The sequence below is a fragment of the Hibiscus syriacus genome, unplaced genomic scaffold, assembly GCF_006381635.1.
Source record: "Hibiscus syriacus cultivar Baekdansim isolate YM2019G1 unplaced genomic scaffold, ASM638163v2 tig00013960_pilon, whole genome shotgun sequence".
Lineage (NCBI taxonomy): Eukaryota > Viridiplantae > Streptophyta > Magnoliopsida > Malvales > Malvaceae > Hibiscus > Hibiscus syriacus.
The window spans coordinates 1,712,235-1,848,289 of NW_024062312.1; the positions used below are offsets into that span (position 1 = coordinate 1,712,235).

The 136,055-nt window shown below is 34.8% G+C and overlaps 10 protein-coding genes and 4 pseudogenes across 13 annotated transcripts; 8 read left to right on the forward strand and 6 right to left on the reverse strand.

Annotated features, from left to right (window-relative positions):
• Positions 1-4,004: 4,004 nt before the first annotated feature.
• On the reverse strand, positions 4,005-6,894 carry LOC120206547 (annotated as a pseudogene).
• Positions 6,895-28,117: 21,223 nt separating this feature from the next.
• Positions 28,118-59,794, forward strand: LOC120206738 (ENHANCER OF AG-4 protein 2-like). Of its 3 annotated transcripts, XM_039206321.1 has the most exons (14): positions 28,118-28,584; positions 29,190-29,266; positions 31,289-33,181; positions 33,286-33,805; positions 33,976-34,084; positions 38,825-38,937; positions 39,043-39,230; positions 39,700-40,354; positions 40,436-40,919; positions 41,436-41,531; positions 41,646-41,739; positions 42,079-42,259; positions 58,675-58,781; positions 59,670-59,794. In XM_039206321.1, the coding sequence occupies exons 1-11, from the start codon at positions 28,477-28,479 to the stop codon at positions 41,720-41,722; spliced, it is 4,320 nt and encodes a 1,439-aa protein (XP_039062252.1). In that variant the 5' UTR covers positions 28,118-28,476; the 3' UTR covers positions 41,723-41,739; positions 42,079-42,259; positions 58,675-58,781; positions 59,670-59,794. The 3 variants fall into 3 exon arrangements, with proteins under 3 accessions (XP_039062252.1, XP_039062253.1, XP_039062251.1); XM_039206322.1 differs by lacking the exon at positions 59,670-59,794 and having other exon boundaries at positions 42,061-42,259; positions 58,675-58,885; XM_039206320.1 differs by lacking the exon at positions 59,670-59,794 and having other exon boundaries at positions 58,675-58,885.
• LOC120206603 (serine/arginine-rich splicing factor 2-like) lies at positions 43,041-43,604 on the forward strand. The gene has a single exon (XM_039206205.1). It carries the CDS (start codon positions 43,041-43,043, stop codon positions 43,602-43,604), a length of 564 nt encoding a protein of 187 aa, XP_039062136.1.
• Positions 59,795-62,160: 2,366 nt separating the features above from the next.
• On the reverse strand, positions 62,161-64,852 carry LOC120206740 (alkaline ceramidase-like). Of its 2 annotated transcripts, none has more exons than XM_039206324.1 (3): positions 64,726-64,852; positions 62,991-63,310; positions 62,161-62,677 (listed from the first exon to the last, which is right to left on the reverse strand). In XM_039206324.1, exons 2-3 carry the CDS (start codon positions 63,239-63,241, stop codon positions 62,164-62,166), a joined length of 765 nt encoding a protein of 254 aa, XP_039062255.1. In that variant the 5' UTR covers positions 63,242-63,310; positions 64,726-64,852; the 3' UTR covers positions 62,161-62,163. The 2 variants fall into 2 exon arrangements, with proteins under 2 accessions (XP_039062255.1, XP_039062256.1); XM_039206325.1 differs by lacking the exon at positions 64,726-64,852 and adding an exon at positions 63,706-63,836.
• A 1,812-nt stretch (positions 64,853-66,664) lies between these two features.
• On the forward strand, positions 66,665-70,641 carry LOC120206739 (methylenetetrahydrofolate reductase 2-like). Its single transcript, XM_039206323.1, has 12 exons — positions 66,665-66,810; positions 67,132-67,576; positions 67,662-67,722; positions 67,806-67,888; positions 67,996-68,169; positions 68,337-68,510; positions 68,871-68,971; positions 69,081-69,192; positions 69,455-69,535; positions 69,632-69,809; positions 69,974-70,308; positions 70,496-70,641. The coding sequence occupies exons 2-12, from the start codon at positions 67,172-67,174 to the stop codon at positions 70,577-70,579; spliced, it is 1,788 nt and encodes a 595-aa protein (XP_039062254.1). The 5' UTR covers positions 66,665-66,810; positions 67,132-67,171; the 3' UTR covers positions 70,580-70,641.
• Positions 70,642-73,388: 2,747 nt separating this feature from the next.
• Positions 73,389-74,857, forward strand: LOC120206741 (60S ribosomal protein L6, mitochondrial-like). Its single transcript, XM_039206326.1, has 2 exons — positions 73,389-73,473; positions 74,417-74,857. The coding sequence occupies exon 2, from the start codon at positions 74,437-74,439 to the stop codon at positions 74,743-74,745; it is 309 nt and encodes a 102-aa protein (XP_039062257.1). The 5' UTR covers positions 73,389-73,473; positions 74,417-74,436; the 3' UTR covers positions 74,746-74,857.
• A 583-nt stretch (positions 74,858-75,440) lies between these two features.
• LOC120206604 (serine hydroxymethyltransferase 4-like) lies at positions 75,441-76,448 on the reverse strand. The gene is made up of 3 exons (XM_039206206.1): positions 76,443-76,448; positions 75,798-76,353; positions 75,441-75,685 (listed from the first exon to the last, which is right to left on the reverse strand). The coding sequence occupies exons 1-3, from the start codon at positions 76,446-76,448 to the stop codon at positions 75,441-75,443; spliced, it is 807 nt and encodes a 268-aa protein (XP_039062137.1).
• A 59-nt stretch (positions 76,449-76,507) lies between these two features.
• Positions 76,508-77,041, forward strand: LOC120206605 (adenosylhomocysteinase-like; the record flags this gene model as incomplete). Its single annotated transcript, XM_039206207.1, has 1 exon — positions 76,508-77,041. A coding segment is annotated over one exon (534 nt), but the record flags the coding sequence as incomplete, so codon positions are not given.
• Positions 77,042-80,679: 3,638 nt separating this feature from the next.
• On the reverse strand, positions 80,680-82,233 carry LOC120206742 (probable xyloglucan galactosyltransferase GT14). Its single transcript, XM_039206327.1, has one exon. It carries the CDS (start codon positions 82,150-82,152, stop codon positions 80,695-80,697), a length of 1,458 nt encoding a protein of 485 aa, XP_039062258.1. The 5' UTR covers positions 82,153-82,233; the 3' UTR covers positions 80,680-80,694.
• Positions 82,234-85,741: 3,508 nt separating this feature from the next.
• LOC120206606 (receptor-like kinase TMK4) lies at positions 85,742-86,973 on the reverse strand. Its single transcript, XM_039206208.1, has 2 exons — positions 86,409-86,973; positions 85,742-86,307 (listed from the first exon to the last, which is right to left on the reverse strand). The coding sequence occupies exons 1-2, from the start codon at positions 86,971-86,973 to the stop codon at positions 85,742-85,744; spliced, it is 1,131 nt and encodes a 376-aa protein (XP_039062139.1).
• A 3,596-nt stretch (positions 86,974-90,569) lies between these two features.
• LOC120206608 lies at positions 90,570-93,195 on the forward strand (annotated as a pseudogene).
• Positions 93,196-93,501: 306 nt separating this feature from the next.
• Positions 93,502-95,363, forward strand: LOC120206745 (annotated as a pseudogene).
• A 156-nt stretch (positions 95,364-95,519) lies between these two features.
• LOC120206744 (protein transport protein SEC23-like) lies at positions 95,520-102,872 on the reverse strand. The gene is made up of 12 exons (XM_039206328.1): positions 101,943-102,872; positions 101,685-101,858; positions 101,106-101,267; positions 99,056-99,198; positions 98,277-98,352; positions 97,986-98,158; positions 97,793-97,874; positions 97,512-97,589; positions 97,008-97,169; positions 96,653-96,916; positions 96,324-96,428; positions 95,520-96,030 (listed from the first exon to the last, which is right to left on the reverse strand). Exons 1-12 carry the CDS (start codon positions 102,687-102,689, stop codon positions 95,884-95,886), a joined length of 2,313 nt encoding a protein of 770 aa, XP_039062259.1. The 5' UTR covers positions 102,690-102,872; the 3' UTR covers positions 95,520-95,883.
• A 15,577-nt stretch (positions 102,873-118,449) lies between these two features.
• On the forward strand, positions 118,450-125,502 carry LOC120206609 (annotated as a pseudogene).
• Positions 125,503-136,055: the final 10,553 nt, after the last annotated feature.

Sequence of the window (136,055 nt, forward strand, 5' to 3'; positions counted from 1 at the left end):
CCAATTAAAAGTATTCATTATTAACTTTTAAAAAGTCAAAATTTTAAATTTTGACTACGATTATTTTAAATATTTTAAATAATTAAATTTTATAAAATATATATTTAAAAGCTACTTGACTTAAAGTTTTTAAAAATATATTTTTCATATTTTTATCAATAATAGAATTTAAATAATAATGAGTCAAAATTAAATAAATTTGATTAAAAAAAGTCAACATTAGACATATTTAGTGGGAACGGAGGGAGTATTATATAATTCACCATTTTAACTTAATTTTCTCTATTCGTAAACATAGAGATTCAAGCTCCTAATTTTACTTAAAGGATCTAGGGTCTCATCCCACTAATCCACTTAATTATTGGTTCAAATGTTTTTAAGCGTAAATTACAAATTTCATCACTAAATTTTACTCTACCTCCTATTTTGTTTACATAACTTAATATAAGGGTGTTTTCGGTCACTCCGTCATTAAATAGATAATGGAGTTAAAACGACGTCATTTAAAAAAATTCACCAAAAATATATCGTTTTACGTCCTACATAAAAGCTCATTTATAATGTCGTTAGTAAGAAAACGACAGGTGACAAAAAAATACAACGCACTAAGTTCAGTAAGAAAATTGAAAAAAAAAATAAAATACAATAAATGAAATATGAGAGAGAATAAAATTCAATTACCAAATTTATAATTTACCCTTTTTTTTTAACTTCACAGCTTTATAATTTTCTTTTGGGATTAATATGTCATATTCTTTCATGATATGATATTTTTATTTTATTTTATGATATTCTTATCACGGATCACCGTGATAATTATTCACTTTATTTATCATGTATGTTAAAACATAAATGTAAAATTAGATAATTAAAAGATATTTTAGTACCACTTAAGTTTACTCAAATTCACAAATTTCATTTGTAAGGAGAGATGGACCTACAATTACAATGTTTCGTCTTAATTAATTTGAATTGACCCGGATCGTATATCTAGTTTTGATGAGTGAGTCTCTCAGTAGGAATATTCTATATACACAAGAACTCGAACCTAAAATCTTGCTTAAACGATATCAAGTTGCTTACCACTCGAACAAAACCCGTAAAATTTCAACTTCGACTAAACGAAAAATGGTGTTTTTGTATGGTATAACAATAATTGAAATCCCAAAAACTTACATATTCTATCGAATTAGTCCTAATTTAAAATATTTCATTAATCCTTAATATTTAAAAATTTTATTGTTTTGGTCCTCATTTTAATTTGAAATAGTTTAATAATTTATTTACTAATAAATTAATAATATAATAATTTGTTACTAATTTAATAATAATTCTTAAATATTGAGAATTTATTGAATGATTTTGAATTAAGATCAATTTGTTATAATGTGTACATTTTAGGACTAAAACTATTATTATATCATGTCACATTATTATTTTTGTTAAGTCGATAATCAAACTTAACGATAGAGTATCGAAATAAAAACAAAATATATTATTAGGTATACTTTTAACAAATAAGGGCTACAATAACTATTTAATAAAATGTTATGTTAGAGATATTTTTAATATTATGGCTTTAATTTAACGACGGTAATAGAAGTAAATTAACGGTTCAGTGATTCTTTTGTATGTTTTAAATGTTTCGTGATCATAGAGGAAGGTTTCTAGAAGTTTAGGAACCACTTTTATAATTTAGCCAAAAACAGAGAGCTGAAAGTGAAATACAGAGACACGACAAGACATCGCTGTCTTAATCTCTGCAATGCTTCTAAATTCACTCAATAATCTCTCTGTGTCAAATTTCGGGCTCCGTGCCCAACCGAAGAAAACCCGACTCTCATTTGCCCCCTATTTATCGTCGGCCCTGCATTTTCCATCACTTTCCCGGGGGAAAAAGGGGGAAACAGTTTAGAAGAAAATGTACTCTGGAATTCGGTCGTTACCGTTGGATGGAAGTGCGGGAGGGTCGTTTGATGCCACCAACTTGCCCGGCGATCCTTGTTTGGTCCTAACAACGGATCCGAGGCTCCGATGGAATGCTGAGCTACATGAACGCATCGTCGATGTTGTTGTTCAACTCGGCGGCCCTGACAGTGAGTTTTTATTTTCTGGGTTATTTAAATACTAAGCTTCTTTTCTCATTTGATGAGATAATAATGATATTTGGTTATTTATGTAGTTGGTTTTAATTTCTTATATCGTGTTTTGGTTTAATTTTGTGAATCAATTCTTGAGGAAAAGTGAAAGATTTAAGATTTTCGGTTTTTAATAACGTAGTTTAGATAACCGTGTTATAGATTATTTCGGAAGTCATGACGTGATTAAAAAATTCAGTTTTAGATTTTGATTATGAAATGTATATTTAAAATGATATTATATTCGATTTGGATTGACTTTAAGTTTGATTAAATGTTTATTCTTTTAAATTCGGTTTGCCTTTGATGATTTATAAAGTTATGAACAAAATGATGTTTAAGGAATTTTTTCAAAAAGAATCAAAGACTTGAGTTTATGAATTTTGATAGCACCATTTATACAATATTATTTGGGTTATTTCGGATACTGTGGTGCAATTAGAAGTTTCAGTTTTGACCTTTGATTGTTATTGAAATATTAAATTTGAATACTGATATTTATTTTGAGACGATTCAATTAAAGTAATAAGTCGTTAAAGTGACTTTCGTTATAGAAAATATATTTTTTTAAATATAAAATTTATGTACATGTAACTCAGGATATATTAGTATGGATCGACCCAAAGGAAGATTAATAGTTAACATAATCGTATGTACAACTTTGGTAACAAGCATGTGATAATTATTCGGTTTAATGTGTGAGTAATAAATCGACTCAAATAAAGATTTTTGCTTGACATGTCCTTATATTTATTGTTTGGTTATCGCATCATATATCACTTAAGATAAATATTTTGTCTAAATGTTAAATATTAATAAAATATTTGATATCTTGAGATAAAGTTTCAGTGTATTCAAATTTATTATTATTTTGATTATTTTTTAATTGAAAGATAAAATTAAAAGAAATTAATTGATTGACAATATTTATATGATTTTATTTATATTGTTAATGCAATATATGTATATATTCACTTCGGTTTTTTAGTTTTGATTGTTGGTTAATATAATATTTATTTATTGAAATAAATTTTTTAATATTATAACTATGTCTGATATTTTGATAGATTAGTTAAAACATAATACCGCTAAAGTGACCTCTGTTGTGTAGACAGTTTATTTAAAATATCAAGATGATTATGTGTTTCTTGTGATTCGTGTGTTTATTAATTGGCCCAAAGGAAAGTTAATATTTGGTCGAATTTCAAGCGACACCTGTTGTAATAACATGTGACAATTATAAGGTATTTTATGTGTGCATTACATTATTTCATAGATTAGTCTTTTGTTCGACATAACTTATTGTCAATCCCTGCAAATAATAAGCAAGAAAACTACTCGGGAAGGATCAGAACTAAGTTACTCGAGTTCGGGTGTTTCATGTTACAAGCATGTGTGCTACATATGTGTTTGGAGGGTCAGCTAGAGACACAAGTACGGGATACGAGTGCCCCGACAGGGCTGTGGCTAGGTTGTCGGGGGCCCTGTACAAATTCTTATAAAAGGGTCCTTATTTTTTAGATATATTCGATTTCGAGACTCCTATTTTTATGTTTCTTAATGGCAACAAGTGATACATATATTTGATTTCGGGACCTCTATTTTTATATTTCTTAATGACAACAACTGATAGATATACTCAATTTCGGGACTCCTATTTTATGTTTATTAATGGCAATAACTTATAGATATACTCGATTTCGGGGTTCTTATTTTTTGGGGCCCTGCGCAGTCACCCTCCCTGCACGCCCTCAGCGACGCCCCTGTGCCCCGAGAAAGAGTCGGAGCAACATAGGGGCATACTATAGAGGTTGTACCGTCGAATGTAAATGTTGGGATTTGAATTCGGGTATGGAATGCTTCTCCTTTCATGGTTCTCACAAAAACCTATGGTTAATATTTGCCGATATTAAGTTGCTTGTGCAGCAAGTCATCGCTCCTGCCTCGGTTTTCTATGGAATGGATCTTAAATCAAAAGCTTACTTACCTTCACTTGAACCGGGGCACCGATCTGGCTGTCGTTCAATGTAAATTATGTCGGCACCGGACGAGTTGCGGTCCTGATTACGGTACCAAATCCACAAGGCATGAGTTTGGCTTTTCACCTGTATGCCACAAAAACACTGCCCATCAAAAACCAAATTGAAGATGTTTCAACTTGGTTGAATTTATAGTAAATATACAAAACGACAATTCAATGTTGATGCTCCAATTTCTTAGGATTTTTCCAGCGGGGGGAATAATCGAACATACGACTATCGGGTACATATCCATACCCGACCCACTTGTAACAGTGTGTGTGTGATAGGGAGAGGAAGAGAAAGTGTGTGTACCTCAAGAATCCCATATCCAAAGCTACTTGCTTTATAAGCACTATATTCAGGCTGTTTGTTCCAGCAGAAATTACCAGATACCGGGTCGGATGTAAAATTGAATCCACAAAAGCTGCCCTTAAATCCATCTGTGATGTTAGAGGGAACTGGACAGTTTCCAGGTTCATCGGCATGCTCAACTGCTAAATTCTTTTCGTTGCCACCACTACCAACACTGATATGAACCGGACCACACGGATCCAGCGTGTAGTTATATACTCGGTTTGACCTGGTTCATTGTCAAGAATATTATGCCTCAGTTCATTTATAGCATGAAACAGATCAATAAGGGAAGGTATGTTTTAACTGGTAACTCGAAGAGACCGATTAAAATAACATTAACATCAATGGTTTTATCTATAGTGTGTGTTTGTGCGCGCGCGTGTATATATATATATACACACTTGTCCATTGAAAACAATATCAACTCCATGTTTATATAGCAATCCTTCCATTTCCACTCATACTCTCTGCTTCTCTATAATGTTCCTTGTAGGTACTGTACCAGGGAGGACTCCAAGCAGCTATAAACCATGGCGTCACACTTCGGTTGACAATACTCAGGTCTCGTTCCAGCCATTTATACTGACCGGCTGCAATCGACAGAGCAAGGTACTCTTAGTACTAGGAAAGTAAACACGATCGATGAACGGAAAAAAGACCATGTACAAAATAACAAGGGAAAATAAAGAAAAAATGGTTGATGACTTTACATGATTTATCATGGGGAACATATGCACCAAGCATCACGAAATGTATTACGCCAGCACCGAAAGAGTAGTACAATGTCGATCCACTTTCATCGCATGCGGATGCAAATCGAGAACTATAAGCAGTGAATGTCTGATTATCAGCTTGTTTTTCAATCTCATGCTCCCCTTCTATCACCATTTGTCGGAACAGTGGCTGTTAGAATCTGCATAAACCTGCAAACAAATACCCCGCCTTCAAATTTTAAACTCAACGGGATAGAGTGAAGTAACTAATAGGTAATCAAGCAAGATATTGAAGGTTCGCCTTCCCCAATGATCCCAACGAGGCTGCAATGTTTCTTGGAGAGGGGTTTGTGGACATGAGGAACTTTGACAACTAGAAAAAGCTCCGTCGGTACAATATAAGTCGGCAAAACTTAAATCCCCGACCAATAAAGCAAGATCTGGATGATTGGCGACCATGTGACTAATCGCTGTGCTAGTATTATAAGTAAGACCGAGGCCTCCAACAACCGCTATTCTGCTCGGATAGTCCTCGGGTGTGGAAGGCATGGTTCTAAAATAATGAACATCATTCATTGTTTTATTAGGATCTCCACATTGATATTCATAGAGTATCAGGTTCCAGCCCTGCATAAGGACATGATCATAGTAATGTCGAAACTAACCGAAAAGATTCAAGATTATATTTATATCCAACTGAATGCATATGCAACTGATTACACAGTATGATACTGGGAGCACTACAGAAACTGCAAAAGAATACGACGACCGATAAACGAAACAGAATATACTATAGCGGATGAACTTTGTGATCGAAAACCGAACAAAACGCATGAAAAGCATAAAAAGGTGCATTGTTCCAGTATCAATAAGAATGTACAATGCATATATATATACCTGCGATAAGAACACGGTGTATGATCCCAGAAGTGTAGTTTTCTAGTCGTCCATTAGGATATTGTTGGCTGTAGATAAATGAAGTGCCTATAGCTCGATTATTCCGATCCGATCCGTAGACTCGTATCGAACAACACCGTCTACCCTTTGAGGATCCGATGGTTCTACATTATCACCAATTTGAAATTCCCCTGAAAATTTTATAGTTCATAAACAAGCAAATGCCATAAGCAAACCTGCAAAAGACAAAGGGGGCAATCGAATCGAGCTCCTTAAGCACGAATCCAGGGATTTACATAGCATCCACCGTCAGAACAGCGGCAGTTATGAACGTAACGCAAACAAAAACACGACCGTTACATGTTTGTAAAAATTGAAGATCACAATCATAGAAGAATGCATCAACTGAGTTACTACCTGCGATCCATGAAACCCAAACCGAGCTCAAGTTTGAAGAAAGAGAGTGAAATTTGCTCTGGCTGAAACCCAATCTTTGGCCTTAACAGAGGACTCTTGTTAACGGGCAAGCTAGTAACTTTACCAACAATGGCGTAATCTACAGGCACAGTCATGGGCTCGAAGGGTCCTTCAAGGGTTTTTGGGAATTGCCCATTAACCGCAACAAGTATAAAGCTTAGCAGAATCAAACAATATGATAGTATCTTGCTTGAAGACTCCATAGCCAAAACCATCACTGGGTTTTCTCTTGCATGGAGAAAGAAGATGACTATCAGAATATAACAAAGGATTTAAAGCAAAAATCAGACAGAGAGAAACGAAGACACACACACACACACACACACATATATATATATATATATATAACCGACGGAAACCATGATTCTGAGATTTTGATTTGGATTAAACTTCAAATTGCTAGCAATGCTTCTAATGGGGGAAGGACTCGATATTATTTCACCATCCCTACGCCCGTGAGCCTTGGGTTTAATTGCAAGCATTTAAATTAATACAGGGTAAAGTACATAAATGGTCCCCCGACTATAGAGTATTGCTTTATTAAGTTCATCGATTATTAAAATATATAAAATAATCCTCTGACAGTAGAATATTACTTTTTCAAGTCCCTCGACTATTAAAAGTTACAAAATGGTCACTCGACTATTCATTATGTTCCAGACTTGTCTTTTATCATTAAAAATTAGCGGTTATTTAAGCTGGACGTTAACATGATGACTGAGATATGATAGTCGCTTGGGATTCCTATCATATCATAGTTAGCAATTTAATGTTCAGCTCAGAATACTATCATTTTTTAAACATAAAATGATGATTTTAGAACATAATGAATAGTCAGGAGACCATTTTATAACTTTTAATAGTCTAAGCACTTAATAAAGCAATATCATGCTTAAATTATATTATATCATGCTTAAACGTAATCTCTTTTACTATTTTTGGATATAATAGATTTTTTTTTTGTCTATGTTTTTTAAAAAAGAATTTTTTACGTTAAATTTTATTTATTTTACTATAATTTTATGTTGTTATTATTGTACTTCTATTATTATTATATACTTATTCAAGATAATATTGTTAAAATATTTAATATTAATTATATGTATCAATATTGGTTAATTATATGCTAAATTTTGGTTTTCTCTCTTGTTAATATTATATATAACGTGACTTTTTATTTTCTTTTAATATGATTCTTGGTAGATAGTTTTGTTTTCTAATTCAAATTTTGTTTTTTTACATAAATTATATTATAAATATCAATTTATTAATTGATAGATGCTTTTTAAATTTAATAATTTAATTATATTTCATTTTCAAATGAATAAGATATTACTAATATTTTATTCGAATAAAGGTTTTTTAAATAATGTGTGATTTACAAGATAGTATTTGTTTAGAATTTTTCTTATCTAATGTCTGTGCACACATTTTGTAAACGCAAATTGAAAATTTAGCGTATGGATTTGTTATGGATTCTTCGATGTCTATCATTTTATTCCGTTATTAATTTAAGATCGAACAATCGGCGTCCGTAAAAAAAATCCGTTATCCAATCAATATCGACTTAATTTTTAACACTAAACCCTAAATCATAAACATTAAGCAAAAGATTTCGATTACACAAGTTCGAGACCGATAACAACAATGGCCACACAAATATCGTCGGTTGCGGTTCGATATCAATATGTTAAAGAGGTTTAACTATAACAATACGATGAGAAAGTTACGTCGTCTCCGGCAGACCTAGAAGTTGCGGCCGCCACCCGTCTGATGAAACATGCAATTAATTTCAGCTCCGTCCTCCAGATTTAGCTTGAGAGAATAACATTTTTGACAGTTAGAAGCCATGAAATCACCACTTTGGAATTGCATGAATGTTGGTGAAGGAACAGAAGATGCAAAGTAATGGCGAAAAAACAGTTACAAGGGAATTTAGCTTTGGATATAAGCATGCGGATAGTTCAGGGTGGAAAGAGCTAAACTCGAATCAGTTCGACATCGAACATGTTATTCACTTCTATGTCATTCGAATTCGAGTGTAAATATCAAATATAGGTATAGTTAAGACGTATTACAGTTCCTAAAACGGTTTGATATCGATATCATTCTGCTGAAATCTTAGGACTGCAGGGTTGCCCTGCACATTTGACTACATAAGTGTCGAACGTATACAGCCATGTCCGACACTTACATACGAGTCCAAGAACATAGCTTTGCGCCATCAAGGTAAAATTCCAAAGGAATATATGATTATCAGTCTCGGTGAACTCTTTTTTTCTTGAAAGAATGCTCCATTTATAGCCATTTAACAGATTGGAAGAATGGAAAATAAGAAGAAATGTTACCTGAGCAGCAGAATATTTCCCTAGAACACGACGACCTTCATGAAAAAACCGAGCAGTCCGATAGTCAAATTGCTTCCTTCTACAGTAATTATGAAACAACACGCTTAGCTTGACCTTGTGCCGAATAGTAAATGTCAAACGAGTCCCATCCTACACAAACACAAACGGTTAAAAGTGTCGTGCATCGTGCTAAGGGATGTCCAACAGATGCTGAATTGTAATATCAACAACAGACAACAGTTAGCATATGCTGAAGGAAAAACTGAACGAACAAACAATCGATGCATTTGTGAAGGTATAGCAAGAAACACACTGTGTTTTTGGCCTTTTGCAATGTACTTAGAATATGATCATGCAAACCGAGCTATTCGAAGGATGACGAGAATATCCGATTAGCAGGATCATTGAGAAGAAACTGCTATTGTTGGCCCCCTAAACTCCAAACTCGAAAAGCAAGTTCAGTTCTAGCATTAACAGTCTAGTCTATTGTACTTGAACATAAAAGGATCTTTAGAGAACAGAATCTAAATCCATTTACAACTTAATATCTGATCTGATCCTGGAAATTTGATCTGTTATAGCTGATGTTTGAAGATGCTTTAGCAAGAATTCGATGTTCCTCGAACTTTTCCCCTGTAGAACATGCCAACAGATATAAATGGTGGCAGTGTGTGTAAAATGAGACTAAAAACAAGCATCCATGAGTGATTCCGATGTTGCTCAAACTTTTCATTTTACTTGAAGTACTCATGTCCAACACTCGTGTCCGACTCATAGACATAGGGGTATGACCTCCAACTCCAAGGATCCTCCGAATACATCGAAAACCTAGGGAAAATCTAACCATACTAGTCCGGATAGGTAGGCATATCCGACACTATACCCGAGTCCGGGTAACATAGAATCATTATATTCAACTTACTAAAAGACATCAATAACATGAACATAAGCGAAGTGTACCTTCTGTGTTTGAACATGCAGAGTGTTGGTTCTTCAGAGATGTAAATGATTTTTCTTTCCTTTTTTTTTAATTTTTGACATGCAAATATTACAAATAAACACAGATTTTTAACATTCTAAACGGCTGATCTAATAAAAAATTAGCTCCTATAAACCCTGTTGAAATGAGCAATCACTGAAACCCCCCGCATTTGCATCATACTAGGCCAGTAAGTAGACCATGATTTTTTTCAACAACCTTTAGCCAATATGAAACTCGCCAGCTTCTGTTTGGAAACCAAAAACAAACACTTGGAAGGAAGGAAGGAAAATGCAGGATAAAGAAAAGGGTTTCAAGGATCAGATTCCAACACCAAATGCAGTGCGTTTCGCCTCTCGAAAACTATTTCTAGGAAAAAAACCATAATGTAAATTATAGAAACAAGCAAATTTAAACACTCGATCGATCAGAAAAACAACAAGAAACCCAGAATTTGTAAAAGAATAATACCAAAAACAGAGCAAAAAAGCACACCTGACCCGTCATATGAACGGTGATTCTCCTCTCGCGTAGTTCGGCACGGTTAACGATTTGACCACTTCCACTTCCGGCAGCACCGCCGCCATTGCTGCTAGTTTGGGACATTTTTGTAAGACACTCTGTTTTTTAGAAGCAAAAACTGGAATGGGAGCTTTGGTCAAATCAAAGAGGTTTGGAAGAAGAAAACAAAAGGGAGATCGTACCTTCTCTTAGAGAAATAAAAGAAAAAAAGATATGGATTGTGTCATGTACAGTAATGGTTACTATTATTGACATGCAAAGCTCCAAGTGTAGTAGCTTCACAGTTGATAAAGAAGAGCTTTTTGCCCAGAACAGAGTGCGACTTCCCTGTGAAAGTTCTGGCAACTGCTACACCAATAGCAACATGCTATGGCATTCGAAGTCAATATATTTAGGGTAAATTAAGTGATTATGTCATCCATTTATTTCTTACGTTCCGTTTTAATCATCTAACTATTTTAATTTCGTTTTAGTTATCACAGAATAAATAGAATTATCGACGTGTTAATTTTTTAATTTTTCAATGATGATGTGATATTAACTATATTAACACGTCAATATTACTATTTATTTTTTAGCAGTAGATGATCAAATCAGAGCTAAAACATAACATTTATTAAATAATGATGATTTATGTGTTTTAATAGAATGTTGTTTGCCTATGGGATTTCATATTAAATACTTCTCTATAATCTTTAAAAATAAGAGATAATTTTAGTGATAAAGAAATTATTATTCATTTTAGATAATTCAAATATTTTTATTCATAACCTAACAGTTGTATAAAAATATTCAAAAAAAATTAAATATAAAGATACAAAATATAAAAATTAGAAAATTAAATATATATCAAAAGCTATAAAACGATAAAATTTAAATTATTTTTATTAAGTTAAGGTGGTTATAATGTAGTATTTATTTTAAATGCTCTCAATCATTTGACAATGAATGCTCAATCACCCTGCTACTATAGCATGTAATCGCCGTGACCTCTAAGAACAACAACGATTTTTTAACCATTAAGGTAAGTTGGTTCATGCTAAAATATAAATTATTAAAAAATCAAAAAGAGTTTTTAAAAACATATATTATACATGATATATACATTAACATATAATCATATCATCAACACATATATAAAATATTATGATCGGATTAGTTGAGAATTATAAAATTTGTATTATGACTAGATTGTTCGAACTATGACTAAATGTGTGTATTGAACAAAAAAACTATTATTTTCCTAGTTATATTTAAATCTCGACTAATCTAATAAGAATACTTTATACAAGTATTGATGATATGACTATATGTTATATATATATATATATATTAAATATATTTTTTAAATTTTTAAGTAATTTATAAGTTATCATTTTATAGTTTATGATAAATAAGCATTTGAACTTAAAAAAATCAATGTAGTCCTAGAATAATATCAAAAAAATCAATTTAGTCCATCTGTCATGTCATCCGTCACCATAAATCATCATGCCAGCATTATAAACTGTTACGTCAACACCATAATTATCAACAATAAAATATGTTGGTCAAAAGGTTTCAATAGATTGATTTTTTGAGTTAGAGTATCGCATTGGATGAAAAATAATTTGAGGGTCATATTAATTTTTTTTCAAAAGTACAATAGACTCTTATGCCTTTTTACCTATATATTTTTTTAAAGTTAAAAGGTATTGTATTTTTAATAAAGTGAAAAATTCAAGCCTACGTAAAGGTGGGACAACATGAACATCTTATTATATGTATAAAATTATCTAAGATTAAGACAATGAGGAATAATTTAGTATTTAATGTAAAAAAATTGGAAGAGAGAAAAAAACCCTCTTATTATATGTAGATTCGTCTCTAGGGAGAGGCATAGGATACGAACCCGACTGGTTCTGATAAGATCGGGTCAGATTTTTTTTAAAAAATTCGGGTTTAGATCAGGTCTGTTGTTTTTAAAAGTGATATTCGGGTTGGGTGGGGTTCGAGTTTAGGGTAAAAATATAAGATATGACCCAAAAAAATATAATTTTATCTTATATAATTAGAGATAATTACAATAATACCCATATATATATTTTTAAATTAAATTCCTAATTTTATTGAATAAAATAATGTTTTTATTATTATTTCGGGTCGGATGGGTTTGGATTTTATCTCGAAAATTCGGTCGGGTTTGGGTCAGGTGGATGGTGTATATTTTTCGGATCGAGTCGGGTGGAGGGTGTAAAATTTTCAGGTCAGGTCGAGTTAGCCAAAACCCTTCCCAAACTCGACTCATGCTCATCCCTATTCGTCTCCCATTATACTAATATTTTAAATTAAAAAATATTTTAAATTATATATATATATATATATATATATATTTATTTATTTATTTATAATTTATGTACAATTATTAAAAACATATTTGTTAATAATTTTTTTATATTTCTATCTTAATTTAAATTGTATATTTTATACTATGAAAAATTAAATATCATTTATATATGTATATATATATTAAATTAAAGGGTAAAGTATACAAATGATCCCTCGATTATAGGGTACTAAAAAGTTATAAAATGATCCCTCAATTATAGGACATTGCTTTGTTGAGTCTCATGACTATTAAAAGTTACAAAATTATCATTCGACTATTCATTGTGTTCAAAACTCATTTTTTTCCTTTAAAAAAATTGGTGGTTGTTTGAGTTGAATGTTCACTTGCTAGTTGTGATATGATATGATCCTAAAATCTCAAAAGACTATTATATCCCAATCAATAGGTTAACACACATCTAGCTCAACTGCTATAATTTTTTTTAATCTTTTTAACGAAATAAAGGATGAGTTTGTAATACAATGGATAGTCAAAATGACTATTTTATAATTTTTAATAGTCGAGAGATTCAACAAAGCAACACCCTATGGTCAGGTGACCATTTTATAACTTTTAATAATCATAAGACTCAATAAAACAACGCCTTATAGTTAAAAGATTATTTATGTACTTTACCCTAAATTATAATATTATACTATCTAAAATATCCGGAAGTAAACACATCAAATATAGGATGAGTCTACAGTAAATGCCATTTATCGATGTGTACCACTAACGCTAGATTCAACCATGCATATTTTTGAATGTTTTAAAATTTTGAGGGATTTTAGTTGAATTAATCCTTTTTAAGATAGGATGTCAACAATGACTAGGGATGGCAATGGGTCGGGTCGGGTTTTTGGGCCACCCGACCCGACCCGAGAAGAAAGGGTTTTTCACCCGTGACCCGACCCGACCCGGCGAAATTAAGGTTTCACCCGACCCGACCCGACCCGAAATAATAATAAAAAAAAAATTTATTCAATGAAAACAGTGACTTAATTGAAAAAAATTATATATGGAGGGATATTATTGTAATTATCCCTAAATATATAGGATAAAATTATATATATATTTCGGGTCGGGTCGGGTCGGATTTTTTTCACCCTAAACCCGACCCGACCCGAACAGTACATTTTAAAAAAAACCCGACCCGAACCCGAATTTTTTTAAAAAAAATCTGACCCGATCGGGTCGAGTCGGGTCGGAACCCGTCGGATTCGGGTTGAGTTGCCATCCCTAACAATGACTGGTTTTTAACTGCCGTTTCGTTTTTCAATCAATTTAGAATTTTAAATATTATTTAAATTAAAAAGTTGTTTTTAGATAATATTTTTATCATTAATTTAATTTAACAATAATTAACTCGTTTCTTTTTGTTTTTCAATCAATTTTGCCGCCGATGATCAATTGCCACCGTCATTCGTCTTCTCGTCAATCTCAACACTGTTCGTCTTTGCCCAAACCAAACACCAAACAGTGAGCCACACATGTGTATTCTCTTTCTCATTAACTGTCGGTGCACATTCAAATGGCATTGTGTTTCGATGATGATTGACACAAACTAAAACTACAAAGCATTTGTTGTATGTGTTGCACTTGTAAGTCGTATCAAATGTAAGTACTTGTCAAAAAAATTTATAATCTGTACGTGATACATCATCACACCAAAATAATTTTTCTAAGTTTTCATGTTCATCTCTGGTATGACTCACAAAGAAAAAAGGATCGGATTTTTGCTTTCCATATATATACGGCATCATTGTTTCCATCTTGCACTTCTTCAAATTTTATTCTATGCACATAATTATACAAATCTTTTTGTATGAATCCAATATTTTCAAAAGAATCGACTTCATTCGCAAAATTCTGCATCATTCTATTCGGAGCAATTTCAGAATTGTGCATGCTATTAATATTAATTTTATCATGATTGCCGATTTTCCGAAAAGACCTGAAAACGAATAAATGAACATTCAACATATATAAGTTAATAATTTTAAGAGTAACAAATTACGTATTGATCATTTACTTACCTGATATAAGGAACTTGTACTAGCTTTACCATTTCATGATTATGTTGTGCATAGAATTTTTGAACCTTCCAAAATTGATATCGTTTGTGAAATTTGAATTGAATAAGTGTTCGACATGTAACGTTGCATAATGGTTTTGATTCGCGCTTTCTATTAGGTAAGTTGTTACATTTCCCCGTCTATAACCCTCTTTGAGACACATCAATGTCTTTAATGTTTGATTATTAAAATCTAAAAAAAATAAAATTTACATATTTTATCAAAATAATTAGAATAAGATAAAATTACTACTTTAAACATATTATTTGATCATGATTATAAACAAAATATTTATTTATTTAATAATAATAATAACCTAAGCCCAATTTTATATTATTACTATATAATATTAATCAAAATATTATATTAAACCAAAATTATATTAAATATACATATTTAAATATTTGTATATTTAATTCGTCCATTACTTGATTAAATATTTAATAAATTTTTATAGTTTTAAATTTAAATATTTATTTTTATATGAACCAAAATATTATTAAACTAAAATTATATCAAATATACAAGATTTAACAGAGATCGAAGACTCTTAACCATAAGGGAGCTCCGTCCCTGGGCGTCGGGGTTGGTAAGAAGACGAACGGTGTCGGCAGTTGATCGATGACTATCAAATTGGTTGAAAAAAAAATAAACGCCTTAATATTTTGGGAATATGAAAAACACTGCAACCACTATTAATTTATATAATTATTGTTAATTAAATTAATAATTAAAATATTATCTAAAAATAGCTTTTTAATTTAAATAATATTTAAAATTTAAAAAAATTGATTGAAAAAATTGAACGGCAGTTAAAATCCCATTATTGTTGACAGTCTATCTTAAAAGGATTAACTGCAACTTAAAATCCCTCAAAATTTTAAAACATATAAATATAATAGTGCACAGCGCGTTAGGGGTACACATCGGTAAATGGCATTTACTGTAGAATTTTCCTCAAATATAATGGTAAGGGGATTTGCATACAAAATTTAAAACAGGGGAGAGAGAGAAAAGAGATTTTAAAACGACTTTTTCTCCGAAAAATTACCGGTGATCGGTATATTTATTGATCTAACACCGGTCAGATTATATTTTTCGATCTAACACCCTTAGCAGTAAAGCACGTTCTCTGTCCCGCGTTATATGCTGATTTGGCGCCACGTGGGGTATAGCGTCCCCCTGTACTACGCTATACGCTGACATGGCTTACACGTGGGTATAGTACGGCCCCTGATCCGTGCTATACACCACGTAGGGGTATAGCGATGCCCCTGCTCAGCGCTATACCTAGGTATGAATTATATTTAGCACGTACCTTTATCTGAATAATTACATATAGCGCGGTGCAGGTACCGCGCCTTATATGGTTATAAATACCCTTCGCTCCCCGTTACGTTTCTCACATCTCCCTCCTCTAACTTATAAATTAATGCAATAATTCCGTCAACGAGTAATAATTCTGGTAATTTTCTCATATTTGATTTAGAAATTCGTGCGATTTTTCGTTATAAATTTTGTTATAATTTTTTTATTATACTTATTGTTTATTATGATTATTTGAAAAAATATTATACTAATTATTTTCAATTAATTTTTGTGTTTGTAAAATTGAAAAACAGGAGCATACGTCAAAATAGTTTTGCGGTACATGTAATAATATAAAATTATATTATTTAAATTATTTACGTTGATGTGTAAAAAATTTATGTGTTATATTTTCGTTCATATATAATTTATTTAATCAGGTTTGTTTCAGTTATTTTTTTTACAGATATAATATTGCCGCACTTTTAAACTCAAAGAATGGCGCGACTTTCAGCTATTGTTTATTATGATGGTGAAATTCGAGAAGATGAAACCGGTGTTTTTTTCGTATCAAAATTAACTGAAATACATTAAAAAAAATCCAACAAATTTAACAAAATAAAGTAAATACAAATATAATAAAAAAATCTATTGATGCATGCGACGCGAATGTGTTCCGCAGGGCGGTGGTTGTCGGTCTCGAGGAGGATTTCTTCGTATCACTGGTTCTGACTCCTCGTTGTCATTATCATCACCATCGTCGTCGTCGTCGTCCTGAGCAGGTACATTAGGTTGATGAGGAGCTGATGACGATGAAACATCTCCATATAATAAGGACTCTGGAGGTGTATGACTGACTATCCCACCAGCCTGCGAAAAATGGGAAAACTCATAAAACCCAGACATCGTTGAGTGTGAAAACTGTACAGGAGGTATTTGTGTTGCGGCCATGGGTGATGAGGCTGAACCCGCCAGATATCCAGCATATGAACCCAAGTCGGATCTACAAACATAGACCCATAATAACCTCTAGGAGGGGTCATCTGTGACGGTGGTGGCGGCGGGGTCATAAACCAGGTGAAGGCGGTGGCGACAACATCTGGTAATGGAAAGACGGCGGCATCTTATATGGCTGCGGCATCATAAATGGCTACGGTGGCTGCTGTGAAGGACCTGCTGGTGCAGTTGAGGATGAGCCGGAAGCACCTGCTCTTCGTCCAGGAGTCGGGGGACGATGGTGTTGTGTCGGTGAACGTCTCTGTCGACGTCGCGGAAATGTCTGCCCTCGTGCATCCTCGGGAAGTAGAAACGGTTTCCCGTTATTGTTGAACCACTCATAATAACCGTCAGCAAACATCAAGAGGTCATCAAAAATGGACTCTCTACGGGGAAGGAGTCGATGTCGATCCTCCCACAACACGACCCACTCATGATGCCTCACCAGCCAATCTGTATCTGTCTTGCCACGTCTATCTAAGCTATGCAACTCGTCCATATTGCGAGGTGCTTCCAGAATTAGTTGAAAACAACCAAACTGCCGGAGCACGCGATCAGTAGAGTGCCACTCGACGGTCGCATAACAGATCAGAGAGACCATCGCCATCCAAACATCTGATGGGCCCCTTAACTCAAGTGGGATCACCGCCCTCACATCATCAGTACAATATGACACCAATTCAAACTAAAACAAATATTATATAATTTTTTATCAAAATAATAATCTAATTATATAACTATAATCTAAAATCGATTTTTAAACATTAAAATTCATACATGTGTGCCAGCCTTATGATCGATTAGCACCCTAATTTTTCTAAATCATCAGGTAGCTCCTGATGATTTTCCTATCAGTAGACCACCTATTTAAGGAAAAAAATTATTATACGCTGTATAAAATTATTAATATACAAAATCAGTTTTATAATTACCTCAGAAGTAGTGGAAATACGAATGGGTTCTTCACAACGGGACATAAAAAGGGCAATCGATACCATGCCCAAGACAGCAGCAGCAGGAGACATCCGCCGATAGCATTACGCCTGTAGTCAGTGGCTCCACACATCTCCCTATACAGCAAAGCCAAAACTGTCGAGCCCCAACTGAATGATCCGGCCAGACGAAAGTCGCTAAGATGTCGCAATCACATGTAGTGAACTAGGTTGCGCGATTTGTCCGGCATCAGCAACCCTCCTATCAACTGCAGTATGCATGCCCGTGCATACATCTTAACTTCATCCTCAGAGGCGTCTGCGCTTAACTCCCGAAAATTGGCATCTAACCAATTTAACGGTATCCTACCTCCGATAAAACTTTCCGGGACACGTCCTAGATTATCCCGACACAAAGTAGTCCAGGAACCCTGCGAGATCCCTGATATCCCATCTCCATCCACCGGAAGCCCTACGTGCATAACAACATCCTCAAGTGTAATCGTGCACTCTCCGCACGGAAGATGAAATGTGTGGGTCTCCGGCCTCCACCGCTCTACTAAGGTAGAAATAAGGTCTGGTTCTATCTTACAGTGACCCTAATATCTACCTATGTAACCAAATCCAGCCTCTACTAAATACGAAAAGACACGGCTAGGTATCACTAACTTAAAATTCCTAATAAAATGATCTAATACACGGTCCTTATCCTAAAATTAAATAATTGCACAAATTAATTCTTAATATAATAATCATGCATTAAATAAATCAACAAATAATTACAAATAATTTAAATTAAATTAAAACGTTAAAATGTTACCGTATCAGCAAAGTGTCTAGATATATGATTTTATATCAAAGCGAAGTAGACCGCCTTCTATTATATATATGCAAAAAAATTATATTAGTAAAATATTAAATAAAGAAAAATACTTAAATAAATTAAATACATAATATTAAAAATATTATAAAATATACCTTAAAAAGATAGAGTATTTGAGAGAATTTGAGAGAATATAGTGTGATGAAAGTAATAGAGGATAGATGTATTTATAGGGAGGATGATGGTAATTAAAGGTATAACGCGCCCCCTGTACCGCGTTATACCCCACCTGTCAGATAAACAGCTACAGCGCGGATCTGGGGCCGCGTTATTTTCGCGTGTAAGTCATGTCAGCGTATAGCACGGTACATGAGGACTATACCCCACGTGGTGCCAAATCAACATATATTGCGAGACATGGAACGCACTTTACTGCTACAAATGTTAGATCAAAAAATATAATATAACCAATATTAGATCGATAAATATACCGATCCCCGAAGATTTTTCGAAAATAACGCCTTCTAAAACGAAAACGCCGCCAACAGCAAAACGCAGAACTTGGGGATTGTCTCAGGAAAGGCGGGTTAATATACGGCTAATATACAGCATTACCGGATACATTAAAATGTATTTAATAAATTCGGTTTAGCGGTACCTATTATGTTGACAACTAATAATGTTTTAGGTAGAAAATATGAAAAACTATTAAAAAATTTGGTAACCGGTAAACTTTGGTTATCGGTAAGTATCTATCCTTTTTATAAAAGTGTCCATACTTTTAACATATCAAGTAAATTTTACCGGTTTTGTCATAATGAATCTGGTTTTGTCATATTTTTACCTGTTATATTGTAAATTATCTATCCTTTTTATAAAAGTGTCCATACTTATTTCACTGTGAAAATATATTTATTATTATCTTTAGTTAATATTGTTAAATTTAAAATCTAAATAATATTTTATAAAATATCAAAACAATCAAATAATTTTTTGTGTAAATGAAATTATTAAATTAATATTGTAGGTGGAAAACATGAAACACTATTAAAAAAATTGAAACATAAATTACATAACTTTCAAAAAAGTATATATCATTTTTATAAAAGTGTCCATACTTATTTCACTGTTGAAAACATATTTATTATTATTTGGTTAATATGTTAAATTTAAATTCTAAATAATATTTTATAAATATCAAACAATCAAATAAAATTTTGTGTAAATTAAATTATTAAATTAATATTGTAGGTGGAAAACATAAACACTATTAAATAAATTGAAACATAAATTACATAACTTTAAAAGCAGTTTTAAATCCTAAAAAGTGTCGATACTTTTAAGAAATATATCGATCCAAACGATATACCAGGTAAAATTATGATAAAACCGGTAACAAAATGATAAACCGGTAAAATTAAAAGTGTCGATACGTTATATAAGGATCGACACTTTGTGAATTTAAAGAGAAGCAGTTATAGCGCCTATAATGTGTCGATACTTTAAAAAAAAATATCGATCCACAACGATATAACAGGTAAAATATGATAAAACCGGTATCAAAATGATAAAAACGGTAAAATGATACCGGATATTGAAAGTGTCGATACTTTCGTAAGTACGTGTAATAAATATCGACACTTTCAAAGAAATAGGTAATTATCCTTTCGAAAGTATCGACACCTGACATAAAAGTATCGACACTTTTGTATTTGTATCGATTAAATATAAAACATATCCGATGAAAAATAAGCTAAATATCCTCTGAAAATAGATAGAACGGACGAGTTTTTGAAATCGAAGAGTAATTGTTGCTGCATTTCAGAAGGCGTTTCTAAAGCGAAGTTTGTTTGTTTGTTGCTGCAGTCGAATCGAAAAGTATGTTGTCGAAACCCTAATTTTTATTATTACAGTAATCGCGATAGGGTTTTTATGTGTTTGTTTGGGTTTTGGAGTAAGGAAAGCATTTGGACCGATTGCAGGTAGAATAGATATTCAAGGAAAAACGATAAATGTCGATACTTTTTAAATATTATAGGTAGAAAATGATATTATAGGTTGTATAAATGTGCCGACACATTTTGGTGTGGCCATTCAAATTCTTTGAAGAAAACCGTTTTACCACAAGAGTAGTTATCTATATTTGTATATTGAAAAGTGTATGTAACAAAATAATTTGATTTGCGTAAACTGATATATGAAGGAAAAATGGAGTCAATGGGTTGGAAAATTGTTGGTGGAGCAGATGACTTTGAAATTGAGGCCGAGACTCGAAAGCAACCAAAGGGTGGATATATACTTCTAGTAAGTATCAATGTCTTTTTGTTATTATTGTTGAAATGGTAATTGGATTAAAGTATCGATAAACTTTAAATTGATTACAATTTTAAATGTTAACATATGGCCGAATGGCAAAAGGATGAAGGGAGATGGCACACAGAGCGGTTCGGTATGTAAATGAAATTGACATTGAGTAGTATTAGTATTAGTGTTAATGTATTGATTAAGAAACGTTTATGTTTAATATTAGGTGAAAAAGATGTGAGGTCCAAATGGAATTCAATGAGTGATGCTGAAAAGGAACCTACATCACACAGTCAAGGAATGATAGTAAAGAATACAAAGAACGAGGAAAGCACATGAAAATAAGGTATTCATTAAACTTGTAAATACGTTGATACAAAATATATAAGAACTATAACATTATATATTGTTAAAAAATGTAGGAAGTTTCGACAAGATGCTTAAAAGGGTGAATTTATTAATTAAACACCTTAAGGAGAAGGGTCAGTTGAATGTGCTGGGAGAAATAGGTTTGGATCGTTGATCGGAGTAAGGGATCGACCTATTCGGAGGGAATTGTGTCGATCCTTGATGGCACAATTGACGTCAGTCAATGTATGGCTAAGTATGGTGATTATTCATTCCCTCTGGGGGTATCGACTGCTGCAGCCGTATTGGGGGTACAAAACAAAGGCAAAAGTGTTATAGAAGTCTGTAGGAGTAAGAACTGGAAAGCACTTGCCTCCAAATATGGTTTGAATCATAAGGTGACATATACTGAAGTTGAAGAGGATATCAAAAGTGGATCTTACTTGGGGGATGAGCTGAAGGCCCGAGTTCTATTGTACCTTGTCGGTATATTTCTTTGTCCAACGGGTGATACGTCAACGAACAAGGAATATATGAAGCTCATTTGCGATGAAGGCTTGAAGGGTGAATTCAATTGGGCTGAATATATCCATTCGAGATTGATTGAATCATTATCACCTTTAAAAAGGGCAGCCAGAGATACCTCAAAGGGTGCATAGCAATCTTAGAGGTAAATGAGTTGAATCACTTTTTTGTGTTTTTATATAAAAATTCTAATTTTATTATAAATGCAGGTTGCACTGTTCGATTTTTGGTCGGGCTGTGAGGCAGTGCCGGCTTATGAAAGAACCGGAGTGGCACGCATCCGTGCATGGGGGAAGGAAAGAGGTGGTTAGAGTGATGGTGAAGTTGAAGTTGGATAGAGGGAAGAAGCAAGAAATGGTAATAAATGTAATTAAATAATATTAAGATATAATCAATGTCTTAATATTGTAATTTAATTTTTTGAAGGTTATTGGCAAGGATGTAGAGGAGGCAGTGGAGGCAGAGGAGAAGAAAGGAGGGATGGTTGTATTGAGGGAAGAAGTATTGGGGGATGAAGGTGAGTGGGACGACGGTGAAGCAAAACAGAGTAACTTCGACATTTTGATGTCTGAATTGGCTGATATCAAAAAAATCCAATTTGAAATCATGCAAAGACAATCAAGAGTCGAAGAGAAACTTGATCAAGTCGTAGAGAAACTCGAGAGGCATAAGGGGTAGTGGAAGGAAAAATAGATGGAGTGGTGAAAGAAGTAGAGGTGTTGAGGGGTGAAGTGGTGAAAGAAGTTTCGGTGTTAAGGGGTGATATTAAGATGGTGACGGGAGAGAAATTTGAGGGAGTGGTGAAGGAGGTTGTTGATTTGAGGAGTGAACTTACGGGGGTGAAGGGGTGGTTGATAAATACTCGGATGAAGGAGCTCAATTGAAGGGTGAAATAAAGATATGAAGAGCTATGTAGAAAAAAAGTACGATGAACTGAAAAAATATGAAGAAGAAAAGAGGGAGGAGGAAGAAGAAGAGATGGAAGAAATGAGGAGGAAGGAGAGGCCCAATGTGCTTTATACAGAGAGTGTCATAGCAGCAGTTTTGGATTCGGAATGTCCTGCACCCCAGAAGAAGAAGCAGAAGGTAAGTTTAATAAAAGAATACTTAATTTGATTTTATTATGTTGTTGTGACAAAAATTTGTATGCAAAATTGTAGGTTGAAAAAGCGGACATTCCAACTGGAATTGATGACATCGAAGCTGCAATTTGTGATTATTTATGGAATAGCGAGTTAGAATCGGGGTAAGTGAAATATATGTTTTGTGAGTGATATTTAAATATTTCATGACAAGATATTAATCCTAATGATTCATACAGATATTCTGTAATATCAATGGGAAATCAATTCGCTACTGTATACGACGTTGCAACGTTGAAGCCTACAGAATGGGTTGGCGGTGTGGTAAGTAGAAAGTAGAAAATAAATAAAACTTATTGAATATGTTCTGATTGTGTAATTAATTTTGTTAGGTTATCGATTTGCTCGCCTGGACCATATGCTACGATTCTCAAAGTCACACCGGAGGATTGGCTACCTTCCATACCTCTTAGTGGTGAGTTAAATTAATAAATATTGAAAAGTAGTGTATAGACGGTAAATTAATAATGTTTGTTGCGTAATTACAGCAACAGGCGTTGGAAGCCAACAATAAAGAAAGTGTTGAGAATATTTCTACCTTCTGGGGTGTCATATTGGATAACTATGTGAAATTCACGGACTGTGAGAAGGTAAGACACCATACCAATTGCAAATGATGTTTTCGGATATAGATGTTGAATTTTGTCAAATTGGGTGTGAAATTTGTTGCAGATAATGATCACAATAAACTACCATAATTCACACTGGTATCTGTTGGTGTTGGATATGGTAGATCATGTTGTAACAATATATGATAGTATGTTTACAACTGAAGCAGCTAAAAGAGAGTGAAGGATGCTAAGAGATTGGTATGTATGTATGTATGAAAGGACATTATGTAAATTATAATGCATAATTTTTTTGGTGCATAACTTCTTCTATTTTAATGCAGATTAAAATATTAGATTCTTATAATAAGAAACGCATTTGGGTTGAGTCATGTGGATCTCTAGGAAAGTATCCCTTGAAAAACTTCAAATTTGTGGAGCATAAGAAGAATAAGCAATGAATGGGTATGAGATGTTATCACAAATAGAAAGCTTAATTTATGCAGTATTCATCATAATTGACATGTGTGGTTTTCAAATTTTGTAACAGATATGATTGCGGCATGTATGTGATGATGTGGATGGAATCGATCGGTTCTACAGGGGCAACTGGTGATTTTGTAAGTGGATAGAAAAATTGTTTGTGGTAAAATTGTTAAAAGTCGTAGATTGAATGCTGTAGTTGACAATACTTAACGTTCTGACAATTTGAATATAGGTTGTTGGAGACTGGGATCGATCGCGAGTATTAAATGATCTCGTAAGCCACAATCAAAATGAACGAAGACAGGAGATAACAAAAGCCGCAATATTACATAAGAATAACAAAAGGATGCAATGATGTAAATGTCGAGTTAATTTTGTATAAGATTTATAATTTTGTATACGATTTATAATTTTGTATACGATTTATATTTTTTTATGTGAATATAATTATGAATGAGATGAGAAAAGTTAGCAGTATGTTGTTGTACATGTTTCTTATACACATTAAGGGTCATGTCGATACTAATATAGTTTGTGTCGATATTTTTTTCCAGAATGAATTTTTACAAGGTGCATCAATAAAGTGTCGATCCATATAAAAAAAGTGTCGATCCCAAATCATCGAACCCAAAAGTATAATGTAATATGTAATTTTTTAATCTAACCGGTACAATTATACCGGTTTTATGAGAGAATAAGTCTAAATAATGTGTCGACACTAATATAGTTTGTGTCGATATTTTTTTCCCAGAATGAATTAAAAACAAGGTGCACCCATAAAGTGTCGATCCATATATAAAAAAGTGTCGATCCCAAAATCATCGAACCCAAAAGTATAATGTAATATGTAATTTTTCAATCTAACCGGTACAATTATACCGGTTTTATGAGAGAATAAGTCTAAATAATGTGTCGACACTAATATAGTTTGTGTCGATATTTTTTTTCCAGAATGAATTTTTACAAGGTGAATCAATAAAGTGTCGATCCATATATAAAAAAGTGTCGATCCCAAAATCATCGAACCCAAAAGTATAATGTAATATGTAATTTTTTAATCTAACCGGTACAATTATACGGTTTTATGAGAGAATAAGTCTAAATAATGTGTCGACACTAATATAGTTTGTGTCGATATTTTTTTTCCAGAATGAATTTTTACAAGGTGAATCAATAAAGTGTCGATCCATATATAAAAGTGTCGATCCCAAAATCATCGAACCCAAAAGTATAATGTAATATGTAATTTTTTAATCTAACCGGTACAATTATACCGGTTTTATGAGAGAATAAGTCTAAATAATGTGTCGACACTAATATAGTTTGTGTCGATATTTTTTTTCCAGAATGAATTTTTACAAGGTGAATCAATAAAGTGTCGATCCATATATAAAAAGTGTCGATCCCAAAATCATCGAACCCAAAAGTATAATGTAATATGTAATTTTTTAATCTAACCGGTACAATTATACCGGTTTTATGAGAGAATAAGTCTAAATAATGTGTCGACACTAATATAGTTTGTGTCGATATTTTTTTCCAGAATGAATTTTTACAAGGTGAATCAATAAAGTGTCGATCCATATATAAAAAGTGTCGATCCCAAAATCATCGAACCCAAAAGTATAATGTAATATGTAATTTTTCAATCTAACCGGTACAAATTATCTTTGTACGTTGTGTCGAACGCAATTACATCACCGAAGCATGTGTAATCCGATCTCGATGTAGAATCCGACCAAATAAGATTATACAATGCCCCCGATTCGTCTACCGAGTATGTCATAAAAAACCCGGGATCATCATGTTTCTTATAATCAAAGTAGGCAATAAGCGCATTCACATCCCCATCGACGATTTCCTTTGCTTTACCTCTTTGAAGTGCATTGTAGAGGTCTTTATGTGTAAATCCAACATTATGATAGCCCCCTGCCTGCTGCGTTAAATAGTTCATTACTTGTGACGTGCCAACACCGACCTCTTTCAATGTTGTTGCCTCATCGATATCAGCCTTACTTACAGCTCGATTAGAACGCATAAATGGTGTCATAGCAGATGTGCACAATGCATGATTATGTTTCTGATCAGACTTACTTATAACCCACTGATCGTTTGTATTTGTTGCTGTAACTACGACTCTAGCCTTACATCCTGTTCTTGTGACTGGCGTATGAGCACGTTGACGATCAACAGTATTGACTTTTGATACTCGAAACCCTTCTTTGGAACAACAAAATTCTTGTGTCTTCACATTCCCTTCCACGTCAAGCCGTGTTGTTCCCTTACGTGCACTAAACCCATGTTCCCGTGCGAATCCCTTGTAAAAGTGCCAAGCTTGATCACGTGAACAGAAGAGCTGACCAACCAATCTGTCAGATTCATCAACATTATGTACTTCATGGCATTCCTCGGTTGGCTTAACATTGTCTACATCAGTATTATCCATGGCAAAAATTTTGTTGTGCAAGTTCAGTGCTCCAGGAGTTGATGGATATGTAACGAAGGTTCATTTTGAACATGTTTCTGTAGTTAAAGGGTGGGTACAACATTAAATTCGCAGTACATATTTAGGTATGTACAATAACTACAAGTATATTATCATTTTAAATTCGCAGTACACTGTTAAAAAAATTGAAACATAAATTACATAAGTTTTAAAAAAAGTATCGATCCTTTTTATAAAAAGTATGGACACTTTCAATATAATAGGTAAACATATGATGTAATAGGTAGCCCTTATATAATGTAATAGGTATCGTTTATATAATGTAATAGGTAATGGTTATATTGTAAAGTGTCTATCCTTTTTATAAAAGTGTCCATACTTTTTTCACTGTGGAAAACATTAATTTAAGGTTATCTTTTGAGTGAGTTTTAAGATATTAATTTAGTAATTATAGGCGTCTAATGATTTATTTTTACGTTACGGTATATATTATTAAATTAAAAATTCTAAATAATATTTTATAAAATATCAAAACAATCAAATAATTTTTTGTGCAAATGAAATTATTAAATCAATATTGTAGGTGGAAAACATGAAACACTGTTAAAAAAATTGAAACATAAATTACATAAGTTTTAAAAAAAGTATCGATCCTTTTTATAAAAAGTATGGACACTTTCAATATAATAGGTAAACATATGATGTAATAGGTAGCCCTTATATAATGTAATAGGTATCGTTTATATAATGTAATAGGTAATGGTTATATTGTAAAGTGTCTATCCTTTTTATAAAAGTGTCCATACTTTTTCACTGTGGAAAACATTAATTTAAGGTTATCTTTTGAGTGAGTTTTAAGATATTAATTTAGTAATTATAGGCGTCTAATGATTTATTTTTACGTTACGGTATATTTATTATTAAATTAAAAATTCTAAATAATATTTATAAAATATCAAAACAATCAAATAATTTTTTGTGCAAATGAAATTATTAAATCAATATTGTAGGTGGAAAACATGAAACACTGTTAAAGTATCGATCCTTTTTATAAAAAGTATGGACACTTTCAATATAATATAATGTAATAGGTAAATTTGCAATGCTATCGGTATAAATATACTGGTTTACTTATAAAATAGGTAAATATAAGCGCTACCTATTACATTATATAAGCGCTACCTAGTATGTTATTGTACTTTATAATATTTCCGGTTAAATAATATAACATAACCGGTCTAAATTTTAACCGGTCACTTGTTTAACCGGTCACGCCGTATATTAACCGTTTTTTAGGCGCCGCACCGCAGAACGACCCCAGAACTTGGGCCTTATTTTCTCTCCTTGGTGACTCATCATCCTCAACCTCACTCACGCTCCCCCACAATAATCTGAAAAAAAGAGAAAGGAAATCCCTTTTCAACTCAATAATCCAATAATCTCTTCTTCGTCCACTGCCACCGTCTTCCTGTTTTTGCTCCTCTCGATGCCCTAATTACTTGCCCTTGCCGGAACTTCCCAGGGCGCGTCGCCGCCGCCGCCGATATCCGTGGCACCAAACTTCCAAAGCTTGTCTTCTCTTGCTATCTCTAGGGTTCGTTTGTTGTTTTCCCTTGTTGGGTTTTTGGATTTGAATCCGGAATCGTTTATTTGGGATTTGGATTGCGGAATAAAAGAATAACGACGGCGACGACGGCGTCGAAGGATCTGTTAGGGCTTTAATCTTATGGCTGGGAGTCGTAAAAAGGGAGGGAACAAAGCAAAAGTTAAGAATTTTAGTTTGGGCGATCTCGTTCTCGCCAAAGTCAAGGGTTTCCCTGCTTGGCCTGCGAAGGTCCGTCTTCCCCCCTTTTCTTCTGTTTCCTTTAATTTTTAGTAATTTTAGTTTTAGCCTGAATTCTCAGAATTTAATGATTATATTCTTTATTTTGTTATATGCTCTTCTGAACTTATGGAAATTTGAATAAATCCGTGAAGAGTTTGGTGATTGTAGATTAAGAAAGTTTTTTGTGATGTTGCTACGTTTCTTTTGTGCTTACATTGTCTTACTTTATACTATATTTGCTGGTTTTATATTCAATTTGTTGCCTTTTTAGTAAGTTTTGATTTGTTTTGTGAGGGTACTAGTTTTGGATTCAATGTTCTCCGTGCTTATGCTCGCTGATTGTGTTTTTAGTATTTCAGAGTTAATACTTTGATCTGTTCCTTAAATGGTTACTTAATGCAATTATACAATGCTAGTTTTGGCATTGAAGGAAATATGTCTAAATACAGATTTGTTTTTTTTTTCTTGAATGCTAGATCAATGATCCTATCAATGGCATCAAAAAATTGTTTAGGGATTTCCATTTTATATCCTGTTACTCAGGGCTTGGTTAATTTTTTATATTGGTTTGCCATTGGTTATTGAGGTAAGATTCTGTGGGTTATGAATTTCAGATTAGCAGGCCTGAAGATTGGGAGCGAGATCCCGACCCTAAGAAGTGTTTTGTCCAATTCTTTGGAACAGAAGAAATGTAAGTAATGCACATTCAATTTCTACATGTTTATTGAATGAGTGAGACGACAACATGGTGACTGAAGAGAGTTGATGGTCTATTTTAGGTTTTGCATTTAGGGCACAGTAATGGATCTTTTTATTTTGTACAATGAAACTTTTATGTGGTTGATAGCATTTCTTTATTGGTTTTTCTTGATTGTTGGATGAATTGTTTTTGTAGCTTGAGAAGAAATAAAGTTCAAACTAATCTTGTATGTAGTTGGAAGATATTTGGATGATTGGAAGAAATCGGGTATAGGAGGTATTTGGAGGGATCATTCAGGTACAGTCCTAGGTTCTTTTCAGGAGTCAGTTGGTTCGGGACCTTCGACTTTGCTGGAACTTAAAGCTATCCAAAGGGGTATTTCTTTCTTTGCTTCTGCTCAAGGGAGGGTTAAAGATAGGCTGATTGTTGAGAGTGATAGCAGGGTTGCAGTAAACTGGATCAACAATGTCGACTCATGCCCAGTTGTTTATGCCTTTGTTGTTAGAAATATAGTTGATAATCTTAGAATCTTGGGGGGGGGGTTTATTAATTGGGTTGCAAGGACAGCTAATATGGACGCTGATGCTTTAGCAAAGGCTGGAATAGGCTAATTTTTATGTTGTTTGCATTCTAAGTTTTGTCTTTGATTTCTGTTAGGGTGGGTTTTGTTGGCTGTTGTAAGGGTTATTTCGAAGAGATCTCTAGGCTGTAATTAGTATTTTCTTTAATGAAAATCTAAGGCACTCTTTTCATTCTTCCGCTGATTAAGGAGTCGTTTTCAAGCTCCATTAATCAAGAAAGAGGTTTTTAATTAGGCCTTCAAATCTTATAAAAAAAAAGTAACTTGAGTCCAAATAGCTTCCCGACTTCTTACCATGAAATAGATAGAGGAACATCTCTGGTTTGATTTAGCAGTTTTGAGATTTTAGCTCAAGTTTTTTGTGCAGTGGTTTGCATATGGTATATGTGCAGGCCTTCATGTAAAGGAATTTGAAATGCCGTAAAAATAAGTACAGCTGGTGTTATCTTAGTAGCATTTTTGCATAAATGGTGTATTTATGTGTAAATAGTGAAGTGGCTCTTGGAATGCATTTTTTTATAAGAATTTCAGGCCTCGTTAAAAACCCCCTTCTTGATTAATGGAGCTTATAGAACTCCTTAATCAGCGGAAGGAGGAAAAGAGTGCCTTAGGATTTTATTGAACCATAAATTTACATAAGATACAACCATTATACACCCCACCAACCAAAAACTTGAAACAACCATAAAACAACGACTATAAATATAGGATCAGCCAATTCCTTCTTTAGCTAAGGCATCGGCTTCTATGTTGGCTGTCCTGCTAACCCATCTAACCAGCCCTCCGAACTCTATAAGCCTGTGAACAATGTCTCTAACCAATATTGCATAAACATCAGGACAAAAATCAACCCCCTTAATCCAGTCCATTGCGATTTTGCTGTCACTTTCAACAATCTGGGCTTGTATTGGGATTTTTCTTCTCCTGAATTGTGTTGTTGCATCCATATATGCATATAATCATGCTTAAGGCTTAAGCTGTGAGGCTTAAATCGAAAACCTTGAATCGAAAACTTGATTACTCTTCGGATTATAATGTTTGGTTGATGATGCTTCTTCTCTTCAATTATGTGCCAAACATCTTTAATTTTGTTGAAAATCAGAACCTGCTCATTTTGTCTTTTGTTACTTTTTAATACTTGGGCGGTGTATTTTCGTTGTCTTTCTGCACATCATATTCATGCATATGAGGAAGTTGATGGATTGAATATCTCCATCTTTTCTCTCTTACAGCTAGTATTTATGTGATTGTGATTTTCTTATTTGATTGTTGGAGTTTTTTTACAATTTCTTTTGTATAAAAGGAGCAATACTTCTCTTTCCCAGCCAAGAGATGCATTCATGCATCATTATTTTCCCCCCGAATGCTTTTTGAACTAAAGTTAACTTGTGTTCCTGTTGCTTACTACCCACCACGGTTTTCTTCTTTTACAGAGCATTTGTTGCCCCTGTCGATATTCAAGTGTTTACAAGTGAGACAAAGAGTAAATTGTCTGCGAAGTGTAAAGTTGTTAGAACTAGGTACTTTGTCCAAGCTGTTAAAGAAATATGCGAGGCATTTGATGAGTTATATAAAGAGAAGTCCAATGATTTGAGAAATGAATCTGACAGACCAGAACCTCGCTGTGAGGCTTCATCTGCTGGTGGGGTTGAGGACGAAGGCTCAAAGGCTGACTTAAAGAATGGACCAGTTGCAGTAGCACTTGATGAAGATACCACTATTTTAGGAAAAGGTGAAAGTAATAGAGAACACATAAAGCCTTTGATTTCAGGTCATGCAGATGATAGCTCATCTCCTATTATGTCTTCTGAGGGAAATGATAAAATTTCAAGTGATGATCAAGCTAAAAAGGATGTGTTATCTCCAGCATCTTTAGATGAGCCTTCTCATATGAAGGAGGAAATCTCCGATGATAAAATTATTATATTCAATTCCACTAAGAAAATTTTGAGGGATGATCAGATGTCAAAGAAGATGGCTCCTGGGTTAAAGAAAAGAACCAATCAAGGGCAGAAAAGCAGCAGCTCAGGTGCAACATTATCGAGGGATGGTAAATCTGGTGGTTGTCTTGATCGGCCTGATTCTGAGGAGCAATTGAAGGATAGACTACAAGGCAAAGTCTCAGATGGCTCTGCAAGGAAATTCTCTCCAGATACTTTCAAATCAAATTCTAATCACAATAGTGGTAAAAAGGCAAAGGAATTGCTGAAAAACAAAAGCAACTTGAAGGTCACTGATGATCTGAAGGATGCTATGGCTACTCCAAAAGGTGAGACTACTGGCAAGAAAAAAAGGGGTGAAACTGGACTTGGAAAGCCAAAATCTGGAGGAGATGAAGTTTTACATCCTGGCAAAAAGCCAAAGGTTTTAGATATGAAAAATGGGACTTCCAAGGGATCTCTTGTCAAAAAAATGAAAACTAATTCTCCAAGCTCTAAAAATGTCAATGAGATAGCAGCTAAACAGTCAGAGTCGAGGAAATCCACTTCTCATGTTTCAGTATTGAAAGCTCGGGCATCCGATATTTCTGATGTTTCCAGTGATGAAGCTGTGCTGCCCTTATCAAAGCGCCAGCGGCTAGCTCTGGAGTCGATGGTTGATTCTAGTAATTATAACAATAAAATTGGAAAAAATCCTGTTGAATTGAAGAATGACACTTCAAGTTCTGGTAATGTGAAACTTCGTGCTACCCAATTGCCCAGAAGGCGTAGAGCTGTTTGTCTTTTTGATGATGATGATGAAGATCCCAAAACCCCACTTCATGGAGGATCTACCTGGGATGCTAAAGTAACTTCTGTTGTTTCTTCTGCTTTAAAAAGCATTGATTTAAATCACTCAACTGCTACTGATGCCCAACATGGTGTTGGAGATTCCAGCCAATATGAGAACAGTGGTACCAAGGAGGCATCTTCACAATTGATGAATGATTTTGTGTCACCTGTTCGACCACAAACTGTTGAAAGGAGGCTTTCTACTCAAGCCTCCACTCCTGAAAGATCAGAATCAGAACAGTTGTCTTCCAAGGAGGCAAAACAAGTCCTGATTTCCCCAATGAAGTCTCCTTATCTGGTTTCTGCCACAAAACAAGTTGAACAACACAAAACTGCCAAAGCTGCTGTCAAGGTTTCGAGTAATGGAATTCAGAAAAAGGCTCCACCTGGCTCTGTCAAGGGATCGGGTGTGACGACTGATGGCTCAAAGTCTTCTCAAAATCAGGTTACGAGTCAAAGATATCGACAAGCTTCTTCCGTAGAGAGATTGAAATCTACTCCAAAAGCAGTTTCACGTGTAAATGATACCAATTTTGTTACTGAAACTTCAATGGAGTATGGCTCTGCATTACCCTTATTATTATTTCATTTAATTTATCTTTTTTAAGTTATTATATTATTTTTCATTGTGTAGCGTAAACTAATGTCTTTCTATACAGATTTGACATCTTTAGAGAAGATAGAAGTGGCTTGTTGATTGATTCCAAAAATCCAGATTCTGCTACGTCAATGAAGCATCTTATTGCCGCTGCTCAGGCGAAAAGGAGACAAGCTCACTCTCAACAGTATTCTCTAGGAAATCCTAGTTCTGTGTTTCTGTCGATGTCTGAGGTTCTTGGAATGAGCTCCAGTCCTACAGTTCAGCCTTTTCCCTCTGCGATCAACAATGAAGTGCAGGCTGATGTGCAGGGATTTGTTCATCCAACAATTATAGTTTCTCCACCAAATCTCGGTCGTCAGTCAGGATCCCAAAATCAACAGGATACCGAGGAGATTGAAGAGAGAAGACCTAGTTCAGGACACATTACAGCTGGTGGCTCTCTCAGTGGTGGTACCGAGGCATCAGTTGCTCGAGATGCTTTTGAAGGAATGATAGAGACTTTATCAAGGACCAAAGAAAGTATTGGACGAGCAACTCGCCTTGCTATTGATTGTGCTAAGTATGGCATTGCAAATGAAGTACGTTAACAATTATGTTTATAGGTGCAACATGAGCATGTTTGAACTCAAAATTGTATAGTACGACTTATAGTTTTATTTTAAACTAAATGGTACCGATCACATATGATATTATAATCCTTTTGAATACTGTTTTTTGGAATGAGTTAAATTTCATAATCTGTATGCAGGTTGTTGAGCTTCTCATCCGGAAGCTGGAAAGTGAGCCCAGTTTTCATCGTAAAGTTGACCTGTTCTTTCTTGTTGATTCAATCACCCAATGCTCATATAATCAGAAAGGTTGGTTTCTCCCTTTGATTAGAATGCATTCAATTACCTTTTTTTTTATAAGAATTTCAGGCCTCATTAAAAACCTCCTTCTTGATTAATGGAGCTTGTAGGGAAGCTCCTTAATCAGCGGAAGGAGGAAAAAAGTGCCTTAGGATTTAATTGAACAATAAAATTACATCAGATACAACCAACAATACAACCAACAAAACACCCCAACAGAACCAAATAAGATGGAAACACCCAAACTAAAAACACATAAGCGAAAACAACACTAGTAATCCCTTTACAAAACACAGAAAATCAAGAAACAACCCTAAACAGCCATCAACAACTTTACTAACTCAGCCTATGCATTCTTTAGCTAAGGCATCAGCCTCTAAATTGGCTGTCCTATTAACCCATCTAACAACACCTTCAAAAGCATTAAGCCTATGAACAATATCTTTAATCAAGAAGGCATATACAACATGACATAATTAATCCCCCTTAATCCAATCCACAACCACCTTACTATCACTCTCTAAAATCAGACGGTCCTTGATCCTCTGTCGATAATTTGCAAAGAAAGATAACCCCATAAGAATAGCATTTAACTCCATCAACGTAGGAGGTCCCGGATCAGCAGATTCCTTGAAATAGCCTATAGTAGAACCTGAGTAATATTTTAAAACTCCTCCTAACCTGCTTTTCTTCCAATCCCTTGTAGTGGCAGCATCAACATTTAATTTAACAAAACCCAAAGAAGGAGGAGACCAAAGTAAAGTAGGTGGAATCTGATTAGACCTGAGAGAAACTAAGTCCCCAAGTGAAGGATCAGAAATGAGTGAGTCCTTAGGAATAGACACTTCTTTATACTTTGCTAAGAACCAAGAAGCAAGCCTAAACCTTGCTAAAAAGAAGAATTCTGCCTTATCAACCTTTCCCCCTTCGAACACCACGAAATTCCTCATTTTCTAGGTGATTCAAAGAACGACCCTTGGAATAAAAGGCCAAATCATAGAGTTGAACTTTAAACCATCCCAAGCTAGAAAGAAGCTTTTAGCATCCGCTGGTAGAACGAAACAAATCCTCCAAAAACTTAAGAACTTATTCCAAAGGGACCACACCACCGAACAAGAGAAAAACAAATGAGAGGGAGACTCATCCGACATCATGCATAGGGGACACAACACATCTTCAATTCCTTGAACATCTCTTCGTAACAGCCAGCTTCCCATGAGCGATCTGCCAAAGAAAACACTCTACTCTTGGAGGCAGTAGACCTCTCCAAATAATCTTCTTCAAGAAAAAGACCTCCTCCGATCCCAAAGTCTCCGATGAAAATAGATTAACAGCTGATCTAAAAGTAAAAGCCCTATCCCCAGTACCTTTCCAGATCACACGATCAGGAAATTCCGGAGAGTGAAAAATTTGTAATGATAGCCAACAAGTTAGACCATTGTTCAAGTTCCTAGTCATGAAGATTTCTTCTAAACCTAACATCCCAAGTCCAAACGTTAGAGATATACTCCCCAAATTCAGATAATTTCCCAAACTGATTTATGGAAATAGAAAATAGTCTTGGGAAAATGACATCAAGTGGATGATCCACAGCCCAAAGATCTTGCCAAAACCGAATAGATTTTTTTTTTGATAAGATTAGGAGGCCTCATTAAAAACCTCTTTCTTGAAAAACCGAATAGATTTACCATCACCAACATGACAACTACACATGCTTCTAAATTTAGTGCCAAAGAAGTCTTCTTTAAAATAATTATTTAGCAATGATCTCCAAATCCAGGATACCTTAGATGGAAACTTACTGTCAAGAATTAAAACTGAAGAATCGAGTCTATATTTGGCACAAACAACTTCCCTCCAAACTGAGTCCCTATCATTGGCAAACCTCGAAGTCCATTTCCCCAAAAGCGCTCTATTCATCAAGTTAAGATTAAGAACTCCTAAGCCCCCTTCACTCTTCGGCTTGCTAATATTGGACCAGCTAACCCAGTGAATTTTTCTAATGCCATTTCCCCCTCCCCATAGGAAATTGGACATAATAGAGTTAAGGGTTTTAAGAACCGAAGCTGGAATATTAAATATGGACAGATAGTAGGAAGCAAACAAAGAACCGTCTTAATTAACACTAGTCTTCCTGCTAAAGAAAGAGATGCTGCCTTTCACCCGGTTAGCTTGTTAAAAAAATTATTAATGACAGGTTCCCAAATAGCTGCAGAATTTCTAGTAGCACCAAGGGGAAGCCCTAGATTTTTAGAAGGAAATCTGTCAATTGAACATCTAATAGAAGTAGCCCATTCCAGCAGTTCCTCATTAACATTAACACCAAACAATTTACTCTTCTTCAACTTCAGCTATAGACTAGAAACCACTTGAAAAACTCGAAGCACCCTTTTGACATTCTGAATTTGCATTTTCGAGGCACCAGAAAATATAATCAAATCATCAGCAAACTGTAAATGGGACACATTTACAGACCCCTGTTCTCTGCCAATCACCATTCCAGAAAATAAACCCTGTGACACAGCCCTTCGAATCAGTAGATTAAGTAGCTCCCCTACTAAGTTAAACAGCAAAGGAGACAGAGAACAACCCTGTTGAAGACCTTTAGTCATTGAGAATTCCTCAGAAGGAACTCCATTTACAAGAACTGAAACAGAAGCTGTGGTTACACACTTCTCAATCCAGCCCCTCCATCTAGAACCAAAGCCCATTTTCTCCATTATTTTAAATAAAATAGGTCACTCAACAGAATCGTAAGCTTTCTTGAAATCAACCTTGAATACACAACCCTTAAGTCTATTTTTTCTCCAATAATCCACTCCTTCATTAGCAATTAAAGAACAATCCAGAATATGTCTACCTGGTATGAAGGCAAACTGAGTTGGACTAATGGTGTCTGAAATGCAACCCCTCAATTATACAACCCACCAACTAGGCTAATTGGCCTAAAGTCATCTAGACTGCCAATGTTAGAAACCTTTGGAATGAGAGTGATAAATGTATGATTAATCCCATGTTCCCAAAATAAAAATCATGAAAAAATTTCATAATATCAACTTTGAGGACATGCCAAAACCTTTTGAAGAAGCCCATATTTAGACCATCCGGTCCCGGCGCTTTATTACTATCACAAGATTGTATAGTCTCCCAGACTTCCTCCTCTGAAAATTCCTTCTCTAAACATAGATTCTGCTAAACTGAAATACTAGGAAAATTCAACCTTATCTCTTCCACCTTTAAAGTCGAATGCTCATTAAAAATCTTAAAGAAGTGGTCTCTAATAGTGGTCTTAATGACAGACGGTTCTTGAATGATATTACCCCCGATATTCAAAGCATTCCTCATCTTCCTAATCGAAGCACAATTATGGAATAATCTTGTATTTCTATCCCCATCTTCTATCCATTTTGATCTGGAATTTTGGAACCAGATTTGCTCCTCTATTTTATAGAGTCTTCACAGTTCTGTTCTTGCTGAAATTAACTCTGCTGCTATTCCACTGTTAGCACCATCCTGCACCTGTTGGATTTCCAGTTCTAGACTGTGGATCCTCAATTCCAGTTCTCCAACAGTAGAGCATTATGGTCTAAAAGAGATCTAGGCAGTAAGGTTTGCACCAAATCAGGAAATGCAACAAAGAATTGGCCATCAACCAAAAACCGGTCCAATCTAACATGAGTAGGGGTATCTTGATTATTGCACCAAGTAAACCTTCCTCCATTTAAGGGTAGATCAATTAAGCCTGTTTGCAGCATAAAAAGATTAAATATCCTCATTGAATTCCTGTTCTGAGTTCTTCCAATCTTCTCTTCATCATGCATATATACATTAAAGTCCCCCCCTACACAAATAGGAGCCCTCTGACCACTAATGAACAAGCTCAACTCTTCAAAAAAACTATCTTTCTCCTCCTCTACTGAAGGGCCATAAACATTGATGAAAATACAACTGAAATTATTGACACGAAATTTCCCGGATAAGACAATGAATCTTCTATAAATAAACTGATTTTCTAATTCGAAAATTTTATCATCCCAACAACTCATTAAACCCCCTGATGAGCCAACCGATGGAGTTTCAAGGACACCTTTAAAATTACTAAACCCCTTTCTTCTAAGCAGAGATCTGGGAATCTTCTCCATTTTCGTTTCTTGCAGCCAAAGAAACTGTGGGTGATTTTTATCAATTAACCTCTGAATAGCCCTCTGCTTTTCTTTTCTCCTCAAACCTCTAACATTCCAGGAAGCAATCGTAAAATTAATCTTCATCATTAGCTAGTCCACAATCTACACCCTCATCAAGATCACCTTGATTGACCTTATTCAAAGCTTTCTCCAAGCTGATAATCTTATCCAGAAAAGCCTCCTTCCCTTTCTTAAAGGACACCCCCAATAACTTGCTGATTTCCCAAATTGCTAAGGCTTCCTCCACTAAAATCGAAAAATCTGAAGAACAAGCACCTTGATTGACCTTATTCAATTACTTTTTAATCAGGAACTTATTTGGTGCTGACCTGACTGTTAAGAAAATTTTTTAGTTAATCTTTTTTCTTTCTTGTTGAGCCTTATTTCCTTATTTGTTACGATATATATTTGTACTGAGTCGCATCTTTAGACCTTTGAAGGAGTGCTGCTTCATTTTTACAAGAACACTCTTTTAAGTGCTCTTCTACTTAGGTACACTCACTGAAATAGTCAAATGTGATATATTAATGCAGCAATTAAACGGTTATGGTTAATGTTTATTTAGGCATTGCTGGTGCTTCATATATTCCTACTGTTCAAATGGCACTGCCCCGTCTCCTGGGTGCAGCTGCTCCACCTGGAACAAGTGCTCGTGAAAACCGTCGTCAATGCCTCAAGGTATAATTTTTTTTTCAGTGTAAGATAGTATTCTTCTGTTCTTTCCATTCCACCCCACCCTCTTTCATCCCTCTGAAGGATAAAGTGATGTTTTGTCTATACCAGGTTTTACGGTTGTGGCTTGAGAGGAAAATTTTTCCTGAAACAATTCTGCGGCGTTATATGGATGACATTGGAGTTTCAAATGATGATGCAATCTCAGGGTTTTCCCTAAGGCACCCGTCTCGAGCTGAACGTGCTATAGATGATCCTATAAGAGAAATGGAAGGCATGCTTGTCGATGAGTATGGAAGGTGTGAAAACTCTTTCATCTATTTAAATGAAGTTATTGTAATGATAATAAATAATATCTATTATATCCTATTGAAGATTGGGTTTGTTTTCATTTGGTTTCATATATATTTGAAGCCAAACTAAGACCAAATGTACTAATCAGCTTGATTTTCAGACCAAAGTAAAACCTTTTGCTTTTCAAACTATGCCGATCTAACTTGGTTACTTTAGCTAATTTTAGCTTAGCTTAGAAGTATCAGCATCCTGTTTCACTATGCCACTGTTATTGATTTGATTGGGAATATGTTGTTGAGCTACCTAGTACTACTTTATGAGTTATATTATATTGAAGTTTCTCAAATTTCTAAAATTTGAAGTCGCTTCTGAAGTTCTTTTGTAGCATATATGCCCCATCTTCTACTTCCTAGTTTTGTCATTTGAGAGGAACACTAGCTTTCTGACACCAATTTTTTTTGGTTTTGTAACCAGTAATGCTACATTTCAGCTGCCTGGCCTTTTGTCTTCAAATGCATTTGAAGACGACGAGGAAGATCTTTCAGACAGTCCTTGTGGAGAAGCTGTTGATGCATCACCTCTAGAAACAACTCAGATTTCGGCAGAGTTAGAACTGTGTACGGTTACTCCAAGTGACAGGCGTCATTGCATCTTAGAAGATGTGGATGGTGAGCTTGAAATGGAAGATGTTTCTGCACACCAGAAGGATGACAGACCATCATTCACTGATGATACTCTTGAAAAGGACATGCAACAGCTAGACACTGATAAGATTATGGAACCTTCTTCAAATAGCTCTGACGGATTCCCTCCTCTACCTGAGGGATCCCCGCCATTGCCCCCAGATTCTCCTCCACCCTTACCACCTTTGCCACCTTCACCACCTCCAACCCAGCCCCCAGCATCTCCATCACCACCCCCACCCCCACCTCCTCTACCCTTACCAACACAACCACCTCCTCCGCTTGCGTTGCCTTCATGCCCTCCTCCAGACTTCATACCCCAACCACCATTGCCCCCTCAACCTTCACTGCTATCTCAACCCATGGTAGCACCCCAGTCATCGATGCAGTCTTCACCGCTGTTGGCGTATCAACCACCTGTACATGAATTTCGGGGTACACTAGATGTAAGTCTTCTAGATGTTTCTTTGCTTGATACCGAGTATGTCAATACTTTTTTATTTACAAACATATCCCTTCGTTTGCAGGGTAATCATATAGTTCAAATGGGTGGAACTGCTCCTCATGGAGGCCGTGTAGATGTTGCTGTGAAAAGTGAATTGTTTCTGCAACAATCACCTTGCTTTCCTTCAAGAGGCCGAGAGCCTTCTGGATGTAGTTCTTCAAGGCAATTGGAATATGGACATAATGAAATGTACTTAAATGCCCAATCATCTCAACCAATTCAACAATTTCAACCTAGTAATACAGCCTTGGTGCAAAGACCTCTACCCCCGAGTCTGCCACAAACTTCATCTAATCATTTCTCATTCGTGAAGCCTTCCATGCGACCACATCCTCAGCATTCATATCCTCCTCAATACTCAATGCCATTACAACATGATGGCCACAGGCCATTTTTTGCTGATGAGCAGTGGAGAATGCCTGCCGGAGATTATAATACTGATAATCACAGCGGGTGGATTGCAGGAAGAAATCCACCATCTTCTGGTCCATTGTTTGTCCAGGAAGGTATGAATTACCTTTCCCCTAATCCCCATGAAGCTTCCATGGTTGAAAATGTTTGTTTAGGGTCATTAAATTTATTGTTTTTACCTGAAAATTAAATATATTCCCCCTCTATGGTTGTGGCAGTCAAACTTCTAACTGTTGCATGTTGTTATGGATGCTTTGCTGAACTATAACATGCCACCATATAAATACGAAAGGCACACTTTATACTGTATCTGCAAGCTTTTTTTTGGGACTGTTAGTATCCACATATCATCTATACTATAAATACATGAGTGACAGCCTTTTGAAAAGTTGAGGCAATGCAATATAGTTAGTCTTACATTTCCATGAGTCTTTGCAGATGGAAACCCTTTTAAGAGCTCAGTCTTATGCCCATGAATTATAATCTGAGGTGTTGTTTTGATTATTTTTTCATGCGTATTTCATGTGCAAGACTTCCTCTTTCATACATGACTTAATGTGCTGATCGGATGTACCTACTTTTTTATGACACTTCTGTTAATTGTTTGGCAGGTTATTTTAGACCTCCTGTTGAAAGGCCATCCTCAAGTAATATGGGTTATCCTATTGCTTCCACCAATAATCTACCAGCTGGAGCTCCAAATTCAGGTATTGCATATTTGTTGTTGTCTTGGTTTGCTACATTTACTTTATTTGCCAGTTAAAGAATCAAGCACCTATTAGATCAGAGAATGACATCATGGTTCTACTTTTGTTTTTCAGGTCATGGTGTTTCACCAATAATTCCATGTCGACCAGACATGTCTGCTGTTAACAGTTGGAGGCCATCTCGAGAATAAGGAAATAATCGTATTAGGTACTTAGTAAATATTAATCTGTTAATGAAATCTTTGCCGTGAACATTTCCTCCTTTAGTTTTCTTTTCAATACAACATTTGACTTCTGTTATTGAAGTGAAAATGAAATGTGCTGTTTACCACTTTTGTTGCAAGAATGAGGTGTATTTGTTATTGTTTTTGGTTCGCATGTAAGGATCTTGCTTAAGTTTACAATTTTTTCTTGCATCTCTATTTTATGTTACAAATATTGCAGTTTACTCTTCAGGGTAATCCATAACTCATGACCTCTACACCAATCATTTACACTTCTTGATCAAATCCTGCTTAATTTGTTGCAGTTAACTTTTTTTTTGTAGCTGGCTTCGAGAAATGTTTCATTGAAGGGTGGCTCATTTTGTGGATAAAATACAATTATCACATGAAGGCTGTGTTGATAACTTGTGGAGACTCTTGGCAGGATTGTGTATATTGTAATTTTTCCTGACAAATGTATTCCAGGAACATTTGCTTCTGACTGTAGCCCATATTTCTGACTTGGTTAGTACACTGTTTCTTAGCTTCTGTAATTATACTGACTTCATAAGAAAATTTTTCTTGGTTCCAAATAGGAATTCTGGTTCACTTAGTTGTTTTCATGGTGTTTTGATTGTTTCTGTTATCCAAGAATGGTTCAGTGCTTTTTGTTGAGTTAATTGCTTGTGATGCTGGCTTTCTTTTGGAGCTACAATCACATAACCGTTTTTATGCGTTCCTTTGAGCTTATGTTTAATTTTTTCTTTTTGTGTTTATAGGAAGCACAATTTTATCTGAACATAGTTGTGACTTGGTTGGTTTTTCTTAGATGAAACTTCAGTTCATTGCTAAACATGTCGATCATTTTTATGTTTATTTGTAAGCTGTGTGAACTTTTTTAAGCACTAGATCCATTTCCAGATTTTCGCTCTCCACCTGCTTTAAGTTAAGTGGAGATATTTTAACAATATATATAACTTTTAAGATTGCTGAACGGACAAAGAAAGTCATCTACCAAGGGAACCACCCTTTTCATCAACTCTGTTTTCCCAGCCAGTTTTTGATGAAGTGCTTGCCACAAGAAAATTTCCACCCTTGTAGGAACAAACCCGTTCCAAACACAATTCTTCCAAATAGGATTCTCCCAGTCCAAGAGAGGAAATCATCCACTGATTCAATCAACTTTGTACTGCTCAACTTCCTCATAAGATTTACCCATTGCTCTAATTCCCAGTCACATAAATTTCTTTTCGTTTGAACATTCCAAGACCATAAATCCAATATAGAAAAACGTACCATTTAAAAAATGAGTGAGAGAGTCAAAAATTTAGAGAGAGAAGGAGCGAATGGTCAGTTTGCTGTGGGGGAGAAATGGACGATTTTCGTTGATAATCTTAGCAAGAGGGTTATAAGAGGTGAATTAAGGGAAGTATTTCAGCATTACGATCAAGTTGTGAGGATTTTCATTCCAAATTTTACTCAGAAATCGAAATACAAGAACTACACTTTCGCGTTTGTCCAGTTTGCAAGTGAGGAAGGGAGGAGGAGGGCTATTCAGTGTGTTAACGGAACTTGGATCGACGGGAAAAGAGTTTCAGTCGGGTTAGAAAAATATCAGAACAACAGGAATAGAGAAGTTACTGAAGGCAGGTCTACGAGGGATGGGCCAATCCCAACAAGGGTGGAGAAAACAAATGGTGAGAAGCACGCTGGATCTTTGAGAAACCTGAGGGATAGTAGATCATACAAGGAGGTGGTGGAAACGACCAATAGAGAGGATTGCGGAAATGTCAATAAAGAGGATGGTCAAAGGATAAGGAAGGCTGCTAATGGGATAAGGAATGTCTGGGAGATGGATATCTCCTCGTAGGATTCGACTTGGGTGAAAAGGTCTTTAACAGGGGTAATCAAGCATTCCTTCGAGCAAGAATTTGTTCAAAAAGCTTTGGCAAGTGAAGGAATTCAGCTAAAAATAGCGAGATGGGGCTACGCATGGAATGCCTGTGTTGTAACCTTTAAATCGATTGAAGACTACTCTGATACATGGGCAAGAAAACAGGAGGAGATCTGTTTTTGGTTTAATTGGCTGGAGCCATTGCTAAACGAGGAGGGAGTTCCATTGGCGTTCTGTCTCGTGGAATTAATGGGATTACCGTTATTATGCTGGAATGTAGAGTTCTTGGAGAAACTTGTTCAGAAATGGGGAAAGTTCATTGGCATCTTGGATTCTTCAAAGAACAGGTCAGATTTATCGTCGGCAAGAGTTTTGATCAGGGTTGCCAGTCCGTTTGATGTCCCTGAAATGGTCACAATAGGGTTTTACGGCAGATCATACAAGGTCAAAGCCATACTGGGATCGGTATTTTTAAAACCGGAGGAGTTTTCCGGGGGGATTGATGGTGAAAATTCAAATTACGGGTACAGTGAAAATCATTTTCCCGAGGAAGAGTGCGGCCGCCGTCTGACTTTGGAACAAGTTGAAAATTTTAAGTCTTCTGAAGACTATGCTGAAGAAAGACAACTGGCATGATCAGGAACAGAGGAGTAGGTTGCAAAAGGGGGATGGGGAGCAGCTTTTACCAAAAAAGTCAAATATGGATATTTTAGATGTTGGGTTGTCAGATTTGCGGGAAAAGGAAAATATCCTGCTGGGGAGCATGCGGGACTTGGTCTCAGGGAAGAATTGGGCCTAGACTCTCAAGCCCAAGATTGTAACAGTTTGATTTCTGAATCAAGCATGAAGATTCTGTGTCCTCCAGGGCCTGCGTATAATCTGAAATGGATTGCCGAAGGGTCCAAAGGCAGATTTATTCCCCAATTAAACAGGGAATGGATCAAGTCCAATGAAGAATCGATAAAGGACGTAGTGGTCTTGGACAACGAGGTTACAAACGCAAAAGGAGTGGAGGAGGAAAAGGATGATGTTTCAATTAAAACTGTTGGAACTCAACCAATGGAATTACGTAAGGGGACGTTTTCTAATGGTCAGAGGAGCTGGAGTCCGTTGGTTCATTTGTCAAGAAGTTTGGCTTTGACGAGTGTTCCGGTGGGAAGATGGAATAGAGGAACTTGTAATAGAGTATATAGAAGATCAAAAGATAGAAAATTCTGGTATGATCCGAAGATAGAAGAAGAGTTGTTGCGACCAGCTGAGGTACTGGACCAAAATAGAAAAGCTTCCAATTCTTTATTGACCACCCAACCGCTCCCAATTTTAGAGGAAGATGGAATAATTAGCGACGATGAGGAAGGAGGTCCCTCTAAAAGTGGAGTAGGAGACTTGGACCAGCATTCAAGGAGTAGAGTAGTGCCTCGATCAGATTGTCAGTCTCGAGCAGTTATAGGGAAAGAGAGTAGGCGACAGAGAAGGATTTTGACTAGGGAAGCTTTGGAGGTGGCTAGTTTACACACAGTTTCTTCTCCCTCCTTTTCGATGTTTTTGGAAGAAGCAATGGCTACGTGGGAGGTTAGTATGTTGCTGGGGATCTCATTTAAAGAAGGCAAGAAGGTGATTTTAGATAAAATTATTGATCTTGAGGAAGGATTGGGGGTTAGTAGGAATTGTTGAAATAAGGGGTTTTGCTATTGTGCTTTTTTGATTTGAGGTTCTTGGGATATTTGTTATATTTATGAGTAACATTAATATTATTTCGTGGAACATAAGGGGGTTGGGGAAGAAGGAAAAAACAAGAGCTGTAGCTAAGTTGGTCAGGACGAATAAGCCGAGCATTCTACTTATTCAAGAAACAAAGCTAGAAAACTGTTCTATGGCTCTAAGGAGAAGGATAAGGGGTTGTCTTCTCGAGGGATGTATTTTTTCACCAACTGCTGGGTCTGCAGGGGGTTTGCTGGTAATGTGGAATGATAATGAATTTAAAGTGTCCAGTAGTAAGTAGCAGGATCATTGCAATATTTGGGAAGTTTAAGAATGTTGTTGAAGAGTGTGTGATTATGAATATTTATGGTCCCTCCACTGAATCTGAAAAGGATGAATTCTACAGGGAATTACTGGAGTTTGTTTCAACCCAATCGAATCTACTTTGTATTGGGGGGGACTTTAATACGTATCTTGATCCGGCTGAGACGATGGGAAGGTCTCAAAATTGGCATTCTGTTGATATATTTAGGAATTTTCTGCAGCAAACAAATTTAATTGATCTTCCGTTGGTGGGAGGAACTTTTACTTGGTGTAACAACAGGGAAGAATCAACCTGGGTTAGGCTTGACAGGTTCTTATTTCTGGTAATTTTTTGACCTGCTTTCTGAACGTAGTTCAAAGGCTACTGCCTAGGTCCATATCAGATCATAATCCGGTGTCATTGGAGGATTCGTATGTAGACTGGGGTCCTAAACCATTCAGATTTTACAATTATTTATTAGAGGAAGAAGGCTTCGAGGAATTGGTTAAATCTTCAATGGTTGACTTGATGGAAAGGAATAATAGAAGGGGTATCTTCAGTATTTTACAGGGAACTAAAAAGTCAATCAGAAACTGGTCAAGCAAGAAATTTAATGGGATTTCAGACTCTATCGAAACTTTAGAAGGGCGAATTAATGAGTTAGAATTGAAGGCACAAGGTAGTAATCTTTCTCCGCAGGAGTGGGACCAGGTGAAGCAGTTTAGATCGAATCTCTGGAGGTTGTACAGGATTGAAGAAAGTGTTTGGTTTCAAAGAGCAAGAACGAGATGGATCAAAGGAGGGGACAGAAATACTAGATTTTTCCACTTGTGTGCTCTAAACAGAAACAGGAGAAATGCAATTACTAGTCTGAAGATTAATGGGACTGTAGTTTCAGACTCGTCTCTGATCAAGACCCACATTTCTGAATTTTTTAAGACAGCTTTTAATTCCATTTCTACAATGGAAGTGGAGAACTTATTTCTGTATTTCTCTAAACTGTCAAGAGAACAATTTACAAAAATAGGGGAGAAGTTTTCAGAACAAGAAGTTTGGCAAGCTATAGCATCCTCGGACAGTTCTAAATCTCCTGGTCCGAAAGGTTTTACAATGGGTTTCTTCAAGAAATACTGGCCAGATTTAAAGGAGCAAGTACTGGAATTTTTTAACGATTTTTATTTCAGAAGGATGTGGGAGCATGGAGTAAATCAAGCCTTTATTACCCTAATTCCGAAAATTTTAAATCCGGAAAGTGTTGAAGACTATCGACTAATTAGCCTTGTAGGAAGTTTGTATAAGATCCTATCAAAAGTTCTATCCAAGAGACTTAGCAGCTGTGTTGGTGACATTATCAGCTCTTTCCAGTTTGTGTTTATACCAGGGAGACAATTGTTGGACTGTGCATTTGTTGCAAATGAAGGGATCGATTATTGGAGAAAACAAGGTCTACAAGGGGCTGTTTTCAAAGTTGACTTTCGCAGAGCATATGATTCTGTTGAATGGCCGATTTTGAACAGAGCAATGAAAGAGATGGGCTTTGGTATTAGATGGTGTTCGTGGATCTCACAGTGTCTCTCTTCTGCTTCAATTTCGGTTCTGGTGAACGGTTCCCCTTCGGAAGAGTTTACTATGGCTAAAGGACTAAGACAAGGTTGTAGTCTCTCTCCGCTCCTATTTAATATTGTAGGTGAGTTGCTGCATTTGATGCTAGACAAAGCAGTTGACAAAGGACTTTTCCAAGGTTTTGTGATTGGGAATTCTGCGGATTCACTTCGGTTATCTTCATCTTCAATTTGCCGACGATCTCATCATTTTTTGCCAAGCTTCACTTACTCAGATTAAAAATGTCAAAAGGGTGTTGAGGATTTTCAGTATAATGGTGGGGTTGCATCTAAACTTAAAGAAGAGTAAACTGTATGGTGTAAACGTTGATGAGGATATTTTATCAGACTGGGCATTGGAAGTGGGCTGTTCTGTTGATCGTTTTCCCACAGATTATTTGGGTCTTCCAATCGGTGCTAAGAAGAATTCTGAAGCTTTATGGGATCCTGTCCTTAAAAATTTTAATTCAAAACTAGTTGGGTGGAAAGCTTCTTCTCTGTCCTTGGCTGACAGGACAGTTATATTAAAGTCAGTGTTGACTTCCCTGCCAATATTTTTCCTATCTTTCTTTAAAATGCCTTGCAAAGTTGGGAATAAATTAAACTCCTTAATGGCCAGATTTTTATGGGGTGACAATGCGGAAAAAAAAGAAGATCCACTGGGTTAGTTGGGATACAGTTTGCAAACCAATGAACAGTGGTGGCCTTGGGGTACTTGAATCTTTCTAATCGGGCATTATTGGGGAAATGGGTGTGGAAGTTCGCAAATGAAAAGGATTCCATATGGAAAAGAGTGTTATGTAGTAAGCATAATATTAGTAGTAATACTATGTCTATTAGTAAGGTCATTTCTCCAAAATCTTCTTGGAATTTGAGAAGTATTGCTAATAATTTTTTGAAGAATGATTCGTCGGGTGAGTGTCTTAGATCATTTTCGAAGTTGCAAGTAGGCAATGGTAAGTCCATATCTTTTTGGACTGATCCATGGGTGGATGAGGTTCCTTTAAAACTTCTTTTCCCTAGAATTTTTGCACTCTCTACTAACAAATGGGGTAAGGTTGTTGATTTTGGAAGCTTTGAGTTGAATGGTTGGCAGTGGAACATTATTACTAGGAGGAATTTGTCTGATTGGGAATTGGAACAATGGTTGGATCTGATGATGAAATTAAAGGAAATAAAACTCACTGATTCGGTTGAAGATTTTCTCTCTTGGTCAGCAAGTGGTGATGGGTTATTCTCAGTGAAATCGTGCAGGAAAGCTCTTGGTAAGGAAGTTGGGGGTATTGATTTGTGGTCAAAAGGGGTGTGGTTGGGTTTGTCTCCGCCTCGTGTAGAAGCTTTCCTATGGCAGTTAGCTCATCAGAAGGTTGCAGTTAAAATGGAGTTAGTGAAAAGAGGAATGTCCTTAGAAGAAGATATTCTCTGTCCTTTCTGCAAGGAACATGAGGAATCTGTGCAACACTTATTCATTTCGTGTTTTGTAGTTTGGGAACTATGGAATAAACTGGCAAGCTTCTGGGACTTGTCTATTGTGCTACCACAAGACCCTCCTTCCTTAATTCGTGGGGGAGTTTGAGGTTGAATTCATCGATTTGGAAGTTTATCCCGTGAGTCGTTTTTTGGTCTATTTGGAAAGCAAGGAATGCGATTGTGTTTGAAGGTTTAAACCTTGATAGGCTGTCTCTCTTTTTCCTTGTGAGATTTAGGTTATCTAAATGGTTCCTAGCCAAGTATCCTAAATTCCCTATTCAGGAAGATCTGCTAATTGGGGATCCATCACTTGCTGATGGTATTTCTGTTCCTAAACCCAAGGATCATTCTGTTATTGGCTGGCTTCCTCCACCTGTTGATTTCTTAAAGATGAATGTTGATGGAGCTGTTAGGTTAAATGACTCGATTGGAGGTATTGGAGGCATTTTAAGGGACTGGAATTGCTGCACTCTTTTGACTTTTTCAGAGAATATTGGTCAAGGTCCCCCACCAGTTGTAGAGTTAAAGGCTATTAAAAGAGGCATCGAAATTTTTCTAGCTTCAAGTTGGTCTGCTGCCAGTAGATTGGTTGTTGAGAGTGATTGTAAGTTAGCAGTGGAGTGGATTCACACCCCTTCTTTGGCACCAGTTTTCATGTTGCCTCTTGTTAGAGAAATTCTGTTGATCCTTTCTGAAAAGGTGGTTTTAATTAGGTTAATTCCAAGGTCTTGTAATGGGGAGGCAGATAGTTTAGCAAAGCAGGGGATCGGTTGATTGTATGTTTTAGTTATAGTTTATTTTTCTATGGTTGTAGGTTCTTGAAGTAGCTGAAGTTGTTAAGTCTAATGTAAAATCATCTGCTGTATTGTTAAGTCTTATGTAATTCCGGTTTGGTAATAAAATGAGGCACTCTTTTCCTCCCTCCACTACTTGATCCTTTATGTTAGGAAAGGGTCAACTATGAGGGAGGTTTTTAACGAGGCTTCCAATTCCTATAAAAAAAATATATAACTTTAAGCAGCAATAATTTAAAATGTGAAAGGCCATTTGTTGGATTGTTTTAGGCATTCTCCTTATAACTTGTGGTGATCCTAAATGCCTGATAAATTGGCATAAGCTCCTGAACTGTCGTTATTGTAGAATTCAGAGTAATTCTCTGTAATTTCTTATTCTTTTCAATATGACAGATTACATATTTATATACAAAATATCTCTCTAAAGTAGAAAACTCTAAGAAAGGAAAAATTTATTGTAGAATTCAGAGTAATTCTCTGTAATTTCTTATTCTTTTCAATATGACAGATTACATATTTATATACAAAATATCTCTCTAAAGTAGAAAACTCTAAGAAAGGAAAAATAATAATCCTAGGATATGATCCCTTAAAATAAGGGATTTTAGAAATCTATTTACAAAATCATATCTCTATAGGAATGGTAACAAATCATATCTCTATAGGAATGGTAACAAATCATCTCTATAATTCCTACACTCCCCCTCAAGCTGGAGAATATACATTGTATAATCCCAGCTTGAATAGGAATTTATTAAAAACAGGCTTTGGCAAAGCCTTAGTAAGAATGTCTGCAACTTGTTCTTCTGAAGGAATGTATGAAAGTGTGGCTGTCTTTTTGTTAACTTGATCAGCAATAAAGTGCTTATCAATCTCAACATGCTTTGTCCGATCATGTTGAACTGGGTTCTTGGCAATTTGAATAGCAGATTGATTATCACACAAAACTTCAAAGTGATCCTCTTGATTAGTGACAAGTTCTTTCAGTAGTTTAAGTAGTCAAATTCCTTCGCATATTCCCAATGCTAGTGCTCTAAATTCACCTTCAGCACTACTTCTTGAAACGACAGATTGTTTCTTACTTCTCCAAGTTGTAAGGTTTCCCCAAACAAAGGTGCAGTAGCCACTAGTGGATCTCCTTTCAGTAAGGTCTCCGACCCAACTAGAATCTGTAAAGATCTTAACAGTTCTGTCTTCTGTCTTCTTAAACATTAAACCGTGTCCTGGAGTTTTCTTCAAGTACTTGAGAATTCTATTTGCTACTGCCATATGCTCTTCAGTAGGATTAGTCATGTGTTGACTTATCACATTTACAGGAAATGCTATATCTGGCCTTGTCAAGGATAAATAAATTAGTTTTCCAACTAATCTTTGAAATTTCTCTTTGTCTACCAAGGACCCATCTTCTTTGTTAAATTTCAAGCTTGCCTCCATTGGTGTATCAATCGGCTTACAACCAAGAAAACCAGTTTCTTTGAGTAAATCAAGTACATATTTTCTTTGGTTGATCACAAGTCCTTCTTTTGACCTTGCCACCTCCATTCCTAGGAAATACCTTAGCTTTCCCAAGTCCTTGGTTTCGAATTCCTTATTTAACAACTTCTTCAAATTGCAAATCTCTTCTTCATCATCTCCGGTAAGAATTATGTCGTCCACGTACACAAAAAGGATAGCTTTCTTATTTGTAGAAGTTACCTTGATGAAAAGAGTGTGATCAGCGAGGGATTGCTTGTAGCTGTTTTTTAGGATGACTTTAGTGAGCCTCTCGAATCAAGCTCTGGGTGATTGTTTTAACCCGTATAGAGACTTGTTGAGCTTGCACACCTTGTTACTTCCTTCAACAGACTTTAAGCCAGGTGGCAACTTCATATAGACTTCTTCTTCTAATTTGCCATTAAGAAAAGCGTTTTTTACATCAAGTTGGTGTAATTTCCAATCGCAATTTACAACCAAACTTAGGAGTACTCGAACAGTATTCAGCTTCGCCACAGGTGCAAAAGTTTATGTGAAATCTATCCCATATGTTTGTGTAAAGCCTTTGGCCACTAGTCTCGCTTTGTATCGTTGGATGCTACCATTTGAGTTATACTTTACAGTAAAGATCCATTTACAGCCAACAACCTTTTTTCCTTGAGGAAAGTCCGTAACAGTCCAAGTAACATTTTTCTCCAGTGCACAAATTTCCTCTTCAACAGCCCTTCTCCATTTTGAATCCTTTATAGCTTCAGCTATGCTTGTGGGAACCTGTTCTTTATCCAAGTTTACTGTAAATGCTTGAAAAGACTGCATCAATGAATTATAACCAGCAAATTTTTCAATAGGATGTTTGGTGCACTGTCTAACCCCTTTTCTAATAGCAATAGGGAAGTCATTTAGAGTAGGGAAAGTGGACTTACTGATTTTTTCTTCTATTTCGGCAGCTGGACCCAAATTCAATTATCGGCAAGCATCAGATTGCAAAACAGCCTCAAGAATATGTTTTCTTTTCCTTGTATAGAAACGAAGCTGTTTGATTGGTGTTGTTTGTGCAATATTTTGAATAGGAGGTGTATTTTCAGCAAGGATATTTAAAGTGGGTATGGGTGAAGTAGTGATAGGTATTACCGGTGGATCAATGAGAGTAGTTACAGGTGACAAATCTGTAGGTAATGACAAAATTGGTGGCAATTCTGAAGGTTGAGAATGAAGAGTAGGAGGAGATACCTGATGTGGCTGAAAATCCTTTCATGTCTCCCCCTGAATTTCAGCCTGAGTGAAATAGGGATCCTGCTCATAAAATGTTATATCTATAGTGGTAAAAAATCGTTTTGAAGGAGGATGATAGCATTTATAACCCTTCTTAAGTGAAGAATACCCAACCAGTACACACTTTAATGATTTAGGATCTAACTTGGACTTATTAGGAGCAATGTTTTGGATAAAAACAGTACAACCAAATATTTTAAGTGGAAGAGTGGAGGAGATAGGTTTAAAATGGGGAAAGTATTGCAGAAATATAGATTGAGGTGTTTGAAATTGTAAAACCTTACTAGGTATTCGATTGATTAAATATGTGGCAGTTAATAAGGCTTCCCCCCACAAATATTTTGGAACATTGGTGGTAAATAGAAGAGAACGAGTAACTTCAAGGAGGTGTCTATTTTTTCTTTCGGCAATACCGTTTTGTTGTGGAGTGTCAACACAAGAACTAATCTGAACTGTGCCCTTTTCCCTGAAAAACGCACCCAAAGACTTAGCAAAAAATTCACTGCCATTATCAGATTTAAAGAGCTGAATTTTAGACCCAAATTGAGTGAGAACCATGTTATAAAATTGGGTAAAAACACCTGCAGTTTCAGATTTATCTTTTAGCAAATAAATCCTAGTTATCTTACTGTGATCATCAATGAAAGTGATAAACCACTTACAATTATCAGCATTCTTCACCCGAGAAGGACCCCAAGTATCACTGTTGATCAAAGCAAAAGGGTGAGAAGGCTTATATGTAGAAGGAGAATAAGTTGATTTAGTATGTTTGGCAAGAGAGCAAACTTTGCAAGAAAAAAAATTTGGCCTTTTATGAATGAATAGAGCATGAAATTTTTTTGCAAGATAGTGAAAACTAGGATGACCTAAACGATAGTGCCATAACATAACATTATCAACTATTTCTAAAGCGGTGAAAGATTTCGAGATTTCGGTTTTAGTAGAGGCAGGAAGAATGTAGAGACCATTCTGCAAGCTGGCCTTACCAATCATCTTCTTCGAGTTCAGTGCCTGCAAGGTACAATCAATATCATTAAAAATTGCAGAGCAGTGCAAGTCGGTGGAAAGTTTACTAACGGAAACGAGATTGCAAGCCAGATTTGGTACGAAGAGGACATTTTTAAGTACAATCTGGTCATTGAGAATAACAGTGCCATGTCCTATTTTGCACAAAGAACCATCAGCCGTTTTGACAGCTTTACCAAAGTTTGGAAAAAAATTGCAAAACAAATCTTTATTACCAGTCATATGATCCGTAGCACCAGAATCGATGATCCAATTAGGGGATGATTGGGAGGAGAAAAAAACTGTAGCATGAGGTTTACCTTCTGGTTCTTTCATGACCAGATTACCTTCTGATTGAGCAGCAGAACCAGAAAATATTTTTGGATTTGAAGTGATCTCTGGAGTAGGAGAAGAAGTTGTGGACATCATCTAGATTGGAAAGAAACCGTAACCTAAGCTGATATCATGTAGAATTCAGAGTAATTCTCTGTAATTTCTTATTCTTTTCAATATGACAGATTACATATTTATATACAAAATATCTCTCTAAAGTAGGAAGCTCTAAGAAAGGAAAAATAATAATCCTAGGATATGATCCCTTAAAATAAGAGATTGTAGAAATCTATTTGCAAAATCATATCTCTATAGGAATGGTAACAAATCATATCTCTATAGGAATGGTAACAAATCATCTCTATAATTCCTACAGTTATGTTGCTAGTGGTGGGAGCATAATTTTGGTCCTTTTGTTTCTCTTCTTTCAGGATATTTAATTACCAAATCAGATTTTGCTCTCTTGGATTGATAGTTTCGAAAATGGTTCTACTTCATTTGTCTTTTCTTCTTTGACCATGTTTGTCTTGGCATGGAAATTAAATATGAATTTTGACCCTCAGAGTTTGCGCGCGCACACACACATATATATTAAGTCATGTTTTAGAGTCAGTGCCAAACAGGTTAAGAGTGACATAGAAGATAAAAAAAGTAAATTGTAATAGATGCTCAAGACTAAAGAGGATTTTTTTTTTTTATAATTTATAGAATGTTGGGATATAGCTTTTTATTAAAGAAGCTTTTATGTTCAATGATTTTCAGAGATAAAAGGGTAAAGCTACCATAAAAGGTAGAAAAGTAAATTGTATTAGTTGCTGAAGATTGAAACGTTGAAATAGTATTGGAATCAATTGGTAGTGGTTCTTCTCTGCTTGCGGAGAAGTTTAATATTGATGGAGAAGTTATCAACACAGCTTTCAGATGGCAGTAGGGGTGGGATTGGTGGGATTCTCCGTGACTCGGACTCGTTTTCGCTTCTTTCCTTTTCAGAATCAATTGGTAGTGGTTCTTCTTTGCTTGCGGAGCTTCTGGCGGTTGTTCGTGCTATTAAGCATTTTAAGGAGTCTAAATGGTTCAAGGTTTTTGACCTGATTATCGAATGTGACTGTTCTGAAGTTGTGAACTGGTTTGTTTCTCCTACCAGAGCACCTCCTGAATGGGCACACATCATTGAAAACAGTGCTGCGATTGTTTTTAAGGAAAAGTTTGTGGTTAAGAACGTTCCCAGATCGTGCAACTGGTTTGCTGATTCATTATCCAAGTATGCGCTTGCATCTTTTCCTGTTTAGTTTTCTGTTTGCAGCTTTCTGTGGGGTTGGTTTTTTCGTGGGAGGGGTCTGCTAAGTCTTTTTTGTCTGGTTTTCTACTTCTGTTATGGGTTCTGGTTGTTTGGTAGCGCTTCTACTGCTTGTTTTGGCTCCTTTGTCTTTACCATGGCTTTGGGTGCTCTTTTTCCTCCTCTTAGGCTTAGGGAGGTTTTCTAATGAGGCTCTTAGTCATGGTTCTTTTTTATCTTAATAAAATTTTCCTCTTTCAAAAAAAAAAAAAGTACTGGAATCAATAAAAGGGAAAGAGGGGAAAATAGAATGAACTAATGGGAGTAAGACATTCCTTTCTTGTTGAGGTGCATGCATCTTTATTTTCCTAACGATTGGCTATTTATATCATATGAGTCAATTTTTATTTTATTTTATAGAACTTGGGATGTATTCCTTCTAAGTCTAGGTTCTCTGACAGATTTAGCAACTGTGGATTTAAGCTGTCCAAGTCTAGAGACTGATGGCTGAATCTAGCATTTCATAAGGAATAATAAATCCTATGCTATATCTTCCTACATTGCCATTGAGATGATAAAACTGTACATGTGGTTGCAGTGCTAGTTGGTGGTTGCTTTGTATTTGATGCTTGTTTGGATGAGCATGGTTTCCTTGGAAATTCTTGTGCTTTCTGTGCAATTCATTGACCAAGTCCCATTTTGACAAGATTTGCATCTTATTCTGCGAGCCAGTTTTTAATAATATGGTTTGCTGAACCCTAACTTTTATGTTATTTATTTAGTTCTATAATGGAATTAGGAATGAAACAAGAATCAAGATGTTTGCACCTCACTGTCTCTGAAAATATTATAAATATAGATACTACTTTTTTGTGCAATCGGTCACAAACTTCTAGATACTGTAATTGCTGTGTATAATTATCATGCATGGTTTGTATATTTCGGCAATGTTTTTTCCTTAGCTTCTTTGGCTGTGGTGAACTGGCTGTTACACTGTATATTGGCAGTTGCAACTGAGTGGTTGAATTTGATTGTTTATCTTTAATGACATTAAACTGTATGGTTACCTTTGCACAGCTTTGAGGTGTGGTTGCAGTGCTAGTTGGTGGTTGCTTTGTATTTGATGCTTGTTTGGTTGAGCATGGTTTCCTTGGAAACTCTTGTGCTTTCTGTGCAATTCATCGACCAAGTCCCATTTTGACAAGATTTGCATCTTATTCTGCGACCCAGTTTTTAATAATATGGCTTGGACTCAAGGTTAGATCAGATAGATCTTTTTTTTATGGCAAGATGTAGGCTGGCTGCTTGGTTCTTAGCTTTCTATAAGGATGTGACTATTCTAAAGGACTCTCTCATTTGTGATCCTTCACTTGGTGATTGTTGCTCTAACTCAAGGTCTTCAATCTTAAAAATTGTGGCTTGGACTCGCCCTCTAAAGGGCTATTTAAAACTGAATGTGGATGCAGCTGTTACTGCAGATTGGAGGAAAAGTGGTATTGGGGGCATTCTAAGAGTTGAGGATGGCTCGGTGGTGGGTTCCTTCCAAGAGGCTTCTGGTCCAGGTCCTCCTATTTTGATAGAGCTTATGGCTATTTCCAGCAACGGATTAAGGATCGTTTAATTGTTGAATCCAACAGTAAACTTGCTGTGGACTGGGTCAAGAACTATGATCGATGTCCCTATGTATACATAGACCTTGTGAAGGAAATTGTTACTAAGTTAAGAGGTTTGGAGGGTATTATTAGATGGGTTGCTAGGTCAGCTAATATTGAGGCTGATGCCTTAGCAAAGGCTGGTATTGGCTAGCTTCATTGTTTTGTTTCTGTTATAATTTAGGCTTTCGACCGGTTTGTCTAGGGAGCTTATATGCTTTGTTCCCTAAGTATTATGTACTTTCTGGGTTTTAATGAATTATAAGGCACTCTTTTCCTCCTTTCGCTGATTAAGGAGCACTTTGTGATCCATTAATCATGAAGGGGTTTTTTATCGAGTCCTGCCATTCCTATAAAAATAATAATAATATGGCTTGCTGAACCCTAACTTTTATGTTATTTATTTAGTTCTATAATGGAATTAGGAATGAAACAAGAATCAAGATGTTTGCACCTCACTGTCTCTGAAAATATTATAAATATAGATGCTACTTTTTTGTGCAATCGGTCACAAACTTCTAGATACTGTAATAGCTGTGTATAATTATCATGCATGGTTTGTATATTTCGGCAATGTTTTTTCCTTATCTTCTTTGGCTATGGTGAACTGGCTGTTACACAGTGTATATTGGCAGGTGCAACTGAGTGGCTGAATTTGATTGTTTATCTTTAATGACATTAAACTGTATGGTTACCTTTGCACAGCTTTGAGCTCCTCAAGGTTTTACAACTGTTCTAATCATCACAGTCTATCTCAGGCCTTTTTGAACAGTGTAGTATAGTCTTGCATATAGAAACTAATGAAAAAGTGTTTTAGAGTTGTTACAATTTTCTGGACTTGCATCTCATGCAAAATTCTAAGCTGATATTTCTAATGGTGGTATAAGTAACCATTCTGATGCATGGAAATTGGTCTAGTTTGATAGAACCAAATCTGAGTTCAGTGATCTTTTTGGTGCTAAATAAAAATTTGATGAGGTGGACTAGTGCTCTTTTTAAGGTAGAAATCATCGTTTATTGTTAGAGGTTTTGGTGGAATTTGAGGTGTGATAACTCTCGAGGATTAGGGGGGTTGGGATTGGTGAATATCTTTGCATAATGCTTATGCTTTCCTTGAAATTTTAGATGAGGGGACATTTATTGTTTGATTGTATTGCAACAAGATCTAATATGATCGGGGAGGAATGTTTAAACGTCAAAAGTTGTGGACGCTGCATGGTTACAGAGGCCATTAGCTAGAAGTAAAATTTTGTTTTTTAGGGTCTTAAAGATGATCTTGCGAGGAGCAAACCCAGGGTAGTTATATGTGCCAGATGTTGCTGGAGTCTGACAAAGATAACATAAAATACTTAAAAATATAACTTTTTGACCTGCAAAATAGGACTTGAATTTTCAGTAAGCCTGGGAACTGTAAATCACCCTCAGCCTGTATGATTCTAAAGATTATTTTCCTTCTGTTTGCTAGGTAGGGGAAACTCAATGTTCAAACTAGGGGTGAGCGTTCGATCGGGTCGAGTAAAAAAATTTCGAGTTGTTTGAGTTGACGAGTCTTATTTTACAGCTCGGAGTTGACTTGAAATTTTTTCGAATCGAGTCGAGTTTATAAAATTCGAGTCGAGTCGATTTTTCGAGTTTCTATTTAAATTTAATTGTAAATATTTATAATATTATAATATCATTTAATTCCAATTTAAGTGACTTTCTATAATCATATATACAGTACAAATATATTTCTTCATATGTGATATACATATATCATACAAAGTCGAAGGACTTGACTCAAACTTGAAAATAAATTCACTAATTACTAAAAATTTCAAGTTATTCGAGTTGTATTTTACAACTCGATTTGAACTTAAAATTTTTTCGAGTCGAGTTTATAAAATTGCAACTCGAAGTCGATTCGAGTCGAGTTGAGTTTTGCTCATTCCTAGTTCAAACCTTGAGTTGAGCCACGGATAGCGGTCCCGCTACTGACTAAAATTGTATTTTACAACTCGATTTGAACTTCAAAGGCTTGATAGCGATGAATCTTTATCAATATTTGAATCAATTATTGTTAAAATGTTGAAAAAAGGTTATGGGATTGATATTCTTTTTGTGCTTTCCAGACAATAAAAGAGAATTGAGCTGAGAATAATGTGTTCATTACTTGTATATCACAGGTTTTGAAAATGACAATCTGAAAATCTCTAGCTATGGTGATACAACACGGATATCCACCAATGTTGACAGGTCGTAAAGCGCAGAGCAAACTACTGCAAAATTGAAGGTAAATATTTGACATGGATTCTTGAGCCTGGACAATGCTTGGAATTTTTTTTAGTTAGATATTAGTAGTTAAAGATACTTCTGTCAATTGTGTAGGTAGTTAGCAAAATACTTCAAGAAATTTTGGCTAAAATATCAGTGTTTATGAGGTATCATGTACTATTATGATGTATATTACACACAAATTTCCTTGAGTTTTGTTTTCTAGTTAATTCATTAAATTCCAAAATTTTTCTGCCGATGTCTAGTAGATTTTTTACACTGATAGTACATCATACGTATCTGGAGCTAATAATCTATGAAACTGGTTTTCATAAATTGTTTACCACGACCTTCCCTTTACTCGGACAACACGGATGCTCCATGTTACTTGAACTAAGGTGGGGCATGTGTTTTGTATGACTTTGTTTTTTAAAAGTTATTTTTCGATGTATTTGGAGAGTTTTGGAGGGTCATATCTTTGTATACATGTACGAATATGATATGCATTTGACGGTGGTATCGATACTAGTGGTATTCAAAGCTTAGTTTTAAGGCGCACCTAGGCGATGCGCAGCCAGGCGATGAAGATGGCAACCGTCTGGGTTGAGGCGATTTACAAGAGGCGCTCAGAGGCGCGCGCCTCAGGGCTTTAGGCGCCGGGAGCAGCGCCTTTCGAATTTTTTAAAGATATTACTATTTAACAAATTATTATAATTTAATATTAAAAAAACCCCATCTTAAAAATAACTCTCACTCACTATGTTTTTTTATGTTATTTTGTGTTGTTGCTAGTTGATAGTGTAATGGTATTGAATGTTTTGATCTTTGAAGAACTATAATATTATTTTTCATGTTATTTTGAGTACAAAGTATATTTTCACTTGATATATATTATATATTAAAACAGTGATTCTCGCATACGAAAGGTGCGCGTCTTGTGCCTAAGCTCCAGGGACCTTTTGCGCCTCGGCGCGTCTTGCGCTCTTGAAAACCAAGATTCAAAGAAAAACGACGGGTCAGCAACATAGGTGATGTTATTTATGTTTCCTTTGATTAATTGGATGAGAATAGAGATTGCCATTATATGCACTTGGATATTTTGGTTATCAATGGCGACAGATGGTTGTGTTTGAATGTTTGGAATGTGGTTTTCTTTAACTTTAGAAGGGTTGCTTTTATGGCCGGTCTGGATATATCCGTGAAAGCACTTCTAATATAAAGGGTAAACTACACTGATTGTAACTGAACTTTCAAGCCTTTATTGTTTCGATCACTGAATTTTTAAAATTTATATTACAATTACTAAACTTTTAATTCGTTTTCATTACGGTCATTGTCGTTAGTTGTATTTCAAACAAATGTGACACTCTGAAGTCTATTTCTCAAAAGATCCTAAGATTCCAAATAGTTTGTAGACAGAAAGGTCAAACTTTTTATGATCGGAATGCTTGTCGATCTATCTAAAAACAGTGGAAATTCTACAAGTCTTACAACAGACAAGGGAAGATGGATATGAAAGAAAGGGTAAATTCATGAGTTGTCCCTTATGTTCTCAGCCCTTCAATTTTGGTTATCGATTAAAAAAAAGGTGGTTTTAATCTTTTATGTTATTGATCCGTTCAATTTTAGTCCACGGGCTTTAACTCCCTTATGTGTAAAGGCGAGTGTGATTATTTATAATATTGTGAGAGTGAAATCACTCACTCTAATCATTTGTCCTCCACCCTTGGGGTACCTAGTTCTTGAACTTGGAAAGGGAAGGGAATTGTCGCATTCATTAATCCAAAAGTGTAGGTCTGTTAAAATTATGTTGATATGTCATCTTCATACAATGAATGGATGCCGTGTATCTTTAAAATGTATCCTTGAACTCAGTCTTAAGTACATGGATGACACTTGTCCTTAAATTTAATTGTTTTTTTTCCTGACCTACTTGATATCTGAACCTGGAAATCGTTACATATACTAATATGAAAATCTTATTTTATTTTTAATTGACATGATATCTTCAACTAATCAATTGATGTGATATTTTTAGGGATGATTATGGGTAGGATTGGGTTAGATTTTTGGTCAACCCGATTTAAATAAAAATATATACATCATTCATCCGTAGCTTAACACGATTCAACCAAAAAAATATATATATGAAACTCAATATGATCGGGGTTTAGGGTGATTTCATTCAATCGGGACTCCAACAAAAATATTATTGCTTAAATTAATAATCTTTTATTAATTTTTAAAAATTTAAAGGTTAAATTGATAAAAAAAATAAATTTAAGAAACTTAGAAGGTTATGTGATCTATTTATAATTATAAAATCATCAATTGATAATAAAATTAAACAGAAATTAATAAAAAATAAAGATTAAAAAGCATAACAAGAACTCCATTTTGTGAAAATATGTAGTTGTATATAAACTAATTATTTTATTAGTACGTGGTGATTATAGGATTGTACATGTTAGGCTTAAACACCGAATAACAATTATTTTTTAATTATTGTAATCGTTTGATTCGTGATATATAAATAAACTTTTAAATTAAACTTTTATTTTATATAAACTAATTATTTGATTCGGAAGCCCAACAACGTGTAGGCCTTCATTTTACTCGAGCATTTCCAAAGGGCATGCCCTGGGGCTTACAGTTATGCTTATGATGATGGCACCAGCACTTTCACTTGCAAGGCCTTTGATTATCTCATCCTTTTCTGCCCTACTTCTCATAGGTGAACATACATGAATATTTAAAATATATTTTATGCTCATTATTAAAATATTAGAATAATTATTTATCCTAATCCTTAAAATTAATACATGATTTTGAAAAATACAGGACAAATAGAGCAGCATCTAATGGAGATGGGACCAAAGGCAAAGTTTGCAGACATCACATTCAAATTTATTGTCATTTCCCCTTCCACTTGTCTTCCTCATTTCATTTCACATATATAGAGATATATTTTATTGAATTATTTGTTAAAATTAGGGTTTATTTAGAAAGCACGAAGTGGTATCCGTGATCAATAAATTATTATTATTCCGGAGGATCTGGGTTCGAGCATCATAATTATCAGGGGTGTGAGCGATCAATGTCGAAAGATTAAGAGTTTATCTTTGAACATATACCGCTTGTACTTATCCCAGATTAATAAAAAAAATTCTGAAAAGTTGGACAAAAAAACACCCTCAAAGACCAAAATTCTTGCCCTATTTTCTATCACTCGCAAATACATTAAACTAATTTCTGTAAAACCAAGGGTCCAAATCCATGAAATCCATGAAAGCTAATAAGAGCTAATAAGAGAGGTTATGAATGTTAAAATATGGGACAATCACAAAACAATCATCTCTTCCAGGTAAAAAAGAAACGGCTTGTGCAGCAAGCAAGCCTTTTCACTGGCTCTTTGGTTTTTGAATCTTGACATAAGGGAGAACACCCAAGAAGTGGACGATTTTCGGATCCCATTCTCGCTGCTGCGCGCGGCAAAACATCAAGAATGTGTTGGCGAAATACGAGTTGAAGCCCATGAAGACATGCCATAGGGCATGGCCCTGAGGGTTGAAGTACCAATTAGATATCTGCTTGCAGAATACCCGGTCCGAAACCCCACATATGCTTCCGAGGAGCAGAGTCGCTATATATAACTTTGCGAGTCGTTTCGCAGTGGCATCTTTCGTGTAGATATAGTATTTGTACATGCGAGGGATGCAGATAAGGCAAAGAATGACGTAGTGCACCTTAAAGCCAATTCCGAATCGGAAGAGCGCGTGGACTACTGCAAATCCTACTCCGTAAAAGAACAGGAAAGTAGGCATTGTACTCCGATAGTGCCAATCCGGTGAGTAGAGGATGTAAAAATATAGAAGTACTTCCCACACCATTGGAGTTTCATCACCTTGCTGTTGCCTGAAAAGAATTCGGAATTTGACATTGCAAATCAACTTGGTAAACAATAAAGGATTGCGAATTTTTAAATCTTAATTCTTAAAGCTACATAACATCAGCAGCAATGTTTCTAAAGTTCATCTGACATATCAGAAGCAGTGAACAATAATCAAATAAACCCTAAATTTAGTCATTGTTTCTACTAAACAAACCACTACAAGGAAAAAAACGATCTTCTAATCAGGCATACGGAAACAATATGTTCCAATATAATGTCTCGGTTGGAGAGACATTCATCTAATGTCGGAAGCATTTGGGGGAACGGAATACTTACAGACGTTGCAGTGTGGAGTGGTATATCATGCTCCCAATGGAGAGTATCACGTTAGATATGTGAAGGACACTAAACCTCTTCTCAAATCGTTGTCTTAAGGCATTTATAAGGCCAATGAGTGCTAAAAGAATGCCCGGGACATTGGATATAGTGTTGAAAAACTCCGCAATGTAAGATGAGTGAACGTAGTTTTTCTCACACCGGTCGGTGGATGTAACAGGACCCCAGAAGCTTGAAAGCCCATCTTCCATTCTATACTAAAAACGTATTATCGTTCAGCTGATACACCTTTTACTTAAGTCTTGAAACTGTCATAAAACCTGCATTTAGTGTCCATAAAGAATTGAGATTCTAAAATCATTTGACAGACAAATTAAACAAAAAGTACCATGTTTAGCTCAACAAAATATTCTTTTATCGAAAGACGGAAAGAGACAAGTAAAAAAACTAACTAAAAAACAAACGCCACAACACTTTAGACAATGGCATATGTACACCGATTCAGATATGCACATAAAGTGAACCTTTTGCTAGAAGGCCAAATGACCGAGAGCCATAGGGAAAAAGTGTACAAAAGAATCTAAGGAATTGATATTCTAGCATTTAGTTTCATGAGAGCAAAGTGTTCTAACACAGTTGCACAACTCTCAATTACGTAAAGCTTTTCTAACATCAGCTTCGGCCGACTTCCGTATAAGGCCCAAACTCGGCTAATCTTCTACACCAGCTATGTTCAAGATTCACAGCACCTATCTAGCAAAATAAAGTTATCACTGCGTTTCAGCCCCCTTTCAACTTATTCGATGGGAAAATCTTTTTGACTTAGAGAAATCAACTAAACAGACGAAAATCCACAGGCACGGATGTAGAGATCACGAAAAAATAAAAAAAATAAACCCCCAGCATTACTACATAGAATGCCATTAAAAATCATTCTACGTCAACAAAACCAAATCCTATAAGCCTACAATGACACCACTCTTATCAAATTCGAATAACATCTTGATAATACAGAAGCAATTGCAATGGCATCTCACTTTAGCCAAAGGATAATGAACGCTGACATCTAGATACTCACCGGTATCGCAGCTAACCCATGCGAATCTATCTATTCAAAAGCTTAAATCATAGAAGAAACTAAAACCTCTACCAAATAAGAAAAACACTTCCCAGCAACTAATTAATCGAATTAACCGCAAAAATCTCATTTTTCATCACTGAAAAATACAGTACGCCTATCTCGCCTGACCAATCTGACCGAAGCAATCTTCTTAAAGATTCAGCACATCAAAATTCCATCCAATGTTTAACCAAAGCATTCAACTTAAGTTCAAAAGTAGCCTCAATACTGAATTGAAGCTCCCCCCACCAAAAAAAAAAATCTAAACTAACACCCTGTATGTATAGCAATTATTACAAATCAATCAGATTTCTAGCTATTTTATTTTTCCACCACTAAAAAGAATCAAACTTTAGCAGCAAATTAATATGTAAAACAACGCGATTTCAAGGAAAGAAAACATCTTTTCAGCTACCCATAAAAAATGAAAATGTACTAACCCTCCAAAACCCAACATCCCTTTGAAATTTGACCTTCACCCGTTAAGACCCATTCCTCAAAAAGTAAAACAAAAGCCATTTTTAATAACAAAATCATCCACATAGTTCACCATAGGAAGAACGCAATATATATATATATATATAATGAAAACAAAATAGGGAAATTGAAACTAACCTTTGGAATGGAAACAAGTAAGATCTGGTATTGCGACAAAATCAATTTTAAGCTGCTTTGAGAATAGAAGGGAAACAAATTCGTGAAAGGAATCTGGCGGTGGAATGCAGGAAGCAAGGGGGCGCGTGGTGTGCCAAGGAATTTATTTGCGGGAAACGCACATTGGCTGGATTATAATTGATGGACGGCTGAGATTTTAAGTTGGGAAATGAATTTATACCGTTATTGGATTTGATTTGATTGATTATATTGGGATAATAAAATATTAAACTTAAAGATACAAAGAAAAATAAAATATTACTTTGATAATTACAATCAATATCAAAATCTAATAATCTTTATAAGAATTTATTGTCTTTGTCGAATGAGATATTTTACAAAGTGATAAAAGAGTCGTGGGAGAACGAAACAATCTGACAGTCTGTTTCGTTACAAATTCTGATTACATCAACAAATAATCTTTTACTAAGGATGAGATCTAACTATATGTGACTGTCGATAAACCGATCAGAAAATAAATTTCATCATGATTTTTGTGCGAGTAGTAAAACAACTACAAAGCTTTGCGAAAAACGCACAAAAAATCATAACGATCGTACTATAAGAAGAGAAAATGTGTATCACAAGAGGAAAAAAAATGTCTCGATGAACGAAAATTTTATTTAAAATTAAACAGACTCAATAAAAAATTAAAATAAAAGATATAATATAAAAATTAACAATTAATATTAAAATTGTTGTAGTTGTCGACTAAATAAAAATTAAAGAAAACGTAAAAAGAAAACCATGTAAGAATATTGAAAAAAAATAGATTGAAAAAAGTATGGTTATCAAAATTGGATCGGATATGACGGTTTAACCGGTTGAACCGTGAACCAATGGCCTGTCTGGTCCGGTTACCTCATAAAACCGGCTGAAAATCGATAAAACTGGTTTGAACCGTCGATTCACTTTTTTTTTAAAAAAAAAATCAAACCAAACGACGTCGTTTGTTCAACGAGCCAAGTCAAATTCGAGTATTGCTGATCTTGACTCGAACTCGAAAACTTTAAAAGTAAGCTCAACTCGACTCAAAAACTCACGAGCTAAAAATTATCAAGTTCAACTAGAACTCGAAATATAATATTAAAACTTGAACTCGAAAAGGCTCGAATTGAATAAAAATTTAGAAGTTCGATTGAAGCCTAAAATTTGAGCTCAATTGAAGCAAAAGAATGGTTCGCTCTGTGCTAACCAAAAGGTTTCATGATTTTGAATGTCAAATTACCTCTATTATTTATAGAAGTAAGTTGAGATGCTTTTCTATGTTTCTTAGTCATGTGGGATTGTTTTGTTCTCATATTTTTACTATTTAAACTTTTGAAATGCTCTTCTATGTTTCTTAGCAATGTGAGATTGTTTTTTTTAAATTAAACCAAATGACATCATTTGCCAACTAAATGACATCATTTGTTATGATTTTTTAAACCCCAATTTTATTTTTTTATTATAGTTATATATTTATATTGATTATTTAATATGTTTTACCTTAAATATTATGTTGTAGTTGATTTGAATCATTTTATTTCACTTGATTTTATGGTTTTTAATTTATATATGTTATGACTTGTGATATTTTTATACATTTTAATATTGTAAACTTAAAAAAAGTGTTACATATATATTAATATTGCTTTGAATATTATGTAAAATTGAAAAAAAATATATTATTTTATATAATATCCGGTTCAACTGCGGTTAAACACGATTGAACCAGTAAACCAGTATTTTTATCGGTTCAATGTCCTCTTTGATTTTAAAAACATTGGAAAAAATGAATTTTTTTAATAATATGGTTGGTAAAATTTAAATAATGTATATGATTGGAATTTGCAGCTTATTAATAATATCATATTGCTGAAACTATGACTTATGGAAGTCGGTATGCGTGAAGTGATGGGTTAATTAACACTTGCTTTTGGGTTGTTGAATGGCAACTTTGTCATTTCAATCACACCAACCCTCCCCTCACCTTCAAATACTAGCTCAATTTCCCAATCATTCTCTGCTTCAGATCTCTCATTTGATCCCAATAGCCCCCCTCTTGTGAGTTCCCTTTCTTTTTCACATTTCCATGGATATGGGAAGGTTTTGTCTTTGTTTATTAGCTGTTAGATTCTTGAATATGCAATTTGTAGTATTAATGTGTCATTTATGTTTCAGCTGATCTAATTTACTTACAAATGATTGATGTAAAATGTGTATTCTTCATTTTTTTTCTTCTTTTCTATGTTGTTCTTCAAAATTGAATCTTGGGTTTATCTCTGAATTATCAGTTTTTCATTCTGATCTGGGTTTGGGTTTGATCTTTCTTTCTTGTTTATCATGTCTTAGAAAATCTGGTTTTGATTTTCAATTCTTTTGCAGTTGTTGTTGGCACTGAGAATCCCAGATCCAATTTAAAAAAATGAAGGTGATAGAAAAGATCCAGTCTTTGCAACAGGACCAAGGGAAAGTGGTGTTTTCCTTTGAGTTCTTCCCTCCAAAGACTGAGGATGGTGTGGACAACCTGTTCGAGAGGATGGATCGAATGGTGGCTCATAATCCGTCTTTTTGCGACATCACATGGGGTGCCGGTGGTTCGACGGCGGATCTCACTCTCGACATTGCTAACAAGATGCAAAACATCATATGTGTCGAAACAATGATGCATCTCACTTGCACCAACATGCCTGTTGAGAAGATTGACCATGCTCTTGAGAACATCAAGTCCAATGGCATTCAGAATGTTCTCGCCCTTCGAGGCGACCCGCCTCATGGCCAGGACAAGTTCGTTCAGGTCGAAGGCGGATTTGCCTGTGCCCTCGATCTGGTGAACATCGTTGTTCTTTATTTATTTACTTTGCTTCCGTTTTTTTACCTGGAATATGTTACTAAGTTCTCTTACAATGTTCTAGGTGAAACATATTAGAGCTAAGTATGGTGACTACTTCGGCATAACAGTTGCTGGTTATCCAGGTGCTTTTGATCTTCTTTTAGTTGTCTGCTACAAATAGTCTTCTTTTGTGGTTTGTGATTATTAATGTTTTTTTTTGTCTCAGAGGCTCATCCTGATGCTATCGGAGATAATGGCGTAGCGACACCGGAAGCTTATCAGAGTGATCTTGCGTACTTGAAGAGAAAGGTTTTACTTTTAACTCATTGGCTATTTTGAAAGTTTTGTTCTAAATTTTAATATCTCGATTTCCTTGTACTAGTTAATTGTTGTGTTAAACCCTCTTTACTCCGTAGGTTGATGCAGGAGCTGATCTGATTGTTACTCAACTGTTTTATGATACCGATATCTTTCTCAAATTTGTCAATGACTGTCGCCAAATTGGAATTAAATGTCCTATCGTGCCCGGTATTATGCCCATTAATAACTATAAGGGCTTCTTGCGCATGACCGGCTTTTGCAAAACTAAGGTATGCAGTATCATAATAATAATGCATATGTTTGGACTGTTACGTTTTTTTACTAATGTTTGAATATACTCGTTATGGCTGCTTAGAAGAGTGAATATGAAGTATTTGGTGGTTACTTCGATTAGTAGTTTTCGACTGTAACATCTAATTTTATTGGCTCGTTGTAGATACCAGATGAGGTTATCGCAGCCTTAGAGCCTATCAAGGACAATGATGAAGCTGTCAAAGCGTATGGGATTCACCTTGGAACAGAAATGTGCCGCAAGATTATAGCTAACGGGATTAAGACGCTGCACCTTTATACATTAAACATGGAGAAATCTGCATTAGCTATTCTAATGGTTTTTTCTTATCATCCTATATTTCATCATTACTTTTGCGTGTAGTTCGTGGTTCCTTTCTTCCTCAAATTGAACATTACGGTGAACATTTATACGTTGAACATTTATCATCCTATATTTATGCGTGTAGTTCATGTTTTGTTCACTTATTTTAAAAAGATATGCAAATAGTGGATACGTAATGAATTGACTAGCAAATTTCATTACTTAGGCTTTGCTTTGTGTGAAGATAATATGTCAAAAGTTTCTTTTCTGCAATTGAAAGTAAATGAGAATTGAACTTCGGCAATAGTTTCGGGTTGAGCTAATGCCGTCAATTATTCGTTTGCCCCATGCTAAACATAGGCTTTGTGTTTGCAGAATCTTGGATTGATTGAAGAGTCCAAAATTTCCAGGTCTTTACCTTGGAGACGCCCTGCGAATATCTTTCGTGTTAAAGAGGATGTTCGGCCAATATTTTGGTATGTGGTAAATATTGAGCATCCCAGTTATTGGATAGTTCCCTGCACTTTACCTGGTTGTAATGTAAATGTTCCTGAATATCTGATCTTTCCAGCTTAATGATGGCAGGGCTAACCGTCCAAAGAGCTACATATCCCGGACTATTGGTTGGGACCAATATCCACAGGGGAGATGGGGTGATTCTCAAAATCCATCATATGGTGTGCTATCCGATCATCAGGTATACAATATGGTTGAATTTCACTATTTGTTTCTTATCGATGATATTTAAAGCATCTTCGATCCATTCAATCTCCCTCGGAGGAAGTGCAACTGCAATTTCTTTCTGCTTGTATGTTGGCTTTCTCAGTAACAAGTCGATGTGTTATATCGGTTCATTGATAGAGAACACCGATTTTTTTTGATCGATGAAATGTCCTCGTTTACTTTCTCTTTTCGATGATATAACCTGTGTGACTGAAGTTGATTTAATTTCTCAATAGTTCATGAGGCCCCGTGCGCGTGACAAGAAACTTCAGGAAGAATGGGCTACCCCATTGAAAAGCATTGATGATATCCAAGAGGTGAAATTTCTATATTCGAATCCATTCAGTCTATTCTCTTCTCTTTTTCGATTAAACTGGCCTTAATTATGTAATTCTCGAATTCGGGTTTATCAGAAATTCAAAAGTTATTGTCTGGGTAAGTTGAGAAGTAGCCCTTGGTCTGAGTTGGACGGGCTTCAGCCGGAGACAAAGATCATACATGAACAGCTAGGGAAGATCAATTTGAAGGGTTTCCTTACCATCAATAGTCAGCCAGCTGTTAACGGGGAGCGCTCTGATTCTCCATCCGTCGGTATGTACAAGTATCCGACTTATGTTTTCTTATGTATCCTCGAATTCGGTTCGATAAAATACTACTCTCCGGTTTGAACCTTCCTTCTTCCCTTCACTTCAACTTCTCATTGTAAAAGCTAGCGTTATATCGGCACTAACTTGTTCCAATACGATGGCTTGCAGGTTGGGGTGGCCCCGGAGGGTACGTTTACCAGAAGGCTTATCTCGAGTTTTTCTGCTCCCGGGAAAAATTAGATGCGCTTGTGAAAAAGAGCGAGTCGTTTTCGACTTTGACCTACGTAGCTGTCAACAAAGATGGGGATTTGGTATCAAACATCGGTGTCACAAGCGTGAATGCAGTAACATGGGGTGTCTTCCCAGCTAAAGAAATAATCCAGCCAACCGTTGTGGATCCTGCCAGTTTCATGGTGTGGAAGGATGAAGCATTCGAAATCTGGGCTCGATCATGGTCCGCCCTGTACCCGGAGGGCGATCCTTCGAGAAAATTGCTCGAACAGGTTTGTCGTTCGCTTCGATGCTCACCTCCTGCACTTCGTTTTTACTAGTACTAAGCACAATATCATCTCAATGGCTATCTATGTGAATATGGTTATACTTGTACGCATGTTTTGGATACATACCGCATCCGGCACTCACCCGGAAGTCCGAGTTACGCCGTATAACGTGACGCCGGTATTTTTGCAGATTCAGAAGAGCTACTATTTGGTGAGCTTGGTGGATAACAATTACATGGACGGTAATATTTTTGGTGTTTTTGAACATCTTTGAAGATGAGATTGAGATGATGCATGCAATGTTCATATCCTCAATATCTTTTTACTTTATGATTTCTGCTTTTATTGTCTATTGGTTTTTGAAATTTCAATTGTAACCTTATATTAGTAATAATGAAAATTTGATATTATGCTTGGATTTGATGGTTATTTAATGGTACAAAAATTAAATATTATTTTAATTTCATAGACTTATCATTTTTATTTTTATATCGTTTTTTCCTCATTTGAGTTGGTGTATGATAATTAACACGATCCAACAATCAATATATGTACAAGGATGGGCATGAGACCCGAACCTGAAGGGTTCCGACCCGATCGGGTTGGGTTGAGTTTCTAAAAAAATTAGGTTCGGGTTGGGTTTTTTTAAAGGTGATGTTCTGGTCGGGTCAGATTCGGGTTTAGGGTGAAAAATACTCGACTCGAAAAAAATAAATTTTACATTATAATTTTGGAATAATTACAATAATAATCCTCTATATATTATTTTTATTGAATAAAAATAATATTTTTTATTATTTTGGGTCGGATTGGATTTAAATTTTATCTCAAAAAGCTAGGTTGGATTCGGGTCGAGTAAAAGGTATATATTTTTCGGATCGAGTGAAAGATGTAAAATTTTTAGATCAGGTTTGGTTAGTCGAAACCTGACCCAAATCCGACCTATGCTCATCCCTATATATATATATATATATACATATTAAAAACATTTCTTGCCAAAAAAAATACATTTAGTAAAAGTAAATCAATAAATGAGACCTAAAAGGGTGGTATGCAAAACTTATAGGTATTTGTATCCGATCAATACATTAAATAATAGTATATTAATAATTTAATATAAAATAAAAAAATATTATTAATATTTTACCTAATTGTATCCGATCAATATATTAAATAATAGGACTACCCTTCAAAATTCCAACTCAACTTTTTTCTATTTACAACGTTTATTATTATTATTTTAGTTTGTTCCACTAGACAAACTTAAAAAATTAAGGATTAACAGAAAAATAAGTGTACGAACTTTGTTTCAAAAAACGTTTTAGTGTTTAAATAATTTTTCGTTAAAATTAAGTGTCTAACGTTTTGATCGGAGCACTTTTAACTGTCTAGACCGTAACGGCCGTTAAATTTAGCTAATAAGTGACACGTGTCGAGCCATGATAGTTTTAAGAATTTATTTTAAAATTTAAAAAAAATAAAAAATATTTTTTATTAAAAAAAAAAAATCCCTCGTGCAGCTGTAGCCCCTTTCTTTCCACACTCTCCCTTTTCCCCTTCCATGGTCGTCGGGCAGCCAGTTGTGGCCGCCACCGCCACCGTTGTTAGCACCGGCGTCAACTCCCGATCAAACCCACGTTGGTCTTTCGTCGTAAGCTACCACCGTTTTCCGTGGAGAAGCGTTCGAAGGTTTGTCAAATTTTAAGCCACCGCCACTGTTTTTCATTAATTCCAGCTGATCCTGACGTCCATAAGTCACACCGTCACCACCATTCGAACCACCGTACAATTCCGCTCAAAACCCACCTTTATCGTTGCTCCGTCGGTGCTCCTGCGTTCCATGGTTGGTAATGGGTTGAAATGAGATATTTTAGTTTTTAGAGGTTTTTTTATAATTTCATTAAATTTTGGGATTCTTTTGTATATAAATTAAGGGTTTTTTTATTTTTTAATTAAAAAATAATATTTTTATAATCAAGAAAATTAAAAATAAAAATATAACGGGGCACCTAGAAGTGTAACTGAGAAAACGTTAGGAACTATTTTTAGCGAAAAACTCTTTAGCTACCAATCGTTTTTCGAGGTAAAATTTAGACACTTATTTTTGTATTAAACCTAAAACTAACATACATATAGAAATTTTCATGAGATCTAAACTTAACGGGTTCTAATATTATATGGTTAGCGTTTTACAAATTTTGAACTCGGGTGAAGTTGAATCAGATTTTTTAAAAGATACAATATGGTAGATTTTTGGAGAAGAATATTCTACCAAAAATAATATAACTATCGATTGTATATTTAGAGATAATTATTCTAATAATACAAGATTTTCTAATTACGTCTCTATTTTACCTAATTCAAATAGAATATATATATATATAAGGTCGATCGGATTGAGTATGAATATATATATATATATATATATATATAATTAGATTAAATTAGACATAATTTCTTTAAATTTAAATTGAATCAGATCGAATGACGAATAAAAAGGTATATTATTAAAGTCAAATTTGGATAGACCAAAACCTCAACTCGATCTCATTCAATTAATAAATATTAAAATAATAATTACATATAAATTATATAAAATTAACTTCCGATTAATAAAATCTTAATTTTTTTAACCAAATAAAATTGTTTTAAAGGAAATGTTTAATACAAAAATAAGTTCTCAAATTATACTTAAAATTGATTTTTGATGTTTAAAATTTTTTTCATTAAGAATAAATGTCTAATATTTTCTTCGTTACACTTTTAGGTGCATACAGTTAAAAATATTCGTTAAATGACATAAATCACGTTTATATTTCTTTATTTTTTTTAAAAAATAAAATATTATTTAGTACTTTATAAGAAAATGAAAGTAACATATGCCACTTAATAATATTTTTTAACGGTAATAATCTAAAAATATAATAAATAAAATATTAGACACATAATTTTAACGAAAAAATCTTTAAATATCAAAAAATTAATTTTAAGTATAGTTTAAACAATTATTTTTATATTAATAATAAAAAAAGAAAAAAGTAATTCTAAATTCTCCCCACCTACATTATCTCTCTTCGCACATCCCCGCCGCCCAAAACGCCTAACACCGCCAGCCTCACCCTCTCTCGACCTTCAAGTTTCCGACAGATCGGGAAATCTACATAAGGTAACTTTTGAAACCCCAAACTTAAATCGAAGATTGATTGCTACTTGATTCATGAGAATATGTGTTATCTGCTCAAAATAGCCGTGACGGACGGCGCCGCTACCGTGCAATAGCGTCTGTAACACCGCTACGCCACCTCTATTTGTATCCCCGTGTGTATCGATGTCAAACTGATGTAATTTTTTTTATGAAATCTGGTCTTAGTTCGACCTTCGTTGAAATGCCATTTAGTGTTTTTTAAATGTCAAAATGATGCATCTTTCGATTTATGTGCTATAATTTGCCTTTGCCCTGTCATTGCTGTTGTTGCGTCTAAGATCCGTTGACAATCCAATTTGCTCTGGTTTTTTGCTTGGCTGCCGTTGCAACTGCTTTAGAGTGCAATCGAATCGAGCTGAGCTCAAGCAATATGAAGCATTAAGTTTGGCTCAAAATTTGCAGCTTGAAGCTTTTTGCTCGAGTGAAATCTGAGTTGCATTTTAATAGCTCGTGCTTCTTCTACTAGACTTTGATTAATCTCGTTTGCATGGTAAAGAAATGAGTCTGATTCTCATGCTTTACTTCATGTCCGACTATTTTTGCTTGAACTCAAGTTTAAGCTTGACTTGTGATTTCTCAATACTAATTAAGAAAATCAACCTGATCAGACTTGCAAGCAACTCGAGTCGAGTATTGGGGTATTCAAATTCGCTTTATTCAACAACTTAGCTCAACCTGATCATGGTCGAGTAGAATTTGATTCATTTCGAATCGAACTTGAGTAGCTTGTGATAGCTCGAGTTTTTAACAGTTAACCATGTATTTATCAGATTCAGATAGTATGAAAACTAACATGGATAGGGTACCGATATCCTACTTGTCATTCCTACATTCACTTCCTTTGAATGGCTATTTGTTTGTTTGTTTTTTCTTTCAATGATTTTTTAAATGATTACCACTTATTCAGGTGGTTATTTTCGGTCATCATGGAAGCGAAATTCTTTCGGTTTCTTAAAATTGTTGGAGTTGGTTACAAAGCCCGAGCTGAAGCCGAGGGAAGACTCTTATTTCTGAAACTAGGATACAGTCATGAGGTCGAACTTACCGTTCCTCCTGCTGTTCGTGTCTTCTGCTTCAAAAACAATGTTGTTTGCTGCACCGGACTCGACAAGCAGAGGGTGCATCAGTTTGCCGCTACGGTTCGAAGTTGCAAGCCCCCAGAAGTTTACAAAGGCAAAGGTATAATGTACGTCGACGAAGTTATCAAGAAGAAACAAGGTAAAAAATCGAAATGATTTGTTGGAAGTGCTCGGTTTTACTCAGTGGAATTGCATTGTTTTTCTCGGAAACTTGGTTGAATATCTGAACAAAATGTAGCAGCCATGTTGGAATCCTTGACATCTATGCAACAATTTTTAGGGGTTTTTCAATAAATCACCTTGTTTTGGTGTGTTTGATTAGTTTTGAGTGCAACAGCATACATTAGTGTTTGAAACTTACTTCCAAGTGCATTCGTTAAGAGTATTCGGAACTTACTTCCGAGTACAACATCCATCAGAGTATTCAACACTTACATCCGAGCACAACAACATACATGAAAGTACTCGAAACTTATTTCCGATTTTCCCGAGTGCAAAAACATACGGTTACGTTCAAAACTTGCTTCAGCGTGCAACGGCATACGTTAGAGATGTAGAGGTAGGTAATTAAAGTGATAATTGGTACATAAATTTTATCCAGACTCTTACAAGAAATGGGCATAAAAACTTGAACAATCACAGCAAATGGACCACTAACCCTAGACAATGAAAACCATACATGAAAACAGAAGAAATTCTTCATATTTTCCCCTTGTTTTTCCACTCATCGGACACTAGCAGAGGCAGATTTCCATAAGACCCATATGCATAAAAAAGTAGTTGAGATCTAATCCTTGTACTTCATTTCCGACATCTTGAAGCCCGGCATGTCGAAAGAGGATGCGAACTTTTCAACACCGGCCTTGAGCTCTTGGATCTCCTTGTTTTCCAAACCTTTGTTGAAGTCCTTCAAAAGCTTCCCGTACTGCTTTTGGATGTCCGATCTCCTTGTTTTCCAAACCTTTGTTGAAGTCCTTCAAAAGCTTCCCGTACTGCTTTTGGATGTCCGAGCTGATGGTAACCGCTCGGTGGAGGAACTTGCCGATCTGTTCAAAGTCTTTCTCGACGAAGCCTCTCGAAATCATGGCAGGTGTACCTGTTGATAGCAATTTGCATCCATTTTAACGAAATTTTTTATCAAGCTTCTAAGAGTTCCGTCGTCACTCACTATCGAAGACAAAAACCAATAGAGGCACAATGATTCCTACCGATTCGTACTCCACCGGGAGCCAATGCGCTGCTGTCACCAAATACGGCATTCTTGTTAACAGTGATGTTGCACAGGTCACAAAGCTTCTCCACTTTGTTGCCTGTAAGAACAATGATAAAACTGATCAGAATTGAATCGAAAATGATAATCGCACAGCCAAGTGATTCAACTGTCATACCAGTGAGATCCCAAAGAACAAGGTGATTCTCGGTCCCTCCAGTAACAAGCTGGAATCCCTTGCTCATTAGGTACTTCCCAAGGGCAACTGCATTGGCCTTAACTTGTTTTGCATAAGCCTTGAATCCGGGTGACATGGCTTGTTTCAAAGCAACGGCCAAAGCACCGATCTGGTGATTGTGCGGACCGCCCTGCAGAGATGGGAAGACGGAAAAGTTGATATTGTCTTGGAAATCATACACCGCACCTTCAGGTTGGCCCTTCTTGGGAGGTTTCGGTCCTTTACGATAGAAGATCATACCGGCCCTAGGACCCCTCAAGCTCTTGTGGGTGGTGGTGGTGACAATGTCACAGAACTCAAACGGGTTCGCTGCCTCCTACTTCGACAATAAAACCAGAAAGAATTCAACAATCCGAGACCGGAAAATCAAGAACTACATAAAGTAACTTAATAATGCTGAAATACCACCATCTAAGAAACTTCATATAGGAACAAAGATCGTGAAACCTATAATCAAATAGTTCATATGATTTGATTTCTTGGAACAGTTCGATAACTTGTATGGATGTCGTCACTCTCTTCCCGATGGTTTGATGAGAGCTACCGATGTGATGATTGCCGGAAAGGTTGCTGTTGTCTGTGGTTACGGTGATGTTGGCAAGGGCTTCGCTGCTGCCTTGAAACAAGCCGGTGCTCGTGTCATTGTCACTGAGATTGATCCCATCTGTGCTCTTCAAGCTCTCATGGAAGGACTTCAAGTTTTGACCCTCGAAGACGTCATCTCCGAGGCTGATATCTTTGTCACCACCACCGGTAACAAGGACATCATCATGGTTGACCACACGAGGAAGATGAAGAACAATGCCATTGTTTGCAACATTGGTCACTTCGACAACGAAATCGATATGCATGGTCTGGAGACATATCCTGGTGTCAAGCGCATCATTATCAAGCCTCAAACGGATAGGTGGGTCTTCCCCGAAACCAAAAATGGCATCATTCATGTTGCCCAAAATCAAACGTTCGTCATAGCAGCTCCTCATCACTGCATATTCATGCATTAACGAACGTATCAGCGGTTACAATAGAATAAGAGAAACATATTAAGTCGTTTAAATACTTATGTAATTTACCCATTAAAAACGATACAACTTAAGGTGAGCAAAAATCCGCTTGTTTTTTTAATAAATTAATTAATCAATTTCTTCCTTTTCTGAATTCGAGACTAATTGATATTTTATTTTCTTTAGTTTTAATTTTCTTACTGTCGGAGGTCTTCCACGGAAGCTACTCTAAAACTTGCGTTAGGGGCAGTCTACTACCCTACCTCCTCCTTATCCCATTGCATATGGGAATAGGGTTTTGTTGTTGTTGTTGTTGATGATATTTTATTATTCGAATAAACAGGATAAGAAATTGGTGTACCATTGTATTCCTGTCAATTTAATGTATAAATTTGAAAACCCAAGAAATTATATCAGTTCTAAAAGAAATGTTGTTCTTCTTGATGAACGAGTTCGAGTAACTTGTCTATTAGTGTTGTTCTCCTTTGATGAAGAGTTCGAGTAACTTGTCTATTAGTGTGTAAGAATTTATCTAGATTTAAAGCTGGACACATATATTATCTTATAATTGTATTAAAATACTAAAAAATGTGTATCAATTTCAAATCCCAAAAACTCAACGTACACCTATATATATAAAATTGCTCGAACTTGGGCGATTTAGGAATAAAGCCACTCTTTTTTCTTCGGTATCACTCCTTTTTTTAATAATAATGTTATATTACCTTATGATGATACATCAATATCATCATTAATTTTTTATGGTGGATGACCAAAATGTAATACTATTGAAGATTTTGAAAAAATTATAGGGTACCAAAACATAATTGCAGTAATAATTGGTGACTAAATGTGTAATTTACTTTATTTTATTTTGGGTAAGCTATAGCGGGCACCACCCAACTATAGCTGTTTTTCATTTTGACTACTATTTTTGAATTCTTGTCAATCAGATCACACAACTATCTAAATGCATTCAATTAGGCCACCTTTCGTTTAACGGAAGTGCTGACGTGGCAGTTAGTAAAATTAGAATAATTACACATTTGGTCATTGTTACTTATATATTCTCTCAAATTTGTCTTAATTTTAATAAATTCAAATAAATTTAATCTTTGAATCAGATCATACCACGTGACACTAATACTAATATCATGACACATGTTATCACCTAATTGGAGGGTTTAATATATTTTAATTTAATAGAATTATGGAAAGAAAATTTGAGTTAAAGTGGGGGGGAGTGTGGGATTCAAACCTGGGTTAAAAAAATAAGAGCTAAAGCTCCCTCTCAACTATTGAGCCAAGTAAACTTTTGTTTAAAGTAAACTACATATACTATATATCTTATATACTAGTCCAAACTTAAATTCTTAGTATTTTATATTACATCTTAACTTAAATTCACATATTATATTAAATTAAATTGACATCTTAATATTAAAAATATATATTTTATTTTTATCTTAATTTTAAAATATTATAATAATAAAATATATTTTATTTTTATCTTAAATTTTAAAATAGTTCAATTTTAAAATATATTTTATTTTTATCTTAATTTTAAAATATTATAAGAACAAAATAATTACAATTAATATCAAGTTAAAATTAAGCATTAATTTGTCAAAATTAATGATAACAATTAATATAAAATGATATGAAATGAATACTAATAAAAATGAGTGAATAAAATAATTTTTTTATATTATTGTTAATTAAAATTAAATAAATTCAAAATTAGTTATCAAAATTAAAATAAGTCAGAATTATTGAGGAAATAAAACTTAGAAATCTAAAATCTAAACATGGAAAAGTATAGGAGTTTGCATAAAATTTGACCATTTAAATTAAAATAGAAATATGAGGGGTGCATGCTCTCTGGCCATGCGACATAAAACAAAAATAAGGGACTTGAAACGCAATTTGACCAAAATTATTAAAACACAAACCAGATCTGGGTTACTCAAGGCCGACGAACAGGGAGCTTCAAGCTGAGACTCCCGATGAACGAGCAGCGGTGGTCGAAGGCGATTCGGCTGGGATGGAAGATGGTCATGGATGGTTCTCCGACCGTCTACACGCGTTTAAAATTAGAGAAAATGATCAGGCGGCCGACGATGTAAACGAAAACAGTATCGTCTGCGACTGTCGGTTCTGGCGACGACGATCCGGGTGACGTTGGGTGGAGGAAGGCTAGTTTTCTCTTGGTATAACTCTCCAACAGCACTGAATATTGTATAAAATGATTTTCCGACGAAACGCGGTGGTAGCCGGCAGTGGTGGTAGACTGACGGTGGTTGTTGGTTAATTTGAGATGAAGCCTATTAAAATAAAAAAAAATTAAAATTTAACAAATGATTAATTTTAAATAAATCATTACACTTTTTATCTTCTAATTAATTATTAATATCTAATCTATTGATCGACTAATCCAAATTAGGTACTATAGAAGCGTGGGCGACCCTCTCAACCCAGTTTAATCTATTCACAAACATCAGTATTTGAACCCCTGACCTTGTTTAAAAAATCTAGTGTCTCATCTCACTAGATCAACTGATTATTGGTACTATTATACTCTTTAATATTTACATAATAAGAATAATTTTATTAGTTGTGTAGTTCGATGTCACTTTAATAGTGTATTGTGGTGTGTGACGTGCATTATAAACTTATCCTCAAGACTAAGGCTGTAAATGAGACGATACAGATCGCGAGCTACTCGAGATCGACTCGGTCAAGGCTCGATAAATACTCGGATCAAATGGACCCGAGTCGAGCTCGAGCTCGACTCGAATTCTTAACGAGCATAAACGAGCTATTTAATACTCGACACGAAAAACTCATGAGCAGCTCGAAAATATAATATATTAATATTTTATTTTTTTAAAAAAAAATTATTAATAATATTAACATTTATGTGTTGATTGTTTTTAAAAAATACAGTAAGGTTTTCATGTATTTAAGGTTCATGTTCAAGTTTGAGTTTGAGACTTTAATCTAGTTAAGTTTAAGATTTTTTTTTTCATTTCGAGCCTTTTCGAGCTGCTCACGAGCTTCAGTTCAGGATTTCGAGTTGGAGTCGAGCTTAAAAATTTTAAGCTCACGAGTTTTCGAGCCGAGTCGAACTCCATTTCAAAGTTTTCGAGTCGAGTCGAGCTCAGCAATACTTGAGCTCGACTCGGCTCGTTTACACCCTACTCAAGACACTAAATCTTACCTAAATTTGATTTTCCTCCTACTTTAATTTATGCCCTAAATCATATCAAACTCAACTTCGAACCTAAAATCTAGTATCGGCCAAGTTTATCAAATTGGGCCAAGACCCACCGGGCTTAAAATTCAAACTACCAATAACCTAGCCCCACGCCACCACTAATAACCCAAAACTACACCAAATCAATAAATAATCTTTCATCATTAGAATTATAATAATATATAATTTAATTATTAATTGGGTTTATTCCGTATAAAAAATTATGTGGTTAATATATATATATATATGATTTATATTTAGATAAAGTGTGTGACAATTACCTAGGGGAAAAATATTGGACCATCTATTTTCAATTGGGTTTAATAAATAAAAGTGTTTCACTTAAACTAGAGTTAAAACAAGTCCCCAAAGAAAATCAAATTTTACAAATGAATCACTAAACTCTAATCAATTCTTTGTTAATATGTGTTCTTTTGAGAACTCCCTTGATTGCTAAATCAAATGCATCATCAATGGCGTCCAATCCACCCCTTGGGTCACCATAAACAATCCTTGGAATCAATTTTATGACTTCTTCTCTCATTGCCATTTGTTCATTCTTTGAAATTTGAAGCAATGTTTGGTTGATTCTCACTCTCCCAACTCTCAAATCCTTTGCTGAAATGAACACCGAGTATTTGTTGTGATCCTTTGGTAGATGCCATATATATTGTGTGTAAGCACTCCCCGGATGGAAGAAAACCGGAATGCAACCCGATAGGATCGAGTCGAACGTTGATCTTCTCGTCAACGAATCCCCCGGAGGTTGTAGGCAGAAGATCGAGGTTTGAAACAGGTTCATTAGGTTAGTTGGTTCGTCGCATTTTTCGGGGGATGATCCGCAGTCAAGGAAGTTGCATAGGTTTTTCGAGGTCTGGCATTGTTTGATGACCTCGGCTCGGATCGATCCCTTTTGTTTTGATCGTCGTGCGCCGGCGAATGAGAATAAGTAGGGCCTGTTTTGTTTCCGGAGGAATTCTTGCCATTGGTGAACTTGGAGATCGTTGGATTGGTGAAAATACGACGGATACGGTACCGCAACGTCGTTTTTCGATGAACCTGATTCGATCGTTAGCATCATCATGTTTTCGGACCCTGGCAAGAGCCTGAAGTTGCTGCCCCAATCGGATTTTCGATTTGATCTCCGTCGAAAATCTCGAGCGATTCGACCCGAGATAAAAAAATGATCCTTACCCAAATTCCTTTTCCATTCAGGCTTTCTTGCAAGCCAGTCAACCAAGTCGACGCCGGATGAATCTCTCGTCGATACACCGAATCCCCATAGGTATCGACGGAGATCCAAACCTGCATAATACGGCACGAAAACGGCGGAAGCGATCATCGAATCGTTGGTTAAACAGCCGTATTTCTTCATCCGATTATGGAAAATAACCTCCAGCATGAACTGATTCGTTGAAAACCAACTGTTCTTCCATGATTCCGAATCGTTTAAACCTTTGATCCGAGGGCCTAAACCGAAATTCTCCAAAGATTTACACATGCTGTATTTATCAGTGGGCCTTGTAATCAACTGACAATCTTTGATCACTTCTTCATTGAATCTCTTTGGAAGATCATGGACATAAATGTATCGACCGGAGCATGAATCTGTGCTGCTGTTCTTCAACTTTCCGGGAAAATAAGCTGATTTTCCCAGGAAGGGAACGAACCCTTTGGTGTTGTCGAAGAAGAAGAGGTGATTAAAACAGAGTAATATGGAGAAAATAACGATGGAGAAAAACAAGACGAACCAGAAGTGATTGGCGCAGCTTTTCCTTCTTGATTTGTGTTTCCATTTGAGATTCCTGGTGGGATTTCCGGGAAAAAACTGGGTTATCAATGCATGGAGTTTCATTTGAAGAAAAATTGATTGAAAAAGAAAGTGAAAGAAAGAATGAATGAATGAGAGCTTGTTGATGAACTTTCAAGGTGCCATAAGATGATGAATGGTGACCTTTTAGCTAATTTTTTGTCAAATAAAATATGTGGACAAGCAACCGGTGGCTGATTAAGTCAGTGGTGGCGGGCGACGGGAAACTTACGTTACCATCACGTGGACTTTTAAGTTATATATAAGGCTAAACTACGTATTGAGTCATCCATCTATTTCTACGATTCCTTTTTGACCATTCAACTATTTTTTTAATTGATACCTAACGTTACATTTTAATTACATACAGTTAAAATTTAAATAGAGTTATTGATGGATATTTTTTTTCCAAAAAAGATGTGATATTACCTTATGATGACACATCAACATCACCATTATTTTTTAACGGCAGATGACCAAAACGTAAAACCATGTATGATTTTGAAAAAAAAAAGTTGATTGACCAAAATGTAGCCTCATGAATAGATAGGTGACTAAATACATAATTTACCCTTATATATAATTATGAGTTTAGTCCATCTATTTTTCTAAAATCAAAAATATTACTTTTAATTTAATTTATTATAAACTAGTCATTTTATTGTTAAATTAGTCAATAATTTGTACATAATAATTCAAAAGAAAATCATCAATTCAAGTTATTGTGTTTACCAACAACTAGAGTGACTCTAGATATGAAGATAAATTCTTTTGAGTCATAATGAAATTATAAAATTATAAAATATTAAAATATAATTCTATAGTACTTTAATTTATAGTTTATAATTTTGTAAGAGACAAACAAATGGTTGTCCCTTGTTCCCATATGTGTAATGAGGTAAGGGGAGGTAAGATAGTAGGCTACCCCCAACACTAGGTTGAGAGCAGCTTCCGTAGGAGACCTCCAAATTATGAAATACCCTCCATGGGACTCGATCCCACGATCTCAAGGTTAAGAACCTTGTGCTCTACCAACTGAGCTGAATGGTCATTTCTTGTATGAGACTATACTAAAATTATATAATTTTGGGAGACCAAAATAGAATTTTTTTTTATCATTTTCTTCCTCTTATAACTTAAAATTTAGAAGGAGTTAGTGTTGAAATTTCACTTATTTTCGGCTTTTTAAAAAGAAACTAATATCTCAGATTTTGTAAAGTAGAGGGATGAAATCCAGAATTTGACCAATTATATATATAAGATGTTAATGGCTGGTTTAGGGTTTAGCTTGGTAAGGTTACTACCAAGGAAGGTTTTGTTGTATGCTTTACGTAAAAAAATATTTTAGTAAATTATTTACTCATAGCCAACTGAACTCTCTTATTATTTATTATTTTATTTTATTTATATATATTTGTATTGGGATCCACATTACTACACTATTAATATTTTAATAATAGTGGATGGATCAATAATATTTAGTTATCGTGTAGAACTAGGGATGAACATGGGTCGGTTTGGGTCGGGGTCGGCCAATCCGATCTTATCCGACCCGACTCGATTCGAAAATATATACTCTCCACCTGACCTGAATCCGGTCTGATTTTTTGAGATAAAATTCGAACCCGATCCGACCCGACCTGATCAGAAATAATAAAAAATATTATTTTTATTCAATAAAATTTAATTGAAAAAGTAATATATAGAGGAGTATTATTGTAATCATTTCTAAATATATATATAAGGTAAAATTATATTTTTTTTGGGTCGGGTCAAGTCGAGTATTTTTCACCCGAAACCGAATCTGACCCAACCCTAACATCACCTTTAAAAAACCTCGATCCGATCCGACCTAAAACTTAATTAAAGAAACCCTAATCCGATCGAATCTTAACTAGTCGAGTTCGGGTCTCATACCCATCTCTACGTAGAACACACTATTTTACGTTTTTATATTATTAAAATTTTATTTTTATAAAGAAAAAAATACATAGTGTTATTTTCATAGGTTAATTAATCACATCACTTGCATAATAGAGTTTTTATAATTTAAATTTATCTATTTTATTATTAAGTTTTTTATTGAGTACGTGTTATTAAATAATCGAGAATCGTTTCGATTAAAAACATTAAATTATTTGTATAAATCAATTAATTTCGGTGATTAAGAGATTTATTGTTATTTTTTGAGATCCCAAACTTGAGCACCGTGCATGCAGAGTTATGAGCGTTAATTATCAAATGTTTGAGAATCTTTTAATAAAATAAAAAATTTAAAACTTATTTTATAATATGTATTCGTTGAATCATTAAAAAACAATTTTAATAAAATATAGTAATTATTAATTTCTTTACTTGAAAATTTAATTAGATGGTGGGGATTTGCACGCAGCTTTTAAGATACCTTTTAAATCGAGGGGCTAAACCGGAGTTTTCTAATTATTTCCACATATTAAACTTATGGGTAAACTCCATGTTTAGTACCTTGGATATTACTTTAATTCTGTTTTGGTCACCGACTATTTTTTTTTTGTTTTAAAATAATATCTAACGTTACACTTTGGTTTCATTTTGTCACCCACTGTTAAAAAATTAATGGTGACACTAATGTGTCATCATAAGGTAATACCATGTCATTAATTAAAGAAATTAAAAAATTATCACGTCAATATTTTTGTTAAATTTTTAACGGCAGATGACCAAAATATAAAATTACGTATGATTTTTGAAAAATAATAGTTGAATTATTAAAATAAAACAAAAGTGATAATTGAGATACTAAATGTGTTCAGATCGAGTTTGAGTAAATTAAATTTAAGTTACTTTTGGTTCAGATTATTTTCGGTTCGGTTGCTTTCGGTTTGGCTAAAATTCGGGTTGCTTTCGGTTCGGGTTACTTTCGTTTTAGGTTACTTTCTGTTTAACTAAAATTGGGTTGATTTCAATTCAATTCGATTTTTTGGAGTTTCGGGTCAAATTTGGATCATTATATTCGAGTCGAGTCTCAATCCGAGTAAATCGCTTAAGTAATCAAGTTCGGTCAAATTTGGCAATTCTAAGGTAAGTGTAATTGTGCATTATTTGTAATTGTACGAATTATAGATAATATTAAAAAAAGCATAGAAAAATCGATTACATATATAATTTATTTAGAGATTATTATAGGTTGGGTTATGTCGGATTTTTAGCTTATTCAAATCTGAAAAGTATAATATTTCTTCATCTGTCATTTAATTTTATTCATATTTAGGATAAAATCATTTGATTTATTTTTTAAGATAAAAATTCGACATAATCTGATCTGACCTAAACTAAAATTTCCAACAATAAAAATAACCAACTCTATTAAATCATGTTAAAAACTATCAAGTTTTGATCTAAGCCTGAAAGACCGACGTCAAACGTTACTCAAAGCACCGAAGAGATGACGAATCTGTCTTAAGGAAACTGTTCATAGATACCTCAACAAAATTCTTCTTCGATTTATGTTACTCTACTCATCTGATTCAATGTCTAAATATGAATAAATCAATTTTTTTGCCTATACTTTAAGTTTTATTTATTTTGCTTCGTTCGATTATATAATAATATTTATTATTATTATTATTATTTTTATCTCGGATTAACATTTTGTCTAACATGACAAACCTTTGTTGGCAAGATTCACTGTGATCACACTCTTTTGTGAATCACATGTGACGAAGGACATTTGACAAGCATCGTTCCCCTCCCAACTATCCGAAAGCAAAACCGGGTACTTGAAACCCCCAGCGATCTCGATCAACATCGAAACTTGAGGATCACAAGGAGCTCCATAGGTGTTACAGAAATTGTTGTTCCCATTGATTTGAGCTTTCACAACTGTGACATCAAACTTGGGGAAAGGACCCTGCAATTTATTATTTTCCAATGAAACATTCTTCAAACTCGAAAGTTTAAGCAGCGAGTTCGGAACTGGACCTGTCAACTGGTTATCTCTAACCTGTAAATCGAATAGACTTTTACATTTAGACAAATCCGGGATCGGACCGGTGAACGAGTTGACATGAACCCAAACCTGAGTCAACTCTGTCATGTTGGATAAAACATTTAATGTACCGGTGAAACCGTAGCCGGTGTTTTGATTGTTGATCCATAAGTTTTGGATCATTGAACCGCTGAGAGAAGGTGGCAATGTGCCGTTCAAACTGTTGTAGGATGCTTTTAAGGTTTGTAAACTGCTTAATGATCCGAAGATGTGGGGCTCTTAAAGGGCTGAAGAAAAACAAAAGAATGACTCCCGACTGACTAACTAAACAAACCTGGCGCACTGTAGCATGATAGCAAGAGGGGTCGGGCAAGGTTCCGTGGATGTTGGTGTTGCAGACTCCGAGCTCGACGATGGTCGTTAATTCTGATATGTTGGGGAAACTCCATGGACGGAGCTTCGGGTTTTTGTTCAAACTCAACGTTTGAATGCTTGATAATCCGGCGAATGCATTTGGGGTGATTGAAGTGAAGCCATTGGAATCGAGAAAGATGTTTTGTAAGTTCGATAAGTCGCCGAACGATGGGATGTCGCCGGACAGTGAGTTGGAGCGATACGCTTCGAAGTTCCGATAAGTCGGCGATCTCCAGCGGGAGGATGCGGGACACTGATTTGGAAGCCAAGCTGATGGAAGTGACACGGTTGGATTTATCACAGCTTATGCCGTGCCAGTTACAATAGTTGTTTGTCGAGGTTGACGACCACCCTTTGGGAGCATTACGGAAGCCGGAAGCTAGCTTCTGGATCGCCGCACTGTCGTCCGCGGCGGAGGATAGGACGGCGGATATGATGAGGAGAATGTGGAGGTGATGGTGGTGGCGGTTGGATTTTTTTTTCATTTTCCCCCCTTACAAAACAAGTGGTTTTGATAATCCAACAACGTGTGTTTGTTGCATTTAAAAAAATAGTATTACTTTTATTTTTAATTCATTATATATTTATTAAATTTAAGAAATAATTATAGTAATTGGGGTTTTTTGGTTTAAATATTACTCCTTAATAAGTAATAGAAAAATAATTTCATAAATAATTACATTATTTCTTAATATGATACCATTTGCATGAGTGATTAATATTTTTAATTTTATGCTTTATTTTTATTTTTTTTAAAATTTGATAATTAATTAAATGAAAATAGTAATATGACATGATATAAAAAAATTTCAGTTCTTAAGATTTATTTGTGTAAGAAAAATAAATATTTTTAAATTTATTTTAATGAATAGAATATGTGCATTTTGAATTATTTTCAATTTTTCTTCTTTAAATTCAATTAAATATTTTATAAATATCCTAAACAAGCAAGTAATTTAACTTTTCAAACGTATTTGTTCTAAAGTCGCAATCTTTTATATACTTTTAACCACTCCCATCTCTATCGTTATTAATAAATTGTGAATGATGGGAAAATTAAGCAAAATAATATAATAATTATATATTTTAATTAAATAAAAAGATAATTAAATTAGAAGAAACATGTTTTGGAAATTGGTAATTGACAATGTCAATTAAATTGAAGATAAACAAGGTATGTTTGTAGAGTTGTAATAACTAAAATTGTAAACTTGGCATCTTCTTGTTTTACTTAGTTATGTAATTTCTAAAAATTAATTAGATTGAACTTTTTTTAACAATGACAACCGGATCTTATTACTAATGGAATGAATCAAAATTACAACGCATCATAATAAAGAGATAAATTTGGAGACAATAGTCACCAAAATACTCAAACAAAAGTAAATAATAAACCTAAAAATACGAAGAAAATTAAAACATTCCATTGAGAATGACGACCAATATCAAAATTCAATAACCTTTATACAAACTCCTTGTTTCTATCAAATGAAACGCTTGATGAAGTGATAAAGGAGTAGAGAGCGAACCAAATAATCTGGCAAGTTACTTCGCTACACAATTATGATGATATCGGCAAACAACTTTTTACTAAAAGAGGAGATCTGACTGTACGTGACCACCGACTAACCAATCAGGAAAAAAATATCGTGATGGTTTTTGTGCAAGAACCAAAAAGACAGCAAAGGTATACGAAAAAACGTACGGAAAAATATGAGGATCGTGCCACAAGAGCAGAGAAAAATCATGTCATAAGGACATAGATGCTTTTTCAAAATTGAAAAGACTCAAGAAAAAAATAAAGACATATTACAAAAAATAAGAAAACTAATATTCTCCAGCGGTCAACAACCAACATTAAGATTGGTGTCGTCACCGTCTAAACAAATATTAAAGAGAAAGAAGAAGGCGAAACAAAAATATTGAAAGAAAACTAGGTTGAGAGAAAAGGGAATTAATTTTAACTTCTTAAGTGATCTTAGTGTCTAATGTAAGTATTATTCTGCTAATAATCAGTTGGTCTAGTGGGATGACACACTAAATCTCTTAAGCAAAGTCAGGGGAACGAATCCCGATTTTTGCGTACATAACCAGTTGGTCTAGTGGGATGACTCACTAAATCTCTTAAGCAAAGTATGTGCTTAAAGTTTTTTTTGTCAAGAATGTTTTCTCCGTTATCACTTTTAAATGCATGATTCGTCACGAATGTTAAAAATGCCAATCACTCAAATCGTGATACAGGTCGCGTTTATAAAATCTTGATTTTATTTTTTTAATAAAATTATTAATATATTTTTTCTAAAATAAAAATGTAACCCCCTAGACTCGGCCTGGATGTTACGACCGAATCTTGGTTGTCATATGTCGTATTAAGAATTCTTTTCCATGTTCAAAACATAATTGAAATTCATTTCAATAAATAAAATACATATAGCGGTAAAATACAAAAATATATATATACACACATATAATAATAGGGTTTATACGGTAAACATATACATATCAACATCAGAAGTCTGTATAAAAATATGTTCAAAACAAAATATCCGTAATACAAATACATACAAACAATAGTAAAATCATGTGTCACCAAAATATAATAGAGATGGGCATAAGAAAATGTACAGTGATGCAGAAATGGAAAACAGTTGATCATTATAATGTCAAATTTGCTAGCCTACTGTCTGGTACTATTTGAAAAGTAAAAAATTAAAGAGTGTGCTAAAAAGCTCAGTGTTCTCCTTGCAGTGTATAAAAACATTCAGATAAATATTTCGGTAAAAATTAATTTATAAAATATGATTTTAAAACATGAACACTACCCCCATCTGAACACCAGGATGTGTATGTTCCCCCTGAACTATACACCCATATGTACACTCGGTATGGACCTTATACTGATAGCATAAGGACACGTGGTAAGAACTTACCTTATGCACAAAGCAGAGGAGCCTGCGGTAAAGTCTTACAAGTCATAGACTAAGCATGAGATACTTCCTCTAAAAATCCCCCAATTATAGTAAATATGCATGTAGTTGAGTGAAAACGATAGTTTAATTCTTTAAAACATGAAAACATTCCATTTTTGAGAATCAGATACAAAAATACGGTAACCAGAGATCATGTCATAAATAAATGATAAATCATATATCAGAACTCAATGCATTCGGTAAAATAGATATCATGCAGTCAAAATATTTAAAATCATATAAATTCCAAAACATTTTAGACAAATAGTTCAAAATAGTAATGTAAGACAATCAGGAACACTCTTGTATCGATCTGAGAAGTCTGGTAGGTAGCCTACAACCAGGTCTACCTATCACGGTTAGTGGCGGTGCTAGATCCTACGAGTCGGAAGAACTGTATCAAAATCCTAGTAAAACAAATAATAAACTTTAATTAAACAATTCATGGAAACCACGAGTAGTTTTTGAAGAACTTGGACCGTACAGATCTGCTAGATAGGAAGCATCAGACTTAGTCGGCCCTCGATCAGGGGAATCACGAGTAATTTCATAAAAATATAATCTCATATCAATTCCATAATCGAATCCCAAATAAGTGTACAAAAATGCTAAAAATACTAAGCATTTTCATATTAAAGGGCTTATTTCGGGGCCTTCGGGTCAGAATTTAGCGAGCGGACTGCAAAATCGGACTCAATACGTCGAAAAACGTTAAGTGGGAGATTTTTGAAAAAAGTCAACAGCAGTCAACGGTCAAAGTCAATCCCGATCAATGACCAACTGCCAACGATCAATGGTCAATGGTTCGGTAAGACCGATTCGGTCCAGTTTGATTGGAGCAGTTCGATTGGTGCGGTTGATTAGGCCTAAAATAATTGGGTCGGAAGAGTTTTGGGTCGGGTTGGACGGGTCAGCGGGTCAGGTTAATCCACTTCTAGAGTACCACTAAGCGGTTGACAAGCCCCACGTGTAACAGCTACGCGCGGGGGAGCATACGATTGCGCTTGGTGTCTGAAAAATTACGATTTTTTTTCTAAAATTATTTCAAAGAGTTTTAAGTCACTTACCAAGCTCAGTTCACAACGGTGAACGATAGAGAGCTCGATTAAGCTATGCCGAAAATTTGCTATTGCTCACCTCTCCACACGTCGGTGACAACGGCTACGGAACAGGCACCGATGGACTCAGAACGACATGTTAAACACGATAACATGGGAGGTGTCGAAAATGGAGTTACGATCGGTGATGAAACGTCGTTTAAAGTTTTATAAGGAAAAGTTACTAAAAAAGAAACTAAGAGAGAGGGCTTCAACTTTCCATATTTTTGAAATGGAAAAATTATACCATGGGTCTCTAAGCTTTGGTTACTATCTGATTTGGGTCTAAATTTAATGAAAAATTCTATTTGGTCTCCTAATTAAACTGAGATTTTAATTTAATCACGAAAATAAATATTAAAAAATTAACCTTAAATTGGGGGTGTGACAAAAAAACCCTTAAAACGCCTTATCACTAATTTCCTCTTGTTATCAATCGCCACTATCACCACCGAACATTCACTAATTCGTTGTTGGACCGCCACTATCAGTTATTTTCTTATTGTTGTCTCAATCCCCTAAAATACTTAAATTTAAATTCCTAAATCTAAATACTCAAATCCCTAATTTTTAATATTTTCCCTTCACTAATAATTGAACCCCTACTCACCATACCTCAATTATCAATTATCCCTTTGTCATTGTCTAAATCTCCTAATCCCTAAACATGATTAGGGAATTAAGATTTTAGATATTTGAAAATTAAAGTTTTTATGAATTTCAGGGTATTTTATGTAAATTAGATAATTTTTTTTTGAAAAATTATAAATTATTTTTAATAATTAAAGAAGATTTAAAATTAGGTCGCATGTCAAAAATTGATTGATTAATTTTTTATTGATTTTAACGATAATTTAAAATAGTGACGGAAAAATGTTAAACCCCTGTATTATCCAATTTTTTTCAACACCTAAACTTTAAAAGAAATATAATTTGAGCAGTTATTTTTCAAGGTAAACTATGCATCTAGTAATTTCTATTTTCGTGATTTAGTTTTGGTTTCATTTTGATCACATATTGTTAAATAATAATGATAACAATAACACATGATTAAAAAAATAAAAATAAAAGCACCGCATCAAAAAAATTATTTATTTTTTAGTAACAAATAATCAAAATATAATCTTAAGTATGATTTTAAAAAAATTTAAAACCGTGACAATAGATTGGTCTATTGGTGACTAAATACTTAATTTACCATATTTTTAATTATTGTATTATTATTATTATTAGGGTAAAATATAAATAGTCTCTAAATTTTTAAAATATTTATATTTTTATCACTCAACTTTTAAAACTTACAATACAATTATCAAACTTTTAATTATTTTTATTTTAGTCTTTGTCGTTATCTCCGTTAGTTTATACCGGATAATACTTAACCCAGTTAACTTTCTGATGACGTGGTAGCTTGACCAGCTTCTTCTTCTTCCATTGTTATTGGTCACCGTTCTAGGCCTGACGGTGGATTACACCAAGAAACGCCTCCTGGCTTGCCTCCACTCCCTTTCCCATCTCCCCCCTATTCAATGCCCTAGACGTCTACGACCTCCGCACCCGCTGCCGTTTCTTCCTCTCCATCCTACCCTCTGACCCCGACTTCCCCGTCTAATTCCATCCGTCCCGGGAGTGATGTCGCCAACGACGTAGCTGTCGACTTCAAGGGAAACGCTTACGTCACCAATTCGATCGGAAACTTCATCTGGAAAGTCACCGAAGACGGAGAGGCCTCGATCTTCTCCAAATCTCCGGCTTTCACCCGTTACCCCAACATCATGGACGAAAACCAACCGTTCAACGATTGCGGTCTCAACGAAATCACCTACGTCAGCAATGGATATCTATTAGTGGTGCAATCCTGGGCAAGATGTTTAAGGTCGATGCGGATGACGGGAAAGCCAGGGTCGTTCTGTTGAACCGGGATCTGGTGATGCCCAGTGGGATCGCGATGAGGAGGGACGATGTCGTTTTAGTCATCTCCATACATAAGCTTTGGTTTTTGAAGAGCGACGACAATTGGTCGGAAGGCGTGGTGTTTGACAGAACTGACCTCGACGAAGAAGGGTTCGCGACCTCCGTTGCGGTGAGTGATGAAGGGAGGGCATATGTGGTATACGGACATGTGATGAAGGCGTGGTCTTTAGCTTGTCTTGTATACATAGATTTGATAATTTACATCAACATTCTGATTTATTAATGCTACACAGATACATCATTTTCCAGGAAAATCAGGTCCTCAATAAATTTGATATATTTCACCATATAAAGCATTTAATCGAGTTGAGTTTTTATTTCAGATAAAATCAGTGAGTCTTGTCGTCGGATGGGTGTTTCCTTTTCCTGCTCATTTGCTGAATGCTGTGATGTGGAGAACGGCTTAGAATCCATCATTGTGAAGTCCATTAGCTTTGTTGATGATGGAGTCAGAACATCTGTTAGATCCATCAGTTTCAAAGTTTCCGATTTGGAGCCAACGATATTGAAGTCGTTAGGCTATGGAAATATGATATTGAAGGGGCCTGTTAGCATTAAAGGTAGAGATTTCGAGAGAATTCTTCCGTTCAAGTCTCTTTCCTCAATGAATCCGAGGATTGGAAGAGCAAAGCAATCGATATTTCGTCCCCAAAATCAGATAGTTTAATTGAGGGTGTGAGCAGAAGAAGGAAGGAGGAGGAGGAGGAGGAAGAAGAAGAAGTTGAAGCTGCCATGACAGAAAGCTAACGGAGTTAAGTGACACGTCAGCAAAAACTAACGGATGTAACGGTAGGGACCAAAACAAAAACGAACTAAACGTTTAATGACTGTATTGAAAATTGCAAAAGTATATTGACCAAAATGCAAGGACCCTAAAAATTTGGGGAATATTTATATACTTTACCCTTATTTTTATTATTTATTTTAACTCTTCAAACTCGAAGGAAAGATAAGAGAACCAGAGAAAATTTATGCATGTTAATGGATGGAGAATGCAATAGCCCTGAATTTAGACTGCAAAATCACTTTGAGATGGCAATTCTCCCTTGATAAGTCCAACCAAAAATCGATTTTAATCAAAACCCAGTTCCCAAAACGAACCAGGTATTGCTGTTCTTGTTGCCTCTCCTCTCCCCGCCCATCGCCGCCGCCTCCGCCGGATGGTGTTTCTTCCAGAACCCGTACCACGCTTTTTGTGGAGACTTATCATCACCACCGGAGGCTCAGGGCCTTACTTGAAAAGCTGGAGAAGGGGGGTTCTTGCCCTTTGCAAATTCTTCGACATGACGGAGATTGGATCAAAAATGATTTCTGGGTGCCATTAGATTTCTCAGGAATGCCTCCAGGTTCTTTTCTTTTTGCTCTTTCTGGGTATTTCATTATGCAATCCTTAAGAGTTCAGTTTTTTTCACTAAATTTGGAACGTGGGTTTCTAGGGTTTAATGATTTAGTTCTATATTTGTAGAAGATGGGACCTTGTTTGGTTTCCGAGAAAGGGATGATTTATTTTAACTGAATGAAAATGGAACTGTGTTTGGCCTCTGTGAAAATGTAATGGTTTGGGTTAGAAAATGGATGGGAAACTACAGTGAATACTGCAGAACATGGGATGTTCTCTAGTTTCCAATTTGATTATTCTTTGCAGTTCTAAAAGTTATGTATTTCTGGACAGGTTTTTCATTTGGAAGAACATAGAGAAATCAAGAATCAATGAACTGAACTATGAAAAGCTTTTAGGATTGTTATGTGAAGAGAGAATGACCGATGCGGCGGTCGCGGCACTACAAGAAATGGAGGATTACGGTCTACGACCTTCTTTAGAGATTTACATCTCGATAATACGTGCTTATGCCTGAAATGGGAAGTTCGATGATGCTATGTTCTTTGTCAAAGAGATGAAAGAAATCGGTTTGGAACCCGAAACCGACACATACAATGGGCTAATCAAGGCATATGGAAAATGTATGATGAAATCAGTACATTCTTGAATATATGGAATCAGATGGATGCTCACCTGACCATTTTACCTATAACTTGCTCATCCGTGAGTTTTCGCGTGGTGGGTTGCTTAAAAAGATGGAACGAGTTCATCTTATCGTGATCTCGAAGCAGATGAATTTGCAATCTTCTTCTATGGTTGCAATGCTCAAGGCATATGCAAACTTTGCGATTCTGGATAAGATGGATAAGGTTTATCGAAAGGTTGTGAACTCGACTTCTTCAAAGGAGGATACGGTTAGGAAATTAGCCGAAGTTTACACCAAGAACTATATGTTTTCGCGATTTTAAGATCTGGGTATCGATCTTTCTTCAAGATCCAGTAGAAAAGATCTTGTATGGTGTTTGTGCCTCCTTTCTCATGCTCGTCTTTTGAGTCGAAAAGGGATGGATTCTGTCATCTTAGAAATGGATGAAGCAAGAGCTTCATGGAACGTAACTATAGCGAATATTATCTTGCTAGCTTATTTAAAGATGAAAGATTTCAAGCATTTGAGAAGTTTACTCTCTCGATTACAGAGCTACTGAGTAAGACCCGATATAACCACTATCGGGATCTTATTCGACGCTATCGAGAGCGGGTTTGATGGGGCTGAAACTTTAGACTTGGAGAAAGATGGGGCTTCTTTATAGAGGCCTAGAACTTAACACTGACCCGCTGGTTCTCGCTGCATTCGAAAAGGGACATTTTCTTAGAGATTGTGAAGCAGTATTCACCTCCTTTGAACCAGAAGCCAGGGACAAGAAAAGATGGACATATCACATCCTTATCGATTTGGTAGCTAAACACAGAGCAAAGCAATGATATAGCAAGATTGTTCGATCAAGTCTCGGATAAGGTAAACAGCATCACGTTGCATCTTTTTCATTCTTTGTCATCTGTTTTATGCTTAATAGCAATGCTGTTTATCAGTCTTGCACCACGTAAGACTTGAAAACCTGGAGTCTTTGAACCTCAATAAACAACACACTATATATGACTTTGAAACTCGGTACACAAATACACACACCTCATCTGTATTCAATATCCCAAAAAGAGAACAAAATTGTTCTGTCAAAATATGTTCCTAATTGAATAAATCCTCACCAATAACTTCCCTGTAATTTTTTTAAGAAAAACAACTCAACTGACCTCTTTGATGCTACGCTTATTGACCAGATAACTTCCCGGAAACCCTCAAAGGGTCAATACGGTGCTAACTGTATCCCTTGTTTTTATCAAATACTGTGATGGTGATCGATGCCTCATTCGTAAATTCAATGGAAAAGGTAAAAAGAACTGATGCAAGAGTGGGGATCAGGATACAGAACTCATGACGAATCCAGAAATCACAAGCCTTCCAACTATCTTCGAAGATCAAGATTGTACAGCCAATTTCTGGAGATGCTCGAAGAAGACTTGTAAGCTTACATCATCCGTAAAGATTACATCTGATCCAGCAGCCATTTCATTTGCATTATTGTATGTTGCTGACGGGTTCAACTTCGCCAATAAAAATCTAGCCTGCTCAAGGAAACAAAAAAATAAGCCCCATAATTTGGTAAAGAAAACGATTTGTAATCACCATATACTGATTAAGGTAACGAACGCCGGAACCCATATAAGTAAACTGTGCATCTAACAACTATAAAAAGCAAGCTTAATTTGAGCCAATTTATAATGTTTGGTCAAATTTTCTTTTAAAGATTGTGTTCAGATTGAAATGAATTTCACAATGGTAAACCAGGAACAATTTTTATATATCCGAAGAAATATTTTATTTAAAAAAAATTAAGTCTTAAATGAAATATACTGACCTGGGATCCATGTTGATCACATACAACCAATCTAGGGACAGGGAAGCGATCCCGAATAATCATTTGTGCATCCGTCTGGGGTGCTTGCAAAAGCTGTGCAAAGGCCTGAGGCAAGGGGGGAAATGAAAGCTTTAGACAATAGAATCATAGATTATGAGCATACAAAATGGTTTATAAACGTGAAACTTCACTATACCACATGAACTTAAGCACATTAGTATGACTTCAACTTCAGGCAGTACTGAAATTTGCACATTATAAACATGGTGGTTCTGAAATGAATATACATTAAGCATTAGATTCAGGAGGAATGAACGAAATGATCATACCTGGTGTTCAGGCTGGTTCTGGTAACCCATGTTGCGCCATTGTGCTATCGTCATGCCATGGAAAATTACAATACTAAAATATGAATCCAGCAAGAGAATACGATCAGCTGAAATGGAGGCCACATCCAATAACGCTGGCTGGGGTAGCGAGTTAAATGAATATGCTATTAATGATGGTTGAATCATGACAGCAGCATTTGTAATATTTTCCCTGTTTAATAACATGCGAAAATAGGCAGTTTCATCTGGACTATTGTTAAAAACCTGACACAAAAAAGGGGAAAAGACCATTATGAACGTAGGCCAAGTGAATATTATTAAAAAAAGGTAGCATATTAGGAAAAAGGATTATTACCTGCATAAATTGTGATCGTCGCAGATTAAACATAAACTGAGGAAACAAAGAAAAACAAGGGTTTAATGTAAAAGATGATGGATCATCCTTTCGATAGTCGCCAAATTTGGAACAAAGTCGAATGAGATTCCGGTCTAGCCACCTTGTAGCATCAAACCCCTCCTAAAAGAAACAGAAAGCCATGATCAATCAAGGGATTAAGTAACAAATAAAGAAGTAATTACAATCACCTGAAAAATATGTTATTGTTCGGCCCGAAAAATACATAGAAATTATAACAAGGGAATGTAAGAACCGCTAAAAGCTATGAGGGTTAAGAGAGTATTCATATCCAATAACATGAACACATAATAAGATTGGAAATTATTCAATAAAAAATAAAAAAAATAGAATAATGAAATAAGAAGAGCACACATCAGCTAAGTAGATTATAAGTTAACAATGAGTACATTCAAATGAGATAAGCAACAGGTAGAAAGTTGAATAAAAGACTTCCTAAATTACCTCCATCTCCATTTTCTGGGAGGTTACTCTTGCCATTACAACAGCCGCAGTCTCTTGATCAAAACCTTGAATTAGTTCCTAGAAAGGAGATATTATTCACCGTTAGCATTAATTAATTCTTACACTATCCAAACCAAGACATGTATGGCACTTAAATTTATACAGATCAGCTGACCTACCACCACTGAAATCTAACAAAACATAAAATAGAACGAAAAGGAAGAAACATAAAGATACACTTAGGTGCTATTTAGACAGCTCAAACCAAAACCTAAACTAACCTCTGAACTAACAGCACTGTCTACCCATTGTCTAGTCACAGTTGTAACTCGAAGCATTGTTTTACCGTCAGGGTCTTGATAGCTGCAATAAAAACTTCAAAATCAAACTACTAAAAGAGCAAATTAAAAGACAAGTTAAACATATAGTTTGAATGTAAAAAAAAATGGCCTTTCAGTAGATTGTGAAGCAAACCTTGTAAGAAACTGCAAATAGAGCTGTGGATTTGCAACTCCAGGAGCATTTGATCGGTCACTAGATGAAAGATCAAATAAAACCGTCAAACAAGTACTCTTGTCAAGACCACACATTTTCCATGCTGTAGTGTTCCCCTCACCAATGACTGTGTCAGCAACATTAGGTCCTTTCTGCAATCCTCAAAGTTATCAGCTTAAGTCTCCATAAATACAAGTAAACTGTGTCTACAATTTATAGTGTCTGTGTCGAGATATTGGGAAATGTAACAAATTTTCTAAATTGCCCAACCTTCTCCAAAGATGTGCAAGGCCCAATAACCCCCTGGATCTTGATGTCTTTAGAACAGTTGATCTCAAGGGTGCCACTAGGAAAAAGAAAAAAGAACAAATAATGAGTTTGAATTGTATACTAAAGCTAACATGGTTCATATTTCTGGGCGCTCCAAACCATGCCACAGCAAATCAGAGGTTACAGATAATGCATGCCAATGCACAAACTTAGGCTACAGCATGAGTGCGTAAGTTACAGAGACAGTTCATTTACAGCAATCAGCACTAAATTTGAAATCAGAAATTCAACCCCAACTGCAGCAAGGTAATACCTTTATTACTTTAAAAGATGCAAGCACTCCCATTGGCAAAATTTACATGAAAAATCAATTAAGCCATAAGACAGTACGACAACACAAAATACCAGCATTTACAATTTGATAAATTTTGTTCTGCGTCCAGAAAAATAGCTAGTTCAGAAAAAAAATAGCAAGGTGATAAATTTTTTTTTTTTTTGTTCTGCGTCCAGAAAAATAGCTAGTTCAGAGGAACTTTTATATCAAAAGTTTGCACTCTTTCAGAGCAGCATCACCTAGTGCTGAGTGACATCAGAACTTAATAGCATTCTGGGTGGTTGACACATTTAGAACTCAATAAAACACACATAATACTGTCTGGAATTGGAGCAAAAATGTAAATTAAGAAATTAAAGATGCAACTATATAGTAATTTACCAACAAGTAGGGAAAAGTATTATAGTAAAAAGGTTAAACAAGAGATGGTGTGAAAGAAACTAACTTAAAACAGAGGCCAAGAGACTGTTCCCCATCCTCAAACATGCGCTTGAAAGAATCTTTGAATACAGGATGACCAAAACTTTCTGCTAGAACAACAAGGCCACCTGTTCTCTCAACTGCAACTTTCATTTCAGCAACCCCAACCTGAAAACACACAAATACCAATTAAATACTTATGTACAGTTCACAATGTCAGGATTACTATCGTCTGAAGTCAATAGCATTCATTTAAATAAAAGATTTTTTTGATAGGAATGTAGGCCTCGTTAAAAACCCCCTTCATGATTAATGGAACACTAAGTGCTTCTCAATCAGCGGAAGGAGGAAAAGAGTGCCTTAGGATTCATTAAAAACCACAATATACATAATGATTAACAACAACACATAAACACTCCCTTTACATAATCTAACCCAAAGACTACAAAAGCAAATCACAAATGTAAAACTAGCCAATACCAGCTTTGGCTAAACTATCAGCCTCAACATTGGCTGACCTAGCAACCCATCTAATAATACCATTCAACTCCCTTAACTTAGTAACAATATCTTTTACTAAATTAGAGTATACACCGGGACAGAGATCAAAATTCTTGACCCACTCTACTGCAAGTTTACTATCAGATTCAATCAATAAACGTTCCTTCATCTGCTGATGAAACGGCTCAAAAAAAATTAGGCCCCTCTTAACTGCCAACAACTCAATCAGCACCGGAGGACCTGGGCCAGATGGCTCTTGAAAAGAGCCCATCACCGAGCCATCCTCATCTCTAAGAATTCCCCCAACACCACTCTTCCTCCAATCACCATTCACTGCTGCATCCACATTAAGTTTAATAAAACCCTTTGGAGGAGGAGACCAAGACACAATTTCAATGATCGAACACCTTGAATTAGAGCAAGAATCCCCAATAGTAGGATCAGAGATGAGAGAGTCTTTTAGAATAGAGACATCCTTGGAATTCGTTATGAACCAGGTCGCCAGCCTACATCTTACCATAAAAAACAGATCGATCTGATTGAGCCTACCCCCATCGAACACAATGTCATTCCTATATTTCCATATAGTCCATAGCACCACACCCGGAATATATGACCAAATTCTAGAATTAAGGACCAAATGCTCCCAAGCTAGCAGAAAACTTTGAGCATTGGCCTGCAAAACCGAACTAACACCCCACAATTTCAAAAATTTCATCCACAATGCCCATGCCACAAGGCAAGTAAAAAATAAATGCAAAGAGGATTCAACCTCTTTTTTACATAGGGGACATGACACATCTATAACAGCTGAAACTCCTCTCCTTTGTAGTTCCTGTTTTACTGGCAGTCTATGATGCACAACCTGCCACAAAAAGACCTCCACTCTGGGAGGCACCAAACCCCTTCAAATGAATCTCATCCAAAAAGAATCAACTGACAAAACAGGACTGCAAGCTACGACACTGGTCTTAATAGAATAGATCCCATCCCCGTTTCCTCTCCAAACCCACCCATCAGACAGATCCTTGGACAAAGATTTGCACCCACGTTAAACATGATAAGTATTACATCCACAGTTTCTTACATATAAAGCATTTACAGTACTAGCTACCAAGCTAATAAGAAAGGGGGAAAACATCAAATGTTATCATATTTCCACTACATCATATATGCACTGAAAATTAACGAGTAAAATCCAAATGCAAGAGAGAGAAAGAAAGAATTAAATATTGGGTTGTTTAAGTTTCAAATAAAATTAGGGTCCTTATATCTTACCTGCTTCAGCAGGTTCATCAAATGTTTAAATTAAATACGTGGGACCAGTTAAAAGACAAAAAAGAACCAAAAAACTTTCAAGTGAATCCATTCTTATTAAGAGAGTCGATTAGTTTGGAAGGAACATTGACAACAAAAATATTACAGACAGATTTGAGAACAAAAAGGAGTTCAAATATAATTTTTTTTATAGGAATAGGATGCCTCATTAAAAACCTCCCTCTTAGTAGTCCTTTGCCCTAAGGCAAGAAGAGTTCAAATATAATTCAAAAACCTAAAAAGTTGCTCAGACAAACCTGATCAAGTGCTGATGCAAAAAGGTCGAGAACATGACCCTGGCTAACCAACTGTTTAGCAAGACTATCATAGAATTTGACGGCTTTCTTAAAATAAGGAACAGCATCCTTATCAAGATCTTTATGGGAACGCACAGGCTCCGACAAATCTTCTGATACAATCTGCAAAAATAATAAAAACCGCTATCATCTTGATGAGTGATGACAAACAAGAATGTGTTAACCAAGAAGTGTCGGACAATGATACTTCAAGAAAAATGAAGAGTTTGGGCAACATAGCAACCACTACAGAAAAGAAACTGTAACCATACAGAAAAGTCAAACCCACCAATATACCAGTGGTGTAATCAGGATGGCAGCAAATATAAGGACCATAATCTTACAAATTACAACCCATATCCAGCACAACCATATATGCTATTTGGATTGTGTTTGAGTGCTGGTCAATAAACTTCTTACTACTCATGATAAAACGAATTATATATGCTTTACTATCAACTATATAAAATTTGATTTGTATCATTTAATTGTCTTATTCTAAAGAATTCAACAGCTAAACAAAGAGTTCAGTGGCATTACCGTCCCAGGACCTTCAGTACATGGACCACCAACCAGGGCAACAATCCGAGCACCAGTACCTGGCATGCATGCTCCAAGCAATCCAGCTGCAACACTTAAGGCAACCCCGGTGCACCTTAAAGCTCTCTGCCCCGCTTTTACAGGCCATTGATCCGTGTGTAACTCATCCAACAACTACAGTAAAACCAACATATCAATTAATAAAAAGTTCAATAACTTAAAAGATGATTTCCCACAAAAAATGATAATAAAACACACCGAATTCAGCGTGAATTCACAATCAGCAGCAGGCAATAAGAACCTATTAACACCAGTATCCGTGTACCCATTTTGTAGGCCTTTCGGATGCCCGGGAGTTGGCCGCCGACCGGAAGCACCAAGGCCCAACTGCTCCAACACCTGCTCTTTGGAAACCTCCTTACTACCCCTGAAAACATAGACCTTCGACATATCCGAGAACCCCAATTCATGGACATGAGCTTGAGTCCCAAACGAAACGAACCCAACAAGCGCGTTTTCTGGCAACAACCCAATCGCCTGCTTCATCGCTGATTTGACAAACCCAAGCTCTTCCTCGATCATGCAAGTATCCAACACGAATACAAACACCGGCGGAAATTGAGGAGCACTGGCAGGGTTGTTCGGATCGGGATAGAGCGCGTATTGCACGGTGGTGTACTGCGGGTAGAGTTCGCACGGGAGGTTCGTCTCGGAGATCATGGCGTAGTGAGGCGGGAAATGGTTGCGCTGGTAACAGAAAGGGCAGATCCAGATCTTGGCGGTAAAGTCAACGCGCGCGAAGGCGTTGAGAGCAGCCGTACACGTCCTGCACCGTAGAGGCGCGTAAGGGAGAGTGGGGATGTCCGGATGCGAGCGGATCGGAGAGATGGTAGCCGCCAACGGTACCACACACTTGCTGGCTTCGACTTTGGTACGCGGCCAAACGTTCCACGTCATTCGCACGGCGTCTATTCCTTCCGGATCGGTGTTGGCCATTTCCGACATGGTTGAAAAATATATCCAAAAAAATGGGGGAAAATAACTTTTTTGAATCAAAGTTGACTAATAATTTAGTGAGATTTTTGGGTTTTTCTTTCTTCTTTCAAAAATTTTCTTCTTTTTTTGTGATTTTGGGCGACCCCAATTGAAACCGAAGAGAAAGGGGTCACCTAGAGATAACAGAGATAGAGGAATAAACCGACTATATCGAAAACGAGCAGTGAAAATAAAAGGACCTGATCTGAAGTGTGGGTATTTAAAGGGACAAGATTTGTAATTAAGGAAAGCTAGGATTTTTTACTTGATATTAATTAACATTCTCTCTTGATTTCTTCATCAATTAATATAAAATTTAGTAATGAATTTAAAATTACTAAAATAAATTTGGAGTTGATGTCTTATAATTTATCAATTTAATATTATATTTTTATTTAAGTATCAATATTTGATCGATTAATCTAAAATGGATTTTACATTGATATATTATGAGCGATTTTATCAATCCAGTTTGCACCATTCATAAACTTCAACTAAGTTTTCTTTTATTAAACTAAGGTGATTAAACTTCAACCATTTGAGAATAAACGTTCAATCACCCTAGTACAATCGTTTGTGCTTGAACATGTGACATTTAGGAATAACAACGTTAACAATTGAGGTAGGTTGATTCGTGCAGCTCCAAGTTTTTTTAAAACTTAAATATCTATTCTATATCCTATTAATACAATAAATGTGTCTTTAAATATGCTTCAAATAAAGAGTTTAACCTTAGATAAAAATTTGGATTTTTTTCCCAAATAGGGCACCTGAAAAATTATTTTGGGATATACGATATCTTCTACAGTGCACATGAAACTCGTTTATATTGCAGGCCCAATATTTTAATATTTCATGTAGGTGACGAGTTTTATTAAAAATATTATTTTTTCCATATTATTATGCAAAATTTATTTTGGGGAAAAATACACAGGAACTCATCGCCTCGAGGTGAAGAGTTCTATTAAAAACATTTTTCTATATTATTACGTGAATTTATTTATTTATTTATTTATCTTGCTCTCCAAAATGTGGTAGATTATGTTGAAAAGAACAGTAAACTATGAACAATAGGTTAGACCTTCATAAATATACATTAAGAAAAAAAATGCATACTTAATACATTAACATAAAGACGTAAATATGATTAACCTTACGAACACCATAAATATTAAATAAAATCATTAACATAGCAATATTGATTAAGAAGTTTTATTTTTCGTAATCAGTAGACTCGTCAAAAGTAAGATTAATTTCTTTAATTCTCCATTCTTTTTGTTGTTGTCATTCACGTACGAATTGGAATCATGCTTCTGGGTCTCCATCATCTATTTTTTTTCTTATTCATATATATGAGTTGGTGGGATATTCGACATGGAAACAACATCCTCAATGCTACGAGTACGATCGAGATCATCGAACTCTATAAACAAATTGACATCAGACAAAGTGTGATAGAAGTATGTCTCAATCGTGCCTGCAAGGTCTACATCATTGCTTAGATGAAACCTTGTGCATGATACTGGAAATTTATAATATAAGGAAGATACTCTTCTACTGCTTCCGAGTAGAACTATTGTTTCTATACTGAACTTCAACTCGTGTAGTTGGATTTTTTTTGTTGGAAAACACATGGTTATAGATTTGCAATCGTAAAAAACAGTTGTAAAAATAGTTAACATGTTTGAAAAAACTCAAGATTTGGAAGTGAAAGATTGAAGGTATTTTGTTTTTTTTTCTTTCCTTCAATATTAGAGTAAAATGGCTTTCAACTTACACATATTAATTGTTGTTGAAGATGATTAAATGAGCACTAAAAAGTTGGTGGAATGGGTCATTATTTGGCTTATGAGAAATACAAGTTTTCTTATTTGAGTTGATCGTTTTTTGAAATATTGTTTAAATTATGCATTGAATGATCTCTGAAAAAGTTGCATTAGTGATGCAGTAAATGTCATCTGAAAAGTTTTTTGATTTGAGTTAAAGTTTCACTGAAAACTAGTTTGAGGGGTGCATTGTTTTGCCTGGGTTAAAAACACATTTTCTGATTTGAGTTGATATATCACTAAAAAGTTACATAAGATGATAATGCACAACAATTTCACCCGTTTTCTAGAAAGTTGTTTAAATTCTTCATTAAAAGACCTCTGAAAAAGTTAAGTGTTACATTATTGCTGCAGTAAATGACCTCTGAAAAGTAGCTGAAATAGTGTATTAACTGAGCATTAAAAGTAGCTGAAATGGTGAATAATTTGACCTGGTTGAAAAACACATTTTTTATGATTTGAAGTGATAATTCAACACTGAAAAGTTTTCTGATTTGAGTTAATATTTTACAAAAAAATTAGTTGGAATGGTACATTATTTTGCTTGAGTTTAAAACACGTTTTTCTGATTTGAGTTGATATATCACTGAAAAGTTGTTGAAGATGATAATGCACCACTATTACCTATTTTCTGAAAGTTGCTTGAATTATGCATTAAATAACCTCTGAAAAAGCCAATCATTGCATTATTGCTACAATAAATGACCTCTGAAAAAGCCAACCGTTTCATTATTGCTGCAATAAATTACCTCTAAAAAATAACTAAAACGGTGCATTAATTGAGCATTGAAAAGTAGTTGAAACATTGTCTGATGATATGATATTTCACTGGATAGTTGTTGGATGATAATTAATGAAGGATCATATTTGTTTTGAATTGGCTCACTTCAGATGAATCTTCACAAGATTTTTTATTTTTACAATTGTATTGAACAAACAAAAAATCAATCTCTCTCTGAAGCTTTAGCAAACAAGTTTTTCGCAATCGTCCACCCAAATGGCCAAGCTATGGAAAATATAACTCATAGGAAAATGAAAATCGAAAAAAAATCAGAGCTTCTATTTCAAGTTTGAGATATCGACACATCATTTCAGATGCTTTGTTTAAATATGGAGCAAACTTGCTCGATGATGGTGACAATGTATCTGTTATGGTTGACATTCATCAATCCTTCAATAATCAAATGATTGAGATTATTGTCGAAACTACAGATGTTCATACTTCTTCAATTACTACACCGGTGACTGTAGAAGTAGGACCATCAAAAGATGTAGATAACCTGGTCGGGTAATTCGGTGAAATCCTTGTTGATTTTAGTGATGACGATGAAACTTTTGTTCCACTTACGATGGACAATGACACACCAATAATCAATGAATCTGATATTGCCGAGGTTTCTTTAGAGGGATAAGCCTTTGATATAGAGGGAGATGTCTGGGAGGCAGTCGTTTCTCTTGGCCAAGCAATGTAAAATGCTCCGCCCGTTTGGGCACATCTGCCAACAGCCATGTAACCAGAAAGTTTGCAACCCCAGATGCCTTAGTATCGTCATGCAGTTGCAATGCATGAAATAAACTATGATGCTATGAAGAATTCTAAGATTTCTGATATGCCCGATATATGCACAGTCTACTAGGGGCCTCGAATAACGTATCGACAGAGTTTAGAGTTAGGTTACAATTTGGGAGAAAGAATGATGCACAACTAGCTGTGAAAGAGTTTTATATAAAAGCTAATATGGAATTCACTATTGTGGAGTCTGACCATATGACATATTTTGTCAGATGTATTAACAACAACGTTGGTTGTAAGTGAATTATACATGTTTTATACCTACAACGAAAGATATTGTAAGAAGTGACAAAGTTCCCTAACCAACACAGATGCACGTTCAGCTCCTTGTCACAAGCACTTAAGACTCGATGTCATATGTACATACGTGAAACTACTAGTGGAGAAAAATCCAAAGATCACGATTTTAATGATTGTGGCATCAATACATAATACATTTGGTTATATTTCGTCTTATTAAAAGTCTTGAATAGTCAAACGAAAAGCAATGACACTACCGTACGGTGATTGGGATCAGTCGTATATTGAGCTACTACATCTGTTACAAGCAATGGGATATTTTATCCCATGAACCATTGTTCGCTCCTACACTTATCCTACAACCATATTTGATGGATAAGTTATCCCTGGGAAGAGAGTTTTTGGAGGCTTGTTCTGGGCTTTCAAGTCACAAATTGAATGCTTCTGTTACTGTAAACAGAAGGTTCAAGTGGATGTCACTTTTCTATACGGCTTATACAAACACGTCTTTATGATATCAGTTGCACAAGATGGTGATAGAAACATCTTCCTCATTGCCTTCGTCATTGTTAAAAATAAGCTCGAGGAAACGTTAACTTTCTTTTTGTCAAACTTGTGCTCTCATGTTATTACCCAAGATGGTGTTTGTATGATCTCAGACCATTCGCCAGGGTTGTTGGCCATGATTAACAGATCAAGAAGTAGGTGGTCACCTTCGCATGTATTTTATGCATATTAAATATGTCATATTGTTTCAAATGTTATGACGAGGTTCAAGAATAAGAAGAAAAAGAAAAGAGTATCAGCATGGGTAATTACCATTCATTTTTTGGTCTTAGATTTCGTTTAAAATTATTATACTTACTCCTAACTATTTTTTCTGGCTACACATTACTACAACCGACCTTCCGTGCAAGACTGAAATATTTGAGAAAATATGAAGAAAAGGTGTATAATTTTGCAGTTGAGATACCTCGGGAAAGATGGGCATAGTCATATGACGATCAAGGTCGACGTTACGGTTATATGACAACCAATCTTATTGAGTGTATCAATTCAGTGCTAAAAGGGACTAGACATTTTCTGGTAGCAAGTATTGTTCGGGAGACATACTTCAGATTGGGTAAAGTTTGTGCAGACAAAGTTGCCCATATAGAGGCAATGCTGAACGAATATAGAAATTGGGCTCCAGATCTATAGAAAGCAATGAACAAAAATGAAACTCATGCAACATCAATGTATGTTCGTAATTTCACCAGACTAAAATCTAATTATATTATACAAGCGTTGGTTCAACCACATGAGGGTGGGACTTATGCCACTTTTACTAGTAATCTGAATAAAAAATAGTGTGATTGTGGTCGATTTCAAGCCTTCAGATACCCATGCGCTCACTCGGTTACTGCATGTACGCATGTGAATGTAGACCCATACATTTACGCTGATGAATGTTATAGTTTGTATACTATGCACAACATATATAGTTACGAGTTCAAGTATCTCTCGCACGATGCATATTGGCCACCTAATGTCTTTGAAGAATGGGTGTCCAATCCGCAATTACGAAGGAAGTTGAGGGGTCGTCCTAAATCTAGTCGCATTCATACTGATATGGATGACCATCAAAGAGAGTAAGGTCTACCGAAGCTATATGGCACTGTAGAGGTGAATGCCACAATAATAAGCACTGTCCACATCTCCTAAGATATCGAGCAGGCTGATAAATCCTTTGTAATCGTATTCTCATGTTGTACCGATTTTACAAATATCAATGATATTTTTTTTCAGTTTTTTACGTTTCATATATAAGTGCAAACTATAACGTTTAACTAAAGTCAAATTCATACATTTATTTTAAAAAAAAAATCAACAAAATATACATTTTTCCTCTCAAATTTTATATTATTTTTCTTATTCTTATTCATTTCGATGAGTCATTTGCTGCATCGGCTTGTTAACTCTTCATTCTTCTTCTTCTTTTCCTTCTCGTTCTTCTCATTCTTCTTATTCTCCTCCTCCTCCTCATTCCTTTTCAACTCCTTATGTTGATCAAGGATATACTTTATTGATTATTTCACCCACTTATCATCTGAAGATGAGTTTGAATCCGAATCATCAATATCAGAGTAATATGACCAAATATGATCTTCCGAAAATTGCTTGAAATATTCTTCCCGCAAATGCATGTTTTGGTTCTCCTATAACTCTATCAACTAACTCAACTCTTATTTATAATTAAAATTTCAGAAAATATCTCAGGAACTGGTCACCTCAAGGTGACGAGTCCTCCTGCACTGTAGAAAATATCGTATATCCCAAAATAATTTTTAGGTGCCCTATTGAGCAAAAAACACCTTCAAATTTAGATTCATAATTGATTTAGCCCAATAAAGCCTAGCTTTCTACAATAACTTAAATGGGCTTTGCATTGAAGGTTTATAGTGTGGGATTATAACTAAGGGTAAATTACACGTTTAGTGTTATGATTATCACTTTTGTTTCATTTTAGTCACTCAACTATTTTTTTCAAAATCATAACAACATTTAGTTTTGGTTTTATTTTAGTCAATTATCGTTAAAAATTAATGGTTATGCTAATGTATCACTATAAGGTAATGTCACGTCATCATTAAAAAAAATTTAAAAAAAGTTCATGTTAGTAATTCTATTAATTTTTTGGGTAAACTACATGTTTAGTACCTAAAGTATCACTTTTATTCCATTTTAGTACCTAAACTTTTATTTTTTCAAAACCATACCTAAAGTTTACTTTTTGTTTTATTTTAGTACACCACCGTTAAAAATTTAGGTACTAAAATGAAACGAAAAGTAAACGTCGTGTACTAAAATGAAACAAAAAGTAAACTTTAGGTATAGTTCTGAAAAAATTGAAAGTTTAGGTAATAAAACAGAACAAAAGTGATACTTTAGGTACTAAACATATAGTTTACCCTAATTTTTTAACAGTTGGTGATTAAAATAAAACTAAAATGTAATTTTAACTATGATTTTGAAAACAAATAGTTGAATTACCAAGATGGAACAAAAGTTATAGCTGAGATACTAAATGCATAATTTACTCTAAAGTTAGTAAGGTATAATGATAAAATTAGCCCCCAATATTTACGTAAATGATCATTTTGACCCTTATTATTTTTTTAGAGCAATTTAACTACAATGTTTCAATTTTCAGTTAAAATATCTCATGTTGGATAGAACTTGCTAGTTGGCTAACGACCAACAGGGTGATATGACATTTTTATACGTACTTAATTGATAACATGACACGTGTCATATTATCACTTTTAGTGATACGACACATATTACGTTATTATTTTTGGTGACACGACACATGACATATAATTAATTTAGGTGATGTGACATATAATACATCACTAATTAAACATATGTGAAAACATTATATCAACATTATGCGTTGATCGTTAATTAATTAACGATTTTTATTCAACAAATACTATTTAACTACAAATTGAAATATTGAAATAAAATGTTCAAGAAGAAAATAAAAACTAAATAATCATTTGTACAAATAGTAGAAGATAATTTTATTATTATACCAAATTAATAATGGAGTATAATTTAGATCCAAGGTGACTCCGCCGCTCATCACTTAATTTATGAATGAGATCGAAGTTATAAAACTTTTAATATTTTAAGTTTAAATTGTATAAATATATAATTTTAGTCTAAATTTTTATTTTATTATATATTATATTATAAGTTTAAGACATACCGTTATTTAATAAAAAAATATCATTATCATCCGACTATTATGACTATTCGTTTGTAAATATTTATAGTATATTGGAAAAATATATTAGAATAAATAAATTAATATATTAGATAACAATAATTAAATTAAAAATAATAAATACATGAAAAGATAATAAAATACTAGATAAATTATCTAATTAGTATCCACTTATTATGATTAAATTAAAAATAAAAATAATAAATATAAGAAACACGTATTTAGAACTTTTTTAACTTATTAATCATAAATATACACTCAACCAACGTAATTATTAAAAGTAAAATCTTTTAAGGAAAACAAATTCATTTCTATTAATGAGGTCATCATTGAGTTATTCGTTTTTAAATCATAATTAATATTATATTTTATTTTCTATTTTAGTATAGTTATTTAAAAATTAACAATAATATTAATTCATGTGTTATTTGTTTTTTTTGGGATAAACTATACCATTTACCACTTAATTAAATTATTTAGTTTTTTTACTTTTATCATCGATCTTTCAATTTTGTTAATTAAATTACCTAACTATTTAAACATTGTCAATCAAGCCACTTGCCATTAATATTTAATAGAGTAGTTGATGTGACAGCTAAATAAATTGGTATATTTATATATTTAGTCCTTATTACTTACACATTTAACCAGTTTGATCCTAATTGTTATTTAATTCAATAAATTTAATTCTCAAATTAAACAATGACTTGTGTCACCATCTTGTTAGAAAGAAAATTTTAATTTATTTAATTTAATTTAATCAAATTTTACTCTAATCATAGAGTGACACATGTAATCTTATGAATTAAAAAATAAAGGGTTCAAAAAAGCAACCTGATCTTTGGGCGTGGCTCTGTAACACCTATAGCCCGTATACGACTCAAACTATGAGTTAAAAATGTCACATCAACTTTATGAATGTTCACTGAAAGTAAATGCAGAAAATTTAGTTTCATTTTAGAACATTCATTTATCAATTTTATTTCTACTTCATTTAACATGCATATTCGTAAAATAATAATTTATCATTCCAAAGCAGGCTGATCATATGCAGCAATTAGGCAATTCCATGCGGTTTCTTATTTATATACAATTGCCTAATATTGCTTAATTTTAAAACCATTTAAAAATCGCTCGTAATAGTCATTCATATTTACGACTATAACTAAAATTAACCAAAATTAAACATCCATAAATTACTATTACAGACCCTTTTGAAAATAAATATGATAAAGCAACCTAACATATATAATGTACATGTCACTAATAAATCAAAGTTAGTATATCTTACTGATATTGTCAGTAGGTTTGATTTCAATAAGATGCTGACAAACTCTTCATTTCAAGTCCTCTATTTGAACATACGCATGAAAACATCATGCGCTAAGTAAAACTTAGTGAGGCAATAACAAAACTAAAATGATATAAAATATAAATTTCATAAAGTATTATAACATGAAACTATAATTTTAATGAAAATACTAAAGCTTTCGAACCATGTTATTCAAGTTGATTTCCCCTTGAAACCTGAAAATCATCTTCACATGATTTCATAAAAAAATTCATGTAAATCAATAATTTGTCGTAAACAATTCATTAGTTTATGAAATGGCATGACAAATATACCTATGACTCCCAATGCAACATACAATGGAAATAGAATCATTTATTAATCTCCGTCTGATAACTGTAAAACATCTGATATCTATAAATATCTGGTAACTTTAATCGTTTGATATATGTAAATATTTGATAATTAAAAATTATTTGATAATTGTAAACATTTAGAATTCATCATCATAAATATCATATTTGGGTAGTTCATACCCAAAATCATTCATAAAACTTGTTGAAAATATTATAGAAATATTATATACTGATTTATAAATCATATTGCAAAATAAAATGAGGTTGACTTATCAAGTCGTCATCGGTTATAATAATCAAATAAATAAACTGCATTTACTTTAACATATTATTTTTTTGTAAATCAAAATATAAGTCTAACTAAGCTTTAGATTTAAATATTTTGCTTTCCACTACTTTCAATACACAATTTATCAAAATTTCATATTATGACAGTTTGCACTACCTTCAAACAAATATTATTTTGTATTAATATATATACTGAAAAATTATTCTGTTTGCACCAATAAAAACTATGCTCGAATACGAATCTAACCATATAAAAAAACTCTTCTAGTTCAACTTGTACGATTAATGGCAAATTTTCAAAGTTGACTGACAAAAGTTGTTTTTAGCAGAATATGATGTCCTGTTTTCTGATCTATCATGATTAAAAATTCATATATTTTTGTGAACAGCTCTAAATCAGTCACTGTCTATTTGAAACAAAGATAGACTGACATATGAATCTAACGGTGTAGAGATTATCCTCTAATCAATTATGTATAATTTATGGTGAATTTCTAAACTCACTGTTCGAATTCTAATTTCTAGACAACTTTCCTTAATTAGCCTCCTTACCTTAATTTCATAATTCTGCAAGTTTTAATAAACGAACCTTTAGACTAGAATCACAATTCACATACATTGTGAGTCACTTGTTACTGTAGTAACTCCATCACTACTCATCAAAAGCCAATGTTTGTACGATAATACAAACACGAATTAAATGCACTCACATTTGCATTCTGTCAAATCTCCTCCTCGATAATCTTATCAAATTATGCATTTTTTCCTTATTTCTCAAGTTACTTGAATCACTATATTTATTGAAGTCTAACGACGTTATATAATAACATAAAATGTTCAAAGTATATGTTAGTATTAAACTAACATAATCTAAGCGTAAATATAAAATTCGATAGAAATAAAATCGATATAAAACTAAATCGTACTCCCATAAAAATTTCAAACTTCTCAAAATATTTCCTTAAATTCCAAATATATATATATATATATATATCCATTATCAACCCTTCAACTTTTGCTAATTGCTTAATCAAACCACTAATTATGAATTCTTTCTATAATTCACCTTGACTTCCTATTAAATTCATAAAAGCCTTTCACTATTATGGTTATGACACATTAATCACATAAAATTTTCAGCACCTTAATAAAATATTCAAATCAACACTTGAACATTTAAAAACTTGCAGTTTCATCCTTAACTTTCTGAAACTTTTCAATTTCAACTACCCAACTTCATAAACTTGAAATTCGATCCCAACTCAACACTTAAACTAAAAAATCAGCACATAAATAAAATTTCCAGCAATGTACTATTTTACCCAAATGGTACTTACATATTTAAAAACTTGAAATCAAGTCCCTATATTTCTTGGACTTTTCGAATTCCACCCCTAAATTTTACCAAACTTACAATTTGGTTCCAACCAACTTTGCAGCTTAATTATCCAGCATCTTAATGTTAAATATTATCGTTGAATACTCCAAATCTCACATTTATACAATAATGTCACACAATCCTTAAAACTTGTAAACTAGCATTTTTTCACTTTTAAGGTTCCAAATAAATCTCCAATTCACATAGAATACTTCTAATATCATTTCTAAAACCATAGGAATTTTTTTAACATTTTTCCCTTAATATTTTCCTGGCCGAATACCCCATGTCACTTTAGAGGGACTTTTTGTTCAATTTCAAGCATGAATTCAACCTCTTTACAACAAATTTATGATATTATAATCATCATAACATCAAATTTAATATAAATCCGATCATCTCTTAAAACCTCAGCCATGACCAAGTGATATATAAGCACCTACACATCATTTTGGTCATTACACAAGCTTTAGAATTAATCTCCAACACCACTAACATACAAATCTTTCATTAAATCCATAAAATCCATAAACCCTTCATAAAACCTAGTCATAAAATCTCAACATAGAAGCATGTTTAGCAAGAATTTCTTATACCGAAAGATAAAGAATTGAATGTAGAACATTTTCCTAATTCACAACTTAGTCCAAAATCCTTCTAAAATAGCTCAAAAATGGAAAATAAATTTTGTTTTCTCACCTTGGAGGGGTTCACAGCAGCAAGCTGATGGAGAAGAAGAATTCTTGATTTTTCTAGCAATTTTCATGATACAAATGGCATTTAAATCAATTAAATTGAATTTAAAATTCAATTAATGAAAAATCCCAAAACACCATTAATGAAACTTGATATTTACTAATTGCCATTACAATATCTTCTATTAAAAATATTCCTTAATAAAAATTGAACCAATTTGACTTTGATCTTCTACTTTGGCCATGTAATTTTCAAAAATTGTATTTTAGTTACTAAAATTTCACTGTTCGGTTAAATATGAAAAATTACACTGTTCTGAGCCAAATTTCTCTGATTTAAAATATGAAAAATACTATTTCCAACCTTTTTCTAACATCCTTCAATTTTTCATGAAATTCTAGTTCAATCCGAATATCCGATTCCAATAACGAACTTTTTCGCTTTTTCGCTTTTAACATAAATCCCGTACCGAAAATCTGATTTCCACGAAAATACTTGTTTTAGACCAAGTTGTTCATTTATGGGCTAAATAAAATACATAATTTTTCAAAATTATATTTTTGGTCCCTAAACTTTTCAAAGTTTACACTTTAGCCACCAAACTTTCAAAACTTACCTTTTGGTCACTAGACAAACTTTTGGGGTATTACAAGCTCTACCACTAGGACAACAATATATTGTGTTATGTTTTACAACGTAAACTATATGTTCTCTTATGCTCAATTGTAGAAAAATAAGGAAAGGAAATTGGTTAAATTAGTTTAATGCATAAAATATTTCAAAATTCATATATCATTATGAATTATTGAAAGAAATAATGGTACAAATTTTAGTTTTTAAGAAATTGTTACGTGTATAACTTTTTAATAAAAATATTTTTTCTTGTATAACTTTTTAATAAAATATTTTTTCTTGTATAACTTTTTAATAAAATATTTTTTTCTTTTTAGATAATAAAAAATGGTTAAATTGACAATAATGCATAAAATATTTCAAAATTCATACAATTTTATAAAACGTTCTTAAAAAATAATGGTACAAGATTTGTTTTTTAAGAAAAATGTTTAAGTATATAATTTTTATTTTTATTTTGCTTTTTTGCGATTGAACATAATAGAACATACTACAACTTCTTTGTAGTTATTTTAAGCTTTCATTTATAAGATGACACGTGTCATCTTTATGATAGTGAAAATTTATTAAATAAAATAAGTTAAAATTTAAAAAAAGTTATCGATCATATGATACACATGTCATTATCTGATTTAATTATGATAAATTAAATATATCAATATGCCTACTTATTTAATTGACAGGTCGGCTATTCGATTAAATATTATCAATAAGTGACTTAATTGATAACATTTAAATAATTTAATTGATAAAATTGAAAGATCGATGATAAAAATAAAAGGAAGTAAATAGTTAAGTAGTTATTGATATAATTTACCCTTTTTCTCCTAATTAATAACTTACGTGTGATTTGAAAAAGTAAAAATAAACCGTAATACTAAAAAGTATTTTTAAAAAGACTTAATACAAATATAAGTGCATAAACTTTATCTTGAAAAATGTTTTAGTACCTAAAAATTTTTTCGTTAAAATTAGATGTCTAATGTTTATAATGTTATACTTTTAGATGTCCGCCATTAAAAACCGCCGTTAAGTGACACGTGTCATATTATGGTAATTTTGATAATTTATTAAAAAAAACTAGCAGAACCCCCTCCCCGTGCCTTCTCCCCTCCCCCACTTCCCCCTTCTATGCCAGGCTGGACGGCCAGCAGTGACCTTCACCGCCACTATCATCGGCACCGACGTCGACCCCCCATCAAACCTTCGTTGACTTTTCGTCGTAACATGCCACCGTTTACCGTAGAGAAGTGTTAAAAACTTCATAGGATTTTAAGCCACAATCGATGTTTTTAATTGATTCCGGTCGATCTCGACGTCCATAAGTCACATCGTCATCACCATTCAAACCACCGTGTAGTTCAGCTCAAAACCCATACTCGTTGTCGTTCTGTTGGTGCTCTTACAGCGTTCCACGGTTGGTAATGGGTTGAAATGAGAGATTTTAGTTTTTTTAGAATTTTATTAAATTCTGGGTTTTTTTAAAAATAAATTAAGTTTTTTTTCTAATTTTTCTTTTTTATTAAAAATAATCTTTTTATTATTAAAAAATGAAAAAAATATAATGGGCTCCTAAAAGTGTAATTGAAAAACGTTATACATCAAATTTTAGAGAAAAATTCTTTAGGCATCAAATCATTTTTCAAAGTAAAATTTAAACACTTATTTTTATATTAAGCCTTTTAAAAAAGAACAATCATATTTTTATAAATTTGCTATATAAATGAGTAAATAAATATAAATATAAACTTAAAAATTACATATTTATATAATATTAATATTAATTTCCAACATATTTAGAGAGGTTTTTTTATTTAAAAACTTTAAAAAATATATTTATTGAAAAAAGTAACTTCAAACAACATTACTGGAAAATATACATCTAAAGATGATCTCGCGTTCGGTAAAAAAAACTGTCATACCTCATGTTTACGAAAAACGAATTTCACATATTTATTATTATTTTTATCCAGAAAATAAACGATTTTATCTAAAAATAAGACTACGTTCTACAAAACTTGTTTAGTGAACTTTACGTTTTATTGGGCGCAACACGTTCAATAAACGTCACGTTTTATTGGACTTGAAATTAATCAATTTTTAGATAAAATCATTTATTTTTTTCTGGATAAATGCAACAATCATGGTTTTTAGAACCGGACCGGTTAGCGAATCGGTCATGCTACCGGTAAGTCATATGAATATAACTTATAGCGAATCGGTCATGCTACCGGTTAGCGAATCGGTCATGCTACCGATAAAATAATTTTGTATATAACAAGTCATATTCAAAGCAAGTCATAATATATATAAGTTAAAAACCATAAAATCAAGTGAAACAAAATGATTTAAATTAACTACAACATAATATTTAAGGTAAAACATATTAAATAATAAATATAATTATATAACTATAATTAAAAAATAAATTTGAGGCTAAAAAATCATAACAAAATGATATTGTTTGGTTTAATTTTAAAAAAAAAAACAATCTCACATGGCTAAAAAATATAGAAGAACATCCCAAAAGTCTAAAGAGTAAAAATATGAGAACAAAACAATCCCACATGGCTAAGAAACATAGAAGAACATCCCAACTAACTTCTATAAATAATAGAGGTAATTTGGCATTCAAAATCATGGAGCCTTTTGATGAGCATAGAGTAAACTATTCTTTCACTTCAATCAAGCTCGAATTTTAGGCTTCAATCGAGCTTCTAATTTTTTTTTGAGTTCAAGCCTTTTCGAGTTCAAGTTTCAATATTATATTTCGAGTTCGAGTTGAACTTGATAATTTTTAGTTCGTGAGTTTGAGTCGAGTTGAGCTTACTTTTAAAGTTTGAGTCGAGCTTAGCAATACTCGAGTTCGACTTGGCTCGTTTAACAAACGACGTCGTTTGGTTTAATTTTTTTTAAAAAAAATAAAATTGACGGTTTTTTCCGATTTTTTTCGGTTTTCAACCGATCCGATTCGAACGGTTCAGCGATTTTGGCCGGTTCACTAATAGTGGTTTAACCTGTGTAGTTTGAATCGGACTAGATAACAATTACCGATTGAACCGACCGATCTGGACCGGTTAAACCGACCGATCTTATCCGATTTTTAAAATACTGACAACAATAATCGTATGAAAATCACTTTTCACAAAAACGAGAAATCACACTACATAAATAATTTAAGAGGTTTTTTTAATTAATGTTGTTTGAAGTTAATTTTAGAATAAATGATTTTTTGGGACTTTTTAAATAATATCACTGTAATTAGAAATAACTTTAATATACGGTTAAAGAAAGATACTACGAATTTTGTTATTATTATTTTAACAAAACAAATAAAAATTACCTAAAACATTAATGTTTTTAATATTTCCGATAAAATACCCAACAATAATAAAATCAATAAAAAAATAACAAAACCGATAATACTTTATCATATGTTATCAATAACTCTTTTATTTAATAGTATATTATGACTAACATGAGACTTTTCCAATAACGCCATTTAGCGGGAAGATCTCAACGACATTGTCAAAAAGAAGGCACTACAAGATGGCGGAGAATTCTGGAAGCCTCTTTGGGTCTGTTGCCATTTAGAATCCTCTAGACTCTCTCCCTCCCTCGCATCTATTCCTCAACGATCAATCAATCAGCATAGGGACCCAAGAAAAAAGCTTTCTTGCTTTGCCCATTTGCGGATCTCCCAGTCCAGCGAAAACGCCATGGGAGACGACTTCGAGTTCCCAACTGCCAGCAACATGGAAGAAGACGCGATGGACATACCGGAAGACGACGGCCCAGTTAACCCAATCCTCAAAGTCGGAGACGAGAAAGAGATTGGGAAGAATTGGTTGAAGAAGTTGGTTAAGGAAGGTGACGGTTGGGAGCATCCTAACAATGGCGATGAAGTCGAAGGTAATGGATCATTATTCTTCCTTTATTTATTTTTTCACTTTTCGTTTATTAGTTTGGTTTGTTTATTGGATTCTGATTGCTTTTCTGGGTTTCTTTGTGCAGTGCATTACACTGGAACTTTGCTTGATGGAACCAAGTTCGATTCCAGCCGCGATAGAGGGACTCCATTCAAGTTCAAGCTTGGCCTAGGACATGTAATCAAAGGATGGGACGAGGGTATCAAAACGATGAAGAAAGGCGAAAACGCCGTTTTCACCATACCTCCCTAGTTGGCTTATGGTGCATCTGGTTCACCACCAACGATTCCTCCAAACGCGCCTCTTCGATTTGATGTCGAGTTGCTTTCCTGGATGAGCGAAAAGGACATGCAAAGATGGGGGAATTTTGAAGAAAATACTCGTGGAAGGTGAAAGCTGGGAGAATCCGAAAGATTTGGATGAAGTGTTTGGTATGCTATAATTGTTGAAATGTCAAAGCTTGAAAAATTGGTTTAAGTTAGACACTTAATATTACAATGTCAAAATTAGGTGCAACAATATCAAAATTAGGTGCAATAATGTTTGAAAATTAAATAGGTAAATTATAAACTTCAGTCACTAAACTTTAGGGTATTTATAAGATTAGTCCTTAAGTTTCAACTATAAATACTCTAACTCATTTAGCTTCAAAACCATCCCAAAACATTCTAGCTTTCTTTCAATACTAGAGAGATTTTAGAGAGTTTTTTTAGAGTTGTTTTCTTCTTTTTATCTAGAGAGAATTATTATTGTTTTCTTCTTGGTAGATCGAGAGAGGTTGTAATTCTTATTTTCTCATAGTGAAATTCTTCTACCGTTGCCCGTGGTTTTTACCCTAAATTTTTAGGGGTTTTTCACGTAAATTTTGTGTCTCTTTTATCTTCATTTTTATTTTCTCAAATTATCAGTTGCGATTTTGCTCTATCCGATAGCCGTCTTCCGCAACAATTGGTATCAGAATTAGATTAGAGTGTGTAATATCTGCTTATTGTCTTTGTGGTTGCCACCAAAAGGTGGATCTTCCAACATAAGAAAGTAAGAAGTTATTACCCATTCTTTGAAGGTTCCAGAGATTTATTCACGATAGTGAAATAGTGGGAGCTATCTGTAAACGAAGCAATGGCAACGAAATTTGATATTAAAAAGTTTAATGGGAGAAATTTCTCATTGTGGAAATTGAAGATGAAGGCCATCATGAGGAAAGACGGTTGTCTAGCAGCTATCAGCGAAAGGCCATTAGATTTCACAGACGACAACAAATGGATCGAAATGGACGGAAATGCTATGGCAAACTTTCATCTAGCATTAGCAGATGAAGTATTGTCAAGTATCGAGGAAAAGAAGACAACTAAGGAGATATGAGATCATCTCATCAAATTGTACGAGGCCACATCGCTACACAATAAAATTTTCCTTAAGAGGAAATTGTACACTCTCCGTATGCCAGAATCTACTTCAGTGGCGGAGCACTTAAATACACTGAACACCTTATTTTCTCAGCTTACATCCTTAAGCTGTAAAATAAGAGAACAAGAACGTGCTGAACTTCTACTTCAAAGTCTACCGGATTCGTACGATCAACTCATCATCAACTTGATAAATAGTAATGTCACCAGTCTAGTCTTCGATGACGTTGCAGCTGCTGTTCTACAAGAAGAAAATCTGCGCAAGAACAAGGAAGACAGACAAGTAAATCTGCAACAAGCAGAAGCGTTGACAACGATGAGAGGGAGATCAACAGAACGTGACCAAAGCAGCAGTCATAAACATGGTAGATCGAAGTCGAGGAGCAAGAAGAATTTAAAGTGCTATCACTGTGGAAAGAATGGTCACTTGAAGAAGGATTGTTGGAGTCTAAATAAAAACTCCAATCCACAAGGCAATACCGCAAACACTTCAGATGATGGAGATGCTCTATGCTGTGAAGCGTCAACCACCGTGGAATGAAGAAAACGATTTGCAGATATATGGCTCATTGATTCGGGACCAACATATCACATGACCTCAAGAAGAGAATGGTTCCATCATTATGAACCTGTCTTAGGAGGATCTGTGTATAGTTGTAATGATCATGCCTTAGAGATCGTTGGCGTGGGAACCATCAAATTGAAGATGTATGATGGAACAATTAAAGTTGTTCGAGATGTGCGGCACGTGAAAGGTCTAAAGAAAAATTTATTATCCTACGGATTGTTGGATAATAATGCTAGCAAGATTGAAACACGGAAAGGAATCATGAAGGTGTTCCGTGGAGCGCTTGTGGTGCTGAAAGGTGAAAAGATAGCTGCAAACTTATACATGCTGAAGGGAGAGACATTGCTAGAAGTAGAAGCCTCTGTTGCCTCATGTAGTTCAGATTCTGCAATGCTATGGCATAAGAAACTTGGACACATGTCAGAACAAGGAATGAAAGTCCTTGTGGAGCAAAAGCTACTTCCAGGCTTAACAAAGGTATCACTTCCTTTGTGTGAGCATTGCATAACAAGTAAGCAGCACCGGTTGAAATTCAACACATCAAATTCTAGAGGCAAAAGTGTTCTAGAATTGGTTCACTCTGATGTATAACAAGCACCAGTAACGTCCCTAGGTGAAGCAAAATACTTTGTCTCATTTATTGATGACTACTCCAGGAGATGTTGGGTGCACCCTATTAAGAAGAAGTCAGACGTGTTTTCAACTTTCAAAAACTTCAAAGCGCGGGTGGAACTTGATTCTGGGAATAAGATCAAGTGTTTCAGAATAGATAATGGAGGAGAATACACAAGCGAAGAATTTGATGACTTTTGCAGGAAAAAAGGCATCAAAAGACAGTTCACAGTGGCGAACACTCCTCAACAAAATGGAGTGGCAGAGCGGATGAACAGAACCTTGTTAGAAAGAACAAGAGCAATGTTGTGGGACGCAAGCCTAGAAAAATCATTCTGGGCAGAAGCAGTCAATACCGCCTGTTATTTGGTGAATCGAGCTCCATCAACTGCAATAGAGCTGAAGACACCAATGGAGATGTGGACTGGTAAACCCGTTGATTATTCAAACCTCCATGTATTTGGAAGTATTGTGTACGTGATGTACAACGCCCATGAAATTTCAAAGCTGGATCCAAAATCCAGGAAATGCAAATTCTTGGGGTACGCTGATGGAGTAAAGGGGTATCGCTTGTGGGATCCCACTGCCCGCAAAGTGATCATTAGCAGGGATGTTATCTTTGTAGAAGATAAACTACAAAGAAAAGAAGACGATGATAGCGCTGAAAAGTCAGAGACTACTCAGATACATGTGGAAAAAGAGTTTGAAGAAGGAGATTCTTCTGAAGCAGAACCAGCACATGATGAACAAGAACCAGAGAGTTCTGAAGCTCCAACAACTCGTCAATCAGATCATGTGAGAAGACGTCCCAATTGGCACTCAGATTATGTTATAGAAGGTAATATTGCATACTGCCTTTTAACAGAGGACGGTGAGCCATCAACATACCAGGAGGCAATACACAGCTCAGATGTTTCACTGTGGATGATGGCGATGCAAGAAGAAATCGAAGCCCTTCATAAAAATAATACATGGGACCTTGTGCCACTACCCCAAGGAAGGAAGCCAATTGGTAACAAATGGGTTTTCAAAATCAAGCGAAATGGTGACGATCAAGTGGAGAGGTATCGTGCAAGACTGGTGGTCAAAGGATATGCTCAAAAAGAAGGTATTGATTTCAATGAAATATTTTCTCTTGTGGTTCGACTAACAACAGTTCGAGTAGTTTTGACAATGTGTGCTACATTGGATTTACATCTAGAGTAGCTAGATGTTAAAACAACTTTTCTTCATGGAAATCTTGAAGAAGAAATTTATATGCTCCAGCCTGAAGGTTTTGAAGAAAAAGAAAAGAAGAACTTGGTTTGCAGGTTGAACAAATCTCTGTACGGTCTAAAGCAGGCGCCGAGGTGTTAGTATAAGAGATTTGATTCCTTCGTTATGTGCCTTGGATACAACAGACTTAATGCAGACCCTTGTGCTTATTTCAAGAGGTCTGGTGATTACGATTTTGTTATATTGCTGTTGTATGTGGATGACATGTTGGTTGCAGGACCCAACAAAGATCATATTAAAGAATTAAATGCACAACTGGCTAGGGAATTTGAAATGAAGGACTTGGGATCAGCAAACAAGATTCTAGGGATGCAAATTCACCGAGACAGAAGTAATAGGAAGATTTGGTTTTCACAAAAGAATTACTTGAAGAAGATCTTGTCACGATTCAACATGCAAGATTGTAAGCCAATTTCTACCTCTTCCTATTAACTTCAAATTATCCTCTAGTATGAGTCCTATCAGTGAAGATGAGAGGATGGAGATGTCACCGAGTGTCGTATGCATCAGCAGTGAGAAGTTTAATGTTCACTATGATATGCACAAGACCAGACATTGCACAAGCAGTGGGAGTGGTTAGTCGGTACATGGCGAATCCAGGCAAAGAGCATTGGAATACAGTAAAGAGGATCCTAAGATACATCAAAGGGACCTCAAATATTGCATTATATTACGGAGGATCAAACTTACTAATTAATGGGTATGTAGATTCTGACTATGCATGGGATTTGGATAAAAACAAATATACTACATGATATGTGTTCAAAGTTGCTGGTGGAGCTGTAAGCTGGGTTTCAAAATTGCAGTCAGTTGTGGCTACGTTCACAACAGAGGTAGAATATGTAGCAGCTACACAAGCTAGTAAAGAAGCAATTTGGTTGAAGATGCTATTGGAGGAGCTTGGGCACAATCAAGAGTATGTCTCTCTGTTTTGTGACAGTCAAAGCGCCTTGCATCTAGCAAGGAATCCATCATTTCATTCAAGGACTAAGCACATACGAGTTCAGTACCATTTCATTCGTGAAAAGGTGGAAAAAAGAATGATAGATATACAGAAGATCCATACCAAAGACAACATAGCATATTTCATGACGAATGCGATTAACACTGATAAATTTACCTGGTGTCGATCCTCTTGTGGCCTGTCAGAGACGTAAGCAACATGATGGTACAAGGTAGAAAGAATGGTGTGAAGATATGATTGTTCCAATCAAATCTTCAAGTGGGAGATTGTTGAAATGTCAAAGCTTGGAAATTGGTTCAAGTTAGGCACCTAATATTGCAATGTCAAAATTAGGTGCAACAATGTCAAAATTAAGTGCAATAATGTTTGAAAATTAAATGGGTAAATTATAAACTTTAGTCACTAAACTTTAGGGTATTTATAAGATTAGTCCTTAAGTTTCAACTATAAATACCCTAGCTCATTTAGCTTCAAAATCATCCCAAAGCATTCTAGCTTTCTTCCAATACTAGAGAGATTTTAGAGAGTTTCTTGAGAGTTGTTTTTTCCTTTTTATCTAGAGAGAATTATTATTGTTTTCTCCTTGGTAGATCGAGAGAGGTTGTAATTCCTATTTTCTCATAGTGAAATTCTCCTACCGTTGCCCGTGGTTTTTACCTTAAATTTTTAGGGGTTTTCCACGTAAAATTTGTGTCTCTTTTATCTTCATTTTTATTTTCTCAAATTATCAGTTGCGATTTTGCTCTATCCGATAGCCGTCTTCCGCAACAATAATTTTATTTCCGCCTTCTATTTAATCCATTTGAAGTTTGATGATGTCTGTTGCTACGATTTTGTTCTTGTGTGTTTCACAGTTAAGTATGAAGCTTGTTTAGAAGACGGTACACTGATTTCGAAATCGATGAAGGTAACAATGGTTTTAGCAATTGATTCTTGGTTTCTGCCTAAAGTCAGTTTATAATACATATTATATATGTGACAGAACAAGTAATTGATGGCCTTGACAAAGCTAAGAAGACCATGAAGAAAGGGGAGAATGCGCTTATCACCGTTCAGCCGGAATATGCCTTCGGTTCATCTGAGTCACAGCAGGAGTTGGCTGTAGTTCCTGCTAGCTCAACTGTTTATTACGAGGTGGAGATGATCTCGTTCGAGAAGGTCAGTGAATAAGTACATTCTCTGTTGCAATCGATGTCGTTGCGATCACGGTCTAAACGAGTCCATGTTTGCAGGAGAAAGAATCATGGGAAATGAGTACAGAAGAAAATATTGAATCCGCAATGAAGAAGAAAGAGGAAGGGAATGCATTGTTCAAAGCCGGTAAATACTAGAGAGCATCGAAAAGATACGAGAAGGTACAATTATCAATTATCCACTCTGAAAGTTTGTCATTCCTATGACACTTGAGACTGTGTTTACTCGTACCGAATTTGACAATGATGATTGTTTCGTGCAGGCTGTTAAGCTCATAGAGTACGACTCGTCTTTCAGCGATGAAGAGAAGAAGCAAACCAAATTACTAAAAGTAACTTGCAATCTTAACAATGCAGCTTGCAAACTGAAACTCAAGGACTACAAGCAGGCTGTGAAACTGTGTACCAAGGTTGCACCTTTAGTAGTTTTTAGAATTCATGTTGATTGAAGGTAAGTGTTGATTCCTCCGACTGACGGTTCTGGTTCGGTTCTGTGTGGTTCTATATGTGTTGAAGCTTAACAACATGAACGTGAAAGCATTATACAGGAGGGCTCAAGCATATATTCAGCTCGTCGATTTGGATTTGGCCGAAGCGGACATAAAGAAGGCGTTGGAGATTGACCCCGATAACAGGGACGTGAAACTGGAGTACCGAATCTTAAAGAAGAAAATCAAGAAATGCAACAAGAAGGATGCCCAATTCTACGGCAACGTATTCGCTAAGATGAACAAGAGGGCAAAACAAGAACTGGAACTCATGGCCATCGACAGCAAGGCATGATTGTATGAATCTTATTTTCTTATTGTCAAATGTTAGAGAAATCTGCAAGTTGATCATGGGGGTGTTTGTATGGTCCGGATCATGCTAGTTTTAATGTGAATAGTCCTGTATGATGATCTGATTGCAATGCATCTAATAAAGATTGAAATGTATCTAATAAAGAAATGAAGTGTTTCAACTCGCATATATAGCATTGATCCTTACATTTATGGTATGATCAAATTTGAATGATATTGTAAAGATGGAAAGTACCAGGATCCTCACTTCTGCTTTCGCCATTTTGATTTCATTATATATTTTGACTTGTCAGTTAACAGTTGAGTTTCGTCTGTCTAAAGAATATTGTTGTTTCACTTCGACCAGTTCTCTTCGTGTTGTTCGTAGTGAAGAATAGTGTATGTGTATTACCAACAATTCTGTCTCTTTCATGCTACTGCAATATTGGAAAGTCGGCCAAGCCAACAAGAGGCTAAAGGTGCACGGAAATTTTTTGTTTAAATATTAAATGGGATAATTCAATTTAGTTATTGTATTTTAAGGTATTTGTAAGATTAATCCTTAAATTTTAAATATAAATATCATAGCTCATTTAGTTTTAAAATTATCCAAAAATTTTTTAGCTTTCTTCCAATACTAGAGAATTTAGAGAGTTTCTTGAGAGTTGTTTTCTCATTTTTTTTATCAAGAGAGAATTATCATTGTTTTCTTCTTGGTAGATCGAGAGAAGTTATAATTCTAATTTTCTCATAGTGAAATTCTTCTACCGTTGCCCGTGGGTTTTACCCTATATTATTTAGGGGTTTTCTACATAAATTTTGTGTCTATTTTATTTTCATTTTTATTTTCTCAAATTATCAGTTGTGATTTTATTCTATTCGATAGCAGTCTTCCGCAACAATTGGTATCGGAACCAGATTTGAGTGTGTAATATCTGTTTATTATCTTTGTGGTTGCCACTAAAATGTGGATCCTCCAACAAAAGAAAGTAAGAAGGTATTACCCATTCTTTGAAGGTTCCAGAGAACTATTCACGATAGTGAAATAGTGGGAGTTATCCGTAATAAAAGCTATGACAACGAAATTTGATATTGAAAAATTCAATGAAAGATCATTGTGGAAATTGAAGATGAAGGTCATCCTGAGAAAAGAAAGGTGTCTAGCGGTTATCAGTGAAAACTGATAGATTTCATAGATAACAACAAATAGATCGAAATAGACGAGAATGATATGGCAAACTTTCATATAGCATTAGCAGATGAAGTATTGTCAAGCATCGAGGAGAAGAAGACAACTAAGGAGATATGAGATCATCTCACCAAATTGTACGAGGCCACATCGTTGCACAATAAAATTTTCCTTAAGAGGAAATTGTACACTCTCCGGATGTCAAAATCTACTTTAATGACGGAGCACTTAAACACGCTAAACACTTTATTTTTCAGCTTACATCCCTAAGATGTACAATAGGAGAACAAGAACGTGTTGAACTTCTACTTCAAAGTCTACTTGATTCGTATGATTAACTCATCATCAACTTGACAAATAGTAATGCCACTAGTCTAGTCTTCGATGACGTTCTAGCTGCTGTTCTACAAGAAGAAAATCGACGCAAGAACAAGGAAGACAGACCAGTAAATCTGCAACAGGCAGAAGCGTTGACAATGATGAGAGGGAGATCAACAGGACGTGGCCAAAGCAGCAGTCACAAACATGGTAGATCGAAGTCGATGAGCAAGAAGAATTTAAAGTGCTATAAATGTGGAAAGAAATGCCACTTGAAGAAGGATTGTTGAAGTCTAAATAAAAACTCCAATCCATAAGGCAATACCGCAAACACTTCAGATGATGAAGATGCTCTATGCTGTGAAGCGTCAACCACCGTGGAAGGTAGAAAAAGATATGCATATATATGACTCATTAATTTGGGAGCAACATATCACATGACCTCAAGAAAAGAATGGTTTCATCATTATGAACATGTCTCAGGAGGATCTGTGTATAGTTGCAATGATCATGCCTTAAAAATCGTTGGCGTGGGAACCATCAAATTGAAGATGTATGATGGAACAATTAAAGTTGTTTGAGATGTGCGGCACGTGAAAGGCCTGAAGAAAAATTTATTATCTTACGGATTGTTGGATAATAATGCAAGCAAGATTAAAATATAGAAAGGAATCATGAAGGTGTTCCGTGGAGCGCTTGTGGTGCTGAAAGGCGAAAAGATAGCTGCAAACTTGTACATGCTGAAGAGAGAGACTTTGCTAGAAGCAGAAGCCTCTGTTTCCTCATGTAGTTCAGATTCTACAATGCTATGACATCAGAAACTTGGACATATGTCAGAAATGGAATGAAAGTCCTTGTGGAGCAAAAGCTACTTCCATGCTTAACAAATGTATCACTTCCTTTGTGTGAGCATTGCATAACAAGTAAGCATCACCGGTTGAAATTCAACACATCAAATTCTAGAGGCAAAAGTGTTCTAGAATTGGTTCACTCTGACGTATGTCAAGCACCAGTTACATCCCTAGGCAGAGCAAAATACTTAGTCTCATTTATTGATGACTACTCCAAGAGATGTTGGGTGTACCCTATTAAGAAGAAGTCAGATGTGTTTTCAACTTTCAAAAACTTCAAAGCGCGGGTGGAACTTGATTCTTGAAATAAAATAAAGTTTTTCAGAACAGATAATGGAGGAGAATACACAAGTGAAGAATTTGATGACTTTTGTAGGAAAGAAGGCATCAAAAGACAGTTCATAGTGACGAACACTCCTCAACAAAATAGAGTGACAGAGCGGATGAACAGAATCTTGTTAGAAAGAACAAGAACAATGTTGAAGGATGCAGGCCTAAAAAAATCATTCTGGGCAGAAGCAGTCAATACCACCTGTTATTTGGTGAATCGAGCTCCATCAACTGCAATAGAACTGAAGACACCAATGGAGATGTGGACTGGTAAACCAGTTGATTATTCAAACCTCCATGTATTTGGAAGTATTGTGTACGTGATGTACAACTCCCAAGAAATTTCAAAGATGGATCCAAAATCCAGGAAATGAAAATTCTTGGGGTATGCTGATGGTATAAAGGGGTATCGCTTGTGGGATCCCACTGCTCGCAAAGTGATTATCAGCAGAGATGTTATCTTTGTAGAAGATAAACTAAAAAGAAAAGAAGACGATGATAGGGCTGAAAAGTCAAAGACTACGCAGATACATATAGAAAATGAGGTTGAACAAGGAGATTCTTCTGAAGCAGAACCAGTACATGATGAACAAGAAGCAGAGAGTTATGAAGCTCCAACAACTCGTCAATCAGATCGTGTGAAAAGACGTCCCAATTGGCTCTCAGATTATGTTATAGAAGGAAATATTGCATACTTCCTTTTAACAGAGGACGGTGAGCCGTCAACATACCAGGAGGCAATAAACAACTCAGATGCTTCACTATGGATGATGGTGATGCAAGAAGAAATTGAAACCCTTCATAAAAATAATAAATGGGACATTGTGTCACTACCACAAGGAAGGAAGCCAATTGGTAACAAATGGGTCTTTAAAATCAAGCAAAATTGTGACGATCAAGTTAAGAGGTATCGTGAAAGACTGGTGGTCAAGGGATATGCTAAAAAAGAAGGTATTGATTTCAATGAAATCTTTTCTCCTGTGGTTCGACTAACAACAGTTCGAGTAGTTTTGGCAATGTGTGCTACATTGAACTTACATCTAGAGCAGCTAGATGTTAAAACAACTTTTCTTCATGGAAATCTTGAAGAAGATATTTATATGCTCCAGCCTGAAGGCTTTGAAGAAAAAAAAAGAACTTGGTTTGCAGGTTGAACAAATCTCTGTACGGTCTAAAGCAGGCGCTGAGGTGTTGGTATAAGAGATTTGATTCATTCATTATATGCCTTGGATACAACAGACTTAATGCAGACCCTTGTGCTTATTTCAAGAGGTCTAGTGATAACGATTTTGTTATATTGTTGTTGTATGTGGATGACATGTTGGTTGCAGGACCCAACAAAGATCATATTGAAGAATTGAAGGCACAACTGGCTAGGGAATTTGAAATGAAGGACTTGGGATCAGCAAACAAGATTCTAGGGATGCAAATTCACCGATACAGAAGTAATAGGAAGATTTGGCTATCACAAAAGAATTACTTGAAGAAGATCTTGTCACGATTCAACATGCAAGATTGTAAGCCAATTTCTACCTCTTCCTATTAACTTCAAATTATCCTCTAGTATGAGTCCTATCAGTGAAGATGAGAGGATGGAGATGTCACCGAGTGTCGTATGCATCAGCAGTGAGAAGTTTAATGTTCACTATGATATGCACAAGACCAGACATTACACAAGCAGTGGGAGTAGTTAGTCGGTACATGGCGAATCCAGGCAAAGAGCATTGGAATACAATAAAGAGGATCCTGAGATACATCAAAGGGACCTCAAATGTCTCATTATGTTATGGAGGATCAAATTTACTTATCAATAGGTATGTCGATTCTGACTATGCAAGGGATTTGGATAAAAGCAAATCTACAACATGATATGTGTTCAAAGTTGCTGATGGAGCTGTAAGCTGGGTTTCTAAGTTGCAGTCAGTTGTGGCTACATCCACAACAGAAGAAGAATATGTAGCAGCTACACAAGCCAATAAAGAAGCAATTTGGTTGAGATGTTATTGGAGGAGCTTGGGCACAAACAAGAGTATGTCTCTCTGTTTTGTGACAGTTAAAGTGCCTTGCATCTAACAAGGAATCCAATATTTCATTCAAGGACAAAGCACATACGAGTTTAGTATCATTTCATTCATGAAAAGGTGGAAGAAGGAACGGTAGATATGTAGAAGATTCATACCAAAGACAACATAGCAGATTTCATGACGAAGGCGATCAATGCCGATAAATTTACTTGGTGTCGATCCTCTTGTGGCCTGTCAGAAACGTAAGCAATATGAAGATACAAGGTAGAAAGAATGGTGTGAAGATATGATCATTCCAATCAAATCTTCAAGTAGGAGATTATTGGAAAGTTGACCAACAGCCAACAAGTGGCCAAGTTGGCCACATTATTTTCAAGAATTAATGCACCGAAAGGTGCATGGAATTTTTTTTGTTTAAATATTAAATGGGAGAATTCAATTTAGTCATTGTACTTTAGGGTATTTGTAAGATTAGTCCTTAAGCTTCAACTATAAATACCCTAGCTCATTTAGCTTCAAAATCATCCCAAAGCATTCTAGCTTTCTTCAAATACTAGAGAATTTAGAGAGTTTATTGAGAGTTGTTTTCTCCTTTTTTTATCAAGAGAGAATTATCATTATTTTCTCATTGGTAGATCGAGAGAAGTTGTAATTCCTATTTTCTCATAGTGAAATTCTTCTACCGTTGCCCGTGGTTTTTATATTATTTAGGGGTTTTCCACGTAAATTTTGTGTCTTTTTTATCTTCATTTTTATTTTCTCAAATTATCAGTTGTGATTTTACTCTATTCGATAGCTGTCTTCCGCAACACTGCAACACATTCCATGTACACCATAAAACCCATATTGATCTATTGGTAATTTGTATTATATAATTGTGAGATTAGGAGTGAGTGTTTAATCGAGTAAAATCAAAATTATTTGAGTTGATTTGTTTTGTTTTATGACTTGAAATTGATTTGAAATTGATTTGAAATTCTTTCAGTCGAATTTATAAAATTTGAGTTGAATCAAATTTTTAAGTTTCTGCTTACAATTAATTAATTATATATATATATATAATTTGAGATATTTTCTTAGTGGTAGATATATGTAGAATCTACGTTGGGTATAAAATTTAATTTTTTATGTTAGTTGTTTATTTTACCGAAAGTGTCTATCTAAAAAATTTTGTTTGTGATAATTTAGTATGAATTTTTTTTATTATTATTAATATATATGTGCTTACCTGAAAATATTCCTAATTCATCACTGTATTTACGTTAACCCTTTAAAGTGTCATTAAGCAGTGGATACATATATATTCAAAATACAAATTTTTATAAGTGGAGCGTTAATAAAATTCCAGTTGGACATAAAACAGGTAACAAATTTAAATTTTAATGTCTATCTTAAGAAATGCATAGATCCAACACTGGTGGCATTTAAATATATTTTATATTTTTATTTGAAAAATTAACATTAAAAATATAAAAAATTCAAATCAATTGATACATAATAAGGGAGATGATAGTAGTATTTTTTTTAATAAAAGCAACTAATTTTTATTCAAAATAAAAAATATTCCAAATTATTATGAAGATTTATAATCATAATTAAATTAAGTATATAATTAAGAAAATTTCCTATAATTATTGAAACAAAACTAATTAAAGATCACATAAGAATTATACAAGAAAAGATTAAATCTAATCAAGAAATTCGAATAAAGATATATACAAATAGATCCGATTGTATCGGCAAACGAACCACAAAATGAGATTAAGTTATTGAAAAACTACTGAGGAACCGCAAATCAGACTCGAGCAACTTGAAAAGCTATCCATGAACGTAAATCAGAAATCTAAATCCATTCGAGGATCCAAAGTATGGAAGATGGAAAACTACCAGCCGAAACAGTTCTGCACCATCTGACAAACACTAGAACCAACCACGTCCCAATTTTGTTGATAGAAGAACGCATGAAAACCATCCATCCCAGGGGACTTTGTAGGATTCATGGAGAAAACTGCACTTCTAACTTCATCATCTGAGACAGACATAGAGAGTACTCTAATCGAATCATCAGTCAATTGCGAAAAAAGTCCAGAAATATGAGAAGAGTATCCATATTCACCCACACTAGCAAAAAGAGAATAATAGAACTCCATGACCATTTCCTGAAGCAACTAGAGTGTTGGAAGAGCAGGTGCCATCAGGGAGTTTCAAAGATAGGATGGTATTGGTTCTTGGCCTAGCCTTAGTGCTAGTATGAAAGAATTTGTTGTTTTTATCTCCTTGCAAAGTCCAGTTTAATCTTGATTTCTGAAGCCACAAAATCTCTTCTTAATCAAGAACCGTTTCCAATTCTTCTTTAAGACTTGCTTCAAGGTTGGCCAAAAACACCGAATCTTTAGCAGTCAAGAATTTATCAATACCACGTAGTCTGGCCATCAGCACCCGCTTATGCTTCCCAATCTCACCAAAAACTCAGGAGTTCCAATCTTGTAGCCGTGATTGGAGTTACCCCAAGTTGTTGCAAATATCACCCAAGATCGACCACGAGTCACGAAGCACGTCCTTGAATTCCGCATGACCCTGCTATGAGAAAATGAAGCGAAATGCTCTAGGTGTCGGGTAAGAATATGGTACCTTAGACTGAAATAAGATGGGGCGATGGTCCGATCCTAACTTTTCAAGTACGGCAAAGAGTTGGTTTCTGCTGCTGCTTCTCGACAGGTTTTCACTAAAGATGATGATTCTCCTGTTACTATTGCAGGTACTTTTTATTCATCAGGTTGTTTTGAGTTTGCCATTTTGGTGCTTTCTCTCTGAAAGTTTTGTCTAAGGAAGTACATTGTGGAAAAGGAAAATGTTGAGAACTGTCGTAATCGGTTTTCGTCCGGGCACGAAATATTAAATTTGACGGGGAAAATGATGTGAATAAATATTTTTTTTAAAAATAATTTGGAGTCGCCATCGGCCTTTTGGGTCAGGTAGGTCGAATACCTAAAAATCATCTTTTAAAAGAGTTTTTAAGAAAACATCAGTTAAAAGATAAACTGATCTGCGTTTAACCAAAAATTCATTCTTTTTTATTAATAAAAAGGGATTCGTGGTCGGTTACGTTTAGGGAATGATTAACACCCCTACAACGCCCAAAATTGGTACTTTTTAATTATAAATTGTCTCTATTATTGGAAATTTAAAAATTCAAAGATATATTTAATTCATAATTCTATTGTTTCAAATAATTTTAAGAAAATATATTAATATACATAAATAATATATTTACTTATTTAGAAATATCAGAAAAGGGCTTCTAGGTGCTTTAAGACAGCTCTTTTCTTTAATATTTAAAAATAAATATCAAAAACCTTTTATTTTAATATAGTAAGATATTTATTTATTCAAAAATATCAGAAAAGAGCTTCTAGGTACCTTAAGACAACTTTTTTCTTTGATATTAAAAATAAATAAATATCAAAATATGATTATTTTTCTTAAAAGTAATTTATAAAATTAAATTTATAAATAGGAAAATAGAATAAATAAATAAATATTATATATATTTATAAGACTATATATATTGACATAATTAATAAAGAATAATAATAATAATAGTAATGATAATTAAATATATATGAACATAAATATATAAAGGTAACATATGATTAAATAATGTTTAAAATACAATTAAAACATGGTATAAAAAAATAAAAAATAATAAAGCTTGTAAATGAAAATATTAAACTTAGGGACTAAATTATAATCTAATAAAATTAAATACCTAATTCATAATTAATTATTTAAAATTATAGGGATTAAACATGCTATTTTCCTTATTTATTAATTTAGTGACTAAAATAAACTTATCTAAAATTCGAATATAAGATTAAAATAAATTAAAAATATAAACTAGGGATTAAAATATTATTTATTAGAGTTAAGGGACTAAATATATTATTTATCCTAAATATTTAAACATACAGGCTAGGACTAAAATGAAATAAAATAAAATTACGAGACGAAATTAAAACGTATAAGAATTGATTTTAGTGACAAAAATAGAAATTTACAAATCTAGGATGACTACGCGAGAGGTTTGACCCGTGCGCGAAAGTACAGATATACCCCTGCCCAAAAACGGCGTCGTTTGGGAGGGGTATATAAGACCAAATGGCTGGCCCGTAGGGCCAGCATCCCTCATTTCCTCTCCGCTTCGTCTCTCTCGCCTCTCTCTAACCGAGAGAGTTTCCGGCAGTCGCCGGACACCGTACTCCGGTGTCGGTCTCTACCGCCGGCCACCACACGCGGTGGCCGGGTTTTTCCTAAATACCCCAAATAACCTCCTAAACCCTATTAGGCCGAATCCGGCGTTAGTTTCCCCTAAAAAAACTCCCGATCGGAGTAGATCTGAAGAAATACCTTCGGGTATTTCAAATAGTTTAGTCGGCCTGTAGCGTCTTCGATCACCGGTGGCTTCCTTGGTAAGCTTTCCTTTCTTTCTTGGTTTCTGTTTTTGTCTGGTTGTTGGTTGCTGTTCGTATCTCTCTCTTTTTTGTTCTCTCTTCGTCTGTTTTTCTGTTGTTCTTCGTTGCTCTCTGTGGCTGTCTTTTTTTTCTTGCAGGTGGGGTGGCTTTTATAGCCACCACCGAGGCTCTCGTTGGACCGGTTCCAGAGATGAAAGGCCCGGTGAGTCACCATAGCTATGGTGGTGACTCACCATAGGGCTCAACGTGGGTAGCTTCGTGACGTTCTGGAGTGTCGGCAGCAGCTGTTGGACCACCTGGACTCATCGGAGGTGGCTGGAAACATCTAGAAACGGCTGGCTGCTAGGGTTAAAAACCCTAGGGTTTTCCATCTGGAACCCTTTTGGGCCGTTGGATCTTGCCAGATCCAACGGCTGATGATGTTGACGGCGGCTGGGGGCTAGGGTTTGAAAACCCTAGCTGAAACCCTAAATCAGTTTAGGGTTTCCATTTGGGTATGGGTCGGTTCTGGTTGGGCCTGGTATTTGGGCTTGTAAATGGGCTTCCAGTTTTGTAATTATTTATTAAATAATAATAATATATAATATTAATAATAATAATAATAATAATAATAATAATAATAATAATAATAATAATACTAATACTAATAATAATACTAATAATAATAATTTTAATAATAATAATTTTAAATGAAAAAAATTGATGTCTACAGCTGCCCCTCTTTGCTCATCCTTATGTTAACAAGAATAGAGCAAAGACGAAAAAGACAATAATTTTTTCATTTGGCTTTTGTTTGAGCAGGATGGAAACGTTGAAAACATCATGCACTGAAGGACTTACAGATGACCCGAAGGTTTTGAAAACATCAAAAAGCTCCCGAAGGCTTTTTGGAAACATCATGCACTGAAGGACTTACAGATGACCCGAAGGCTTTGAAACATCAAAAAGCTCCCGACGGCTTTTTGGAAACATCATGCACTGGAGGACTTACAGATGACCCGAAGGTTTTTGAAAACATCAAAAAGCTCCCGAAGGCTTTTTGGAAACATCATGCACTGAAGGACTTACAGATGACCCGAAGGTTTTTGAAAACATCAAAAAGCTCCCGAAGGCTTTTTGGAAACATCATGCACTGAAGGGCTTACAGATGACCCGAAGGTTTTTGAAAACATCAAAAAGCTCCCGAAGGCTTTTTGGAAACATCATGCACTGAAGGACTTACAGATGACCCGAAGGATTTGAAAACATCAAAAAGCTCCCGAAGGCTTTTTGGAAACATCATGCACTGAAGGACTTACAGATGACCCGAAGGCTTTGACAACATCAAAAAGCTCCCGAAGGCTTTTTGGAAACATCATGCACTGAAGGACTTA

Bases quoted from the DNA above. Each gene is read 5' to 3' on its own strand.
- LOC120206741 (XM_039206326.1), top strand. From the start codon at position 74,437: ATGGAAGCGAAATTCTTTCGGTTTCTTAAAATTGTTGGAGTTGGTTAC.
- LOC120206740 (XM_039206324.1), bottom strand. From the start codon at position 63,241: ATGGAAGATGGGCTTTCAAGCTTCTGGGGTCCTGTTACATCCACCGAC. The intron at 62,678-62,990 runs GTAAGTATTCCG...AATTCTTTTCAG, and splicing joins CACTCCACACTGCAACGTCT to GCAACAGCAAGGTGATGAAA.
- LOC120206738 (XM_039206321.1), top strand. From the start codon at position 28,477: ATGGCTGGGAGTCGTAAAAAGGGAGGGAACAAAGCAAAAGTTAAGAAT. The intron at 34,085-38,824 runs GTTGGTTTCTCC...ATGTTTATTTAG, and splicing joins ATGCTCATATAATCAGAAAG to GCATTGCTGGTGCTTCATAT. The intron at 38,938-39,042 runs GTATAATTTTTT...TGTCTATACCAG, and splicing joins ACCGTCGTCAATGCCTCAAG to GTTTTACGGTTGTGGCTTGA.
- LOC120206742 (XM_039206327.1), bottom strand. From the start codon at position 82,152: ATGAAACTCCATGCATTGATAACCCAGTTTTTTCCCGGAAATCCCACC.
- LOC120206744 (XM_039206328.1), bottom strand. From the start codon at position 102,689: ATGTCGGAAATGGCCAACACCGATCCGGAAGGAATAGACGCCGTGCGA. The intron at 98,159-98,276 runs GTTGGGCAATTT...TGAGGATTGCAG, and splicing joins CTTGCACATCTTTGGAGAAG to AAAGGACCTAATGTTGCTGA. The intron at 96,917-97,007 runs GTAATAATCCTT...TTTTTGTGTCAG, and splicing joins GACGATCACAATTTATGCAG to GTTTTTAACAATAGTCCAGA.
- LOC120206739 (XM_039206323.1), top strand. From the start codon at position 67,172: ATGAAGGTGATAGAAAAGATCCAGTCTTTGCAACAGGACCAAGGGAAA. The intron at 67,889-67,995 runs GTTTTACTTTTA...TTTACTCCGTAG, and splicing joins TTGCGTACTTGAAGAGAAAG to GTTGATGCAGGAGCTGATCT. The intron at 69,536-69,631 runs GTGAAATTTCTA...CGGGTTTATCAG, and splicing joins GCATTGATGATATCCAAGAG to AAATTCAAAAGTTATTGTCT.
- LOC120206606 (XM_039206208.1), bottom strand. From the start codon at position 86,973: ATGAAAAAAAAATCCAACCGCCACCACCATCACCTCCACATTCTCCTC. The intron at 86,308-86,408 runs GTTTGTTTAGTT...AAACCTTAAAAG, and splicing joins ATCATGCTACAGTGCGCCAG to CATCCTACAACAGTTTGAAC.
- LOC120206603 (XM_039206205.1), top strand. From the start codon at position 43,041: ATGAGTGAGAGAGTCAAAAATTTAGAGAGAGAAGGAGCGAATGGTCAG.
- LOC120206604 (XM_039206206.1), bottom strand. The intron at 75,686-75,797 runs GTAGGAATCATT...TGCTATCAACAG, and splicing joins TCCCGGTGGAGTACGAATCG to GTACACCTGCCATGATTTCG.